Source organism: Leucoraja erinacea, chromosome 16, assembly GCF_028641065.1.
Source record: "Leucoraja erinacea ecotype New England chromosome 16, Leri_hhj_1, whole genome shotgun sequence".
NCBI lineage: Eukaryota > Metazoa > Chordata > Chondrichthyes > Rajiformes > Rajidae > Leucoraja > Leucoraja erinaceus.
The window spans coordinates 19,160,635-19,304,813 of record NC_073392.1 but is presented as its reverse complement, the minus strand read 5'-3'; the positions used below and the strand labels follow the sequence as shown (position 1 = coordinate 19,304,813).

Here is a 144,179-nt window from a genome sequence, read left to right as displayed (position 1 = left end):
AAGCTGACCCACAGCAAATTTTCTAAGGAAGAAAATAATTGCCGTAAAAATGTATAGGAAGGAACTGCAGATGCTGGTTTCCACTGAAGATAGACACATAATGCTGGAGTAACTCAGCTGGTAAGGCAGCATCTCTGAAGAAAAGGAATAGGGGAGGCTTCGGGTCATGATCTTTCTTTAGCCTGAGAGTCAGGGGAGAGGGAACCTGCAGGCATAAAGAGATACAAAGAACAAACGAATGAAAGGTATGTAAAGAACACATCAAGGCCGGTAGCAGTAGTTGTTTAGTTTTCCTAGGCAAGTGATAGGATGTTACTCAATGGACTGTCATCCAAGATTATCCCTCTTTGAATTGGAGGTAGCGTCTTTGCATCGATTGCAGATTGCATATTGGTTAGGAACCTCAAAACAGAGAGTAAGTATAAACAGAGTGTCTATGGGATGGTGCATTGTAACTGGAGGCAGACTGCTGGGGTCCAGAACCTGTGCTACGACCCACTTATTTACAATCTATATCAATAATTGGAAGAAGGACCCACTCTAACATATCCAGGTTCATTGATAATATGAACATGTGGAGAATTGTCCTCTGAAGTGACTGAGAGCCAACAAAGGGATACAGACTCATTAAACAATCAGACAAGAAGATGGGGTATAATGTGGAACAGGTGAAAATAGTAATTCCATCAGGAAGATATTTGTTTGAAAGTGAACAACTAATTCCTGTTGGTGGTGGTTCTGGTACGTGAAACGCAGTGGACAATGAGCCATTTGTGAGGTGTGCGATATATCATGACAAAGGTTTGCACAGTAAGTGTAATGAGCACACAGCAAAGTAATGGTGACCGGCTGAGTCCTTCTTGAAGAACTGTATTTAGTTTAGTTTAGCTTAGAGATACAGCGCAGAAACAGGCTTTTCCGCCCACGGGGTCCACACCGACCAGTTATCCCCGCACATATACTCTATCCTACACACACTAGGGACAAATTACACATACACCAAGCCAATTAACCTACATTCCTGTACATCTTTGGAGTGTGGGAGGAAACCAGAAAACTGAAGATCTCCTGAGAATTACAGAGACATGGCTGCAAGGGGATCACAGCTGGGAACTGAATATTCAGGGGTATACGTCTTATCAAAAAGACAGACAGGTGGGAAGAGGGGGTGGGGAGCTCTGTTGGTGAGGAATGAAATTCAGTCCCTTGCGAGAGGTGACGTAGAATCAGGAGATGTAGAGTCAGTATGGATAGAACTAAGGAATTGGAAGGGTAAAAAGACCCTAATGGGAGTTATCTACAAGCCCCAAAACAATAACTTGAAATAATGTGCAACAAGAATCAAATTTACAAGTTCCAAGTTACAATATGAAAGATAATTGGAATCGGTGGTGTTTCTCAACTTACTGGCTTTGCTTTCAGGGTGTGGGATTGGGAAGAGCTGTTGAAGAAGCCTGGGAAAGTTCCGTAGTGCTCCCGTATAAGAGTTGTGGTGGAATAGGGGTTTAAAGTGATGGGTGGGCTCCCAGTCAAAAGATCTGGTTTTGTCCCCGTTGGAATATCATCACAGTCCTACGGCACTTACGTTTTTGAAACATTCACTGAAGCTTCACACTTCACCCTTTCCATATAATCTCACACCTGCCATTCTTAGCAATCACAATCCAAACATCTCCGAAGTGGAGAATCCATCAGATCTGGATGTAAATCATCGTGTCAAAACCTACGCCTATTTCAACAAACTACATTGAAGCAGATCTTCATGAGATAACTAAAGCTTTCATTGAATTTGAACCACTATACATTTATTTTCTAGATATGTTTATATTTCTTATATTTACGACAGGCAAATCTGCCCATCAGGTCCACAGGGTATCTGAGAGCTAATCCATCAAACCAAGTCCCATTGCATCAATCACCGTCATGCAGTAACATGGTCATTTTATAACAGTAAATACATGAAAAATACAGCATTTCTGCATCAGACAAATTAATTAAAGCATTATGTCCTCAACTTTCTTTGTTTATTGAACATGAAGGATCAGTAGTCCATATAACTACAATTTGTATTCATGGCACCAAAAAAGCAAAATAATATTTCAGCATGCATCATTACTTCGGGTGCACAGTGACACAGCAGTATAATGACTACCTTACAGCTCCAGAGACCCGGACCTGACTATGGGTGCCAACTGTAAGGAGTTTGTATGTTCCCTCTGTGACCATGTGGGTTTTCTTCGGGTGCTCCGGTTTCCTCCCACACTCCAAAGACGTTCAGGTTTGTAAGTTAATTGGCTTCTGTAAATTGTAAACTGTCCCTTGTGTGTAAGGATAGTACTAATGTACGGAGTGATCGCTGGTCGGCACAGACTCTGTGGGCCGATGGGCTTGTTTTCACGCTATATCTTTAAAATCTAAAGTAAAGTCTATCACATCATCAGTGTGACATTGAGGCCAATGAGACATTAGGACAATTGATCAAAGGCTTGGCCAAAGAGGGGTTATAGACTATGCTGGGAAGACGGAAGGAACAAATTACTCCTAGAGAGGATTTGTTTTTGAACTAAACATCTCTCAGGAACAGATTAATTTTGGTTCACAATCTATAATTGATGTGTGTCGTTCAGATCCCACCACTCAATATTACAGAATGCATCTCAGGGGCAATATTCTTTGACTTGCTGAGAATCCATGAGATGCAGCTCACTCTATCTACCGTGAGTGTTAACAATTGGTGTAGAGCAGAAGGTTTTTGTGGTGTCAATTAGTTTTTCTGGGTGAGTGCTGGCATCATACGTGTGCCTCGAGGGTATTTTGATCATTAAATCTAAGAGCAATGTGCGTTGGAGAGTGGAATGAATAGAGAGATGAGAGAGACTCTTCTTAATGCAAATATGGAAGGTGATCAAAGTCAGTGCATTAAAGACAATCTTATTAAAGTCGGTGCCTCAAGGACAATCTTATATCACTACTCTGTTGCTGAGGCAACTCAAAATCAGCTCTGATGTCCTGGTTTTGTACACTAATTTATGGAGTGTACCAAGTTATTAATATGAGAGTCAGTTGTCAGACAACTTTTATGCAAAGCACAATGTACGTCTTCCAATGGTAACAAAATAGGCATGCCTCATTGGATAGCAATCTCACCTCTGAGTCAATTGTTGCTATGGATTCAAGACCCACTCTAGAGAAGCAAATGCATAATCTCACTGCATAGTTGCTGGAGTACTGCACCTTTAGAAATGCTGCCTTTTGTACAATTAAACAAATAGCAAGTTACAAATTTTTGAGATTTTAAAAATCAAGTCTGTAATTTATCCCATCAGATAAAGCATAAAAATAAGTTTAATTTGATACCTAATTCACTTTCATATCTTCAGTATTAAAGAGTTATGGCCATTTTCACTCTCGGAAATTAGCATCTTGTTCCCTATTGCTTTTACCAACATTGACTTCACACAAAGCTGTGATCAAGGACAGTCAAAAGCCCATAACTTTCTTAAAAATTAAGAGAACTGAATGAAATGTTCAGTTATTATGGATTGAAGCATTCTGAAACAAAAATAAAACATCTTACTTTGATGACCTGAAATTAAAGCATATAATTAGTTAATTACCTAATTGTACCTAATTACAAAATTGACCGTTAGGACGGAAATAGTAATATACACCCAAACTGCCTTGAAAATTCAAAAATGTGATATACTCAAGATCAGAACTTTAATATTATTGTATTATATGCTGTAAGTCCATAACAGATAGGTAAATAAATTACAATTTCTAGCAATAGACCAAGTCTTTATGGAGAAGAACAGTTGCTAGCTGGTACATTGGCATATCATAATCAGTAGCATCATCATATTCCTCAGATTGTAACCAATAAGCAACTCTGTACACCTTGTTTTTCCTCAACTTTTCAATTTTGGCATTGTAAACTATGTGTTTTTGCTCTTCAAACCACGCATAACATGCCTTTCTGCCCACTACTTTCCCATTGAGAATGTCCTGTAGATTCAATTTCTTAAGAAAAGGATAATTTTTTTAAATAACCTAAGTATCCAAATAACAAACGAATCCCATTCACACAAGAATTAACATGATTTTTAAATCTCACTGTCATGAATTTATATGCCAGAATGAAGGAATTTAGTGTTTAATTCCCATAAATTAATCCAGAAACATCCACTCAAAATATAATCAAAATTATTGTTTTTTGCACAATACATGTGACTCAAACTGTTGTGAATATTTAGTTTAAAAATAATGATCATGGAGAGAGAATAACACAAAATATGGACAACTTAGATGGCTTATGACATGATTGTCCAAATAAAATGGGCATTTTAATCATCTTGCTTCTCGAACGCGATCGATTGGAGCGTTGCATTTGCGGTGAATTTTCAGTAAAGGCACTGCCGGTTCGTATGGGGCCTAAATAATATTTTTGCTACGTACAATTAGCTTAAAGCCATTCCAAGAAGCAAGATTATATGTAAAATAAACGACTTACCCTTTGTTTTGTCCCATTCTTGCAATCTGTCACGTTGTAGGCGCTGAGGGCATTAGAAGTCGCTTTTTATTTTAATCTAATTATTAAATTGTCTAGCGATTAAAAAAAAAACGAGAATGGAAGTCCGATCGATTTTTCTTCAGCAGCTAGCAGCCCAAGGAAATCCGCCTTCGACAGGCAGTACTAAACTGGATTTTAATCCCGCCCCCCCCCCCTCAAAGGCGCCAAAGTCGCGCACACGGCCAGTGGCAGAACTGCAGCATTGAAGGTAAGTTTTGTAACATCTCTACAATACCCTGCTCTCTCAGGTAGACAAAATCACGTCATAAGACATAGGTGTAGAATTAGGCCATTTGGCCCATGAAGCCTACTCCGCCATTCAATCATGGTTGACCTATCTCTCCCTCCTAAACCTATGCTCCTGCTTTAACCCTATGTTCCTGCTTTCTCCCCATAACCTCTGACACGTGTACTAATCAAGAATCTATCTATCTCTGCCTTAAAAATATCTGACTTGGTTCCACAGCCTTCTGTGGCAAATAATTCCATAGATTCACCACCCTACTTCATAGTCTACTCTGTCCTGGTTAGCATGTGACATCCCGTCCCCATGATCATGGTAGATCTCACTGAGAATCCACACTTACCCTGACCTCTCACTTACCCTACTTGGTAATCAATAACTAAACATGTGCAGAGAGTACAATCCATCAGTGTATTTCCTGACACAAGGTTCCGGAGATAAATTATCCAGTCAGCACCACTATCATTTGCAAACAAACTACTTTGAAACTATAGTCCTGGTCTTAAACTAAATAGCTTATAACTACATTTTTTGTCTGACACTGAAGAAGGGAAGATAATTATCTTGGTCTCCTGGCCAACATGTACTCTGAGTTAATAAAATAGACATAATTATTATAAAATTGGTAACTACAGGATTTTATTATGTACAAGTTGGCTGTAATATTTCCAACACAACAACAATGACTACGCTTTAAATGTACTTATTTGGCAGTTTAGAAGTCGGAATATTCTTCAACTCTTAGCTGTTTTCCATGGGACCTGGCCAACATCAGAACTATAGTCCAGGTCAAATCCTGGTTCGGTAAATATATTCTGCAGAAAATGAATAATGAAAATGCATTCTGAAACGTATTTAAAGAAATGTTACAAGAGTAATCTAATTCATGAAGCATGGGAACACAGAAAAGTAGAGCACAGGAATAGGCCCTTCAGCCACTCAATTAACTAGATTTCTCTATGTCAAGTCTATTTAAATCTGATTTTTGTCTGCACCTTAATTAAGTGCCTGGAGATGTTATACTATATTACAGATGTGATGTACTGTAAATGCAAGCTGCCATTATTTATGTGAGTGTTCTGTAACTGCAAATCAATGTAATCAATGTAATCATGTAGCTTAGCCTGTAGAATTGCAAAGTAGAATATTACAGGTACAGAAAATCAGAAATAAAACCAGAAATCGCTGGAATTGGGAGATCTGGTTGCATTTCTGGAGAAAGGAACAAAGAATAAAGTCCTTTAGTCGATGCTGCCTTAACAGACACTGAATGGAGAATTCCCTCCCCAGTCCGTCATTTCTATGATTAGCTGAAATTGATTTTATGCTTCTAATTTATATGTGATTGTTCATCTGTGTAAACAAATTCATCTGCTTTTTTGGGAAGAACTGATTGCAGTTTATGTTTCTTCTACACTTTAAAAAAACTTTGTTTTGTGAGTATATTGACTCCGCTTGATGTAAATTTGTTGGTTTGCTTTGAGTTATTTCCCCAGCCCCACCTCCAATGTGTAGGCTAAATTGCTGTTGTCAGAAGAAATTAGCAATTCTAAAAAACATAAACTGCAGATGCTAAAAATCAGAAGTAAAAAGAGTTATAGATATACCCAGAAGTCAGTGAAAATTGTGGAGTAAGAAACAAAGTTAACGTGTCAAGTTAATAACATCTCGCTAAGAACTCAGAAAGTGAGGAAACAAACATGTTTTAAGATGTAGTGAAGGTGATGGTGAGGGGGGTGGGTGACGGAGTCAAGAGAAGAGAATGCCCGTGATAAGGTAGTGATTGAAAGACACTGAGGGATTGGTGCCTGCTGAGAGGGTGATGGAGATTTATAATCTCAGCTGATCTGTCTGGAGGAGATGTAAATAGAAATAAATAAATGAAAAAAGAGGAGCGAGAAAGAGAAAAAAAAATGCTGGAACTTGGAATGCAACACTGCAGATGCTGGAAATGTGAAATTAAAAACAGAAAATGGAGTCAATATTCAGGAAGTCAGTCAGAATTTGTGGAGAGAAAAACAGAGTTGCTGTTACCAGTCAACAACCTTGCGTCAGAACTGGCAAGGTCTGATACGAACCGCAAAAAGGCTTTGGATCTGAATTTGTTTCATCCAATGTAAAACCCTGAGGGCTGTCATGCAATGTAATCAGTTGAGGACAGTAATGGAATGGAAGCTGCCAGAAGCTGTTAGAACACATTAGTTCAGAGCAGTCACGAAAGATAACGATAGGTTTTATGAAGCCAACAATATGAGGGAAACAGCAAGAGTGGAGATGGAATATGGAAGAAATAAAGTATCAAATGGGATGACAGTACAGGTGAATGATTTGTCAGGGAGATTAGCAGAGAAATAAAGCTTCATTCTGGAGACGATACCAATAACAGAAAGATCATCAATATCTGAAATTTGCAAAGATAATTAATGTGAATGTGGGAAACCTGAAATATAAAAATGCCGCAAACATGGAATTTCTCAGTTGATTGAACCTCAACAGTGAATTCTGAAACCTAAAATGTGCGAGAGTTGTTCCTTGACCTTACAATGAGCTTCACTGTGTAGGGGATTGAGAATAGGAAAGCTGTGGGAGTAGGAAGAAAGAAGTGACAAGCAAATGGAAGCTTGAGGCCACGTTTGCAAACTGCAAAATAGACTTCGCCAAAGCTCCCACTCAATCCATATAAATCCTCCGCCAAATCTATAAGATACTACTGCATAAAAGACATAGACTCCGAGAGTGGTGTCTGAGTCATTGTGCCTGTGATTCTGCCAAGAAAAAGGGAGGGTTGTTGGTGGGGGTTGAAAACCGAGCATGTATATTAGGGAAGCAACTATTCCTTCAGACTACTTAAAGGGAAGGAGAGGAAAACGTATGTTTGGTGGTAGCATTATCCTAGAGTTTTAGAAACTGGGGAAGATGACCCATTGAATGTGATATCTTGTGGGCCGGAGAAAGGGGAGCTCTATCCTTGTTAGGGAAGGAAGAAGACTGAGTGAGAAGACATGGTCAAGGGACCTCAAGATTAATGGCCTACTCCCCCCACATCAAGCTGAAATTCTTTGTGTGCTCTTAAACCAATACATTGGAGCAGATAGACCTACCCAGAAAGGAAAGGCCAACCCACCAGGTGCAGTGCTCCTGCCAAGTTCTTTGTTGACTCACTTGTTATTGTGCCTTTTGTCCCACACATCCATCATTCCCAGCCTGGTTACTCAAATGTACACCCATCTCATGTCATATCTCCTCCCGCAGGCTGGTCTTCTGGATTCAGCAAATCGTCTAATTAAGTCCGCAACACTGCAAATATCTGCTCCCAGTGACATGTAAGTAAATGATAGATGACAACTGTTTCATTTCCAGACAGCTTGCATTGTGCTTGTGGTGACACTCCCAAATGTCAAAGACTAAATCAAATTTATTCATCACATGACCAACCAAGGTACAGTGAAATTAATGCAGCGATACAGTTGAAAAAAAAGAACACTTAATACACAATAAAAAAATCCAACACAAACATCCATCACAGCATTCTTCACTGTGGTGGAAGGCAACAACGTTCAGCCAGTCCTCTCGTGTTCATCCGTGGTCGGGGCCATAAACCCTCTGTAGTCGCCGTGACGGACGGCCAGATGTACAGACCCTCTCGTCGGGATGATTGAAAGTCCGACGTCGGGATGGTCGAACACACTCCGCGGCTTGAAGGGCCACTTTCCTACCGGAGACCGCGGCTTCAGGCCGCAAGCCGGCGGTCGGAGCTCTTCTCCGGCGATCCCCGGCAAGGGATCCCAGACTCCAGGTGGTAAGTCCACGCCACGCCACGCCACGCCTAGAAGCTCCCCAGACCACAGCCCAATAATGCCAAAGTCGCCAGGCCAGCGATCGGAGCGCTTCTTTCTGGCGACCCCCGGCAAGGGTTTGCCCCCGCTTCTTGAAGGAAAAGTCCATACTGCGCCCACTGCTGAAGCTCTGGGCCCGACTCTGGGAAAGGCCGCGAGGGAGGCAGAAAAGCGACATGGAAAACGTCGTCTCCCCTTGAGGAAGTGACCGAAAAATGGTTTCCATCTTTATCCCCCCCCCCCACCACCCCCACATAAGACACACTGAGAGACCGATGATTTCATGGTATGGGATAAGTTATTCTATTTTGGACAATGAAATCCAATGATATATTTAACTTCCCCTTTTGTTCTGCTTTGGCCATCTCAGTATATAGTTTAAATGCCTATGTCCACTTGGTTACTTCCCTGGACATCCAGAGACTTGGACCTCCTCCTTTTTTGTCCTATTGTGGTATTCCTCAATAGAAGCAAGCAGTTCACTATCTCTTGAAGTACGTCCGCATTCAGCCTCATTTGGGAGGCATCAAACCTGGGGTCTGTCCTACTGAAGCATGCACAGCACTTAAATGCAATGCTTCAAAATCAGCACTTCTGCCACCACTTCTCAGTATCCCTATCTGAAGTATGAAAAAATTAATCAATAATCCATGCTAATTTAAGAAAGCCGACCCTTTATGCATGTTCTGTCATTCATTAAGATTGTGGCTAATCTTCTACCTCAGTGCTATTTTCCTGCACTATCTCCATATCTCGAGTCCATTAATATCCATATACAGTATAAGGGATAAACTACAAAAGATACATTATAAAGTGAAGAGAGAGTCTACTCCATTAGGACAGTATTTTAAGGATCATGTCATGACTGACTGCTATTTGCATTGTATGATCATTAACTTGAGAGAATTGTCTATCTACCTGTATGTCTATCCAACAACAATCAGTCCTTAAAGTGGTACCACAATGATTGCTGTTAACCAGAATTATATGTAACATGTTATTTCCTTTCCTGCTTTAATAATGAAAAACACTAAGGGGGAAAAAATCAAAACTAAAATCCAGTCTCAATACGCACAAAGTATTCGAGACAGACACAAAATTCTGGAGTAACTCAGCGGGTGAGACAGCATCTCTGGAGAGAAGGAATGGGCGATGAAGGAATGGGCGATGTTTCGAGACCCTTCTTCAGACTGATGTCGGGGGGGGGGGGGGACAAAATTAGAATGTAGTCGGAGACAGTAAGACTAGTGGGAGAACTGGGAAGGGGAAGGGGATGGAGAGAGAAAGTAAGGGCTATCTGAAGTTAGAGAGGTCAATGTTCATACTGCTGGGGTGTAAACTACCCAAGCGAAATATGGGGTGCTGTTCCTCCAATTTGCGCTGGGCTTCACTCTGACATTAAGTATTCCAAATAGTTGGGTTCACAAGTTGGCACATTTGGAACATAAAAAATGTTTTTTTTAAATTAACATGCATGAACAACTCTAACTAATGACAGATGACATTGGTGCACAAATAGGGCAGACTTTGGCACAATAAATTCCTTTGCTTCATCGTTGTAAATGAAACGAACAGCAGGAAGCAGAGACAGAAATGAATGAGGAACATTTTTGTCAAATTATTTTCCAATGGTATGCACACAGTTGGAGATAATATATTAGGCCTTTGTGGTTAACTTTTGACAATTTAAAACGTCAATAATTGATCATATACAAAGAAAACAATGTAATGGTAGGATCCAGCTCCATTCTACTAAATGCAAAAACCTGTGGAAATAGAAAATAAAAGAAAAAATGCGCTGGAAGTAAACAACAGGTCAGGCAGCATCTGGCTGGCTTTGGACTTCGCCACATAGCCATGGACGTGCAGGGACCAGAGCAAGGGACTGAGCACATAACCCTGAGAAGCACCAACGTTGAGAGTCAGGGAGGAAATGTTATGACCTATTTTAACAGTGAGGTCTGCTGATTACTGAGTCACTTAAGTGAAAGCATGGTTTATACATCTCGGCAACCTATTAAACTTTGTATGTAAGAGTATGTAAGAGTAAAATAACAAATATGAGTGCATTTATCTTCACCGAAGTACAGAAAAATAATGTTTTTCTGCTATTCTGTGTTGGAATACTTGGCTGCAATGGTTTACATCAATTTAGAGAAATTACTGTTATCTACCAGTTAGAATTTTTTATTAGTTTCTATTGTTGCTCCAAGACAACAGTATATAATGATGGTGCAGACAGGCCATTATTCATTCATCGAGGAGAGAATTTTCAACCACATTATATGCATATTCTCTCCTGTGTGCAGCAATTGACGTCTGAACACCCCAGGCTGTGTTCAGTTATGGTAATTAGACATTGTTATCTTTCTTAGGCAGACTCTCATAAGCAAAGGTCACAGAAGGCTTCCTCTTGCTCTAGTATCTTTAAACCCCTTTCTCACGGGGCGACTTGACGCAAGAGTTAACCAGAGTTGAACATCGTGGGAACCTCTTGCGATAACCGTACGGCATTCGTGGACCACCGTGGACCACCGCGGCGCTAACGGCAGGTACTCGTGTAACTTGGTGACTCGGGAGAAAATTCAAACAAGCTTGAATTTCTCCAAGAGTGACTTGTACACTTGTGGTTGAACATTGCAACATTATATGCACGTAGTGGCCAGTGCGATATCCGTACTGACTCTTGCGTGTACCGTGGGAACTCCTGCAAATGGTGAACAGAGGGGACAGAAGGGGACAGAGGGGGACAGAAGGTGTAAAAATTGTCTTCTGTGGGATTGAATTTAAAAAATAAAGATTTGCATCCGCATATGGACATCAACTTATTCATGAGTTATGTTAATGAGATTCAAGAAAATAACTATAATCTTTAAAAGGGACTTTACTGAAAGGTCCCGCAATTTTTTGGTCCGTGAGAAATTTTTCACATGTACTTCTTTGAGAGATACAGCTCAGAGTCCTCGCCGACCAGCGATCGATGCCTTTCTGAAGCAGGGTCCGGAACGCTACCAATCAATGTTCTCCAGAGATCCGTGTAAAGGAGTGAACTGCACATGCTGGTTTAAAACGAAAACAGACACAAAAAGCTGGAGTAACTCAGCGAGTCAAGCAGCATCTCTGGAGAAAAATAGGTGGTGTTTCGGGACGAGACACATCTTCAGACTCAATTCCGATTAGGATGTCTGAAGAAGGGTTCCGATTCGAATCGCCACCTATACTTTTTCTCCACAGAAGCTGCCTGACACGCTGACTTACTCCAGCTTTTTATGTTTTTCCAGTCCAAGGTTTGCAACGCTGGTTCCCTCTTGGGATCACACTATTCCTAGCCAACAATTGGCCTATCAGGTAACCAAATATAGACATAAAGTGCTGGAGTGACTCAGTGGGTCAGGCAGCATCTCTGGAGGAAAGGGTTAGGCGACATTTCGGGTCGGGAACCCTCTTCAAAATACCCTGCTGAGGTCATCTGTTGTTGGCCCTGATTTGTCCCGGTCTTTTCTTGCTTCCAGTTCCCCCCCTACAATCATCCCGAAGAAGGGTCCCGACCAAAAATGGAATCTATTCCTTTTCTCCAGAGATGCTGCTTGGCCCGCTGAGTTACTCCAGCATTTTGTGTCTAACTTGCTGATTCAGACAGTTTTTGATTTACTCTGAAACACACATTGGAAATTTAAACTTGGGCGCAACTAACATCGTCTTACTACCGTGGGAACTCTTTAACTCAGCCGGCAGGCAGCAGTTAATTGTTGCTCCCTTCAGTTTCCCAGGGGGTCGGGACGGGACTGGAGTTGGGAGGGAAATGTGGGGGAGTCGAGGGAGAGGAGGGGGAGACAGATGGGGGTGTCTTCATTTACTGGCGGCAGGTGTCTGTCACTGAAACAGGCAGGTGAGATTTCACATCCACCTTGTGTGTGCCTCTCTCTCTCTCCCTCCCTCCCTCTCACACAGGCTGAGAGACTCTGCCTCTGTGAGTGTACGTCTCTTTCTCCCCCTCTCCCCCGCACAGTAAAGACCGAGTAACTGTGCTCACTCCATCTGTGTGTCCCACATACACAGTAAAACTCTGCTTTGTGTGTGTATATACCAATTCAACCAAGGGAGGATATTTATAGTGTGTGAAAAAAAAAGTGACATCATTTGTGCCACGTGATGATTTAATTACACTTGACAGTTACAATGTCATTCAAGATTTAACGGGAAAGCTCGGGAGACGGACAAGTCACTCGCACAAATAACAGAAATGCCGAGTACCGTGGGAACTCTTTGTCTACCCCCCTGCTGGAGGAGCACTTGCAGTACATATATGCCAGGGGAACTCAGTGAGCCAACCGGCATCAGTGCAGATGAATGGGATGGTCAATGTTTTGAGTGGAGACCCTGCATCAGGACTGAGAGGGTGACCCTTCTTCAGACTTCTTCTGCCTTATCTTTCTTTATCTTTCCCTATCCTGGTGGACACCCATCCACTTTCTGCCTGTATCATAGACATGACCACCTCACTGCAACTCCTCTGCAATATCCTTAGTCGCCTGGATGATCCTGAGGTCGCTCAGCTGCCCCTGCAGAATATTTTAGTTTGTCGTTAGTTTTGTTTTACTTGGGGGGTGGTGGGGGGAGCTTTTATCTCTTTCCTCGACGGAGATGCAAATTTTTCCATGTCGTCTCTCCGTCCGCACTGCTGACTAACATCGTGGAGTTGGCGGCCACATTTGGCTGACACATTTCCACCAATATGATCATGTTTAAATTTAGAAAAAATTAGGAGTGACATTGTTGAACCTTTGGTTAAATTTGACAGGACTTGGGGAAGCTTTATTCAACATTTTCATACAACATAAACTGTCCCTTCTCCAACAATTACAATATATTTTTTTACTGTTATATGGTGGAACGGACTTGACGACAAACACGGACTTAAATTGTTGAATCTCTTTGCAGCCCAGATTCTGTTTTGCTTTTTTTTTTCCTTTAGTTTAGGAGGGTTTTGTTTTTTTGTTTTTTCTCTTTTTTTTCTTTATTTATCTTTTTGTTTTTATACATATAAGTTCTCTTTTAAACACTTAACTATATTTACATAGAGACTTTTTGAGGTCTTTATTCAATGTGTATTTTGACACTGGACTCATATTTAGGTTATACCTGCCATTAATGTAACCCTGATCCCTATGTCTCAATATCACTGTTATGTTTATCATTACTTTTTTGTTGTTTTGTTTTTGCTTTTGAAAAAAATTAATTAAAAAAGAAAAAGAACCTAATTTGTTCGGCATGGAAAATAAAAAGATATGGTTAACCCTCGTCATTGGTCGGCTCGATCACGTGACTGCGGAGGTTCGTTCGCGGGCTTTTCAGTTAGTTCGTCAGCGCTCCTCTCAGCGACAGGAGCTGTGTTTTGTTAGCAAACCAGGCACGCGTATTGCACGAGTTTTGTTTTCGTTTTTATTGATAATAAAAATTACTTCACTCAACCTGCCTGGTCTCGCTATAACGTTATATATGTGTGTGTACATATTCACGTGCATGCACTTTCATATTCTCCATGCAGCACAGCAGATCATCTTTCTTCATCTTTCTCATTCTCATTTGGCTCAGCATTGGGCTTTTCTAATATACCAGAATAAACTGGCTGTACATAAATAGTATTGCCTGATTTGTCTTCTGTAAAGTATCTTGTGACATCTTTGTGTGCTGAAAGCATGATATAGAGACAAACGTAGCTGTTTAACTAATATGAAGAATTGTTCCCTTAAAGAAAGAAGCTCCCTACTGCTTCCTTCAGGGACAGAGACACCAGGAGGAGTCACAGGAACTCTCTCATAGCCACATTCCTCAGTCCCAGTTGACAGGTGGAACAAATTTTCAATTATCACAAATCGCTCACAGGTATTGGTAACTTTTTATAGTACTCAAGATAACTCTGAGTATCTAACTAAACTTGCAATGTCTTTGCGAGTTCTGAGTTTGTTTGAGATTAGTTTATTTTCACGTGTACCGAGGTGAAAAGCTTTTGTTGCGTGCTTAACCAGTCAGTGGAAAGACAATACACGATTACAATCAAACCAACCAGTGTACAGATACATGATAAAAGGTATAACGTGAATAAAGTTTAGTGCAAGATAAAGCCAATAAAGTCCAATTAAAGATAGTCTGAGGGTCTCCAATGAGTAATCCAGGTCTGCTCTCTAGTTGTTGGTGGTATTGTTCAGTTGCCTGATTACTGCTGGAATGAAACTGTCCCTGAATCTAGAGGTGTGCATTTTCACACTTCTATAGCTTTTGCCCAATATGAGAGGGGTGAAGAGGGAGTGGTCAGGGTGTGACTCATCCTTGATCATGCTGGTGGCCTTGTCAAGGCAGCGTGAGGTGTAAATTGAGCCAATGGGAGGTTAGTTGTGTGATGGTCTGTGCTGCGTCCACAATTCCCTGCAATTTCTTGCAGTCTTGGATGGATGGAGCTGTTCCCAAAACCGTGCTGTGATGCATCCCGATAACATGCTTTCCGCGGCGCATCTGTAGAAGTTGGTGAGGGTTGCTGGGGACTTGCGAACTTCCTAAGATTAAAAGATGCTTTTAATTTAGGCTGCCTCAAAGGCAATACATTGCATACAATCTGTTAAAAGCTTGAGTGTATTGGAGCTAAGACTTTCCTTACCATTCACCCTCATGGATCATGTTTAAAGTTAAGATTCTCGTGGTGTTTGTGAAATGAGTGAACAAGACAGTAGGTCGACTGCCTGACCTCTTGTCACTGGGGTCTGTCATGGTTTGCTCTCTGGTTTCTCCGTCACTAACATGTGTCATGACCTTGTGGACATAACCTTAAAATTAGAGATAAGACGTATGAGGGCAATGTCAAGGAGCTGCTCGTCACACAGCAAAGTGGAAATCCAAAATCTCATCCCCCAAAAACCAAGATTTAGCTGAAAATGTAAAAATGATATGGCATTGTTTGGGAACTATGTTAAGGGATTTAGGACCATGGTGAGAAAATGATTCAGATTCACTACAACCTGTTGAGTAGTGGAACAGGGTCCGGGCATGAAAATACATTCTCATTCCTTAATTCCATTGTTCTACATTACTTGGTGTAGCACAAGGTCAGAAAGTTACTCATCTCAGCCAAGGAAGCTTCAGGCATTCTCAGTAAGTAAGTAATGGAGAAACCAGAGACACTTTTCTGTGGAAGTCCTGACAGGATGCTCAGCTTCCTTCAAATCTTTCAGATTTTCTTACATCAGATCATTCCTTCTTCCAAAGAACACATTGGCAGATTAAGAAAATGGAAGTTTCTACTGGTTTTTTTAACAATTAATTTGGAGATTTCAACTCTTAAAATCTAAAAGCTGAAGAAGATACAAAAAAAAATCCCTCGTCCTTTTCTGTTTGAGTTCTCTCATTAGTTCTTGACAACAAAAAATGAAACCAAGGTTACACTAAATGTCATTTCACAACTTTTTAGAATTCCAAAAGCTGAAACCATTGAATCAACTGTGAATTTACATTGATCACCATATCACCTTTTATATAATAGAGGAAAAAATGATCTGTATATATAGTGCATCTGATGCTGTACAATTAGAAGAATGTGTGGAACTGTCAGATATTTCCTGAATGGCCATTAATCTGTAGCACAGAAATTCTCCTAGTTTACTATAATTTGTAAATTAATGATTTGGATGAGGGGATTGTACGTTTTGTGGCCAAGTTTGTGGATGATACGAAAATAGATGGAGGGGCAGGCAGTGTAAAGAAAGCAGGGACTCTGCAGAAGGAATTAGATAGGTTGGGAGAGTGGGCAGAGAAGTGGCAGATGGAATATAGTGTAGCAAAGTGTGGAGTTATTCATTTTGGTAGTAAGAATAAAGGCATAGATTATTTTTGTAAATGGGGAGAGAATCCAGACATCAGAGGTGCTAGGGGACTTGGGAGTGCTGCTGCAGGATTCCCAAAAAGTTAATCTGCAAGTCAAATTATTAGTAAAGAAAGCAATCGCAATGCTAGCATTTATTTCGAGAGCGTTTGTATACAAAAACAGGGATGTAATGCTGAGGCTCTATAAGGTGCTGGTCAGACAGCATTTGGAATATTGTGAGCAATTTTGGGCATTATACCTGAGGAAGGATTGCTGGCTCTGGAGAGAGTCCAGAGGAGGTTTACAAGAATTATCCCAGGAATGAGTAGGTTAACCTGTAAGGAGTGTTTGACGGCACTGGGCCTGTGCTCGCTGGAGTTTAGAAGAATGAGGGGGGACCTCATTGAAACATACAGAATAATGAAAGGCTTGGATAGAGTGGATGTGGAGAGGATGTTTCCACTAGTGGGAGAGTCTAGGACTAGAAGTCGTAGCCTCAGAATTAAAGGACGTTCTTTTAGGAAGGAGATGAGGAGGAATTTCTTTAGTCGGAGGATGTTGAATCTGTGGAATTCTTTGCTACAGAAGGCTGTGGAGGCAAAGTCAGTGTTTATATTTAAGGAATAAATAGATAGATTCTTGATTAGTACGGGTGTCAAAGGCTAAGGGTGGAAGGCAGGAGAATGGGGTTAGGAGTGAGAGATAGATCAGCCATGATTGCATGGCGGAGAGAATTTGATGGCCGAATGTCCTAATTCTACTTCTATCACTTATGAACTTGTGGAATTAGCAAATGAGGAATAACCTACAATTGTGAAGCTCTTATTACTAAAAAAAAAACTGGTGACCATAAACGTCTTGAGTTTTATGTATGATTGGTGAGATGATGGTTCTAATAATCCTTGCTGTTTTTGGGCATCTGCTGGTCAATACCTAGTGCATTAGAGAACGTCCAAGAAATGGCAACAGAGATGTGGGTTGGGTTAAGTTCTAAATTGTGGGAGATATTAATGGGGTTGACGTTATTTTTATTGAATGGAGAGAAGATGTGCACCAGCCCTTTTAAATGAGGAATGAACAGTTGATATAAGGAAACATTACTCAGCCTGGATTTTGCGTGCAGAACTAAAGGAAACAAGTAGTAAATGAACAAGACTAGCAAACACACCCTCTCAGCAGATGTGGCTCTATAAAACCATTTCCAAGAAGAGCTGTGAAGCTCAGGCCAACATTTATTCCTTGGCAATCATCATTAATGTATATTATATGGTCATAGCAAATTAGGGCTATAGACAGATCATTTAGGCCTTTCAACCTGGTCCACTGTTTAATGATTTATAACCTAACTGGATATCCAACATTTGTCCTATTTTACCAAATATTTTTGTTGAGTAAATACCTATCATCAGAGGCTCCGACCTCACTATTTACCTAGCATCAATTACTGTTCAACATCTGTGATATATTAGTCTTGCAACTTCATTTCTGAAAGGTATGACTCTAAGGTTTAGACTGGACCTAATCTTGGACTCCACATCCTGTACAGCTTCAATCTAGTCCAACAGTTCCTTTTCAAACCTTGAAAATGTCAGAAAAATGTTTACCTTGATTTTTGAAATGCCATAATCTCCACTCATGACCTACGTCCTGCAGAATTGATGCAATGTTTCCTCCAATATATCCTATATTTCCTGGAATTCTGTAATTCACATTGAGTTTAAAGGTTTTGTCTAACTACACCATAACTTTACCAGATGAGTTCCAGATGAAAGGTCTCTATCCAAAACGTTGACTGTCCATTTCCCTCCACAGATGCTGCCTTGGTCAAAGTCCTCCAACACTGCTTTCTTTTTGATACAGATTCCTACATCTGAACTCTCTAATCTCTTTTATTCGATTGAAATCCAATCTGCTAGGTAGTTTATTTGCTTTCTGTTTATTTTTTACTCCAGACATGCAACCCAAATCTCTTTGAAGTGCAGTCTCGACCCTTTTCCCTCCACAGTTGCTGATTGGACAGCTAAATTCCTCCAGCACTTTTATTTGCTCACTTTGAAGGTCCATTGTTTTTAATGTTTCACTATAAAGTAACTGGACTGTCCTATTTCTTTTAGATCCAAAGTGGTTGACTTCATAACTGCCTGCAGTGAAATCCGTTCATCACAGCTTTTCTTTTCACTCATTGAATCTGCGAATGCTTCTTTGTAACTTAATGTTTTGGCAACACTGCTTGTTATGCTGCATGTATTTGCACAATTGGGAGTTTGTGGCTTTCTCTTTGATCGTAAGCCGTTCATAGCTGTGGTCTGACACACATGTCTTTGTAGGTGCCCACCACCAATTTAAATGTGTGGTGATTACCATCCCTCCCCCTGTTTCTCATTGCTTCAACCATGTCCTGACAAATTGATGAGCGTTCTTCAGCTGCTCAAGTGTAGTCTGAAGGTAACGGGACCCATCATACTTCACACAGGTTGATTGCTGTGTATTCAATTATGACAATGAGAACACTTTAACCTTCCTTCAATAAACATAAGGCATTTTGGGGATACTCTCACCCTGGTGCTCTATGGATGCAAGACATTTTTCACATCTGCGGTCAATATCTCTCAGACTTGCTGTCAGTGTAACATCATCTACTCCATTTCCAGTTTATAGCCAAACTTCCCGTGTACTGCCTTTGCTATTTCAGAGGCCGATTGTGGTGACTGGTAGAGCTGCTGCCTCACAGCACCAGAGACGAGGTGTGATCCTGACCTCAGCTGCTGTCTGTGTGTAGTTTGCATGTTCTCCCTGTGACGTGTGGGTTTCCTCCGGGTGACAATAGACAATAAACAATAGGTGCAGGAGTAGGCCATTCAGCCTTTCGAGCCAGCACCACCATTCAATGTGATCATGGTTGATCATCCACAATCAGTACCCCGTTCCTGCCTTTTCTCCATATCCCTTAACTCTGTTAACCCTAAGAGCTCTATCTAACTCTCTCTTGAAAGCATCTGGGGAACCAGCCTCCACCGCCCTCTGAGGCTGAGATTCCACACACTCACAACTCTCTGTGTGTAAACATTTTTCCTCATCTCCGTTCTAAATGGCTTACCACTTATTCTTAATCTACGGACCCTGATTCTGGACTCCCCCAACATTGGAAACATGTTTCCTGCCTCTAGCTTGTCCAAACCCTTAATAATCTTATATGTTTAAAAAAGATTCCCTCTCATCCTTCTAAAGGATGCTCTGGTTTCCTCTCACACTCCAAAGACATGTGGGTTTACAAGTTAATTGGGCTCTGTATATTGTTCCTCAAGTGTAGGGATTGGAAGCAATAATTATATAACGAAGAACTAGTGTGAGCGGGTGATAGATGGTCGGCATGGACCCTGTGTGCTGAAGGGCTGTTTCCATGCTGTATTTTGCAATTAATTAATTCAATTCAATTAATGCACACAAATCAGATGTTGGGTGTCATTTGATACAATCCTACATAATCAAAGTAGAAAATGGGTTTTATTCAATCTATGACAGAGGGCCAACCCAAGAGGATAACTTCCTGGACCTCCCAAGCAACTTGACAGAATGGAAATAAAACACAGATAACTTTGGAGGTGGGGGAAATGGGCAGATTACAAGGCCGAGTAATTGAGGTCCTGTGATGAAGGGAGACAAAAATGCTGGAGAAAGTCAGCAGGTTAGGTAGCATCTATCGAGCGAAGGAATAGGTGACATTCTGGGTCGAGACCCTTCTTCAGTGCTGCAAGAGGAAGCTTTCAAATCAAAAATAAAACCGCCAGCACGGTGGCCCAGTGGTAGAGCTGCTGCCTTACAGCGAATACAATGCCGGAGACTCGGGTTCGATCCCGACTATGGGTGCTTGTCTGTACGGAGTTTTTACGTCTCCCCGTGACCAGCGTGGGTTTTCTCTGAGATCTTTGGTTTACTCCCACCCTCCAAAGACGTACTGCTTTGTAGGTTAATTGGCTTGGTTTAAATGTAAATTGTTCCGAGTGTGTGTAGGACAGTGCTAGTGTGCAAGGATCGCTGGTCGGTGTGGGCTTGGTGGGCCGAACAGCCTGTTTCTGTGCTGTATCTCTAAAATAATCTAGATTAGAAATCGGAAATTAAAACAAAAAATGCTGGGTAAATTCCACAGTTCAGACCACATCAGTTAAAGAATTAGGGCTGAAATCGTTTATTTAAAACATTGTGTTTTGCTTTCCAAGAGGAATCTTTGGAGATTGCGAGTTTTATGGTCCTTTACACAGCGGAGATGGATCCAGCTACAGACTCGTGCATATGCCTGCACACATTCATGTGAAAACCCTTCATGCAAAATCATGCAAATTGGTAAATGTCTGCATTATTGAGCCAAATGAATGATGCAATGTCCATCATATTAGTGGCAACTCCACCCTAGAGTGTGGGAACACAAGGCAGCCATCTAGACATAGAGGCAGCGGGGGTGGGACTGCGGTTTGAAACACTGCCACGGAATAGGAAGAACACAGCTCCGACTCATTAGAAACCTGAGCACTTCCGTGCAGCTCGATATCCCACAGCCAACCTGGTAAGTTCTACCTCCGTAGTAGGGAAGAGGTCGGCGCAGCATCGTAGATCAGGTCTACCCGCTTTGTTATTCCAGACATGCCTCCAGGAGGATCAAAGCATCAAAGCATAGGAATGTAGAGGTCAAAGGAGCTTAGCTTCTTTTGATGACTTCTTTTACAACTCTAAGTCAGGAAATTCCTTCTCCAAAGTCTCTACAGATATTGGAATGCCACCTCTGAGACTCATGTGATGTTCATTTCTAACTGCGTTTTGTGGAACGACTGCTTTCCACTTGGAGAAAATAACATTTGGAAATGTTGATCCCCACAGCAGGATTAAAGTTACAACTGAATTTACTGTGGTGATAAATGAACTTGCCGCAACTCCCTCCACCCCAAATAACTAATCTCTCGGTAATGGCTTGCGCTCGGAGAGTCGGGGCCATTTAAGAGCCAGCAGAATTCTCCTGCTGAGACCAAGATTGGCCGTCGAGATTGAGTTTAGGGCTTTTATTGTTTCCTGATGCAAAATGTCGCTCATGGTATGGTTAACCCATTCCAAGGGCTGTTCACATTTTGGGATCTGCTAAATCAAGGAAGCTGCAACTGCAACTGACGAGAAGAAAAGGTTGGAAACTTCCACTACACCCATTTCTTCGCTGTATTGTCATCGTCATCCACCTGCCTCTCTGCCTTTGTGTTGTGTTTAGTTTACTTTAATAAAGTTAACTTTGCATTTTCTCTTTCTTCACCTTCACTCAATGGCATCCGATGAGATCAGCCACTTACATTTGCCTCTGGTGGGAAGAGAGGACCTGTCCTTTCCATTTGGGCCCAGTGATAAATGTCAGAGGAATTGCCGCTTTTCTGACCACGAGGAACAACATAACTAGACTTTATCAAATGGCTCTATAAATTTGAAGAAAAGTATTGAAAGTCATCAAGCCCAAAGGTAGATATTGACTGAGTGGACAGGTCTGATAGATTCGATAGGTTTGACACTGTTGCTCCACAGTCAGGCAAATGTTTAGCGTTCTCGCCACAACTTGATTCTTGCAGTTGGTGACTCCATTATGATGTCCACATGAGGAAAAGTGGTTGGAGAGTCAATAAATTAATGCAGAGCTAGACCTCGCCAAGAATAGAGAGCCAAGATGCAGTGTGTTAAATACGAGGCAGCAGAAGCCAGGTTTGTTCAAATATGCAATAGTTCAGATTGTACGGCACTCTCTCGGGGCTCAACTGGTCTCCGCCAGCATCGTAAAATGGGTTCACCATAAATCAATGACTTTACGATGGCTTGATTTAGATGAACCATCAACTAGCTTGCTAGGAGAGAGAGAGAGTCTTCCTGGCATGGAATCATTTTGTTCCCCCCCGCTATGTCTGGACACATTTATGATCACTGACCAGGGGCAATTAGGTTCATTCTCATGAAACCTCAGTCAAAAGGCCATGGCTTTCATCACAACAGTTCGGTGGGAAAGTACTGGTATTCTTCATTGGGAACTGGGCTAGGACGGAAGGGCTGGATTTCTGCATTAGGATTCAGTGAGAAGGACTGGAAATCTGTTTTGAATCAGTGGGCAAGGTTCAGAATTCTGCAATGGGAAATAGAAGGGGGGGGGGGGGGGGGGGGGGGGGGGGGGGGGGGTAGAGAATAAGACTGAAATTCAACTTCGGCAATCAGTGGGGAGGGAGAAGGCCCAGCATTCTACTTGTGAATCAGTGGGAAGAACTAAATTTGATGAAATGATGGCATTCAGAGTGTTGGAAATTGGGGGGGAAAAGGAAAGTACAAAATTCTGCATTGCAAATCAGGGGGGGGTGGGGAGAAAGCCACATTTCAAGTTGAGTTTACGGTGAGATACAGGTACAGTACAATGAAAATCTTGCTTGGAGCAGCAACACCACATTCACACAGACTCATAGTACACACAAACATAAATTATATGTAACTTATATATTGTTTACTCATGAATTCAGCAAGAGAGTAAAAAGAAAAAACAAAACCAGAAAAAAAAGAGACATTAGTGCAAACTACAATTGGAGAAAAAACAACTCAATGGAAGTGCAAGAGGCAGTCCACAGTTTCCATTACCAAGGTAGGGCTAGGGTTTTATGAGTCTTTTAAGAACCCGATAGTTGTAGGAAAGTAATTGTGACCGAACATGATAGTGTACAACATCAGGCCTCTGTACCCCCTGCCCAACACTTGCAGTGAGATGAGAGGTTTATCTGGAAGGTGCAGGTCCTTGATGATAGCTGTGCTTTCTTGAGGAAGTGCCTTTTGTTGATGATTCCAATGGTGGGGGTCGTGGGAGGTGGGGGTTTGAACTCACCTCTCTCTTGCATTCCCATCCATTGGAACTTGCCTTGGGAAGCAGTTCCTGTGTTGTTTGCTTTAGCAATTAGTTATGAGGAAGTCAGGGCAATATTTTGTATCAGTAATCGAGGAGGGAGAGTCGGCATCAGACATTGGCAGAAATCGGATGGTAGATTCGGATGGGCTGGAGAGAGGTCTTTTATGGGGAGATGATGCAATTCGGTGCACTGACGTTAGCAATGCACTTAAATATTTACTTATCTCACAGGTATCTCAGTTTGGCACTGAAGGATGTCAGATAATTTTATTCTGGGAGCGCCGAATAGCAATTTAGAAGCCGGGTTTTCCAAAACACGAGAACAGGAATATTATGCAAGGAATGGCATTATCCCATGAGGCGCCGGCACAGATATAACTTTGGGGTCAGAATGATATCAAAAGACTGAAATTCCCTCGTCAAATCTTCAGAGTTAAATGGGGTTGTTCAAATATAAATATTATCCTGTTTAATGCCAACAAATATGTCAATTTTACAGTTGAATAACATTGGAAAGAAAGCAGATTAAAATAATTGAATTACCAGCCAAGTGTGCCAATGCTACATCATTGATGTTGTAACTCTGCCGCATTCCATGATGGATTTTATGGATCAACGGGAAAGAGTATTGCATTTTATTGGCATTTGTATTGATCTCAGAATAACCTTCAAATGTCACAAGATGCTCTCCACAGTTACAGGAAAAGCAAAGAGAATTCTGCAGGGTAGTGCATATGAAGAGAAAGGCCAGTGAAGTCCTTTTCTCAATAGTAATTAAGGATGAGTCTCACCCTGATCACTCCCTCTTCCCCCCTCTCCCATCAGGCAAGAGGTATAGAAGTGTGAAACGCACACCTCCTGATTCAGGGACAGGTTTTTCCCAGCTGTTATAAGGCAACTGAGCCATTCTATCAACTATTAGAGAGCAGCCCTGAGCTACTATCTACCTCGAACCATCTTTTATTGGACTTTACCTTGCACTAAATATTATACCCTTTATCATGTATCTGTACACTGTGTATGGTTCGACTGTAATCATGTATTGTCTTTTTGCGGACAAGTTACCACACAACAAAAAGCTTTTCACTGTACCTCGGTACACGTGACAATAAACAAAATGAAACTAAACTATCTTGCTTGGGACCATGTCCCTTAAATAATGACAGTTATTTTTTAAAAGACAGAATTGTATTTCTGTAGCTTAGGACAGTTCAATGTACTTTCCAGCCACTCAGGTACCTTTGAAGTGTAGGCAGTGATTCAATGTGGGCAGTATAGTCCAAAGGCGACAGCTACTGAAAAATCACCCTATAGTCATCTCCGTCACGTGACACACCCGGACTTAATCATTTCCATCACACTGTGTCATGCCCGTCACATGCGTACTTTATGCTCATAATGTGTAAAATAATACAACAATGACCATAAATATGAATTGTAATTGATAAATGAACAGTATGCTTCTGCCTATTCATCTGAAGTTAAAATAGTTTTAGAGGAAGTTGGTGAAACGTTATGTGACGGTTACCATTCTTGCTGAAAATAGTAAGATTAAACGAGAACTTACCAGTTTGAAGTTTGATCTGTATTTTATGAGGAGTTACGATGAGGGATTACGTGAAGAACCCGCTTACAACGCATGCGTGTCATTCTTCAAAGCAGCGGTGTGAGGTCACAGGAACCTATAATGATCTAACATAGTAAGATTATCAAAGATATACCAGTTTGTGATATGATCATAAGAGGGTGGGAGCGGAGGGCACGTAATCCCTCATCGTAACTCCTCATAAAATACAGATCAAACTTCAAACTGGTAAGTTCTCGTTTAATCTTACTATTTTACTTCGGAGTCACGTGAGTGACTTCGTGAAGATTTCAAAGCTCTGTGACCTCATGCCGTGGAACGAGTCCATGCTTCACAACTGCCTTGGGTATTGGGAGAGAGCATAATTAGTAAGTTTAAAACACACTTATACAAAAAGTTGTGTGGTATAATGAAAAATATATACATTTTTTACATGGAGAATCATAGCCCTGTAACCTTTCGGGCAAATTATATTGTTGAACGTAAAATGTTTTCTGAATACAATGATGGCTCCAAAAAATAACTGGTTTATTATAAAACCTGTGGAAAACCCTTTTTGGATGACCATCCTGCGATTCTGAGGATTTGGTCTGTGGGTACCTGTACAATTTTTGCTGCGGATGTTGCTGCAGCACTGGTGGAATGAGAGTTAAAACATTAGTGTCTATTCCTGCCATCTTTAGGACATATTTGAGCCACCTTGATATAGTTTGAGTCGTGACCCTTTCATGCGGTTTCTTGTAAGAGATAAACAACGCCACTCTCTGACCTCGAATGCTCTTAGTATATTCTATGTATTGTTAGATGTGTCTTGCTATACACAGTCGTTTGTCATATGGGTATACCATAAATTCAAACACTTGACCCGATGAACCTGGTCTGTTTTCTTTTATTAAATCCTGTATGACAAACACCAGTTTCTCGGGTGAGATGATCAGGGAGTCCAGGCTCAGTTCGCTTAATGGCTGGACTCGTTGTGCGGTAAATAACACCATGAGCATAACCATCTTCCTGGTCCGTTGCTGAAGTGACAATGCTGTTATGAGCTACAAGCTCCTCAGCATGTTGAGAAACGACACCCACGTCCCAGATTTCGGAGTACCTGGTTTTCTTACCAGGGGTGCGTTCCCACCGCGTGCCGCTCCGTTCCTTGTGATAGGTAATTGGAGAGTGCACTTGTGGCACTATTGATGGCACTGTAGCTCCATTGATTATCATAATGGAGGCTTGTTAAAATTCCAATACGGCCAGAATGTTCTTGGCCTTTTGGTCGAGGTTGTTGTCCAAGCAGTATATGCCCCATTTCTTGATGTGTCCAAGGTACTGCTTCCGTGTTGACAGTCTTAGTACAGATGAGATGAGATTCATCGTCCTGTCTGACAGCCCAATGCCGTGTAGTGGGTCTTTTAGACTCTACAAATCAATAAATCCATAGTCTTATGGCATGGATGACTGCCTCCAGTCACTGGATAAATTAATAATTTTTGGCTATGTTCATTAGGGAACATGGTTCTAACACCATCCCCTGTATGACCGAATACCATGATTTAGTAGGCCAGTCGGGTACTCTGAGAATTCCAGATGCCGAGTGTAGTTGAATTTTCCCTAGTACCCCATTGATGGGGCCGAACGGGGGAAAACATCACCCTATGGCTTTGTTTACATAACAATGCCAAGCTGGTTTTAGAATTTTAGTAAATAATATTGGGGCTGATGATTGCCCCTTTTGTAAGCTCTATATTACCAAAGTTCCTCTATTGAGTCAATGCCTGCCATATAGAAAAACCCAGCTGACACCAAGTCTTTATCAGTAATAAGAGTATCCATCTTAAAATGAATATCTTGAAGGAATGTGTTTAGGGTTGAAAATCAATGATAATCCTGCAACCCCACTCTAATTTATTTTTAATAAATATGTTTGATACAAATTCTAATGTTCCATGAAAAGTATGCTCAATCACACCTTTTGTGTACAATTTTTGTAGCACCATGTGGGTTTTTAGATTGTTTGGTTTATGTAAGTACAAAATGCCATTCTGGTGTATGTTGTACAGTGGTTATTGGGATGAGTAAATCCTATCAGATAACCCTGAATACTGCTGAGATTATATGAATCTGTAGTGATTATATACCATACATAACTGTAGTGTTGCAACCTCCCCTCCCCCACCATCGTAGGTCCCTTTTTTAACAGAAGAAAACCACACCCACCTATCTCCATGGTTACCGGTGGTTGTGTTATTTCCTTGGTTTTTTGAAAAGGAGGTTCTGGTTTGATATCTCTTGTTCGGGGTTGTGTGGGAGGTTGAGGCTTCCGCATCTTCCCGGGTGGCCGCCCTGGCCATACCCTAAAAAAGGATCCTGCGGGTTATATTGATTTCTGGCACTGCCACTGGTATGAGCCACATTTTTTATGGCCTTGCCTGTGGCTGGTATCGTGCTCCAAAATAGGCCCTTGCGCTGGCCTTGATGAGCCCCAGTGTCTTGGCTTCGTCCACACATGGTTCTTTGTTTGCAAATGGTAGCATTTTTGGGGTCCCAGTGCTGGCTGAATGGCAGCCTTCCACATGTAGTTCAGGTCATATTGCATATTACTAAACAGAGCTAGTGCGTCTTGATGGTCTTTGGTTACCTACGTTTAGTCCAGGGTGCAGGTGTATGCTATGATCCCTTCGGTCAATGCCTTTAAGGTTTTCTGGATCTTGAGGTCCTGGTTCCTGATGTTCGTCCCCATACGCTGCCAAATGCATTGGTTTACACTGGGCACCCGTAATGCCTCACCGTTGCCAGGTGGCAGATGTCTGGCCAGTCTCTGTAAATATTTCTTGTTGGCGTTTGTGGCCAGACATATAGTAATACTATTGCCATCCTGGATCCAAGTCTACCCATGTTTGACTTGGTTAAAGTAATCAGCCACCATGTCCAGCAGAGTCCCTGCTGTGTTAGGATCATGGGACGCTGTATTACCAGGCTCTGGCCCATCAGGGTCCTGCCTACTCTTTTTTTTTAGAGTTAGAGATCTCTAGGGTCCCGCACGGGGTACCCATGTGGGGCTTAACTGCTGCCCACTTGTCTTTTGTTCTGCGGACCCCTCTTGCAGGTCAGCCCAGAACTGACCCACAGTGCTCCCCTCTGATGGGGTAGAAGCATTGTGCAGCCCTCAAAGAGGTACTGCTGTGGGTTTATCACGTTGGAGCAAGGCTCCATACACCGCTTCTCCCTGCTCCAGCGCTCTCGGGCGCTGGTTGCCGGTGGTTATGCAAAGTCGGACCCTTCCGAGTCCACTACCTTGTTTGATTTGTGTCTAGCCTTACCGCTCGGCCGCATGGATCTGGCCCGTGCGGGGCCGACATCGGGCACAGCTGATCCCACTACGGTTGATCCAAGTGCCGCTGGCTGCTGCTGGCTGCCCGCTGTTCCACGGTCCTCCTTCTCCAGCTTTGTCCTTCCTTCCGTGGAGTGGATATGGCCGGTGTGGAGGACATCTGGCACAGCTGATTCCATCTATTCCATTTCTTTAACCCGGCTCCAACGCTCTCAGCGCTCCTGGCTGCTCGTTTATCTCAGACCCCTGGGACCGACCATCGTACTGACGGTACTGGTCCCTTGCGGTCGTTGCAGCCGGTCAACTCCACTCTAATGCCCTCAATTCTGGGCACTCCTACTTATATGGTCCTTAGATAAGGGACGTATTAGATATTAAAGCTGATAATAACAGCTACTATAGTTGATCTTAGTCAAAAGGCGCAAGAAGCGATATCTGTAACTAAAAAAACCCGCTGGGACCGACCCCGGTACTCACATTACTGGTCCCTCGCGGTCGGTTGCAGCCAATCAACTGCACTGCAATGTCCTTGGCCTCGGCGCTGGCCGTTAGCGCTGCTTCAAGCCAGACTCGCTTCCAAAGCGAGACTGGCATACTGCCCCAGAAATGAATTTCCCCCCTGGTGCGGGAACGAAGTCGGGCACAGGTGTTTTCCCCTCCGGGAATCGAAGTGCCTTTGCTGCTCCTGCCGTTGTCGGCTGCCGCTGCTGCACCTGCCGCTGCCGCTGCACCTGCCGCTGCCGCTGCTCCTGCCGCTGCTGGCTGCCGTTGCTGTTCTCCTGCCGGCTGCCTGCACTCCGCGGTCTTTCTGCAGCTTACATGGACCCGGTCCATGTCTGCACCTAAAGGGTAAGTGGAAGGAAACGCAGAGTCTCTTACCTGCTGTTCCCGACTTTTTAATTTTTTCCCCCTGGTGAACGTCGTTCCCTCCGTGTCGGGTTCGAGCCCCTCGGACTGACCCCGGTGTTTACGGGGCTGGTCCTTCTCCGCTAATTTTAAAAAGTGCCAGAGCCCTAATACAACCCACTGTTTTGTGGGTTGTTGGCTCTGTTTTTCCCTCCACCCCGTATGGGGTGAAGTTGGCACTCGCTCCCGTTATGGGAGACAGTGGTGCCGACTTCCGTTGCTGGCTGACTGCTGCTGTAGAAACGGCAGCTTGTCAGCCTTCCTGGAAAGAATAAGAAAAGGTAAGGAATTTTCTTACCTGTTGCACAGCCCCAGGCCCATGTAGCGTCGGTCTTTGGGGCTGTGTCGGCTCCTGAGTGCTCCCTTGTCGGTATTTTCTTCCCGGAGCTGAAGTCGCACGAACTCCCGCTAAGGGGGACTGTCGTGCCACCGGCCGTTGCTGGCAGCCTGCTGTCCTTGTCGGCGCTTGCAGACTTCTCCCCCGCCAGCTTCCAACAGCCTTCTGTAGAAAAAAGGTAAGTAAAGAAACGATGTTCACTTACCTTACTGTTGCAGGTTCAAAAACCCCGCCGTTTGGGAGGAACGTCCTTCCTCCCGACAATGACGAGTTGCAATGCGTTAGCGTAATGACACGCATGCGTTGTAAGCGGGTTCTTCACGAAGTCACTCACGTGACTCCGAAGTAAAATCTCCACTTTTTTCGGCAGTAAACTGTTACGAAGGATTAAACTCAATGCATTAGACTGAAAAAGTTTTATTTTGGTGGTTTATTTGAGGAAGATACTCTATAATTTGATGACTGCTACAAAAATTTAATTTTATATTCTTAAATAAGTTCTATTTTAGTGTTGTTCATCATAAAAATGCGACGGAAATGACTGAATGCAATGGGCAACCTGGAAAAAGTAGAGGTAAAAATGAATTAAATTCTCTAAAAGATTGCGCCAAACATATGTTTCCCATAGTAGAGATGTTCATCTATGTGAAACAACATTCAAAGTTGCAAAATGTAAGTTTTATAATCGGGTTTCCAGAAATTTCAAAGTAGACACTTACTGAAGAATCACTCCAAGATCGTCCCATCAACGGAAGGCTCAAAGGAAGAGTCCGTCATCGCTAGTGCCTTCCTCCTCGGCTCTCTGGTCTTTGGGGTTCTTGCTTCAAATCAACAATTTTGTCATTTTAAAAAAAAATTATCAGGTAATGCTCCCTTTTAAATTTCAGGACATCTGTAAAAACTCTGTACGTAAGTACAGAAAATATCTGTATGGAATAAAGGGATTTTGGGAGAAAGCAGGAACGGGGTACTGATTTTGGATGATCAACCATGATGATATTGGATGGCAGTACTGGTTTGAAGGGCCGAATGGCACCAATTTTCTATGTTTCTATCCCACAGAGCTGAATAGTAGGGAGCTACACATTAACATTAAACTCAGAAAAGCTTTAAGGATTGTTACTGCAGGAAACACTTAGGGTTTTTAATTTTCTGATACTTGTGCAAAGTGTAGTAAACTTCCATTTTGGACTGTTAGCAAGATTGTTGTTGATGGGTGTGGTTATTTTGAAAGGGAAAAACTATTTTGTCTAATGAATGTAGAGTAATATTAGTTCAGCAGGGGCTGACTTTCACAATTGACAGTTTGAAATGCTCAGTCAGAACATAATTGCTAAGTGAGTAATGGTTTCGAAAATATAAAACAGATTTATGACTGATTCTCTCTTGTCTGTAATTCACACCAAGCTTGAAAACACCTTTTTTTTTTCTTCAGTATGCTGACTGCCACTGCAAATGAGTCAATTATTCACTTTGGCTTAAAAATATGTCCTGCTTTGGCAAGTCTCAACAGAATAAATGTGCACCCTCTATTTTGCCATTGGGTTTTCAGTCTCCATTATCCATCCAAACATCACCTGCTGTTGACAGCCCTGACATAATTTGCTCTTAGTAGTGTTTACTTTTTAATGCATTAAAAGTATAAAAAGCGTAACCTTTTTTGCTTTTCTGCTAACTTTAGTTCTGCTGTTAGATAAGAGAGAGAACATTTCCGGTCTGCCCTACAACAGTTTGTGATCATCGGCACCTTTGCACCATAGAGGTAATCATTTATGCAGCAGGAGAGAGCCTGGGGAAGCGATGTCAAAGCTTTGAATGTTTCTTTTGTTGATCGTGACCTACAGCTTTCTGTGAGCTCAGCTGGGAAGAGCTATCGATTGTGCTTCCAGGCTTCCTTGGCTGGATTGACAGGGATATGGTATCTGATCTATGGTATCTGATGCGCCAAGTCAGTCATCTGGCATAGTCTAAATTACCATCAAGCACCCATTTACATTACTTCCACACTAATAACATTTTATTCTACCCACATTCCCAACAATGCCTTCCAGATTAGTCAGCTCCCACATCCTCCAGCCTATTCTAACATTAGAGGCAATGTTAAAGTGGTCAGTTAATATACCAATGGTGCTTGCACACCTAGAGTATGATGTGAACCAATTTGCAACTTCCTTGCTTATTGTTTAGGATAGTGCAGTTTCTGACATGATGTACTGCACTAACTACTGAATAAAACATGACAGAACTTTGAATGGGGTTTGAGAGGGACAATGTTTAGTGAGAAACTAGTGTCTTAAATGCAAAATAAACCCACTAATTATAGACTGCATGCCAGTGCAGCTAATAGAGTGACTCATGTTCCAGAGACCTGGGTTCAGTCCTGACGTTAGACCAGCGTGGAATATGCTTGTTTTCTTGTGGTTATGTGGGTTTCCTCCTCGTGCTCTGGTTTCATCCCCCATCCTAAGTAGGTTAATTAGTAGGTTAATTGGCCACCATAAGTTGCCTCAACTGCATAAGTGAGGAGTAGAATCTGGTGGAGTAGACAAGAATGCGGGGAGAATGATATAGGATTAGACAATAGACAATAATCATTAGGTGCAGGAGTAAGCCATTCTTTCGAGCCAGCACCGCCATTCACTGTGATCATGGCTGATCATCCACAATCAGAACCCTTTCCTGCCTTTCCCCATATCCCTTCACTCTATCTAAAGGGCCTGTCCCACTTACGCGTCCTTGGCTCGCAAATTACGCTTTGTAAATCCATGCTATTTCATCTTTTATGATTGACTCCAGCATCTTCCCCACCACCAATGCCAGGCTAACTGATCTATAATTCTGTTTTCTCTCTCCTGCCTTTCTTAAAAAGTGGGATAACATTAGCTACCCTCCAATCCACAGGAACTGATCCTGAATCTATAGAACGTTGGGAAATTATCACCGATGGGTCCATGATTTCTAGAGCCACTTCCTTAAGTACTCTGGGATGCAGACCATCAAGGCCTGGCGATTTATCAGCCTTCAGTCCCATCAGTCTACCCAACACCATTTCCTGCCTAATGTGAATTTCCAGTTCCTCCGTCACCCTGGATCCTCTGGCCACTAGTACATCAGGGAGATTGTTTGTGTCTTCCTTCGTGAAGAGGTGCCATTGTATAACAAACGTCCAGTCAGGGCACAAGAATCCTTCTGTGGAGTCCTGTTAAGTTGTGCTCTTGCTATGTGTAGGGGAGGTCATGCCTCACACAGCTATCTGACTGAGTGTTGTTGAGGTCATTGATTAAGGCAGAGTGGTAGACGGGGTTAACATGGACTTCAGTAAGGCCTAAAGCAAAGTTCTGCATGGTAGGATGGTACAGAAGGTTAAGGCACAAGGAATCCGAGCAGTGTTGGCAAACCAGACCCAAAATTGCTTTGGTGATAGGTGTCAGAGGGCAGTGATTGATGGGTGTTGTTCTGACTGGAAGTCTGATGTATTGCAGAGAAACACTATTCCTTAAATAGTGTAGTGCCTGTGTTTACTTAGGACACAGTCCATGCATAGACAAAAATCCGATTGTGCCTTGAGTACTTTTCATTGCACAGAGTAGTGTCTCAGCATATGGAACACCATTCCATACAGTTGACAGTTCCACTTTTATATTGCAATAGTCTGAAAACTGATTGGTAAAACGGTAAAGGAATGTAGTAATATGATTCTTGGACACTTTGATACTGCATATAATTATGCTAAATAAATACTTTTGCAGGATAAAACATTTTGGCACATGAAATTTTTCAGTGAAGTGCTGTTCAGTTGTGGTTGCTATTGTAACTGAGGAAATGTAGGAGCCAATGTTCACACAATGATTTTGCAGGAACAGAAATTAGAACATTAGATAAAATACGATGATGTTGGTTCACTTCCAACTTCATCTACTCCGGTGTTCCCGATGTGGCATTTTGTACATCGGGGAGACTCAGCATTTGTTTAGCTGAAATTGGTCCATTGGGTCCTGCTGGATCTTCCGGTTGCTAGACATTTTGCATCCTGTTCCCATTCCCATACTGACCTTTCTGTCCTGGACCTCCTCCGTTGCCAGAGTGGGGCCGTACGCAAGCAGGAGGAATGGTGCCCCGTGTTCCACTTGGGTGGTTTGCAGCACAGCAATGTGAAAGTTGAGTTCTGTAATATTGGGTAATTTTAAACTCACCCCTCCCCTTCTGCTCCCACCTCCCCTTTCTTTTCATCCCTCCCCTATGCCCCACCAGGACTTACACACATTTCCCTGCTTCCCCTCGCCCTCCACCTACATTAATTCCTTGTTTCACAATTTACAACTCTTCAATTTTTTTGTCTAATTTCGTCTATATTTTCATCTCTGGTCTTTGTCCGACTACCTGCCTATCAAATATCCTCCTCACCTATATCAACCTATCACTTGGCAGTCTTTATCCTGCCCCTCCTCTCTTCCCCCCTCTTCCCCACCACCGCACTATTGGTCCGAGGAAGGGTCAGGACTCACATCAACCATCTATATTCTCCAGAGATACTGCCTGACCCATTGCGTAACTCCAGACCTTTGTGTCTTTTTTTGTCCTTTCAACCTGGTCCATTAGCAAAGCTTTCAAAAATCTATGGGCAAAGATATTACCGGGGGCAACATTTTCTCTGTACATCTGACATTAAATATTTGACAAACAGAGCCGTGTTTTTTCCCTTTCATTCCATTTCAGTGTTGTCTTAACTTTGGATCCTTTCAAATGATGGTAAGAGCTAGCCAGACTTACGAGTGGATGATTCTACGCTTACTTAGTAACTCACGGGACACCTTGTCCACAAACATTTTTCCAACTTCATTTAATTTCTATCGAATTTCTGATTTGATGGCTTTTTTCTATTGAATAATAGTTATATAAATGTTCTGCTCTCATAACACAATAGCTTATATGAGCAATCAGAAATAAAGTATAATCTAAGGAAGAAACCTTTCTGTTTTGGTGGCTTATTTCTAGTGAATAAAAGTGATTTTAATTTTGTACTCTAGCAACAAAAATGGTTGTGTGTTGCAATCAGAAATAAAATATATAACGTTACAAAAATCAATCTGTGTATGCAAAGAAGCAATGGGTTAGTAATTTTGTGTGGGGGTGGGGGATCTCTCAGACACAATACAAGACAATTGCCACTTGCAAATGCATGATTAATAAATGGCAAAAAATGCTTGTTGAAGGAAAATTGTTTGACTAACTTGATGGAGTTTTTGATGACATAATGGATGATAATAATGGTTGATGAGAATAATGGTGTTTTGTATTTGACATTTCAAAAGCTATTTGATAAATTATCACATAATAGAGCTTGCCACATTGAAGTTCATTTGCAGTAAAATGTAATTTAATTTAATGGAATTTAATGTGTAGTAAAATATGACACAAAGTTTGTCAAAGAACTAAAACCAGTGCGATTTGCTGGTTTATTTTACAAACTCAAAAAGTCGTAAAGTCGTGGAGCTATGCAGCACAGAAACAGGCCCTCCAGCCTACTTTATTCTCGCCAACTAAATTGAAAATACTGGGCGAGTCCCATTTGCCTGCCCAGCCCATAGCTTCTAAACCCTTTCCAACCTGACCAAATGTATTTGAAAAGTTGTCATTGTATTTGCTTCTACAGCTTTGAAGAGGAAGGTTGAGGAGCCACAATCCTGTTTATATCATGGTGATGATGGAGAGTCAAAAACATCAAATTCCTGGGCATGCATATTTCCGACGATCTTTCCTGGACCTAGCACACTGATGCAATTATAAAGAAAGCACATCAGCGCCCCTGAGAAGATTACGGAGATTATTTGTCACTCTGCCTGAAATGCTGTGAAATTGAATGTGATGGCCTGCACTCTGCTTGAAATGGAATTTCAAGGAATAGCCGTGAGTGAAGTGCCAGCCCACCAGCCCTGAGTGACTGAGCTGCCAGCCCACCAGTGACTAAGCTGCCAGTATACCAGGCCCACACAGTGACAGAGCTGCCAGTATACCAGGCCTGAGTGACTGAGCTGCCAGTATACCAGGCCTGAGTGACTGAGCTGCCAGCCTACCAGGCCTGAGTGACGGAGCTGCCAGCCCCACCAGGCCTGAGTGACTGAGCTGCCAGCCCATTAATCCATTCAGCCAACAATGTCCATACTAGTCCTCTGGAATTGGTGGAGGTGGAATATTGCATTGGGGGACCTACACTGGACATGTGAACATGGGACCCAATGGGTCCCACTTAGTCTAGTAAAACTTACATTTTTGCAACTTTGACTGTTGTTTCACATGGATGAACATCTCTACAATGAGAACAATATGTTTGGTGCAATCTTTTAGGGAATTTAATTTATTTTTTCCTCTTCTTTTTCCAGGTTGCTCATTGCATTCAGTCATAGCCGTCATATTTTTTATGATGAACACTGCAAAATATAACTGATTTAAGAATATAAAATCAAATTTTTGTCGTAGTCTTTCAAATTATAGAGTATCTTCCTCAAATAAAACACAAAAAAAAATAGCAGTCTAACGCATTGATTTTAAACCTTCGTAACAGTTTACTGCCAAAATAAAGTAGAGATTATCAGCAAGAATGGTAACCTTCACATAACTTTTCACCAACTTCCTCTAAAACAATATTAACTTCAGATGAATAGACGAAGCATACTGCTCATTTATTAATTACAATTGATAATTATGGTAATTGTTGTATTATTTTACACATTATGAGCATAAAACACTAATGTGACGGATATGACACAGCATGGTGGAGATAATCAAGTTTGGGAGAGTCATGTGATGGAGATGACTAAACGATCTTTAGGGATAGAGTTCGGGCTAGGGCTGAGGGTAAAGGTTGAGGGTAAGGCTGGGGCTGGGACTAGGGCTGGGGCTAGCGCTAGAGCTGGGGCTCGGGCTAGGGTTAAGGCTAGGATTAGGGTTAGGGTAGGGGTTAGAGTTGGGGCTAGGGTTACTTACCCCCGACCCCCAGCTCCAGCCGGACCCAGAGCCATCGCAGCCATCACATCTTCCCATGACCCTCTCCACAAACATCCTCACAGCATGATCCTGACACCATGCTTCACCATAAGTATGGTATTGACCAGGTGATGAGCGGTGCCTCGTTTCCTCCAGACGTGACGCTTGGCATTCAGGCCAAAGAGTTCAATCTTGGTTTCATCAGACCAAAGAATCTTGTTTCCCATGCCTTTTGGCAAACTCCATGCAGGCTGCTATGTGCTTTTAACTGAGGAGTTGGTGCCGTTTGGGAACTCTACCACAAAGGCTTGATTGGTGGAGTGCTGCAGATATAGTTATCCTTCTGGAAGGTTATCCCATCTCCACAGAGGAACTCTGGAGCTCTGTCAGTGACCATCGGGTTCTTGGTCACCCCCCTGACCAAGGCCCTTTTCCCGCGATTGCTCAGTTTGTCCGGGAGGCCAGCTCTCTGAAGAGTCCTGGTGGTTCCAAAGTTCTTCCATTTAAGTATGACTGTGCTCTTCAGGAACTGTAATGTTGCAGAAATTGTTTTATACCCTTCCCCAGATCTGTGTCTCGACACAATCTTGTCTCGGAGGTCTACGGATAATTCCTTCATCTTCAAAGCTTGGTTTTTGCTCTGAGATGCACTGTCAACTGTGAGACCTTATATAGACGGGTGTGTGTGTCTTTCCAAATCATGTCCAATTACCACTGGTGGACTCCAATCAAGTTGGAGAAACATCTCAAGGATAATCAATGGAAACAGGATGAACCTCAGCTCAATTTTGAGCGTCATAGTAAAGGGTCTGAATACTTATGTAAATGTGATATTTCAGTTATTTCTTTTTAATTTGCAAAAATTCCTAAACACCTGTTTTCATTCTGGGGTATTGTTGATGATTGATGATTGGAAAAAAAAGAGTTTAATCAATTTTAAAACAAGGCTGTAATGTAACAAAATGTGAAGGGGTCAGAATACTTTCTGAATGCTATATATATATATATATATATATATATATATATATATATATATTGCATTCAGAAAGTCTGAACTTTCTGAATGAAAGTCTGTGCTGCATCAAGTACAAATTCATTGTTCTATCTGGGACAGATGGCAATAAAACACTCTTGACTCTTCCACTGGCATCTTATTCCAGATATGGACTACACTCTAGTGAAAAAGTTGTCCTGAGGCTTCTCTTAAATCTCTCCCCTATTACCAAGCCAATGCTCTCTAGTTTTAGGATTCTCTACCTTGGGCAAAAGACTGCGATCAGTTACTTTATCCATACCCCTCATGATCTTGCACACTGCTATAAGGTCACCTCTCAGCCTCCTACCCTGTAAAGGAAAAAGTCTCAACCTATTTAACCTCTGCCTAGAACTCAAGCCCGCGAGCCCAGGTACTGTCCTGGAGAATATCTACTGCACAATTTCTATCTTAATGACATCCTTCCTACAGATGGGGTTGAACTGCACTTAATAATCCAAGTGTGGTCTCACTAAAGACAAGTAGAGTTGTATCACGATGTTCACACAGAATCTATTAAGGGCATAATCCATTTGATTCAATAGATTGAGTCATGATACAGCGTGAGAACAGGCCCTTCGGCCCAACTTGCCCACACCGGCCAATATGTCCCAGCTACATTAGTCCCACCTGCCCGCATTTGGTCCACATCCCTCCAAACCTGTCTTATCCATGTACTTGTCTAACTGTTTCTTAAACGTTGGGACAGTCCCAGCCTCAACTACCTCCTCTGGCAGCTTGTTCCATACACCCACCACCCTCTGTGGAAAAAGTTACTCCTCAGATTCCTATTAAAACTTTTCCCCTTCACCTTAAACCTATCTCCTCTGGTCCTCGATTCACCTACTCTGGGCAAAAGACTGCAATACCCGATCTATTCCTCTCATGATTTTGTACAGATGTAAGTGTTAGAAATGTTCAACACAAAGCCATTTTGAATCACAACCTCTTTCATCTGCACTATTTTAAAAATTAACTCAGGATATTACTAATTACCGTTCACCAATTAACTGCAGAAGAATCCTTGGAATGTTATCAAGATAATACTGCTGAGAGCAATCATCCATAAAGCAATTTTAAAACTCTGCTTTTGAGGTTTTTAATAGAAAGTATTAAATCACCATGATGATTACATTTTTGCAGTTTTAAACATTTATAGCAAATTAAAATCAATGATTACTGCTCTGGACTTTGCCTTTGGTTCTTTCAATCAATTGAAAATTAAAGGGTGAAAGATAATAATAGAGATGAATTGGAGCAGTTTATTGATGATTTTTTTTTCAGGTTGCAGTACTTTATACTGCAATTGTCAGCAATTAATAGATTGACTATAACTGGTGCTAAGTTAAAGCTTGATTTGGGAGCACTAACCTAGGAGCTGGTGTAGGGTCCTTTGTCTCTTTGGCCAAGATGTTGCCAACAAATGTAGACAAAAATGCTGGAGAAACTCAGCGGGTGAGACAGCATCCACGGAGCGAAGGAAATAGGCAACATTTTAGGAAACATTTTAAAGAAACACATTTAATTATCTGAGGTGATCACAGGGGGAAAGCTTGATGGTAAAATATTCAGAAAGGATTCAAGAAGTTGAGATAATGGTGCAAATTCTCACCGGGAACAGTGATAAGGCAGACAAGAAGCATATGATGGGTGTAACCAAGAGTGTTCACAGATGTCTGGAAGAAACTCAAAATCAACACCATTTTCTAATGGAAAATGTGCGACTGTGCCAGTGCAGCAATTATCTATAATGTATATATAATTTGTTTTTGTGTGTTTATCTCAGTCCATGTAAAAAGGTAATACAATAAATTAGGAACAGAAACCATCCAAATTAAAGATACAAATAAGATCAATCAATCAATCAAAAAGGTTCCTGGACTGTCAAATGTAAAAGCATCAATTAGGAGCTAAATATGCGTGTTCATCCTTCAAAAAGTGGGAACTGTTGTAGGATTCATTGGCCTTCCTTATCATTAAATGTATTGCTTTTCAGCAATTAAGTACCACGTATTAGAAAGGATCAGGAATGCTGAAAGACTGGCATGAAGATTCAATGTTTTTAAAACATTAGATTCTTCTTAAGCTGTGTGACGCTATATTTTGCTGCAAACACTTCTGCTATGATATGAGCATTGGTCTTTATAGGTAAAGCCACACACACCAGTAAAATTAAGCCTTCTTCTCATACTTTACTGGGTGAATCACTGTAGTCTGACCTCGGTAAGGGAGTCATTTTCTGTTCTAGATTATCATAAATTAAGAGTTGAAAGCAAGTAATTACCTGGTTAGTACAGTTGCCATTGGGATAGAACCTTTGAATTGCAACCAATATATATATAATAAGAAAATTACTCTCCCTTAGGCTCTGCAAATGAATGTTTTATTCATTTGTTTCCGCACTTTGATAAAATTCTGCTCTGGCAACCTGTGCTAAAATTATATTTTCATCTCCTTCGCTTTAAGAATACCACACATAGCATTTAAAATGTGCTCGCAGATGATATGTTTATCTGTGAGTTGGGCTGGTCAGCTGGGTGACCTGCATGACAAAGCCCAGAGAGTAAATGTGCAGGTGAAAGCAAAATAAAAAGCAAACCTGCAATCACACAGGAGATACATTTCAAAAAGAAATGCTTCTAATAAAGCCTGAGCAGCTCTGCAAATTCGGTCCCCACTGGCTTCATTTAAACTCTGCTTTATAGGGATTGAAAGTTGATGCACCTCTTCAATGCTGTTGAATCTAATATAAAGTTAATTTTTGCCAAATGCTAATAAAAACCTGAAAGTAACTGCCATGACTGAACCAAATATAAAAACTGAAAAATACAAACACTTGTGACACAAACATCTGCTTTAATTTATCTCCATCCCCAATTACATGCCTGATTATGGTGATTAGGGTCAGCATTGTGATGTAGCTGATACAGCTACTGCCTCACAGTGCCCCATTTCTGTATTCAATCCAGAACTTGGGCTCTGACTGCATGGAGTTTCCATGTTCTCCCATGTGTTCTGGTTTCCTCCCACATCCCAAAAATGTGTGGCTTGGCATGTTAATTAGCCAGAGTAAATTGCCCCTAATGTGCTGGTAAGTGGAGGAATCTGGGAAGAAGAAAATGTGAAAAGAATAAAAGAATAATTGTTACTGTGGGATACGTAAAATAGTGGTCAATCATCTACACGGACTCGGTGGGCTGGATGGACTGTTTCCATGCTGTTTGACTCAACATGGTTTCTCTTGTTCTGTCCCCTGGTTGGGGAATCACATCCACTGAGTAATGTCACCATCGGGAAGAAGTGCTTCCTCTTCACAGGAAACAAATGCATTTCTGGCCCCTTGAGAACTTTCTACTTATGTGAACTGCTTTAATGCACCTGTTCGATTACACAATGATCGCTGTGGGTTCTTGGACAGTTTGCATTGTCAGTTTCAACACAGTGCTAGTAAGATTGTAGAGCGATGGCTGGTATCTAGGGAATTTGCAAGCTTGCTGGAAATATAAGCCAAGGTGACTAAAATGATCCATCAACTATCTCCAGCATTCACATTGGCAGCCCTTGTTGTGATCTGGTACAACAATGGATTGTTGGTGCTTCTTGAGTGAAAGATTCTCAAATCATTTGCAGAAGAGACTGAGCCCAGAGTGCAGATGAATCACTTTGCTCAGTACTGTTGATAGTTTCAACTCCAGTTCAATTTTTGCAACTGCAACTGCATTTCTGGTTAGCACTTCACCAACATAATCAATATAAGTGATCTGGTCATTTCATTATTTCCGTTACTTTGTTTTAGCCCACTCATCATTCACTAATTTTACCCGTGACTCATTCTCCACGTATTCCTGTCCTTCTGCTGTACTCTATCACTCAGCTGTCAGTGCAATTTACAGCAGCCAATTAACCAACAAAAGCTTTTCACTGTACCTCGGAACACGTGACAATAAACTAATCTGTATACTATAAAGCTGTCAACCCATTTGCCTTCATAAAGTGGGAGGAAACCAAAGCACTCAGGTGGTTGCAGGGAGAAGCTACAAACTCCACGCAGGTGGCATCTGAGCTCAGCATTGAATCTGTGACAACAGGTCCACCAGCTGTGTCACTGGGTTGCCACGCTGAAACTTTGCTGATCATGCAGGAAATCTTAACGTTTTATTTATTCCGTTAGCTACGCTATGCTTTCTGCAGATTTAATTTGTATCCTGATCAATGTCTTGACACAAGCAGTTTTCAATTGGTCAATTTCATAGTTAGAGTCACAATGTCAGAGTGAGTGTGGAAACAGGCCCTTCGGCCCAAGTTGCCCACACTGGCCAACAATGTCCCAGCTGCACTAGTCCCATTTGCCTGCTCTTGGTCCATATCCCTCCAAACCTGTCCTATCCATGTACCAGTCTAACTGTTCTTAAATGATGGGATAGCCCCAGCCACAACTACCTCCTCTGGCAGCTTGTTCCATGCACCCGCCACCTTTTGTGTGAAAAAGTTACTCCTCGGATTCCTTTGAAATCATTTCCCTTTCACCTTAACCTATGTCCTCTGGTCCTTGATTCCCCTACTCTGGCAATAGACTCTGTGCGACTACCCGATCTATTCGTCACATGATTTTCTATACCTCTATAAGATCACCCTCATCCTCCTGTGCTGCATGGAATAGAGATCCAGCCTACTCAATCTCTCTCGGTAGCTCACACCCTCTAGCCCAGGCGATGTCCTCGTAAATCTTTTCTGAACCCTTTCAAGCTTGACAATATCTTTCTTATAACATGGTGCTCAGAACTGAACACAATATTCTAGATGCGGTCTTACCAACGTCTTATAAAACTGCAACATGGCCTCCCAACTTCTATACTCAAGGTTAGGTTAGATTATGAAATTTACCTGTTCTCTGATCTCCAAAGATACCGTTGAATTGCCAATATCGAATGGAGCATGGATTGATTAAATGTTGTTCTCCACATCCTCTGCATTTTAACTGCACTGATGATAAATACGGCACCAGTACCTTCTGTGCTATCGCTAATCGTTTAGCGTTTCCTTTCAATATCTGCACTAAACTGGAAGATAATTAAATCTTTACAAAACAAACAGGAACTCAAATAAACATTGGAAATGCACAATGGGTCAGTCAATAACTAAAGAGAAAGGTATCAACATTTCACCTAAGGCTATCTATCAGACCCTTTGAAAGTCTAATACGTTCCCGTCAATATATTGAGCTTTTCTTGTGCATTCGAAAGCTGTGGCAAAATTATCATTTGCTACTGCATCAAACTTTGCAAACACTCCTAAATTTAATCCCCTGTTTGTGCTGAAAAAGATGATATATTTGGCTGTGAAAGAATAAAAGGGGATTAACTTAAGTCCTGAGCTCTGATTTTTCCAAGCTAATGTGAAATAGACCTAATGCTGTAATCAGGATCTCTCTACGCTGCATGCATTCTTCAGGTGTTAATGTTGTGCCTGCTCCTGTCCTTAGCTCATGGTACTCACTTACAAGCATCTAGGCATCTACAGCATCTTTGTTTATTAGTTCACATTTTCAGGATCTGGGCATCACTTGCAAGGCCATCTTTTAGTGTCCATTCTTAATTGTCCTTGAGAAGCCTTCCGGAATAACTGCAGCTTTTCTGATGATGTATTTTCATAGTGTATTTAAGGAGGGCTTTCTAGGATTTAAACTCAGTAATAATGAAGGACCGGAAATTAACTTCCGACTCGGGATGGTATGTAATTTGAAGGAAACATGCTCGTAGTATTGTCCCCAAGCATCTGAAGTCCTTGATGGCAGCAGTGCTCAGGTGTTTGGGAGCTTCTATCAGAGTAATTTGCATATTTTACTGTATAGAGGTTTGTTGATGGTAGACAATGCAGCAAGTGTTGGTGAAAATGAACATTGAGGGTGGTAAATGGGGTACAAATGAAGTGGGCTATTTTTTCCTGGATGGCATCATGCTTCCTACGTTTTGGGAGCAGAATTAGGCCATTCAGCCCATCAAGTTGACTACGCCATTTAATCATGGCTGATCTATCTTTCCCTCTCAACCCCATTCTCTGACAGCTGTACTTATTGAATCTACTGTCATTCTGACAGTGGCGAGCATTCCATCACCTTCCTGAATCTTGCATTGTAGATCACGGAGTGTCAGTAGGTGAGTTATTTACTGCGGTATCTGTTCATATTGCCACAGTATTTATGTGATTGATTGAACAGAGTTTCTGATCAAAGATGACCCTGGGGATGTGAGAACTGTGTTATGATGTGCCAGTATTTCCTAGAGAACTAATTTGATTTACTCGGGGGGGGGGGGGGAGGATGGGTAAAATGTGGAAGACTTTTTACGCTGGTTTGTTGGTTTGTGAAAATTATTTAAATAATTATCCGGAGACTGATGTGAATAATAAGTCCTCAGAGTTACTTCTGCACGTTAAGATTTGCTCGATAGAGTCCATGATGTATTAGGTTTGACATAATTCAAGCAATAGAGGACAAGTCTCTGGTAGTACACAGTTCTATCTTCTTGGTATTGACGTAATGGAAACATTTCCACTTCATATTAATTTTAAAGCGAGGGAGACCCAGAAATGAATTCAAAGAAAAAAAGAACGCGCATGGATAGAACTTTTCACAACATAACAGTTATTACCAAAAATCATAAATATTGGGAATGTAGCAAAGAAACAGACGCTTTGGCCCAACTTGCCTATGCCAACCAAGACCCCCATCTACGCTAGTCTCACCTGCCTGCATTTGGCCTATATCCCTGTAAACCTTTCTTATCCATGTACCTGTCCAAATACCTTTTAAATGGTGTTATAGTACTGACCTCAACTACTTCCTCTGGCAGCTCATTCCACATACCCACCACCCTATGTGAAAAAGTTGCCCCTCAGGTTATATCTTTCCCTCCTATATTCCTCTGGTTCTTGATTCCCCTACTTTGGGTAAAAGCCATATGCATTCAGCCTATATTTCCTCCTCATGATTTTATGCGTCTCTATAAGATCACCCCTCAGCTTTGAGCACTCCAAGGAATAAAGTCCTAGCCTACCCTTTCTCTCAATGCTCAACACCAATGAATTTCTTGTTAGTGCAATTAATGTTGTTTTGGAACAAATGTGGCAGCAATTCATATTACACAAGTCTGTTGAAAAAGTGATGTGAAGGCTGATTCAGTGGTGCTCTGGGTGTTTCAAGATTAGCTGCGGGAGGTACCCTGGGGCATGGAGGCCGAGCGGTGGCCTTCTAAGGTTAGGGACAGTGCTTTCGCGAGTCAATCTATTCGAATCGAGGTGTAAGTGGAGTGGGTTGCTGGAGGCCATGCAGCAGCCTGGGACTCGATTAGATAAGGTGCCAATCCAAGTGGCTGAGCGACACCACCTGCAGTAGCACAGAACAGTGAAGCAGCAGTGGAGGACATCAACATCGCCAGGCCATTGCCTGTAACTCCAAATCAGTACCACTGCCAGGACAATGGTATTTAATACCCCAGTATAAACGCTGAACTTGAAGGGGACAAGATGGAGCCAGAAACGTGGTGACTCTTGTATACTACCTCAGCTTAATCTACATTCTTACACTTGTACTTAAGTATGATTGTTCCTTTGTATAGTAAGACTGTTACTGAACTGTATGCAAAAATAGATTATCACTGTACCTACGCATATGTGGCAATAAAGTACCATTGAACCATTGGTTGAAGAATGCCCAAGACTCTCAGCAACCATACAGCTGTTCAAAAGAATGGCACTGCATGTTGTATTTCCCCCAATCTGTTTCATGTGTTTTTATGGATATATTTACTCCAATAGTGTAGAACCTCCTCAGTATTGTTCTAAAGTCGCACCTTTGGCTGTATGCTTACAGTTGGACATGAGTGGGCATCTATGGGAAAGTTCAAAAAAAGTGATGAGCTAAATAATTCAGTAACATCTATGAGAAGCCGTCAGTAGGAATTATTGGCCAACTGCCCTATTGGAAAGGTAAATATACAGACAGAAATATATATATTGCCAAGACAATGTTAGCCAGGCAACTATAAATCTCTCATTCATGAATATATTTGCAATGGAGAACTGCCAAGTCATTCTAAATGCCATTAATGTTACAATATATCTAAAATTCAGCTACACTGAAGTTTCTTAAATTTTCTAACCTAACCTAAAAACAACATTGTTGTTTTCCTCACCTTCCCTCACTTCACACACACTGCCCTTCCCTCCTTTCTCTGGGTTTTCAGGTAAACTATGAGACAATAACTCCTAATGCTGTGTCCTGATCTGCTGAGGGTTACAGTATTTTCTTTCTTTATTTATTAAATATTGGACAAACATGCATCAAAATCATTGTTTTATTTGAAAAGCCTAAAAATAGTCTAAAAATAACTTTCCAGTTGTTCAAGCCATTGGAGAACAGTTATACAATGCCCTGATATTGGAATAGAATACTGAAGTATTCATTTTTCAAACCACACAAATCCAGACAATGTTTAATTTACTTTCATGTCTAAAAGGTTAAACAAAGGTTGAACAACAAGACTGCTCATTATTTTGTATTTACTTCCAGCATGCTTTTGATTTTGATTCATGAATGTTTTGGCAGTTCCCCCAAGTTTATTGTCCATGGTCAATAATAATTATGAACAGAATGCGGATTAATTGAACAAGTAGCATTAAGGAAGACACAACATCTGGCCATTGTTCTATTCATCAGGATTTATCATAACCTGCAACAGATTCAGGTAAATTAAATCTAATTTACACTGAAACTGAAGTTTATATAAATGCTGTCCCTGTACAATGATGTAATTGAATCAGCATATTTTCTGTTATTGATATTGATATTAGATGTTACCCATGGTGATTTATTATTTATATTGATGATGACTTCAGATGAAAAGTTTCATGTCCATATTGTAATTAGGCTACATTTGATGATACCATCAATCCCATTTTAATTCAAGACAATAAGTTCCTATCAAACATGCCAGGTATTAAAGAGGAAACTTATTTTATGGGTCTTTTTTTTCTGCAGTTTGGAGAGATTCTGTTAACTAGATATACAACCTCAGTGCAATCTACTTTCTTACACTTGTACTTAAGTATGATTGTGCCTTTGTGTAGTATGACTTTTACTGAACTGTATGCAAAAAGAGATTTTGCTATAACATTTTTCTCAAGTTCTTATAGTAAAACTGCTCCATCTCTAGAGAAGGATGATACAGCAGTGTTAATACATCAGGACAACTAAGCAGCATAATGGTTGAAATAACTCCAATCATTTAACAATGACGGTGATTTTATAAAGCACTCATTAAGGTCTGTTAGATTCTTTTAGATGAAGGAGGAGAGATCTGACCTTAAGATGAAAGCAAACATATTCACGTAAAACCTGTCTGACAACCACCCTCCTCTCACCCACTTCAACTTAAAAAAGGAGCAAAGAGAATAAGAACCCAAAAATAACAAACCCAAACACTATGTCATTTTAACAAGCTATAATATAGTTCTGTGAGGGTAATGTCAGAACAGCATTTGGATAATTATACACACTGTTTTTTATTACACGAGGAGATTACAAAGAGCAAACAACTTACAAATGTATTTACTCAGCAAACAATTTAATTAGAGTCTGCAAACTATAGCCCACACGCATATTTTATAGAATATACTATCTTTCCTTTATCCTCTACTGTTAAATTTTGTTCAATTTTCTGTGAAAGAATACATTTAACCTGAGCAGTAAAAGAAAATCACACATATGCCAAACAAATGATTATGAAAATGCTACGATAGCTCTTAAAAAGTATACTGAGAAATTCACAATTGTTCTTAGCTTTAGACTAACTTGTTTTGATCTCAGTTCCAGCGATAGCTATCAACTTTATGTACGGCAAGGAATCGGGAAGAGATCTATCTGTTAGCGTTCACTGTGAAATTCTTATTTCATCCCCATTTGAAGTATGAACGTAGAAAAGCAATGCTTTCAAAGCTAAAAATGAAGTAATGGCGTTTGCAGGCCTGGCATGGGTCATAGAATTAATAGTGAAATATCAACAGTGTGCAAAGCAAATTACTTGGGGTTCAATGGTATTTTTATCATTATGTAATTTAATTGATAACATTGGATACAATATACTAAATGATACATTAATCTTGTGTTTGGTAACATCCTAAATTATTGCTAGGTGGAACACATGTGCGTTTGATGATGGTTGGCTAATATTATAAAACTTTATGTGTTTGTATAATGAAAACTCATCTTAAGTTTAAACACCAGAAAGGCTAGAAGATGATGCAAGATTCATACAACTATCAGTAAAATGCACAACTAAGGATCCAACTATTCCTTATCTTTATTCCAGATGAGCTATGTTAATTCATATTCATACCTTGTAATTCATGTCAATTTATCATTCTCATAAGTAAAATACACAAACAGATACTGAGAGCCCACATATACTGAGGAATTCACATAATCAAAGAGATTAAACCACATTTCATCAATACCATGTGGTAAAAATAAAGTTACTTTAGAGTCAGTGCTTTTTTTTTAAAAAAAGTATCTTGTATGAAGAATTACCTCTCAACTTTCAATGTCTGGTGCAATGAGACAATTGCCAGGGGTGAACTTTGCTTCAGGTGTGCACATCTTGGCTATGTGCTTGCAAACTTGGTTACTTGTGTTCACACTTGCTCAACTTACATATACTTGCATCTGCATCTCAATACTGTACAACACAGTTATGTCAATGATTCATATAACCTTTTGAAAAGAGAAAGAGCTAGGAAGTAACAGCAAAGGTCTTCAGTAAAAATAAAATAGCAAACTTCGCAAAGGAAGTGTAATCTAGTTTTTACACTTAACTACAATGTTAAGTGACCAAAGTTAACCCCCTCCAAATATATAAATAAAATATGCTATATGTTTTGACATAAACAATTTTAAATAAAAATCAGTTGTAAGAAAATCAATCAAATACTTGGTTGCTCATTTTTGTATCGTCTCATTTACCACATCCAAGCTGTATGCAGTTGAATAAAATATACTGGCTAAAACTATCTGGTCACAGGCCAAAACATATCCCAGTAATAAACAAGTACATTGGGCAAATAACCAAGTGGCTACCATGAGATCCATGGCTTATGTGTCACTTTGAAAGCATGCAATTTCACTCAGTAACCTGCAGCTGTTACTGAACTTGCTCTTCCATTTACCTTTTTAAATTCCCTACCAAGCCATTATTACTTTTTGTGTTCCTCCAACTTTCTTTTCAAGGCACTGTAAAATCAAATCATCCAACCATGATTATAGCTGCGTGATTAAAACACAATGATGTCTCTTATCTGAATCGCAGGCTGAGGATGCTAATTGACTGCTACTGTGATTATTCTCATCACTGGCGAAGAGCCAAATTCACTGCAGACACTTCAAATGATATTGATGTGTCCACTGACTATTCGGTATGTGATCAAAAAGTAGCCTTTAAGTAATGGTATGTACTGCCTAGAGTAAAAAATTGACAATTTAACATTAATGAGCTCTTGCCAATAGTCCTGAATACGTACACAATTATTTACTTTCATTTTATATACCTCCCAAACATTTAGTTTCATTGTGAAATAAAACTTGTGAAGGTGATTCCTACTGGCAACAAAATACATCAGACATGTAGTACTGGTGACCAAAGATGATCTTTGCCCAAATTTTTCTTTCAATTAAATCAATTAAAGAGATCACTGAAGAGCAAGATGAAAGAATCAAAATATATAGAAAAAGGGGACTGTGCACTGTAGCATAAGAAATTATTAACCTATATCAATATGTAGCAAATAGAGGACAACAGCAATCAAATATAGCAATGAAATTATTGGTACACTATTCTTAGTTGTAACCTTATTGATATAAACCACATGTACTAAGAAGGATTTAAACTAATCCCTTAATCCTGTTACGTGAGTTATCTGCCTTCATCCTGGCTTTTTCGACACTTTTCGGATATTTTCCTTAAACCTGTAAGTTACTAAAAGTCTAGAGAGTAAAAGTCCAGCGGAGAATATTCCAAGAATATTCCTACTTCTTTATCAATAATTAAAGATAGCGTATTTATACCACCACCGTTCACACATCAATGCGTAATTGTTAAATGTTGAGTGTACACAGATTAAAACTACATTTTCTTTATTAACACAATATTCATTGCAAGCTTGTCATGTTTCTTGTAGGAATGCTCACATCCTTGCCCGCTTATTTATAGAACTCTTTTTCTTGAACGGTTCTCTCATTTTCCTTTTCCCAGTGTTCACATTTGACAATTGCCTGAAATTTAAAGAAAATTAAATTAATAACATGTTTTATTTGGCTCAGTTGCAATAAACCATTTGGCTGATGGTGCAAAAACTCATAGAATTCCATAAGTTTAAAAGCAAGGTGCCTCAACACTGGGCGAGTCAAGTGAATGTGACTCTGGAAAGTGGGATGTAGATTCACACTAGTTGAACTCCTGTGTACCCATAAAACTGAATAGAGTGACAAAGGAGGGCTTTCCTAAAGCTTGGTAAATTTAGATGTGAAATTGCTGGGGCACACAGACTAGGAAGATCATACTTTTGATGAAAGAGAGAGTCAAGAGAGTGTTTTATTGTCATGTGTCCCGAAACAGAACAGCACCTGCACTCTGGGATCATAATGGGGAAAACATGAATAGCTTATAGAGAAATGAAAATCATCAGAAAACTGCAAAAAATTCAAAATCTGACAAAGGAACAACTTGAAACATTGACTTGTTTCTCTAACTGTATGACAAGGGTTAAAATAGTTGGAAGGTGGGCCAAAAAATGACAAATGGAATTTAACTCTGACAGGTATAACATGTTGCACTTTAGCAGTTGAAACAAACGTAGGACTTACACAATAAATGGTAGAGCCCTAGGAGTATTGCAGAACTGAGAGATCTGGGAGTACAGAATGGTTTCTAAATGTGGTAAATCAGGGTAACAATGTGTGATGGTAGTTTTTGGCACATCTGCCTTCATTGGGAAAGATATTGAGTATAAAAGTTGGCACATCATGATGCTCCTAAGTGTTGGCGAGACATACTTGAAATCTGTGTGCAATTCAGATTGCCTAACTATAGGAAAGTTGGACAGGCTAGGACTTTTATCTTTGAAGCTTGGAAGGCTGAGAGATGAACATGATGGCACGAATAACGCGAATGCTCATCATCTTTTTTCTGCGAGGACGTGTGCTTATGGTGAGAGGGAAGAGTTTTTATAAGGACCTCAGGGGGCAACTTTTCACTTAGAGGGTAGTTGTGTTAGCTCAGTCAGGAATAACTATTCCTTCGTCTTAGTGCAGTAGGAATAGCGTCTGAGAAAATGAGAGCGCAATAAGTAGGAGTTACAGTGAGGGGTTCCCAGGTAAGGTACCGGCAGAAAGTAGATAGGTAACCCAGAGAAGAGAGTGCAGAAATCCACGGTGTCCACCCGCTCAAAAACAAGCATAAGGGCCTGTCCCACTTGGGCGTAATTTGCCCCAGGATTTTGGGATTCAAATGCAAACTCAGACTTAGACATGCGACCAGTTTTACCATATAGCCACATTTTGTATTTTCTTTCTTATATCGTTGCTATGAGCTAATAGAAAAGCAGAACAAACTCATTGGGCTGAATGACCACTCTGATCCTTTGTATGTAAGACAATAATTGTTTATCAAAATCATTGCTGCAAAAAAAATTAAACACTAAATGTGAATTTTACATTAAGACAAGTTATCTAATTTTGCAATCACAGCTGAACCAGATTGGCAATCAACAATTTCTGTTCTCCAATTTTGAAGTGGCTTGTCTCCAAAAGTGCCAAATGCCTCATTGTTACACAGAGTAATTGCGTATCAATTTTTTTTTTTTTAATTCCTTCTTCATTATCTAGTGGAGTGGGGTCAAGGAAAGAGTTGCGGCCCTGTTTCCACCAATCTTTCCACAAGAAGTGCAAGACGCAATTGTATGCAGATGCCGAGAAGTGTGTTTAGACTGGCTGAACAATTCCTAATCTTGTGATGTCGACTCGATAAGAAGATCTAGTGGAGTGATGATTGCCTTTCAACAAAGTCACTTACTAATTTGAAAGATGGTCTCTTTGTGACCATTATCACTTGTTTTCATAGATTAATGAACCTAACACTGCTGATGTGCATTTTATCAGACCACACAGGCTTCCAGACTGTGGTCATTATGTACACAAACTGGATGGGAATATTTTAAACAAAGTTGCAACACAATGCAAGAAGCATCAATTTTCATTTTAATGTTTACCATCGTTATTGATTAATACTTGAGAGATGTATCATGCAGAAAAGGCAGAGAGAAAAATTGCAAGATTTTTAAAAATACATAATTCATTATTTGATATATCAGCAGGAATTTCCAGTCATTACGTATGGTATGCAATATGTCATAGCTATGTGCAATAAGATTACTATAAACCTAAGACATGAGAATGAGAATAGTTGCTGCAGGTTTTCAATCTTCAGCACAAATAGGCTGTGGGCCGAGGAGCTTTATTCCAGTGTTTCGTGACCTAAGTACATGAAATTTTCACATATTGTGTAAAAATATTATAGAAATCACCCCTGAAACTCGTCATGAACAAGACTTGCACATTTTTATTAAATTAGTGAAAAAACTGAAATATTTTGGGTATTTTTAGTCCAATCAAAGCACGTTTAACATTGTATGCCAGTTGACCAATCACGGGCTTTGCATCAGGCTAGCACACAACACAGCTGAGAGGACTTCACTGATGCCTGTTTTATTGGAGATTCCGATGAAGGTTCTTTCTAGTTCTGTGGAATACACGTCATGGAAACTTGCAGCAGGGTAATTGAATTTAGTGAGAAAAGCATTAAGAAGGCTGAAGAATGTGCTGCTAAGTGGATAGAAGAGGAAGAAAGTCTAGAAAGCAAAGTCGCTGCTGAGGTGCTGCAGTCAAGCTTTGTGAATCAACTGGAACTGAAAGGTAACATCTAAAGTCTAAATGTATGAAAATCTATCTGTATGGACTATAATTAATTTAATTGCACCCTTTTATAATGTGAAAAAATGAGAGGCAGCGGCGACCCGGCCTCACAGCTGGGGCAGCGGCAGAGGCAGCGGCCACCCGACCCGACCGCGGGCCCAGTGGACGACATCGTCGGGAGCTCACAGTCACAGGTTGGTGACCTGTTCTCCCGCAACAACCGCTGCGTGCGCTGGACTGGAGGGCCGCAGCTTCGACCACCCCGGCCCGTGGAGTTGAACCGGCCCGTTCGTGGAGCTCGGATTCAGCCGCGGGACTGACATTTCTTACCATCGCCCGGCCGGGTCACAACATCTGAAGCCTGGATCGCCTCGGCGCAGAGGGAGAATAAGAAGGGATGAGACAAAGACTTAAGACTTTTGCCTTCCATCACAGTGAGGAGGTCCCTGGTGAACTCACTGTGGTGGATGTTAATTTGGTATAATAATATATAGTTTTAATGGACTTCAACAAGGAAATAGGCTGCCCATGGTGCAATACGGGCATTGGCCACTAGATGGCGTTTACTTTCCCGATTTCATTTTCTAATTAGTTTAATTAATTAATGTGCAGCTTTTGGCAATGATGAGTTATGACATCCTTCTCAATTATATTTCATCTATATCTGTGGAAAATATCATGTAGTTTGGTGACTTGGGTCACGAAAACCGATTTCTAGACACATTTTTGATGCTCGGCCCACAGCCTAAAATAGTTTAAACCTAAATACATTCGTATCAACCTATGACCGAAGTGTTAAGAGGCATTTTAAAGGATAGAGGAGGGATTAATAAATGGAGAAGTTACATCAAGAGTGTTTTATTGGCATATATCCCAAACAGAACAACGACATTCTTACTTATAGCAGCATAATAGAATATGGAAACATTGTTTTTGCATGTTCCTTCATGTGTCTGCTCTCAATGCCCATATTCTTGGAGCCTTCCTGGTTCTATATCCACCAGATGAGCAGTCAGGCCCAGGGATTCCCATGATTTGAACCACAATTACAACAGGCAAGAACTTGCATATTTTCACAGGTGAAAATATTCCATCTTCCTCTCGTGAGACAGGATATGAGATGTTGGCACCGTCTCAACAGGCTTATGCTATAGGGAGACAAGGGCTAACAGTGATCAGCAATTGAAGACACGATGGGGATCTTGCACTGGTGAATGTCAATTTGTATAGGGGACAAGGGTCTGCAAGTTGGATTCAGGAGTGGAGATGACAAATGTGAATTAGGAGTACAGATTAGCCAGATAGGATCAGGAGATAGAACAACGAGTTGGGAATGGAATCAGGGACCGGCCAGTATCGGCTGGTAACAGGAGAATGCAGAGGTTGTACCAAAATGTGGGGTAATCGGGATGGGGAGCTGGGATATGAAGGGGATATAAGAGAATTTGGATCAAGGAGAAGGGGAGGGTGGTTAGGATGTGAATTTTAATTCTTACCCTTTATCAAAAACCTCCTGGCTTCCGATTTAAGCAATGGCAATTCAAATTACAGACTACTTCCCAATTCTGATGAGAATTTGAAATGCTCTGCTCCCAATTCCATTTTGCTAGTAGCTAATTCCTACTTGTGTAGGATGGAACAGCAGATGCTGGTTTAAACCGAAGATAGACACAAAATGCTGGAGTAACTCAGCGGGACAGGCAGCATCTCTAGAGAGAAGGAATGGGAGACCCTTCATCAGACTAGTCACGGGAAAAGGAAATGAGAGATATAGACAGTGATGTAGAGAGATGTAGAACAATGAATGAAAGATATGCAAAAAAGTAACAATGATAAAGGAAACAGGCTATTGTTAGCTGTTTGCTAGGTGTGAACGGGAAACTGGTGCGACTTGGGTGGGGGAGGAGTGGAGGAAGAGGGAGTGCAGGAGTTACTTGAAATTAGAAAAATCAATATTCATACCACTGGGTTGTAAGCTTACAAAGTACACCAACGTCTCAGAATACTAAAGAAGTTTGGCATGTCTCCAATGACTCTTTATCAACTTCTGCAGATGCATCTCATTGTGAGGTGATTACACCTGTGTGCAATCAAACCATACACAAAAAAAGCATCTCATTGTAAGGCATCATAGCTTCATACGGCAACAGCTCTACTCAAGACCACAGGAAATTGCAGAGTTGCAGATATATCCACCACAAAAACTACCCACTCCTCAACCCCCCCTCCCCCCTTGACTCCATCTACACTTCACAAAGAACCGCAGATGCTGGTTTAAGTCGAAAGTACATAAAATGCTGGAGTAACTCAGCGTCCCTCATTCCTTCTCTGCATAGATGCTGCCTGTCTCGCAGAGTTACTCCAGCATTTTATCTACCTTCGATTTAAACCAGCATCTGCAGTTCTTTCCTACACATAATGAAAGACCATTTTCTCTCCAGTCATTCCCTTTTCTCCCCTCTTTCGATGAGCATAAGATATAAAAGCTTGAAATCACATGTCATCAGGTTCAAGAACAGCTTCTTCCCCGCCATTATCAGATTACTCAACAGACCTCTCATTAGCTAAGAGCATAGTTCCATCTCCCTGTCTACCTCAAATTGGCAGCTGCACTTTTTTAAATCTGCACTTTCACTGCTACTGTAGCATTCATGCTGTAATACCTTATTGGTATTTGCTCTTTTTGCACTACCTATTGTATTTGTGTATGGTTTGATTGCACAAAGGTGTAATATGAAGACACAAGGAACTGCAGATGCTGTTTACAATAAATGTCACAAAGTGCTGGAATGACTCAGAGGGTCAGGCAGCATCTCTGGACAACATGGTCTGAAGAAGGGTCCCAACCTGAAATGTCAGCTATCCAGGTTCTCCAGAGATGCTGCCTGACCTTGAGAGTCACTCCAAGCACCTTGTGTCTGATATAATATGGTTTGAGTGGATAGCACAAAAACAAAAGTTTTGCTGTTTGTTGGTACTTGCAACATTAATAAATCAATACCAATGCAGATTATTTAAGTCATATATGTGGGCAATAATTCATTTAGAATTTGTGAAATAGTCCAGAATGAATGAATTCAAATATTTAGTATGACCATCTACACTTGATAGGCAGTAGGCAAAGGAGTACTGCAATCCAAAATTGTAATCAATAATAAAAAAAGGCGATTGAAAAAGTAAAGAAACAAACAAAACGCTCTGCTGAGTCTATGACAAATTCAAGTAATTCACTTGAGGCCTAAACATGAATAATATTTAAACAGCATTAGTTATACATCAACAGACATAAGGGGTCAAATTCTGTTTTGTACTCTTAAAACTCGATTCCACCGCCAAAACTTTTGTAGTATTTGCACTCATGGTGAGAGTGTGCTTCAAACTGCGTAACCTCTCTCATGTCACAACAAAGTTATTGAGGGATTTGACAGGGTTAATACAGAATTGATGTCTCCCTTGGTTTAAATTTCTCGACCACAGTTATAGACTCAGAATGAGGAATTGGGCAATCAGTACATAGCTGCAAATAAATGTCTCCACTCACTGGGTGCTGATTCTTTGAAATGCTCCACACAAGATGATTATGGAGGCTCAGGTATCGAGAATAAACAAGCATGTTGCCAATTATTTCAAAAACATTGTAATTCCATATATCAGTACTATGATCAAAAATGCGTAATAGGTACAGTGATTTGATTTGTCACCCTCCCCTTGGGTTTTCTGAAAGAAAATTAATTGCCAACAGCACTTTCTCATCATTGTTCTCTGGAAAATAACCTATCTGCACTGGACAATATCTATAGAATCAAACAAAGGCAAGTTTAGCGTGGAAGGTGGATTAAATAATTAATTGTGTGAAACAGAAGATAAGACCCTTATTCTGTTATCTATCCATCTATATATATCGATGTAATTAAAAGTCTAAATTTGACCAATTCCTGTTTGCACTGTATATTGATTTTAGAAAAAACGCGACCACTTACGGCTGTGATTTTGGCCACCTTACTCAGAGTCCACCGCCAGCTGTCAGGGCCAGAGTATTTTTCCCATCGATTCAAAAGAAAAGACTTATTAATGTTTAAATAATGTTGAGATTTTCTCTCCTGTCAATCACACCATGAAGGCCACGCCCATTCAGGTGGGAGGGGGAGGAGTAATAAAACACGGAAGTGTGGGCGTGGCTCAGTCTCCACAAGATGGGGGAGGGGGAGGGTCACAATTGTCAGTCTGAGCTGGAAATCTACAGAACACTGAGAATACTGACCTGTGAGTTCCCTTTATGTGTTTTTAAACTGTGCCTTTTGTAACTGTGTGGCTATTGAAATGTGTGCCTTTTGCAACTGCGTGCCTTTTACAACTGTAAAAAAAGATGAAAATGTCTAAAATTGACTGTCCACCCTCTCCCCCTTCTCTCTCACCTGTTTTCGGCAGAATCTCGGGCAGTTTTTGAGCTGCCAGGTCTGTGACTGAGCTTCCAGCCCAAGAATCCATTCGGCCCACAATGTCCATACTAGCCCTCTGGAAACCAGTCCCTTCGGCCCACAACACCCATACTAGCACTCCAGAAAGCCCCCCCCCCCCACCATCCCCACACTGGCCAGCAATCTTGGAATTGGTAGAGAGGTGGAATATTGTGTTGGGGAACCAGCCCTCCTGTGTGAAGTTGGGACCCAACAGGTCCCACTTAGTCTGGTATATTACTAAAACTCTCATCTTGTTTGTTTGTGAGTCTGCCTGTGAGTCTGTCTGTGTCTCATGCCCTGATGCCTTGAATTATGCCAAAATGGTACACGATAGCGCTACAATATTTGCACCACCTTACCATTGTCCTGTGGTGTGTTGTGCCAACTTTCATTCAGATTGATGTTATATTTTATAAGTTATTCACATGTTTATCCTAGAAATAATTAAAACAGTGCCCCCAATTGCCGTCTTTACTTGACTGGCAACACAAAGGACACCCAAAGGGTCCTCATCCACAGTTCTGGCCTTTGCAGAATTTCAGACCGCCATCTAATTTTCCTTTCGCCTGCCACTCCAGCAAGGATAGGAGCGGAACTGGAGGCAAGGATGCAGTTGGTGCTGGTGCGGGGTCCGGGGGCGACCTGCCGCTGCGGCAAAGATAGGAGCGGAACCGGGGGCAAGGATGGGGTTGAGCCTGTCCAGGAGAGGCCGCGCCGGCGACCCACTCCTGGGCTCTAAGGCTGCGTCGGCTGCTTCAGGCCTACCGCTCCGGCATGGATAGGAGTGGGACCAAGAGCAAGGATAGGGTTGGAGCCGATGCGAGGACCAGGGCCGTGGAGAGGACGCGCCGGCGACCTGGGCCTGGGTGCTGAGGCTGGATCTGCTGCTTAGGGTCCGCGGGGAGAGAGATCGGCATCCGGGGCTCCGAGCCGCTCGGCCCAACACCCCTGACGCCCGGCTCCAGACTGCTCAGCCCGTCCCCCACCCCGAGTCGTGGAGAAAACTGCGTCGGCAGTTACAGCTATGATGTCACAATGGGATTGTAGCCCTGCCCGCTACAATGTTGCAATCCCAGTGCACTGAGTCCTGCCAGCCCTAGCAAGAGCAATTGCATTTTTATTTAAGTTTAAAATGAGGAAGGGTGAATAAGGGAAAATGAGCAGACCCTGCGCAGTTGGGGGCAATGGGTGAGTGTTGGAATATTGCATTGGGGGAATGGGTTGAGTTGGGGGAACGGGTGAGTGGTGGACTATTGCGTTGGGAAAGGGTTGCGTTGGGGGACTCCAGCAATGTGACAGGGACCCAACGGGTCCCACTTAGTCTAGTATATATTAAAAATATGACATCTAACTTTTTATTTACTTGTCTATTCTCCACAGAAGCATTTTCCTGTCTACAAAACCACCTGGAAAAACTAAAAATAAAATTAGGACGAACACAAACACTAGCAGTTCTCTCTCGCGCACCCAAGTGTTTTACGGTCTGTCTTTACATTTTAACTGTGTGATTATCATGAATTTGTCTTTTCACATTATAACATTAAATTAAATCCAGCATTGTCACACATTAATGGACATGGGAGTTTAATCATCATGAAGCGCAGAAGAGCCTGTCAGCATATGAAATACGTTATTATTGATAACAGTCAAGACATTTTTTTAAAAAGCCCATCACAGTGTTCTGAAAACATCTATGTTATTGACAGAGATTATTCCTTGTTAAGTAATTCACTGCCAATTTGACACGAGTTTGATGCAAAGGTGGTAATTTACATACCAAGTTGAAATGGTCACGGGAGATGCTACAATGTCAGGAATATGGACTCAGCAGGAACTAACAAAGTGTACTTTTTACCTTCCTATGATTGGGATAAATTCTTGAATGTGACCTTCCACGATGCTGAATGTCTGAGAGCACTAAACACAATACTTTTTTCAAGTAGGCAGTTTCTCATAAATTCTTTGTTTAGCTAAAAATAATAGCCTTTACATGTTTATTTATGCTTTTATATTTTCCCAAAAAACATGCCAAAACCAACCAAGCACTTTTCATGATAACAAGATCCCCAAGTAGCAATGGGATAATTAAAAAAAGACACAAAGTGCTAGAGCTACTGTGGGGTCAGGCAACATTGCTGGAGCATATGTATAGGCAATGTTTCGGGGTTGGGGCCCTTCTTCACACTGATTGTGGTAGGGGGGAGAAATCTGGATGAGAGGTGGAGGCGGGATAAAGCCGAGCAAGAGATAGATTAAAACAAGTGAGGGGGGTTTAATTGGCAGATGATTGGACAAAGACCAGTGATGAAAAGACAAGTTGTGATACAAGGAGATGAGAGGCATTAAAAGTGAAACCAGAGGGAGGTATGTAGGTGGAAGGACATCGGGGAAATTGGAGTGTGGGACTGTAGGAGAAATAAGTGCACATCTGGGTGGGGCACAGGGAAGAGAAATGGGAAAGGGGGGGGAAGGAGAGGTGAATTTGGACACTTTTTCAGCCTGAATTAGTCTGCTGAGTTACTCCAGCACTCCGGGGGGGGGGGGAGAGAGGCCGAGTGGACAGAAGCAACACGATAAATGGAGGAAGCGGCAGCAGTCGGGCGAACAAAGCGACAGCCGACGAGAAGAAGCAGCAGCCGATGGTGGGGGGAAAGCCCCACGATGACCGATGTACTGTTGGTGGCGGCGGCCTGAAGGAAGCGCTGTCCCCAAAAACTAAAACGTTACCCACAACAACAGCCATATCAACTGGACCGTACTGTGGGTGAAATGGGCTCAATGGTGCACCTTGTGTGTCGGGGGTGGCGTCGGAAGCCAGAGCTGTAAGCAGCCAGGGTGAGGGTTTGAGCTGACCGTGGCTTCGGCAGGTCCATCCACTATATCCGAAATCCATCATAAAGGGGTCCGTTAAAATGAGGGTTTACTGTATTTTGCTCTCTTCCACTTGGCAGTTTCAGATTCCTTTTTAAACGTGAATCCAAGCATTTAATTTTGGTGGGGTATTTAATAATGCAAAGGTAACACATCGGATCATTCCTTGTTTGCATGGCATGTTTTCCTAATCATGATCACAGCTGGGAGTAGAAATGTTTATAAAGTTACTTCTTCATAACCACTTCTTGGTACAGGAGAATTGGATTTAACAATTACAGCAATAATTCCAGTTTCTGCTAATCATTTCACCAACTCCCCATTTCTTCCTCATCAGTTAATAAGCCCATTTGATTGCAGTTTTCTCCCATCACTGTAAGCCTGATTTTTCCAGGATATCCCACCATTTTTCTCTGCTCCTTCCTCAGCATTTTTCTGTGGCATGCCCATACGATTCCTATTCCCGGCACAGTCTCAGCAGTAATCTAATTTAGCTCATCTTTTATCTGGGCAACTATGCTATCAGTTTACACAGAAAAGCTGGAGAAACTCAGCGGGTGCAGCAGCATCTATGGAGCGAAGGAAATAGGCAACGTTTCGGGCCGAAACCCTTCTTCAGACGAGTCTGAAGAAGGGTTTCGGCCCGAAACGTTGCCTATTTCCTTCGCTCCATAGATGCTGCTGCACCCGCTGAGTTTCTCCAGCTTTTCTGTGTAACCTTCGATTCTCCAGCATCTGCAGTTCCCTCTTAAACACTATGCTATCAGTTTGTTGGGTTGGAGTTAATTTTCTCCATCTCACTCCCTTCAGCCACTGGCTCTCCCTTTTCTCCTTTGCTGAGCTGAACGCAATTCCTAGTCACCGCGTAGAATCAGTGAATCAACAATCTTCTGAGGGATGTTGACTCAGAGACTTCTCAATTAATGTTATATACTAGTATATTACCTATCCAACCTTTTGTAGACCTGACATAATTTATTTTTCTTCTATTTTTACTGGTACATTTTCTTTGTTGGTGTACCTCAAGGTATTTCACCCTTCCCAGCTTCCTTAAAAAGCCATAAATGCAGGGCCTCCAGCTTTAATTACTGCACTGTGATTCCTCTTCTTCACCCAACCTACAGCCTCCCTTTAAATCTACTTTCATAAAGCGAAGTTAGCAGCATAGCACCACACAGCTGAAGAACTAGAATAATTGCCAACGAAATTCAAAGGTTAGTAAGTTAGTTGTTTTGCTTACCTTCAACAAGTTTTAAAGCATCAGATGTTTAATTTACATCACATTCACTCATTAGTCCGAAGGGAAGTCTAAGAATGGATCTTGAAAATTAAAAGGGATTCTGTCTGCCAAAAGCTGCAACAGTGTACTCACATATCTGTTGATTCTTCGTGCTCCTGGGAATATTCAGTATCTCTGCAAATATCTGAGTCAGAGCTGCTGAAATAGATTAAAGAGTTTCAATAGTAAGACAGATTCTAATTCACATCACTTTTCTACAGTCAAACTGAAAAGTGATGTGTAAATATTTCCAAACAACAAAAAGGTTTTGACTGTGTTTTATTTGCCGGTGGTTAACAAGAGCAATAGCCCTTCGGATGAGAAAGCTAAACCAAAGAAATAGCAGCAATAAGTCAACTTGGATTCATCCACTCTTTTCAGTCACAGATTCATTTCAATCAGAGCTTGCAGGCACTGAGCCGCTGCTCAAAATACCTGTCAATCTTTTGAAATAGGGCGGTAAGTTTAGGAGGGTGTCTAATATGACCTTGACCTCATCCAATATTTCAAATAACAATTTTCCAGTCATTAAACAGAACTTCAACTGATTTCTTCCTATCCAAAATCAAAATGCGTGTACGTATATTTATATTCTTTCTGATATTAACCAACACAATACAGAGTTGAACCTGGAACTAATCTCCATAGAACATAAACAACAGTACTTCAAGTCAAAGTAGATTTATATACTAACTCCAATGAGCACCATTCAAGACCATTTGAATAGGAATAGCATTAAGCTTCCTCAGTAGTTGAGCAAGTCAATAATATCTGTAACCTATCCATATATACAGTGCCCTCTATAATGTTTGGGACAAAGACCCATCATTTATTTATTTGCCTCTGTACTCCGCAATTTGAGATTTGTAATAGAAAAAATCACATGTGGTTAAAGTGCACATTGTCAGATTTTAATAAAGGCCATTTTTGTACATTTTGGTTTCACCATGTAGAAATTACAGTAGTGCTTATACATAGCCCCCTATTTCAGGGCACCATAATGTTTGGGACACAGCAATGTCTGCGATTCATGGACATCACCAGTTGCTGGGTGTCTTCTCTGGTGATGCCTGTATTGCAGCCATCTTTAGCTTATGCTTGCTTTGGGGGCTAGTCCCCTTCAGTTTTCTTTTCAGCATATAAAAGGCATGCTCAATTTGGTTCCGATCGGGTGATTGACTTGGCCACTCAAAAATTGACAATTTATTAGCTTTGAAAAACTCCTTTGTTGCTTTAGTTAATGTTTGGGATCATTGTCTTGCTGTAGAATGAACCGCATCTATGGAGCGAAGGAATAGGCGACATTTCGGGTCGAGACCATTCTTCAGACTGATGTCGGAGGGGGCGGGCGGGAAAAAGAAAGGAAGAGATGGAGACAGTAGGCTGTGGGAGAGCTGGGAATGGGAGGGGTAGGAGGGAGAAAGCAAGGACTACCTGAAATTGGAGAAGCCAATGTTCATACCGCTGGGGTGTAAACTACCCAAGCGAAATATGAGGTGCTGTTCCTCCAATTTGCGGTGGGCCTCACTCTGGCCATGGAGGAGGCCCAGGACAGAAAGGTCGGATTCGGTATGGGAGGGGGAGTTGAAGTGCTGAGCCACTGGGAGATCAGGTTGGTTATTGCGAACTAAGTGGAGGTGTGTGCAAAACGATCGCCAAGCCTGTGCTTGGTCTCACCGAGGCTGAATAATCCAACCACATTTTTGTTTGGAAGTGGAAAGAATAATAGAAATTGCATTCATCGCAATGTGTAAAAAGAGTTGAGATACTGTATTATAATTTTGCTGCATGTCATTGTGCTATATATCATGTCTTGATTGGTGAATATGCTTAGTTTGTGACTTTATTTGAAGCGAAATAATATGTGAATGCTTAATTGAGCATAATTCTGACGGGTAACTACGCACTTCGTCCGAGCACATTATCACACGCTTCATGCAAGCCGTCTTAGATGACCACCTAAACTGTCATTTGGCAACCTAAAAAGCTGCCGAGGTTGCCCGGCTAGCACCAGAGAAAAAAAGTTAAGTGAGAGCCCTGCACATGTGATTTTTTCTATTTCTAATCTCAAATTGTGAAATACAGAGGCAAATAAATAAATGATTGGTCTTTGTCCCAAACATTATGGAGGGCACTATATCTGCCCATCAACTGCTCCCACTTGGTTCGGCTTATGGCTTGCCAGTTCCTGACTCGTCTTCGCCGCTGACATCGTTTTTATGGCCGTCTCCCCATTACATTCTCAGTCTCGACCCAAAACGTCCACTATCCTTTTGCCTCAACCGTTACTGTCTGACCCGCTGCGTTCCCCAACAGGTTGTATTTTGCTCCAGATGCCAGCATCTGCTGTCTCTTGGGTCTCCACATATACTTGCCTTTGTCCTTAATCCCCTTAATTCCTTTTGATTAGCAAAGTTTTCAATCACATGTGTAAACTTGACAACTGATATAAAATGTTATTTGTGGAAGAGTTACAAACTTCCACTACCTTTTGCATGTCAAGGCGTTCTACAAAGTGCTTCCTAACTTCAGTCCTGAAGGGGTTAGCTCGAATTTCAGACAAACTTCAACCCTAGTCCGTATCCTGGGCTAGTTTCTCGTTACCTCCTTGATCAGTTTTACATATCAAAATGCAGATTAGAAAATGATCTTTTCACTTTAACACTGCTTATTCATACATAATCTGTGAATTAATGTCAGAAACAGATTGGTTTATTGTTATATACACCAGGCTGAATTAAATTTATTGTTCAAATGAAGCATAGAGTATTTTCTTTCCAACATCAATGATAAATCCAACAATACATACAACAAAGATGACAAAACAATGGTTCAAAGATTTTAGTGCAATATGAAGTAGTGCAACAAAAGAATAATACAATAAAATAATAACTGAATTAGGTAGTCTCACAGCAGCAGGGGGAAAAGCAGTTCTTTGATCTGGATGCCCGAATTTTCAAACTATCCTCTTCCAGAAGGCAGAGTGAGCAAAATGAGAATGGCCAGGGTGGCATGCAGTCTTCCTGACGCAGCACACCATAAAGATAGTCAGGACTGTGTTCATCGCTCCTTGCACATTTAGTTATTCAAGAGCACGGCAGTTGTCGTACCAGGCTGAAATGCATCCAATCAGGATACTTTCTATGCGACTGCTGAAGTTTGATTGAATCCTCGTGGACATACCAAATCTTCTCAGATGCCCAAGAAAATAAATACATTAAGGCTAACTGCAGCATCTGAATCAACATTCCTTTGGCTTGATAGAATGCCCTGAGAAGTTGGATAATTGAATCAATTTCCCTGAATGTAGCATTGCAGAATATGGCCAGATTAAAATTGTTGGCACAAAATGAAGTAGTTGCAAATCTGGCATTAAAATGGTATGAATAAAATAACATTGTCTAATACAATGTATCACTGTCATGGATCATTGAAATACCAGATACACAGATTTATGAATTAAAGGTACACAAAAAAGCTGGAGAAACTCAGCGGATGCTTCTTAACATTCTTCTTCTGAAGAAGGGTTTCGGCCCGAAATGTTGCCTATTTTCTTCGCTGCATAGATGCCGTTTTTCTCCAGCTTTTTGGGGATTTTCCAGCATCTGCAGTTCCTTCTTAAACTCTTTATGAATTAAAGCACTATTCCAAGATTTCTCAAAACAGTTCTACTTTACAAAAAAAGGCAGCATTTTATTAAGTCCATTAATTCCACATAGATGTTTGCAGCAGAAAGTAAATTATCGGTGGCTTTTTAGTTAACCTGAAAAAAAATTCTAAATGTGGTATGGGTCAACTAATTAGGCTGCAATGAAAATGTGTATCCAACCATTTCAAGTCATTTATAATATATGCATCTGTCAGCTCGGTCCAATGGTATGGTATGGAGAAACCCAGTATGATGCAATTTACAAACATAAAATCATAGAACCCATACTAGTCTGTCATTGTATCAATTAGCTCCTTATAAAAGTTATCCAATACCTTCCCTTGATGCTACAACCAATTCTTCAAATCTTCCTTTATACATACCCAATTCCCATTTGGATAGTATATTGAAATTTTTTCAACGACCCTTACTGTGGCAATATCAACTTCCTCAATTTAGTTAAAAAAATTTGCTCAGAATTTTGCAGGATGTTGTGGGCAGTTTCAAAATTAAACACTAGCAGCGCCCTGCGATGATGCCAGAAAGCTTTTGATTTTTGCTCACGTATCTGATAATCTGCATTTCTTGAAATTAGTAATGATTGTTTGACTAGTAATGATTGTTTGTTGATGTCTTATTGAAAGAACATTGCCATTTTCTTTGAGAAAACAAGTTGTGGAAATCCTCACCATTTATAATGAGCGCACTAGAATAATCTGCAAGTTAGGCCCTGGCACGGATTTCTCTCCGATTTCAATGGCAAATGGTTGAAAGGTATCAAGTGATAGCATTTCTTAGTATTTTCCATTTTTAACAGTTTGCAAGTGCTTTTTTTGAATGTTTTTTTAAATAGTTTCAGGAATTTATTTTAACACTTTTGGCATTTGGAAATATTCCAAGTTTCTTAGACCTACGAGTACGGCTCAGCCTACTGCCTGACTGCATTTCAACTGTTCTTTTCCGATAAGTGCAAAAATGTCATAGTGCATAAAGAGTGTAGACAGTTCATTGGCTGACTACAAGATGCATTCCATGTACTAAGTCGTGCTTTCGTGTTTCAGTTTTCCTTTGCATTTATTTATTTTGTAAGCTTTTCTGTTGTATTATGAGTGGCATGAGTATTATGAGTATTCAACATGATTTTAATGTAATAAAGTCTCACTGCTAACAGTTAACATCCTGCACAGAAGAGGCAGGATTAAGTTATCACATTCTGGTCTGGGTTACGGATATTATGGATGACCTTTCCCTTTGAAGCACTTGCTGTTCAGGTCCCACGTAATGGAATTTCCACCAGTTCCCTCTTCAAGATCTCTGTTTTTCCAAATAATATGAGATCTAATCTTTCTTAACCAAATGTAGTTTCTTGCACATTTATTGTAATTCTTTTGGCAATTATAATTCCCACGTGTACATTAAAACCTGCTTGAAAATTGTCGTTCTCCTTAGAACTTTTTGCATCATTCACAAAATTAGAAATCATGCTTTTTATTCCAAAGTCTAAATAAATAAATAAAATACGAGCAACATTGGTCCCAGCATCAATCTTTATTTAACCTTAGTTTTCACTTTCTGGAACTCAACAGTTACCCTTGACTTGCTCCCTTCATTTTTTTATGCAGCATTTTCCTACTCGTCTCCTTACTTTGCATGAACTTACATTCATTAATCTTTCATAAACACCTTTTTGGAAGTTTTGACATCTTATCCTTTTTTCTCATACTCCCCGTCATCTCTTGAAATAGTTCAACATGGATTAAGCAAACATTGCTTTTTGAAATTGATACTGTATTCATTATTAGGGCTTCTATTAATTTCCCCACAGCTGATGGTCTATGACATTTCAGCTTCTGCCATCTTCTTACATTTTCTATCTTCACTCTTAAAAAGAGAAATACGTAACGTAATACATCTGTCAGCTACATGGCAATACAGTCTTTCCTAATGCATTATTATATGTCTAATAAAATAGTGTTCTACATCTCTTCCACAGATTAAAATACATTTATGTACATTAGGAGAACGGATGAATATCAAGAAAATGGGCAAATTTCCCCATATGGCTTCAATTTAGCTTTGACAGAAACAAAAAAAATGCCCAGAACTGCCTACATTTTAAGGAAAATTTGATAATATTGTACATAGAATATTTTTTTTGCAAGAATGAAAGATGACTTTGCATAAGGTGGTGTATTGCCATAATGATTCTTCATGGGGTATGAATGAAACATTATCTGCATTAATTCTACCAACTACTAAGGCTTAAAATAAGTGCATGTCAATATAGTACAGTTGTTTGCTGCACAATTTTGTTTCAAGGGGAAGAAATAAAAGAGACATTTGAGAGACAAGGAAATAGAGCATAATTCATAAGCCAAATGCCCCCTACAATGCCCTTTGCCTCAAAAATGTCCAAAGGCCTTTTTTGCCTACTAAACGACTGAAAACAATGTCATTGTTCCTTGTGAATCCATTGAACATGAAAGCCAGAAAGCATATTTTACTTAAAAGATAAAATGATTGCAAACAGTTTAATTATTCCTTTAAGGAAGATATCCGCAAAGGTTCCACGGATGTTAATATATGACACACATGCCTTTCATGAACGACTGGGTAATTCTTTCTGGTGATAAAATGGTCAGAACACCACATAGTCATCCATATTTCATAATTATACTTCAGTGGTTGTCAAGGGAACTACTGTAATCTTTTCCTTTCTTGGCTTGAAACTTCTTACATGGCCCTTTGGCATATGATTCACTCTACTGTTTTTTTTTGTTTTTTCTAAGATGACTATTGAAATTAATGTGGTAACTACAAACCATAAACACCTCTGGGGTGGGGTGGGGTGAGGGCGGAGGCAGGAAGTACCTGAAAGGGCAGGATGATGGCAAATTTATGTAATAGCCCTCTCCTGCCATGGTACTTCCGTGCATTTGTGAGTTCTCAATGTCATGGGCTCAAGCTTTACAATACCATTACAAAATGCTCCTTCCCCACTTTGAGCAGACCTGGACTAGGGATTCTCTGAATTTATGGGGATTTTGCATTTCTCAAGGAGGCTTTCAGCATATCCTTGAAATGTTTGCTCTTTTTGCCTGGCAATTTCTCTCTAAAGCAGTGTGATGCAAGATTTAGGTACCCGGCAGGTGAATGAGGTAACCAGCCCAATGCAAGTGACTGAGGGTAACTAGAGCATCAATGCTGGGGATATGAGAGAATACTGACATAAGTTCACCTCTTAGTGAATTTGTAGGATTTTGTGCAAGCAGCATTGGTGGTATTTTTCCTGGTGCTTACAATGGATAATCTGTGTCTCAGAATGATACGGCTGGATTTTATGCTTGGTCTAAAGTCTTGATCTTGATCAAATGCCATTTTCCTCAATCAACTAATGCCGAGTTAGAGCACCGAAGGAAGTGGTGAATTTTATCATCAATGACTCCAAGAAGTGGTTCCTGAAATGTGGATAGTGGCCCACATATTCTGGGGTCTTGCAATTAATTTTTATTGCTGGAGGACAATGTGGTGCAGCAGGGTAAGGTTGGTACATGATCTCTGTCTGGGGATGTTATGTTTAAGACCTATCTTTTTGTGTACCTCAATGAATACGGTAATGATACATGGAGCATGGCCTCCAAGTACTAGTACACATATAACTCATCTGCAGACCACAGTTCCACTACTGAGGTTCAGTGACTTTTTGTATTGGTTACAGAAAACACTAGATTTCTGCTGGTAAGTAGAATCATGCACTTGTAGCTCTAAATGGGTTAGCAACCATTGAAATGATAATCTGGTATTATTCAATGCTTCATTTTTTTTCAAGATCAAGTAAAATTGCAATGCATAACTCTTACTCACTGGAAACATGAAATGACCAAAGTCTGAAATAGAATAAATGAAGAGAGATGGTCAATCCTCGATCACACCCGAGTTAAAGTGACAAATAAAGAAAGTACTTTCATTTAACATAGCACACATACCATAAACCTCAAAATGTCCAGAGACTCTGCAGTCAATGAAGTATTCGTGAAATAGAGGCAAGATGTAAGGTAGGAAATGTGTAGCCAAATGTACACAGCAGGTTTTGAATTTAATTGAATCGAATTGAATCCTTTATTTGCACAGGCTAGAATTGAAAGCACCGTGACAATAATAAAATTGTGTTAAAAACAGAAAACTGTGTTAAAAACGAAAAATGTAAAGTGTCAGGTAACATCAATGGAGAAAAAATAGTTAATATTCTAGGTCACAGAAATTCCATCTGCACTGACCATAGGCTGCTGTTGTGTAACAAACCCTGTATCTCCTTCTTCAGATGCTGACAACCTGAGCCCTTTCACCATGTCCATCATCCAGTCATTATGCTGTTCTAATCTGTTTTGGTATTTGTTGAAGGGAAAATAATAACCAAGGCATCAGAAAGAACTTCCCTGTTCTTCAAAATAGTAGAGGATATCTTTTAATTGCTTCACCTTAATCTCTCATGTGAAAGATACCAAAAATGGCACATCTAACAGCACAGTTGTTTCTATGAATTGATAGGGATTAAAATCTCCAGGCTCTTTGAAGCACGTTGCATAACCAATGTTGTTGATAAATATGTTTGAGACGAATGAATGCCATAATTTCAATATATTACAACAATTTTCACTGAGCACATTGTTGGTGTACATCACTGTTCATGCTTTGTATGTTATCTTAACAAAATACAGGATAAATGTTAGCTGATTTAGTTTTGTCTGAAGCATGCACACGCCATTAAGCTTCTTGACTCATGAGCAAATACATTAGGCGCAGACATCAACATTTAAGGATTATGCATTCAGTAGCGGTATATCGACAAGACTTCTACTGCAGGTGAAAATCTTATAGATATAATGGCAGCCAATAATTGATGAGAGCCTTAATTGGTACTTTGGGGAGATGTTGTTAATGCTCAAATATTCCTCACAAAGTTCTTGATAGATTCAATTGGCCTCACTTTGTGTTTCATTAAAGAAAGTGGGATAGTTCTCTCTGGATCAAAGGAGGTTCGACAGAAATCTGCTAGAAATATTTAAAACATGAAAAGTGTGAACAAAGTAGATGCAGAGAAACTACTCCCATTGGTGGAGGAGTGATGAACTAGGGGAGTTCAAGTAACTGGCAAAATAAACAAAATTGATGTGTGGAAGGATATTTTTTACAGAATTATCAATACAGGCGTGAAACTTTTGAAAAGACATGGAGGCTTTGGAGAGGATGCAGAAAAGATTTACCAGAATGATGATTTTAGAGTCAACCTTTTGGGATTTGGAATGCGCTGCTAGGCCTACCGTGGAGACAGAATCGGAAAGGATCTGCAGACCCATGGGGAAAGGGACTAGCTGCATTGCTCTTACATACAGGCAGAACAGAATCAGTACAGCACAAGCACAGGCCCTTCGGCACACAATATCTGTGCTAAACATCATGCCAAGACCAACTCTCCACTTCCTGCATATCTATACATCTATCCAAAAGTCTCTTACATGACATGATTGTATCTGATTCCACCAACCACTCCTGACATTCACCACCTTCAGTTTAAAACCTTGCTTCTTTAAACTTTGCCCCTCTTATCTTAAAGCTATCCCTCTAGTATTTGATTTTTCATCCTGGGGTAAATGTTCTACCCAATATATGCCTCTCCTAATTGTATATACTTCTATCAGGTTTCCCCACATCTCCAGTGTTCCAGAGAAAACAATCCAAGTTCGTCCAACTTCTCCCTGTAGTTAATATCCCCTAAACGGGGTATTATTCCGGTAAATCTCCTCTGCACCCATTCCAAAGCCACATGCTTTCTGTAATACGGCAACCAGAACGGCACAAAATACATGCAAATACAGGCCTACCCAAAGTCCTATGAAGCTACATTAAGACTTCCTGACTCATATTCAATGCCCCAAGCAAGGAAAGCCAGTATACCATATGCCTTCTTTACCACTCGATCTACTTCAGTCGCCATTTTCAGAGAATTATGGATTTGGAGCCAAGGACCCCCTGCACATCAATACTGTTAAGGGTCATGTCATTAATTGTATATTTTCCCCTTATACTCACCCTCCACAGTGCAATACCTCTCACTTGCTCAGATTAAACTCCATCTGCCATTTCTATGCTCATTTCTGCAGCTGATCTATATCCCACTGATACTTTGACAGCCTTCCTCACTGTCCATGACCCCTGCAATCTTGGTGTCATCTGCAAATGTATTAACAAAATATGTTTACGTCCAAATCATTTATATATATCACAAACAGCAAGGGTCGCAGCAGACCTCCAGACTGATCATTGTCCTTCCACCACAACCCTTTGTCTTCTACCAGTAAGTCAGTTCTGAATCCATACGACCAAGTCCCTGTTAATCCCGTGCATCTTAATCTTCTGGATCAGTCTACTATGGGGAGCTTCATCAGATGCCTTACTAAAATCCATGTTTACCACATCCATCACCCTACCCTCATTACCTTAGTCACCTCCTCAAAAAACAAAATCCAGCATGAATTGCCATGTACAAATCCATGCTGACTGTTCCTAATTAACTCATTCTCTTCCAAATGGGAGAAAATCCTATCCCAAAGAATCTTCCCCAATAGCACTGCTGACATTAAGCTCACTGCCTATAAGTCCCTGGATTCTCTTTATTTCTTATATAAAGGAAGTATGCGCACACTAGTCAAATGGCCTTTTTTGTGTGACAGCCATTCAATGAAGCTGCCATCGTATCGAACATATTAACCTGCTTGCAATTTATATCAGATTATTATTGAATTCTTGCACATATGCTCTTACATTGGAGAATATTTTTTAATTGCATTTCAGAACTTTAAAGAATGAAATATGGAATGTAAATCTCTCAATTCCCCAAAGAAAATCAGATCTTAAAATCATCAACATCTTACAGATCAAAATTACTTTCCCTTAAGACGGATTTGCTAGTCTTAGTGCATGATGTGATGCCCATGAACTTCATTCAAATTTCTAATAGATTCCCATATGAATATTCACGTAGCTTTGATTAAACAACAGTGACTTTTTAATGGTATGAGAATGATTGCCCTTGTGATTCAGCTGATTAAGGTAGAAAGCATACAATTAATGCTGAGCAACTCCTTTTGTTCTTGGTACATCTTCTCAGACAATGGCTGATCAAGTTTCCATGCGTAACTTCCTTCATGAAACTTGAAGTCCACCTGAGGCATTTAAATCCGATTAGCTCAAAACCAAGAGTAAATTGTAAACATCATAAACTACTCACTGTATGCCAGATTCTCATCACATTTAGGAGAGTTAGACCGATAAAATATGTAAAATTCGTAGATGATCTATTTGGATATAAATTATACAATGATGTTATTCTTGTAACAGAGAGGGTTAGCATTATACAACCGTATAAAGTGCAACACCTCAATCTTGCTTGGATAAGTTTTTCTTCACTTATTCAGAAATCCTCATGGTCAGCATCTCACCCACTAGGTAATACTTGCACTTTCCACTTACCCGAATCCTGATTCCTAATGCTCCCTTCCACTCGCTGGCACTTGAGTTCCCATCCTTTCTTTCGATTACTTCCCACATTCCTTTCTGCTTGCTGGAGTCTCGGTTCCAGTGCCATTTGGATCATTCACCGGGTCCCAGACCTCTATATTCCCCGACCACTTGCTAAGCCCACGCAATCACTTGGCTCTGATAGCCACTCCCTTGAAATTTACTTGGTTACACTTCCCATGCTCCCTTATAATCTAGGACTCCTGACATCTTTTAAAATAGTGAATTACAAGTGCGTTGGAGTATTAACAAATTAAATTTGCTGATCCAGCACTAAGTGTATGCTGGATCAACAGTTTTCCTGTAACATGCTTCTTTTCTGTAAAAAAGTAACAATCAAAAATAAATTGTGCTTTGGCATGTGCCAATGACCTCAGTTAATGTGGCATTTGGTCTCAGCACTTTCTCAAAGCAGAGGTAAATGAGAAAAGGATATTGCTGCAGCTGTTTATTATTTAGCAATCCTCAACATTACTCAAAACTGCTCTTGTCTGCAAAACTAGATAAGGGAAGGATTGGAATTAATTGTGATGCCTCAGTCTATCTTTAATTAAGATCATGATTTTTCACATGGGAAGACACTGTTATTTCAGGGGTGAACATTAACACCATATACATAGGCTCTCACTATATTATTGAAAGATTTGTTGAACCTAATAAGATTTCTTAAAGCTGTAACCCAGCATCCTAAAAAATCTTTGCTTCATCTTGTAGGTACAGATGTTTCTGCTTTTATTTTGATGAAAGATGTAATTTGTATATTTCCATACTGTACGACTCTACAACTGTTAAGTAGGGGCTCCAATCCAGCAGTCCTCATTCAAGCAGCTATCCTCTGAATATTGGAATATGGAATGTAGTCCGGCCCACAACAACAACCGCATCGTCAAATTTGCTGACGACACTACTGTAGTCGGACTTATTTCAAAGGGAGACGAGGCAGCCTACAGAGAGGAAGTCCTGAAGTTGACAACCTGGTGCTCAGAAAACAATCTGGCTCTGAACACCAGGAAAACAAAAGAGCTCATTGTCGACTTCAGGAGGCACAGCACCGACTTAGTCCCCCTACATATCAACGGCGAGTGTGTGGAGAGGGTCAACACCTTCCGGTTTCTCGGCGTCCATATCGCTGCTGATATCTCCTGGACAGACAACACGACAGCGGTCATCAAGAAGGCTCAGCAGCGGCTGCACTTCCTGAGGGTTCTCAGGAAGCACAACCTGGACTCTAACCTGCTGCTGACCTTCTACCGCTCGTCCATCGAGAGCCTGCTGACATACTGCATTACAGCATGGTATGGCAGCTGCACCATGGCAGACAGGGAGAGGCTTCAGAGGGTAACTAGGACAGCACAGAAGATCATTGGCTGCCCTCTCCCCTCCCTGATGGATATTTACACCTCCCGCTGCCTTAGCAGGGCAAAGAATATCATCAAGGACAGCTCCCATCCTGCGTTTGGACTGTTCGACCTGCTGCCCTCTGGAAGGCGCTATAGGTGCATCAAATCCAGGACAAATAGACTCAGGAATAGTTGTTTTCCGAAAATTATAACTACTCTTAATTCACACATGCACTGACTTCACAGCCCAACACCCGGACTTCCATCTGTATATATATATGTATATAGCGCCGCAGAATTGTGCACCTATCCCACCCCCCCTTCTCCCTTTTGTTTTTGTTTTCTGTTTCTTGTTTTTTGTACTAAATTATATGTATGCACTGAGTACGAGCAGCTTTTAATTTCATTGTACATGTATAGTGACAATAAATGGCATATCTATATCTATCTATTGTAAGTTTATGGTTCAGTAGATCGTGTAATTAATTCACGGCCATCAAAAGCAGTTTTATTTTAAAAATTCTATCTGCAATTTGTACAAAAGCATTTCTCATACCCACAAACTATCACCAAGAAAGACTGGTGTAAGTTCTACAACTTCCAGCCCTTCTCCACGTAATACATGATTCTGATTTGGGCACTAATTCTCTGTCCTTGTCAAAAGCTCTATACCCAACAGCTTTGTGGAAATAACTGTGCATACAGACTGAAATAGTTCAAGGTGATACGTTCAAGGATAACACGGGCAATAAATGCTGTCCTTGCCAGAACACCTCTCATTAACATAATTATTTTTATTGTGTATATTAATGAAAAATGAATAAAGAAGAATAAAAAAAAAGATGTGTATCAAATAACCTTGCTATGTCCAAGAGGGATCAGTATGACAAGAGGCCCCAAAGTAAATATATTAAAACATTCTACATTATTTGGATTCATTGCCACGTCTGAGGTTCAGTGGCTCCCACTTGAGTGCAGCTCACAGATTTCTGCTGCATCACATTTCCTCAGATAAGTTACTATTCATGAAAAAGCCGAGGAAGTGATTTCATTCAGTTTTGGTCATAAAGCTCTCGTTAACTTGACACATACTGGATCTGTCAACATCAATCCAAGTTTAAAGAACAAGTAGGGCATGATCACTAATTCTAAAGTAATATGACCTGTCCTTTTTCTTTACAGCTGCTCCCTAATCAGCAAGGCATCTCCAGCATGTTCTACTTTTATTTCTATTTAGCCTTTCTGAATAAATACACTATTTAAATATGCGTATTTTTACAATCCTGGCAGACAATAATGTGACATAGGGGGTCAAATTTAAAATTCCTTCAAACAAAGTTGACAAGCACTTTATTGGGTTCATGACTAACATAGTACCAACAAAAAAATATAAGAAAAGATAGCATATTGATGGCAAGTTTCCGAAAATGGCATCAGAATACACAAATACATTTTACGTAACGGTTGTCGCGTGGTGTCACCAATGACCTGGTTGGCACAGTAAGTGCACGTATTTCTTATTCCTTACTATGTTTATGAATACCATATGGAACATTAAAATTGCAAACACCGTTTCCACTTCATTCACCTGATCATGTTGTAGAATACAGCATCCATTTGTGTGGACACCACAACGAGCGTTACGTAAGAAAAACAGTATTCACAGACACTGTAACAGCTTTGTAGCTGACATGGGTCTGATGTTTTTTGGTTTAAGCTTGTAGAAAGAACTGAAGCTTGTCATCAATGATGGATTTTCTTCACAGAACAAAGAGTATGCTATTTTCAGCGAACACTCTATAACTCTTGGAAGTATACACTGCTGCCCTGCAAGGTAATTCCTTTGAAACATCGTCTTAGATAGAAAGACCACGCTTGATCCTTGGTGCTTTCATCCAGGGCATCGGATCTTTGTTTCCTCGAATCCAGTGTGTGGTTAGATGTACTGGATAGGAATTTCCATCTCAGGCCAAGTTGTATTTTCAAAGTTTTTTCTTTACGACTGGCTTGATGTAAAGGTCTTCGGAGTTATAGCTCTTGGATCTCTTGTCCCTAATTTACTATAGCATATTTTTCACTGAGTGTTTGTGGTAGAACGCAAGTTTCTTCTTCGAGCTTGGGCTAAGGATGCATTTCTTTTTCAGTGTTGACTTTCTCCTTGGTGTGCTCTTTCCAAGAACAGAAGACAGTACTGCAGCAAATTTATCAGGTGATCATGATAGAATTCGCAATGACCTAGAGATAGATTTCCATCTTGCATTTTCACTTGTGAAAGGCAAGGGTGTTTTTTCTAAGTTTCGAGACGCTTTCTCCTCCTTCGCCTTGTTCTCTGCATCCTTCTTCTGGGCATACAGTGCTCTACGTCTTTCAGTTACTCGTCGTTTTTTTTTCTTCTGGCATTGCTGCTCTTTCGTTCCTCTTGTATTCTCTTCACTTCGCAGCCTTGCAAGTGTTGCCTTCCTTGTTCGTTTTGGAGCAAGCTTGATACCAAAGGCTTTCTGTCTTGCTCTGAATGCAACTGATCGTTGCTTACATAAGTCTCTGTCTCTCAGTTCTTGTTCTTCACTTCTGTTCATTCTCCATAACTTACAACACAACCGGTCTCCTTCTTTCTGTGTTTGTATTTTACTGGATTTTCTTTCACTCTTTGTCTATATGCTCTCTGCCTTTCAGGTGCTGTCATCTTGCATGTGTTTTTTTGTTCTGCTCAGAAGGTTCTGGAACAGCTGGCATATCTGGGGGTTTGGTGCTTGCCGTTCTATGCTTACGAAGATACATTCTGTATAATAATAAAACAAACAAAAAAAAACCTTGGAACCTTGGAATTAGAGTTAATGGGTTTCTATCATTTATTCCTCAGGTAGCATAAATTTATCAAGGAGAGGATATCAATTTGTATAATCAGCTGTCGCTAAAAAATAGATATAACAAGAAAGTCTTTAAAAATGGCAAATAGAGACAAAAACTTTCTCTAAAAAAAATCCCCCCAACCACCCTAAAAATTGCAGAATTAAGAAGATCTAGGAAAATAAATTATGGTATTTGTAATGGGGTAGGCCTAGACCTCAGCCACTCTCTCAAAAAAACGAATACATTTTCAGCTGAATCTCTTGCTCCAAGAGAAGCTGGTAAGAAATGGTGCTTCTACCACCAACGCTGAGGTTCCGCGGCCCGCCAATGCCGCTTGCCCAGTTCGTTTCCGAGAAATGCTAGGGCCAGCCGCCAGTAATCACCTCGGAGGTTGGCAAGATACACCGCTTATATGCATGGGACCGGTGCTCAGGACGACGATTCCTGGTGTACACAGTAGTGGTGGAAATCTGCGTTTTGCCCCCATCGGAGGGTGGACACTCATTCTGGGAAGCGGGGGCCCTCGTTAACTCCCATGAATGGCAGCACCATACGAACTTACGGCGTCCGCAGCATTCCGCTTATCTTTGGCTCTTGCCACTTCACCTGGCCTTTCACCGTTGCAGACGTGTCCCAGCCGTTGCTGGGCGCCAATTTCCTGTGGGCACAATCACTTTTAGTAGACCTGAGGGGGAAACGCCTTGTCCACGCCTCCGCATTGGAAGCAATCTCGCCAATCCGTAACCCGGTGTCTGCAGTGGACAACATTTACGCACAAATTTTGGCGGGAGACTGTGTCTGTGGCTCACTTGAAGCCGGCCAATTTAGACCGTAGCGAACCTGTGCAGGTGGCCCAGCCTTGCCGTCGGGGGTGTCTGCCGCCCGGTTGCTCCCAAATTCGATTGTACCGGGCCTGTCCCCTATGCGTGGGGACATATGCACGAGGTCTGGTCGCTTCATTCGTCTTCCCGTTCGGTTCCGTGCCTCTGGTTCTGGGAGGGGGAGGGTCCTGTGGCAGTCCCTGATGGTTAGCCACGTATAGTGCGAACCCTCAGCTCTAGGGGTTGGGTCTCGTGACTTGGTTTGGAGTTGGAGTGGATCTCGGTGTGGCTTTGGAAACTGTTAGTTCATTATGAATAAAGAAAACTTTGCTTGACACTCATGTGGGCGCCGCATTGACGGCGTCTCTGCCTACAGTCTGTCTGTTTTTTATCTATCTTTTATAAAATTTTAGTTTGTCTAACCAGTTTGTTTTGGGGATACTTTAGTTTTTCTATGTGGGGGAGGGGCGGAGGTTAAGGGGGAAATCGCTTCCCAGTCGCTTCCTGGCGGGGATGCAACTATTTCTCCGAGTCGCGTCCTCGCCCCCATCCTCGCGGCCTACCACTGGATCAGAGAGGCCTTTCCTACCGGAGACCGGGGACCGGACAAGACGTCAACGGCGACGGCGCAGCGCCGGATTCACCGCGGACCGTTCGGTACCTACTTGGATCGCCGTTTGAAGCTCCGGAGCGTTGGGCCTGCAGCGTCAACATTGCGGGGCTGTGGTATGCGGAGCTCCCAACGCGGGCGGCGCTGACCGACATCGGCAAGTCTTGGGGCCCTTTGCCGTGGGCCGCCAGCGTGAATCTCCGCCCAGCGCGGCCTGGGGATGTCGGGAGCCGTGGACTCTGGTAGGAAGTGGCCGATTTGGAGGTCCAAGCCACTGAGGTTGGCCTTCCGTTCCGACGTCGGAGTTCCAACATCCCTGCGAGCGGGCCTGAACGGCGGGCTGCCCGTAGCCGCGACTGCGGAGCGCTCCTTAGGCCCCAACCATGGGTGAACATCAGGAACATTAGAGAAAGATGACTGACTTTGGTGCTTTCCCTCACAGTGGGAAACGTTTGATTCGGCTGTGTGGGGATGTTTTATGTTGAACTCTGTCGTGTGTTGTGTTCTTTATTTTTATTGTAATGCTGTTGTATGGTGATTACATTTCAATGTGCCAACTGGCACATGTGACAAATAAATGTATCTTGTATAAATGTATCTTGTCTTGTATCTTGTATGTCCCGCTTCAGTGGCTTTGCTTGACAGGCGTGCCCCACTTCATCACCACAAAGCACATTTCCCTCCCATCCAGTTTCAACATTCCAAAGGACTGCTCCCTCTGAGAGCAATTCCTTGGTTCTATCGTCATCAACCACCGCTCACTTCTCATAGCACCCTCCTACGCAACTCTTCCCTTCCCACCTTCCTTCTAGTGATACAGGGATCAGCTTACACTTCTTTGAACTCAATGTATTGCATTCGGTTTTTATGGTGTGGTTTCCTCAACACAGGAGGAGCTTTATGCAGATTGGGTGACCACTTTGCAGAATACCTTCATTCAACCTACAAAGGTTACTCTGAGCTTCCATTTCTTCAATTGTGCATTCCTACACACACTCTGACCTATCTTCCTTTGGTCTCTTATATTGTTCCAACCAAGCCCAATTCAAGCTTTTAGATCAACATCTTGGTGGATCAGGTGGTAGTTGAATGCAAGGTTGGCATTTTCGGTCAATGATGTTTCATGTTTCGGGTTAGTCGTCAGTCACGAACATCAGTTGTTTCTCTCTCAAAAAATGCTTCTGGCCTAATGAATGTTTCTCACATTTTCTTATTTTTTACTTTAAATTTCTTGTATTAGCAGGTTATTGCATTGAAATCCATGGCCAGCTCTGTTAAATCTCAATTATTCCCCCTCCATAGATTCTGCCAGGCCAGCTGCGTTTTCCCAGTGGTCCCTTTGACATCAGTGGGAACCTTGCTGGCAACTGCTCTTGAGTGAAAACAGAATCAGGTGCTCTTGTGATTCCTCCTCCAGTTAATAGTGGATGGATACAATCAGAGGGGGCGGCAGCCTCAAACCACCTGGATGACCACTGGAAGGCAAGTGGAATAGCTCAATTGTACCCGAAGAAGTCAAGGCAGCCAGAACAAAAAACACGTGCTATTTTCAATGGCTCACAACATTCCAAAGAGTTTTGTAGGTTTTGGAATGCCATTGAATCACTGTAGTTATGAAGGAAGGAACAACCTTACACAACTTCAAAGTGACAAAGCCTGAATAGTCTCATTTGTTGTAGTTTATTTGAAGGATAAATATTGTCCAGGTTATAAAAAAAGCTCACTTGCTTTCCTTCAGACCAGTGTTGTGGAATCTTTTGTGGCCATAGGCAGTCAGAAGGTATTTATGTCTAAAATAAAATCATGCAAAAGACAGCAATTCTGGCAGTGCAACTCCCACTCAATACTGTACTGATCAGTTAGCTTCGATATCTATCTATAATCTATCTATCTATCTATATATATATAAAACTCAAGTCAGTCCGCCTGCCGTCCGGCTGCATTTCTTCGTTTGATTCATTGCCACGCCCAATCCAGACGCTCAATCTCCGAGATATTTTCCATTTCGGTAGAGATTTCGCTTTTCTTTCTAAGTATCCGCTCCTCATTTCATTTCGTCGTGTTGAAGTACATGTTTTTAATCAAATCCTTCTCCCCCCCACCCACCCCCAAGTATTTCAAAAATAAACAGGCTTCTCCATTTACATGTCAGCTTCCAACACACTTCGAAACAAAGTTGCAAGAGAGGAACACTGAACTTTTCACTGCTGCAGCAGGCAGGGGACGGCTGCAATCTTACATTTGGGAACGGGCTCAGTTCCAATGGAGGAGACGGGTGCATGGCGGAATATTGGGTTGGGGGATCACACCATTGGGGGAGCAGACCCAGCGGGTCTGCACTTGGTCTAGTATATATATAAAACTCAAATCAGTCCGCCTGCCGTCCGGCTGCATTTCTTCCTTTGATTCATTGCCACGCCCAATCCAGACACTCAATCTCCGAGATATTTTCCATTCCGGTAGAGATTTCGCTTTTCTTTCTAAGTATCCGCTCCTCATTTCATTTCGTCGTGTTGAAGTACATATTTTTTACCAAATCCTTTTCCCTCCCCCCTCCCCCGCACCCACCCCCAAGCTATTTCAAAAATAAACAGGCTTCTCCATTTACATGTCAGCTTCCAACACACTTCGAAACAAAGTTGCAAGAGAGGAACACTGAACTTTTCACTGCTGCAGCAGGCAGGGGAGGGCTGCAATCTTACATTTGGGAACGGGCTCAGTTCCAATGGAGGAGACGGGTGCATGGTGGAACATTGGGTTGGGGGATCACACCATTGGGGGAGCAGACCCAACGGGTCTGCACTTGGTCTAGTATATATATACAACTCAAATCAGTCCGCCTGCCGTCCGATTGCCGCCCGGCTGCATTTCTTCCTTTGATTAATTGCCACGCCCAATCCAGACGCTCAATCTCCGAGATATTTTCCATTTCGGTAGAGATTTCGCTTTTCTTTCTAAGTATCCGCTCCTCATTTCATTTCGTCGTGTTGAAGTACATGTTTTTAATCAAATCCTTCTCCCCCCCCCCCCCCCACCCCCCCCCAAGTATTTCAAAAATAAACAGACTTCTCCATTTACATGTCAGCTTCCAACACACTTCGAAACAAAGTTGCAAGAGAGGAACACTGAACTTTTCACTGCTGCAGCAGGCAGGGGAGGGCTGCAATCTTACATTTGGGAACGGGCTCAGTTCCAATGGAGGAGACGGGTGCATGGTGGAATATTGGGTTGGGGGATCACACCATTGGGGGAGCAGACCCAACGGGTCTGCACTTGGTCTAGTATATATATATAAACTCAAATCAGTCCGCCTGCCGTCCGCCTGCCGTCCGGCTGCATTTCTTCCTTTGATTCATTGCCACGCCCAATCCAGACGCTCAATCTCCGAGATATTTTCCATTTCGGTAGAGATTTCGCTTTTCTTTCTAAGTATCCGCTCCTCATTTCATTTCGTCGTGTTGAAGTACATGTTTTTAATCAAATCCTTCTCCCCCCCCCCCCCCCCCACCCCCAAGTATTTCAAAAATAAACAGGCTTCTCCATTTACATGTCAGCTTCCAACACACTTCGAAACAAAGTTGCAAGAGAGGAACACTGAACTTTTCACTGCTGCAGCAGGCAGGGGAGGGCTGCAATCTTACATTTGGGAACGGGCTCAGTTCCAATGGAGGAGACGGGTGCATGGCGGAATATTGGGTTGGGGGATCACACCATTGGGGGAGCAGACCCAACGGGTCTGCACTTGGTCTAGTTTGAGCTTAAATCTCTGGAACTGGTCTTGAAACCACAACTGGCTGACCCAGGCAAGAATATTACCACATGAGCCATTGCTGATGGTGGGGTAAGGTGGGGGGGAATAGTGATGAAGCAAAACAAGTTACCTGGATGTTGACAAGGATGAAGGTAGAACCACATCGAAGGAACACGGCTCATGTTTCAAAGCATCCAATGCCTCAAGCGCAGCTGCTATCTCTGGTAACTGAGGCTCATCCTGGCAAGCCTTTTCTGTGTTACTGTCTATCTCATCAGCATCAATTCCTGCAAGTCAGATTTGCTAATTAGTCTCGTTATAATCTATGCAATAATTTCACTCATCATAAAATTTAGTCTGGTGGAAGTTTGGAGAGACTCCATCATTTCCATGTCATGCACAAGTATATCTGAACCTCAGGCCATGTGGATAGAAACCCAATATTCTTAATACAATTTTTTTCATCAATGTTGGGTTGGGAGATAATACCCTAACGCTGTTTTTTTTCCTACACGCTATCACTGCTGTACAATTATAAAAATAGTATCCCATTGGAGAGTTACGCAAGATATGTCTATCAATTATCAGAGATCACATAGTCAATAGTGACTACCTTGCATATAATCTCACATAATCTCTGAAGCATTTGCAAGGAACCAGGGAAATGGAAAGGAGGAAATTGAATAACTTCCATTAGTCTGGAAGGGGAACAGCCGTTTTAAGAATCGGGAGATTTAAAACCACCCAGGACAACTCAACCACTGACAATGAGCGTACCAGTGGCTGGAGTTTCTAGTAATGACAGGTGCATTTGGAGCAACTAACCAAGCTTCTTAATGAGCATGGGGTCAGCAGCGCCTCACGCGCTGAAACTTCTCCGCGCTGCCCCGCCCCTCCCCCGCCCGCCCGTTCCAGCTGTGGGATTCCAGAGAGACAGAGGCCGCTTCCGTCCCTCCGAATTTCGCAGCCCACTAACTCGCCCAGCTCCGCTTCGCCCCCCCTCTCCTCTCTACCCGTCGTCACAGGGGACAACCTCCTCTCCGGGGAGGCCCAATCGTCTGTCTCTCCACGCCTCCTCCCACCCCCCCCCCCCCCCCGGCCGGCTCTGTCACGCTGGTGGGTGCACTTCCATTAGCGGAAGCCACGATCGGCTGGTCCCCCCGCTGCTTTTCACCGTCCTCTGATCGGGCCCCTGCGAGCTGCCGCCCCACCCCCCTCTCTCTAAAACTCAGATCTTGTTATCTTCCTGTTTTTGCGTGTTTTTTCTATTTGCGTAAAAACAGTCCGCGATAGCACTATGATTTTTTGCCAGCTCATTCGTCTTTCTCCTGTGCTGTGAGTGCACAAAGATTCGTTCCGATCGGTGGTCAATTGTAAAAGTTGCGAAGTTTAAAAATCTTAAAAACAGCCCGTACGCAGATCGATCTCCTCTCCTGCCAGTCAGCACCGCGTGGATTATTCTCTTTTCCTGTCACTCCATGGAACGGTCCGCCCCTTCCTGCGCCATCGCTGAGGGACGCTCTGGAGCTGAGGGACGCTCTGGACGACCGGCGGAGGTCTCCAGCCGGACACAATTTCGGAGGGTCCGGAAGCAGCCCAGCCCGGCGCGGAGTTGGAGATGTCGCCAAACGGAAAGAGGAGACTCTGATCCCGGCGAAGGAGAATGACCAGCGTCCGCTGTGAATCCCCATCGCACCGCCAGCTCCAGTCCCTTCCCCTCTGGTCCCCCTTGCTGGCTCGCGCCACCCTTCCCCATGATACCCCCTCTCCCCCATGGCTGTTCCGCCGTCTTTTCTCCAAGCTCGCTCCCCTCTCCCCCCGCACACACACACCCCTCTCCCCCACAACACCCCCATGCCCCTCCCCCAAACCTCCCCCCACAAGATTCCAATACCAGATGAAACTTTATAACATTAAATACTTTGATTAATAAAATCCATATTATTTTTACCTCTGATAGTTAAACACTGTTGTTCAGTTTCTTTATTGTGTTCACTCTTTAATTTCGTCTCCTTAGATTTCCATCTGCTCGTCACCTCAGTAATCAGCTGTTGAAACTCCTGCTTGTGTTTTGCACCTGCAATGTAATAAATCAAATATTGTTAGCATATTTGCATGGTAGCTATGAGAGCAGTCCTGATATTCCACCGGACAATGTTACAATAAACTTGTTGACAATGGGAATAAGCGAGTTTGGTATTCCGACTGCGCATGCACAGATCATAGGTCACAAGCAAAAAACAGTCTCGGCAATGGTGGTGTACCTTGTGTGCAGGCTTGCGTTTCGTCCGTGGTCGGGGTCGGGCCCGGCTCTCCGTCGCTGTTGAGTTGCTGCTGGGCCGTCCCCGACCCTTTCCTGGTGTCCTGTCCCTGTCCGGGGTGGCAGTGGGTTGGTGGGGCAACCCCAGACTTGCAGCCGCTGACTCCAACTCGGCTCTGCCTGTCCTGCAGGATTGGCCGGCAGCCGTCCACCTCCAACCCCCTCCCCTCAGTCCGACACCAAGATCCTGCTGAAGATGGGCAGCCGCCGGCCCTGCTCAAAGACGGGCGACTCGGAGCCGTTGCTGCTGGAGTCGCCCTGGTCAGAGAGAGTCTGTGGACGGGCTCCTGCCGGCCATGAGCAGGCCAGGCGCCTGTTGGAGCTGCTGGTGCAGTTGGTGGTGCTGACGGCAGGAGCAACCTCCTCCCCCTCCCTTGCCCAGCCGCAAGGTGAGGGGCGCCCACAGCGCGGCCCAGTCACACACCGGGCTGGAGGAGGCCGAGTCCAGGCTGGCGCAGGCGAGGCCGGTGTCCTCGCTCCTCCTCGGGGTTGTGGATGAAGTGGCAGAGGGTAGCGTAGGGGCATAAGCCAGTGGTGTACAAGGCTTGTACTTGGGGCGGTGGCTGAGGGAGCGCAGCTTGGCCAGGCTGTGGGCGAACTGGCACTTGTCGCCATAGCAGCCCATCGGGGAGCAGGCAGGCTCCTCTGGAGTTGGAGCGGGATTGGGCTGGAGTTGGCACTTCTCCACGCTAGCTAAGGGCCTGGGGCTGCTGTTGTCATTGGTCCGGGCTGTCGGTTGGCCCTGCGAGAGAGGCGGAGGTGAGCCGGGGTTGGCACTTCTCCGCGTTGGCTGTGGGCCTGGGTGCTGGTCTCCTGTCGGTCCGGACATCTCTGGCCACCCCCCGGGCGGGGATGGGCCACTCAAGTGGGGCGGGGACGGTGGCGGTCCAGTGGTGGTTCGGCAGCACTTGCGGCGCCGGGGACACGGGTTCGATCCTGGATGTGGATGAGGCGTGGTTCTGTGTGCGTGCGGCTGCCGAGAGCCAGTCCAGTCTCCCCTCCCCTCCCCCCCCCCTTCCCACGTATCTGCCCCCGCTATCTGCCCCCGACAAATACAAACTTGAAAAAAGACAAAAAAAAGTCGGACCCAAACTACACCCACTGAATCTACAGCGCTTCGTTCGATTTTTATTGAAAGCCATTTTTTTGGAATGCCGAACTCACTTATTAAATAGCATGATCTCATTACTATAGAAAAACACAATTGTCATTTTCCTCTCAAGACAATCAAAAACAAGTGGAATAAAAAGTCTTGTTAGCTGTAGGATTAATCTTTGGAAGACGTCTTACAGCAATTATATCTAAAGGGCCATCGCACTTATGCGATTTTTTTGGCAACCGCCAGCACCCGTCAGTCGCAGCAGGTCTCTGAAAATTTTCAAAATATTTAAAATCCAGCGGCGACCAGATGAAGGTACCACTCTTTGGGAGCCTACTCACGACCATCCAGGCTTCACCTCGCGACATGTCACGACTGTATGATCATGAGTAGACGCCCAAAGAGACGAACCTTTTTCTGGTCGCCGCTGGATTTTCAACATTTTGAAAATGGCTGTGGGCTTGGTCCCCCAATTCAACCCGTTCCCCAACGCAATATTGCACCACTAACCCATAGCCCCCACGGGGGGGTGGGGGGGACGTGGTCCCCCAACTGAATCCATACTCGAACGTAAGATTCCAGCACTCCCCTGCTTCCCTCAGTAGTGGATTTAAAAAAAAATACAATTGCACTTCCACTGCCTATCGCAGCAGTTCCAATTGCAATACCGATTCGCCCTCCCCCTCGTGATGAAACACTTGCTGTGATATCCCATTGAGATGAAAAGTTCAGAGTGTTCCTGTTTTGCTTTGTATAGGGGTTGGAAGCTGGCAGGAAGGATTTTAACAGTAAAAATCTTGTTAAAGTTGGCATTTTTAATAGCTTTAATCATCAATAACGTGAAATTCATCCCCCATCCACATTAACGGGACGGAGGTGGAACGTGTTTCTAGCTTCAGGTTCCTGGGAGTTAACATCTCCGATGACCTCTCTTGGACCCACAATACCTCAAACTCTGATCAAGAAGGCTCACCAGCGTCTCTTCTTCCTGAGGAGACTGAAGAAGGTCCATCTGTCTCCTCAGATCCTGGTGAAATTCTACCGCTGCACCATCGAGAGCATCCTTACCAACTGCATCACAGTATGGTATGGCAACTGTCTCCGACCGGAAGGCATTGCAGAGGGTGGTGAAAATTGCCCAACGCATCACCGGTTCCTCGCTCCCCTCCATTGAGTCTGTCCAAAGCAAGCGTTGTCTGCGGAGGGCGGTCAGCATCGCCAAGGACTGCTCTCACCCCAACCATGGACTGTTTACCCTCCTACCATCTGGGAGGTGCTACAGGTCTCTCCGTTGCCGAACCAGCAGGTCGAGGAACAGCTTCTTCCCGGCGGCTGTCACTCTACTCAACGACGTACCTCGGTGACTGCCAATCACCCCCCCCCGGACACTTATTATTATTTATTCAAATCATTTGCTATGTCGCTCTTCCAGGGAGATGTTAAATGCATTTCGTTGTCTCTGTACTGTACAATGACAATGACAATTAAAATTGAATCTGAATCTGAAATGTAGCATCATCACTGAAAGCTCCTGGAAAAAGGCTCTGAGAAGCTACAGGTACCGTTGGCAACGTCCCACTGTGATGTCATCATGGCACTCAGCAGCTTGAGAGCCTATTGTGATTGGTGCTCTGTGAGTGGTATTGTGACATCACCACTGGAAGCTGCTGGAAAAAGGCTCTCTGTGGGAAGCTGCGGTTACTGTTAGCAATGCCCCATTGTGATGTAATTGTGGCACACAGCAGCTTGAGAGCCTATTGTGGTTGGTGCATTGCGAGTGGCATTGTAACATCATCACTAGAAGCTGCTGGCAAAAGGCTCTCTGTGAGAAGCAGTTTTTGGCTTTTTTTTAAACTTTAAACATGAATAATGTGAAATATAGGATGAAATCTTAAGTGAACCCTGAGTACGGCGTGGACGGGAAAAATGGGAGTTAGAATATGTAAAAATTTAAGCGCTAGTGCGTAGTGTTTTGAGGAAGATAAAAACATACAGAGAGACACACACACACACACATACAAGATGAGACTTTTAGTATATAGAAGATTAGTACATTTTAGTGACGTTGCAAAACACTTTAGTTAAAACCGTTAGCAGATGATGTCTGTTATAACGGGGGGATTGCTGTAAATGGACCGTAGTGGAGGGAGTGGTGTTCGCTATTGCCAATGACTGCAGATGATGGTTAGTAAAGTGCTGGAGTAATTCAGCTGGTCAGGATCTCTGGAGAACATGGATAGGTGACATCGGGACTCTTCCTCACACTGATTTAGTCGGTTGAGTTACTCCATATCTTTGTATCGTTTCACTTCAAAATTAGGCACGGTTACCGTGGGGCTCCCACCCCTATCCATGGACCCAAGCAGTCTTTCCAAGTGAGGCAGAGGTTCACCTGCACCTCCTCCAACCTCATTTATTGCAAACGCTGCTTTAGGTGTCAACTGCTCTACATCGGTGAGACCAAGCGCAGGCTTGGCGATCGCTTCGCTCAACACCTCCGCACAATTCGCTTTAACCAACCTGATCTCCCGGTGGCTCAGCACTTCAACTCCCCCTCCCATTTGGAATCCGACCTTTCTGTCCTGGGTCTCCTCCATGGCCAGAGTGAGTCCCACCACAAATTGGAGGAAAGGCACCTCTTATTTCGCTTGGGTAGTTTCTCAATCCGATACGTCACCTATTCCTTCGCTGAGTTTCCCCAGCAGTTTTGTCTACCTTCAATTTTTCCAGCATCTGCAGTTCTTTCTTAAACCTATCACATGCTGTCACTTCCAAGGAAGAATATGTTGACAACTCAGGGTGAGGAGGAGGCGGTGCACCTTGTGAGTCGCGGGGGAGGGGGGTCAGAAGCCGAGGGTCTAAACGGCCAGGGAGATGGTGCCGGGGAAGGCTCGGCAAGTCATTCCATTCACATTCAGTTTATAATGCCATCTGCGGCCGCTCAGGGAATTTCAAATGAGCTCACATAAATTTTTGCCAGATAATCGGTTTTCAACCTGTAGTTTGGATGTGAATTTAGTAGTGTATTTGTGCAAAAGACAGCAGCCAAAATGCGCAAAAAATATTTCCCCCAATGTAGTAACAAACAAATCAAACAATTAGGTAGTTTGCACTTCCCTTTTGGTTTAATTAATAGGCAATTTTTCAAAGTTTTATTTACAGAGTTTGGCCTGAATTTTGCTATTGGCTATGGAATTAACGTTGTGCAGGATATTGAGAATACCCTACTCTTCAAAATAGTGGGAGCTTTTATTTTCATCAGAGTCAGATGGAGGGCTTAAATTTCAATCAAAGGTAAGACTTCAGAGACAGTACAAGACTGGTGTGTAAATCTACATGATGTGCTTACGTCTCTGTAGTGGAACCTGGAATAAATAGCCATCTGATACGCTGAAGACAGAAAGTTACTGCTTCGTAATGCCAGAAAGCAACAAGGCATCAATTAGACAAGGTCAATCTCACACAATTGCTAATTTCTTACATATCTGGGATTTAACAAATCTAGTAGGACAATTGCCAAAACCAATCAGACTAATTCCTAAACAAGAACTCTGTAAAATATTGCTAATTTGGTGGAAAAAAATCATGGTGAAGGATTAACTTCACTACTCAAAAGACTAACAGAAACTGCAGAAATTAAACCAGTGTCCAGGATTAGAACAGACAGTATCTGTCCCATCTCAGATGATGAATTAGTGCCCTTCCATGTTCAACAACATTAGAGAAATGCATTCTATCACATGTAAGGACAGGGCCAGGGGCATGGGTCCACCTGGACTTACAGATTCCCCTCAAAGCCACACATCATTCTGACTTGGAAATATATCACCAACCATTCATCACTCTCCCCAAAAACACTGTGGGAGTTCATTCACCAGATGTCAAAGTTGTGAAATGACCTGTTTAAATAAAAATCCTTCTTTTCTTTTCAATGGTGATGCAAAATTGTTTTGATACTGGAGGACTTGGTGGTGGTAGTTGCATTTATGTCAATGTCATTTATTTCTGAATGATTAATGAAATATCCTTTCTTTAGTACAGTATTGGCAATCAGGAAACAAAAATTAGGTTTAAATATTTGTAAAATTATTCCCTTAACAATACGTACCTTAGTTTATGCAGAATTAATCCTGCAAAAACAACAGGTTCTGATTTTCCTAGGTAATTGCACCCCTACAATTGTGCGTCCACATTTTCAAATCAAGCAACAATACAGCAGGAAAAAAAGCGGGTTATTTACACCATCACCGTGCCACTCCACATTTCCCTGTCTCCCTGACACTAACCCTTGCTGATAGAAAGTAATTATTATTGTTCTGCCTCCATTCAAACCCATGGTATCACTATTTTGCAACTTTTTTCATTGCAAAAGCACTTAATGAAATCCTTTCAGTAGGCTTGATAACAGTATGATTTATTGTTCCAATATTGGGTTTGAACTACCAGTTATTAAACATGCACTTCTGCTGCACATGCTAAACTACTAAAATCTTTGAGTTTCCATTAACTGTGTCCGGGGCATCAATTTTACTACTGCTAAACTATTTATCCAGAGATCAATAAATTTAGGAAACTACTTGCAGATATTGATTTTAAAGGCTACATCATTTAATTGCAGATCAATACATTTTTGGAAACTTTCAGCTGCTGATTTCAAAGGACCTTTGTTTTATCAGGATAAAGTCTAAATAAATGTTTAAATTAATTTATGTATTGTTAAAGGGATCATTTTAGAGATATTTATACGATTTTTTTTCCTGGTTGGGGAACGATGATGCAGTAAGACTTGCACAACACCAGCACAATTCAAAACAAACCTATTTAAACTTTTCCAAGGTGATTTAGATACTTGATTATCATCATTACAAGGTTAAAGCCCATTCCTCTCCCTCTTAGGCACTTCCTTGGTATCAAGGATAATTCAATTTCACTACAGTTTTGCGGAGTTTAAAGCAAACATAGGGACAATCTCTTCTATAGATGGGACTAAAGCTGACTGACAAGGGGGTTGGCCATGAGGATAGCTTGCGAGATGGTGTATCCTTTCCGCCATTTGCACAGGATGTCTGTGAGCTCTCCGTTACGTTCTCATGATGGCGCCACAGTTGGATGAGTAACAGATAACAATGAGTCAGATTAGAGGAGGGAGATGGATCAACTGACTGAATGGAGCCAGAACAACAATCACGCTCTTAATATTAGCTACATCAAAGATCTGATTTTTGACTTCAGGAAAGGACTTCAGCGCCCATTACGTGGCGACTATTGAATACCTTGGATATGCAAGCAAAGAATTTCACTGTTACTTGTCACATGTGACAATAAGCTATTCATTTATTTCATTTCTTCTGTCCTGGGCTCAGCATATTGATGCAATCACAAAGAAAGCACATTGACGCCTCTACTTCCTCAGATCGTTGACGAAATTCTGCATGTCACCAAATACTCTGCCAGTTTAGTTTAGTGTATTATTGTCAAGTGTACCAACGAAACGTGAATTTTTTTTGTTGTATGCTATCCAGTCAAAGAAAAGACTATAGATGATTACCATCATGCTATCCATAGTGTTCAGATAAAGGATAAAGAGGTATAAGATTTAGTGCAAGATAAAGTCTAATTAAAGATAGTTCAAAGGTCTCCAATGAAGCCTGATTAAAAATAGTTCATAGGTCTCCAATGATTTCAAACATCTGAATGGGTCTCAAAAGGTCTCAAACGTCTACAGGTAGAGAACTGGAAGCATCATGGCCTGGTTCGATAACTAAAATCCTTGATATGTTTATATATTGCTCTTAACTTCATGATCCTTTATCTTGTCTAATGAACTTTTCAAAGTCTAATAATCTGTTTTTGGATTCCTTAAAGTTTAATCTCATATTCTATTTTCTTATTCTATCACTTTTTCATTAATTCTTTGCTGGCTTCTAAATTTCTCCTTAATCTCAGTCCCATCATTATTCTTCTCAACATTATAAACCTTTTATTTCACACTAATTCAATTCTTAACTTATGTGGTTAGTCACAGATAGATTTTTTTTTTTTTAGTGTGTCTAAATGTCTGTGTCTCTTGGTATGTTTGACACTAAAACATTCTTGGTATGTCTTGTGTGGGGGGCAGGGGAAAGGGGGTAACCGCTTTCGGTCGCCTCCTCCACGGAGAGGCAACTTTTTCCATGTCGCTTCCCTCGCGGCCTAACACCATGGATTGGAGCAGCCTTTCCCGGAGTCGGGCCCAGAGCTACAGCAGCGGGTGCAGCGTGGACTTTACATCACGGAGCAGCCGAATCCTTGCTGGGGGTCGCCACAGAGGAGTGCTTTGATCGCTGTCCCGTGGACAGTTACATCCTGAAGCCACTGTCTGCGGAGCTTCAGCAGCGGGCGCAGTGTGGACTTTCCATCGCAAGTGGGTCGAAGCCTTGCTGGGAGTCGCCAGAGAGGAGTGCTCCGATCGCCAGCCTAGTGACTTTGGCATCATGGGGCTGCGGTCTGCGGAGCTTCTAGCTGCAGGCGTGGCGTGGATTTACCATCTGGATCCTGGGATCCCTTGCTGGGGATCGCCAGAGAAGAGCTCCGACCGCCGGCCTGTGGCCTTTAACATCCTGAAGCCGCAGTCTCCGGTAAGAAAGCCCCGATTCAGGACCTCCAAGTCGCGGAGTGCGTTTGACCGTCCCGATGTCGGAGTTTCAAATCATCCCGACGAGAGGACGTGTACATTCAATTCAATTCAACTTTATTGCCATTGCACAGATACAAGTATAGGTACAACGAAATGCAGTTTAGCGTCTGGTCATAGTCATAGTGCAAGATAGGAATTTAAAAAAAAAATACAGAACAAGCATACATTAGAGTAAGAAGAGTACTGGTTAACAATGTGGATGGAGAGACCAAAGATATCTAGCGACGGGACTCCGAGTTCAGCAATGTAAGTGTGTTGTTGAAAAAGCTGTTCCTCATCCTGCTAGTTCGAGACCTGAGGCTCCTGTACCGCCTCCCTGATGGGAGGAGCCAAACACTCCATGGTTAGGGTGAGAGGGGTCCTTGATGATCTTCCTGGCCCGTCTCAGACACCGTTTTCGATGGAGGGCATCCATGGCAGGGAGCAGGGCACCGATGATGTGCTGAGCGGTTTTCACCACCCGTTGTAGTGCCTTCCTATCCACTGCGGTGCAACTGCTGTACCATACCGTGAAGCAGGTGGTCAGGATGCTTTCGATGGTACAACGGTAAAAGTTGGTCAGGATCTGGGGGGACAGGTGAGCTTTCTTGAGCCTCCTCAGGAAGTGAAGGCGCTGCTGCGGCAACTATGGAGGGTTCAAGGCCTCGACCACAGATGAACAAAGGAGGAGGACTGGCTGAACTTTGTGCCTACCACCACAGTGAAGAACGCTGTGGTGTATGATTGTGTTAAATCTTATTGTGTATTGTGTGTTCTTTTTAATTGTATCGCAGCTGGCAAATTCATTTCACTGCACCTTCGGGTGTATGTGATGAATAAAATTTACTTTGAGATCACCTTTCACATATGGCCACCATTTCACAATGGTGCTTATTCTTGTCAAAAAATGTTGTTTATCTTGTTAAGCATCAGGTAGTGTCATCCCTTTCACACTAATGTCCCAATTTACCTCAGCCACCTTACCTTTCATACCTTCAATCACACAAGACAATATTGAGGAGAGGCTGTTTCTGGAGATTTATCAAGGGAAATATAGATTCATTGAGTCATACAGCATTAAACAGGCCAAAGACAGACACAAAATGCCAGAGTAACTCAGCGAGTCAGGCATCATCTCTAGAGAAAAGGAATAGGTGACGTTTCGAGTTGAGATCATTCTTAAGATTGAGAGTCAGGGGAGAGGGAAACTACAGGTATGAAAAGGTTCAAAACACTTTAGAGCCGGCATTAATGACCAAGGAAAGATGTCTACAATACTCCATTATAAGCTGCAGAAGCATTCAGGCTACCACATCCACACAATGGACACCCAATCATTTTAATTTCATCTTCTAGCATGTGGCCAGTAACCATGTTTATCAGAATCAGAATTTTCTTCACCAAGTATGTTTTGCAACATACGAGGAGTTTCACTGACCAGATCAGTCATACAATTAAAAGCAACAGACTCAAAAACACATTTTAATATGAACATCCACCACAGTAACTCCTACACATTTCTCACTGTGATGGAAGGCAAAATAAAGTTCAAGTTCTTCCTTTTGTTCTTCCTTGGTCGGAGGGGTGGAGACGGAAAGATGTATTGGTGGCAGTATCATATTGGAGTTGATGGAAATGTCAACGTGATGTGTTGGATGCAGAGGCTGGTGGGGTGAAAGATGATGGCCAGGGGAACTCAATCCTTCCCCCTGCCTGGGATGAGGGGCAAGAACAGACCTACAGGACATGAGGAGACACAGGTCAGGGGTCCATCTATGACAGAAGGGCTGAGCCACGTTTACTGAAGAAAGTGGATATCTCGGATGTACGATTGGAAAGTCTCATCTTGGGAACATATGTGGCGGAGGAATTGAGAGTAGGGAATAGCTTCCTTGCAAGAGGCATTGTGGGTGAAAGTGTAGTCCATTTTGGGAGTCGTTAGGTTTATAGTGGATGCAGACTTGGCGACCATTTCATTGAACAATTGCGATGGGTCCACCAAGTGTTTCTGCAGTTTGCGTGTGAACATTGAATCTTCAAATTTAGATAACCTCTCATTTTCAACCCCGTTCCACCTCAAGGATCTCGACACTTATTCATGTTCTCCAGAAATGTTGCCTGACCTGCTTTGTTACATTAGCACTTGGTGTCATATTAACCAGTATAATAATAATAATAATAATGTTTATTTATATAGCACTTTTCAACAAAACCAGTATTTGAACCAAAGTGCTTTACAGAGATTGATTAAATTAATTGAACAGATCAATGCAATAAATCCATACAAATCAAAAAAAAGAGAAAAAGAAAAAAAAGACACAGAAACAGTACACTATAGAAATCAACATGAAACGTCCCCCCACAGCAGAATTCACTGTGAGGGAAGGCACTAAAAATATCCAGTTCTCCCCCTCATAGTCCACCCGAGGTCGGGGCCTATATCTGGCCTCCTCAGCCAACCCGGTGTTTTCAGGCCCTCTTGACGCGAAGCTGGATTATCGGCGTCGGTGAACATCCATCAGCGGCTTGGACTGAAGCGGCCGCTTCCCCCCCGAAGACTGCAATGACCAAAGTTCACAGGCCGCGCCGGCCGGACCTCCGACTCTGGCGATCTCGGATCCCAGGCTCCGCGGTGCTGTAAATCCAGTGCCGACCGCCCACGGCTGGACGCTCTGTAGCCGCAGCTCAACGATGTCGCAGTCGGCGGTCACAGTGCCCCGGAGCTTACCGCAAGGCGACCCGGTAAGGCATCGCCCGCTCCATGTAGGTGTCCCAGCATCTACACCGCCGTTGAAGCTGCAGTCCCGGCAGAAAACGCCGCTCCAGCGCTGCTCCAGTTCGATTGTAGGCCGCACAGAGAGGACGAAGATGCGGTTCGGAAAAAAACCGCGTCTCCGACCAGGTAGGACTGGGGTTAAAATAGTTTCCCCCTTCCCCTCCCCCCACCCACCACATAAAAGAAGACCACCAAGAAACATTTTATACGAACAGGACTAAAAATAAAAATAAAAAAGGGTGAAAGGACGGACTGCAGGAGGAGCAGCCATACACAACGGCGCATCACCCCCGCAGTCCGCCATCTTGAAAAATGTATATGTGATTCTTTGTTTCTACTGAAAAATGGACCTGTGTCAGTAGAATTGAACAATGATTAATGGCAAGAGAAATGAAACTCTAATTGCAGTGAATAATTTGATGAGTTAAAAGATCCGAAATCTTAAAGGAACACAGAAAATAATTCACATTTCTTCTTAAATATGAACTATTTTCTGTTGCCTTCGGATGGGCATTCAGACAAGGTCATCATATTGTTTATTCCCAGTACTCCAGAAAATACACTGCTGGACTAATTTACCAGTGCACAGTAGAAGGCATTTAAGAGTTAACCATATTAGTGTGGAAATATATACAATTGGTTTCTTTCCCTGGAAAACAATTGGATTTTTATGTTTTTATGTTAATGCTTACATACTAGATTTATTTTGAAATTGAATGCAAAATTTCATCGATAATGTTCTTTGGTCAAGCAACATAATTGCAAATTTATTGACTCCAGGATGACAAATATCAAAGATTAGTTCAATGATGAAATTGAAAACCATTAAAACATGAACACTTTGCACAAATGAAATAAAAATTAGTAATCGACAGGAAAATATAAAATTAGATTAACAGAGAAATTCAGAGCAAAGAATAAAAGCTTTTTGTTCAAAAACATGGGGGCTTGCAGAACCTAGCTAGAAAATCTATTAAGTTCTAACTAAATTGTAATAGCAAATTAGACCCCAAACTTGAGGTATCTGTGGAGTTAGTCAGTGGGATGAAAAATTTGGCTATTAACAAGTGTAAAGTGTGTGTGTGTGTGCGTGCGTGTGTGTGGTTTTGCATGTGAAACGTATCTCCTCGAAAACCAGACGCAGAAACGCGGAGATTTTAACCATTTCGGTAGGGATTTAACTTATGAGTTCAGAAATCCACTCCTTGGTCAATTATTTCCCCAGATTTTGAATAAAATTATCACAAAACTCAATTTCCAAAATATAAACGGCGCTCAGCAGCTGCTGACGTCACAATAGCATGTTGGGGCTATGCGTCAGTAGATAGGGCGATTATGGGGTAAAAGGAGCAAATTAATAATATTAATATATTAACAAGGGGGGTAGTTAGCGTGTGTGTGGGGGTGGTTAATGTGTGTGACGCCGCATGACACCCCCCCCCCAACCGCACATTGGGGGAAAAGGCCCAACGGGTCTGCACTTGGCCTAGTCTTCTTTAATTATTTATTCCACTCACCTGGTTTGTTTTGCACAGCCCTGCGAATGTTTCCTTTTCAAGTATATATTTAATACCTCTCTGAAAGCTTATATTCAATTTGCTTCCATCAAAATTTAATGTTGTGCCTTCCTGATTAAAACAAATCACTCTGGAATAATATTTATCTCATCGATTATTTTTTAGTCAATTGTTTTAAATCTATAGCCTGTTTACCATTAACTGCCATTGCTCATGCACTCAAATGTATTCCTCATTTTAAAAGGCGCTGGTTAAAATAATCATGTACTCACAATATTCCTTGTGGACTGCATCAATTTGTTCTTCAGTCTGATCTTTTGTGAATTTCATTGCCTAATGAAAACAATTGAACTGTAATTTTGTTCTCCTTGAGTAAGATTAAATTACAGTAAAAATATTAAAGGACACTTACATTTTCACCGAATTTGGCTTCCAGCTGAACTCGGGTCTTTTCATTCTTTTCAATTTCTTTAATGATGTCTTTGGCTGAATGAAAAAAGAAGTGATTGAAAATAATTGCAAGCATGAAAAGTTCCAGACAAAACTTTTTTTTCCCCAAATCTAAATGATGTTTGCTCAGTTTTGTCACCAAAATGAATATACTGAACTCTGATCTGCACAGGGCAGGAGGAAAACATACACTTACAACAGCCATACCTCGTTATATATTACACTGCAGGTTGAAGGGATCTACAAGAATCACTGCCTCAAAAAGGCAGCCAATATCATCAGAGACCCACATCATCCTGGCCACTCTACCATTTCACTCCTGCATTAGGAAGAAGGTATAGGAGCATAAAAACTGTAACGTCCAAGTTCAGGAGCAGCTTCTTCCCTACAACTATTAAATATTACAACCTCCAAAGAGGCTCCGAACTACCGTATTTCTCGGCAATGAAGACGCTATTTTTTACCCTAAAATAAGGCCTGAAAATTTACCTGCGTCTTGAAGGTCGAAGATTAGATTGTTTGCCAAGAAAGATAGACTTGGCTATCCCTCATTACAGCAACTGTAAAAGGACAGCATTGCTGGGGGGGGGGGGGGGCGGGGGGGGGGGAGAGAATTCCTTCCAAAGCGGGGGGGAAGTCTGGCCTAGGTCAGCACGGCTGGGCCGCCAGGGATAAAGTTGCGGGGAGGGAAGGAGCGTTGAGAAGGAGGGGGTCGGAGATCATGCCAGCAACTCACTCAGCAACTCGGGTGGCTGCGAGCGGCCGCCGGGACCGGACAGCGGAACTGTAGCTAGACCCGGGGCTCGCAGGCGACCTGGGCGCTACAGCCAGTCCAGGGGCAGGCGACCTGGGAACTGCAGCTAGTCCCGGGGCAGGCGACCTGGGAACTGTAGATAGTTCAGGGGCTCACAAGGAAATAATGGTTATCGGGGCTGTATGTTATGACAGACAGCCTGACACCTTGCATGTCATTTTAATATTACATTTATCCCATCCCCCTGGATATTCCAAATTAATAAATTAAGGCTTTGTCAACTAACTACAAATCAGGCTAATTACAAATCAATAACATTATCCAACTCCGAAACACAAGCGCATTGGGATCTGGACATCATGGACAACTGGCCTCAGTTCCCCGCTCACCTCTGGCAGTGCTCTCCATCTGATCTGCTGCAGAATAAGAGCAAGAATAGAACAAAGTGATGTCTGTACTAAAATTCAGTGGCAATAGGATTTTTGATTTTCACGGATCTTTGTTTCTTTGAAAGTTAGGATTCCCATATTGATTCACAAATCAAATGCTGAATTCATATTCATTTGGATTTATGAAGCCATACTTGCCAAATCTTGAGGACAAAGCAATAAAGTAGAAAAAGTAGAGTGTCAAGTAGGCCCACCTGTAACACCCAACTCCTCTCATGAAAATCCTGGTTATTGCACCCATTTACTTGATGATCTAAATGTACAAACAAGGAACTGCAGGTGCTGGTTTACACAAAAAAAGGTTACAAAATACGAGAGTAACTCAGCGGGTCAGGTAGCATCACTGGAGAATATGGATCGGGATCCTTCTTCTAACCCGACCTGAAACGCCACATGTCCATCTTCTCCATGGATACTGCCTGGCCTGCTGAGTTACTGCAGCACTTTGTGGCTTTTTTTTAATAACCTGGTCATCTAATTGGTCAAACTGAAAAACTCTGGAGCTGCTACATTCAAATGGATTATGAGTGAACTATACGGACCTCAGATAATCAAAACTCACATTTGTTGGAAGCTGGGGTCAGTTAAGCAGAACAACTTTACCCACTTATAAAGGCTTTTAATTTAGATTCCTGGCAAATAAGCATGTACTGATGGGTTGAATACTGGAGACAATTGGGATGGATGGCATCAGTGAAAATGCTACTTGGTCGGCCAAAGTTACCGGAAAAGCCCAATTTTTCTACAATTATCTCCACAGCTTGGAGACCTGGTGCAATTCGCATATGGTTCCAAATGTTATACTCTAAACTTTTAACCTTTAACTCTAATTTGTTTTTGCATTAGATCAACATTTTTCAGTGGCTTTCAGTTTATTCATCATAATTGCACATAACGTTCCAAGTAAACATAAAGAAAGAAGCGATTTGAACATGAAATGGCTTTTATTTCTTCTGACAATTTAAGAGTTTTGCTCACCTGATCTGGGGTTTAAGGAGTCGCACTGTGAGTTGTACATTTGTATGAATTCTTGATGTCGTTTAACCAGTTGTGCTTTGCTGCCCTGAGTTGACAGACCACACTCCTTCAACTTCTTTTTCAGATCTCGGTCAGAAAGTAAATTATATACCAGTTTAGGCAACAGTTTCCTTTTGTTCACAGAGCTTGATTGGAAAAAAAGATCGAGATAGATATCTTGTTAATATCTCTTACCAGAACAAAGCAATTTTGATCACAGTATTATGGCAAATTTACCTCTTTAATGGAGTATACCAAAAATCAAATTGTAAAGTGTACTGTAAAGGATGTGTGGTTTCGGGTGTGTGGAGGGATTAGAGAAACTGATTTTTCTCTTCACAGAACAGATGATTAAAAACAATTAGAGGTTTTAATATAGAGATAAACTGTTTCCACTGACAGAATGGTCAGCAAACAGAGGGCACTGGTTTAAATTACAAAAAAGGCAAGCAGTAACTTTGTTTATCAACAATTCACGTTTCTATGCATTATCCCAAAAGAGGCTGGGATAGCAACTGGATAAATAAAGGCTATTCCTTAAATTGCAGGAACTCCTACTCACTAGCTTCATGGAAAGGCCATATGGCAATTCATGAAGATGGCTTATGACGACATGACTAACAAACTAGAAATTAAGGTTTGTAGATGGGTCTGAAATGTTCCAAACACTAAGAAGGGATGTGAATCGTACTTATAAACTGATCAATAATCATCTTGAGGGGTGAGAAGACCCACATCTTCTGACTTTGACCATAAAATGATGAAAGTCAGAATTTATTCAGTTATTTTTTCATTGAACAAAATATACTTCGACATCTGAGTACATTTTAACTTCAAATCACATAACAAATACAGGCCATAAAATGGAAAATGCATAAAATCACTCATTGCTCCATAGTATTGTAATGAATGTTAATGAGGGCCAATTAACCTGAATATTTATCATCATCTTCCCTAGCTACAATGGTACTGAACCAGGGTGTCCTGCGTTCAATTGTCAGTCTTGACATTCTATCTTGTCCAAGACATGCCCTAATGAACAAAGTAATGTCACAAAAATATTTTTTCAATTGGCAAATGACAGTAAATGATTTATTTACAGTTCAATGCTATTACCCTTTTAACTCAGGGCATATGATCAAACATCAATTAGAGTACCTAATGTTAATTTTCTACATGGTACAACTAACTACTATGCTACATACTCGTGGCATCAAGTAGGTCGGGGCGTTTTTCTAGCCTGGTGAAAAATGTCCACGAGTAAAAAAGGTTGTGAATTAGGTCGTGAAAGAGGGACAGGCTCTTTAGTATTAAAAGGTTAAAGAACATTGTTGTAGATGGTGAAGATGGTTGTCAAAAATTGCAGCAGGATAGTCGGTTGGGTGAGCTGAGGAATTGTTGATGAAGTTAAATAGAGAAATGTGAGGTGTTACATTTTTTAAGTCTAACATGTACAAAACTTGCCCAGTGAATGGTAGGGCTCTGGAGAATGTTGTAAAGCAGAGGAATCTAGAAGTGCAAGTCTAGGGTCCTTTGAAAGTGGCGTCACAGATAGATAGGGTGGTCGAAAATGCTTTCAGCACATTGGCCTTCATCGGTCAGAGTATTGAGTATAGAGGTTGAGAGGCCATTTTGCAGTTATATAAGATGTTGGTGCCACATTTAGAGTATTGTTCAGTTTTGGGCACCATGTTATAGGAAAGATATTGTCAAGCTGGAAAGTGTGCAGAAAGGATTTACGTGGATGTTGCCAGGAGGGTGTAGCTATAGGGAGAGGTTGAACAGACTAGGTCTTAATTCATTGAAGTGCAGGAGAATGCGGGGTGATCTTATAGAGGTGTATGCAATCATGACAAAAGATCGGGTAATCACACATAGTCCTTTGCTCAGAGTAGGGGAATCAAGAACCAGAGAACAAGGGTACGGGGGGGGGGGGGGAAATAGGAACCCCAGGGGTAACCTTTTTTTAATACAAAACGTGAACAGTGTATGGAATGTGCTTCTGGAAGAGGAGGTCGAGGCAGGTACAATCGCAACGTCTAAGAATCATTTACATATATGGATAGGATAGGTTTAAAGGGATATAGGCGAAATGCAGGCAGGTGGAACGAGTGTAGATATGGCATGTTGGTTGGCGTGGGCAAGTAGGGCCAATGGGCCAGTTTCTGCGCTTTATGTATGACTTCACCCAATTTAATGCAATTTCAAACGTGTATGAGGCATGATTTTCTAATCACTCCTGAAGAAGAAAGTACCTAATGAAAATTGGGAATGCAATAAGATTCATAACAACTAGATTTGACCTTTGAATAAAGAGTGCATCAATCAAATGCTAAAGCACAGCTTATACTGTGACCTTGGGGGATTGATTAAAATCATAAAGGGTAGAACTAAATAATGTATTTTCTATCTTGATAGACAGCAAGAACATGACAACTTAGAAAATGAATTATGTAGATGTGTTTTAACCAGTGCTTAAATTATTTTTGAAAATAAATCATGACAATATGATAATTCTGTAAGAATTGTGTAGTTTCCAAAACTTATCCCTATATTTTTAGGCTAGAATATGTATAGAGCGTAATATTTGTTTCAGAAGCTGAAAGTGACTTGCATTTTGCACCTTTGGAAAAAAATTAAAAATGCTCCTTTGACTGCGGATGAGTGATTTAAAGATCAACATGGCCAAAATATTATTTTTGCAATCTGTTGCAGACAAGTCAAGATGCTGGCTGTATTCTGGGGAGATTGCCACAGGTTAACATAATGACTTTGGTGAATTACTTGACAGTACCTCTTGCTTGCAAATAGACAGGCTGCATGTAATGCATGACCTGGCCTGAAGGTCAGGAATCAGTAGCGAGATAAATGTCTCCTGGAGCATAGAGAGAAATGGAAAAAGAGGCCATCTGTAGAACTCTCTAAGGGTGCTCAGGCAGCCACATTCCTATCTCCTTTTCTCTGTAAAGGAATAGATGCACTAGATTTCTGTGTAAATAATTATATAATTTTGTGAGCTCCTGCAGTATAGCTGCAGTTCTCACCCCTTTCTCCATAGGTTATCTTTTCCCTCGAGCGGAAAGCATCAGGTGAAGCTACTGCATAGAATCTTGCACATGTGAATGTTGTTTTTATTCATTTGAAGCTCATTGTATTTCTATCTCTGTACTATGAATTTGAATAATGAATGCAGAAAAATGTGATGATCACAAGTTGAAAAGCCAAATGATTGCCTCCTGATAAAGTATAATGTGCTCTATCAAAACGGATACTTTAATAATGTTGTTACTTTAATATTCCATTCTTCCGCAACATCCAAGTTTCTACGTGTTTCAGCAAAATCTTGCTCTTTAGTGTGCAGTACATTTAAACAAATTACTGCAATGTCCATGTGCTGTTAATCAAATTACCACAAAGAGATCACGTAATTATCTGGCAAACAACATCTGGTGCATTTTTCAGAAGCTTCATTCTATAATCTTCTGCTTCTATGCTGCATTGCATACTTAGTAGAATTGACTAAATGATATATTTTGGACATCAACTTAGTCCTTTAGTGTTAACATTGTATTGTCTGATATCTATAATTATCCACCTTATTATAGCTTTAGTAAATCTGTTGTACTTAGTTTCATCCCTAGGCTAGAGACTCTGGGATCAAACGCTGCCCCAGTGAAGTCATTTTGTGCAGGACTACATCTTTCGAAAGGGTACGATCAATGTAGAATATAGAATAGTACGACACAGGAACAGTCCCTTTGGCCTACAATGATTGTGCCGAACTTGATGCCTAGCTGAACTGATCTCATCTACCTGCACATGGTCCATATTCCTCTATTCACTGCACTTCCATGTGCCTATCTGGAAGTACAGCGAGACCTGGCTGACCTTGTACACCAGTCACTGAAAGTTGGCGTGCAAGTACAGCAAGTACAGAAGAAAGTTAATGGAATGTTGGCCTTCATAACAAGAGGATTTCAGTATAGGAGTAAAGAGGTTCTTCTGTAGTTGTATTGGGCTCTGGTAAGACCACATCAGGAGTATTGTGTGCAGTTTTGGTCTCCTAATTTGAGGAAGGACATCCTTGTGATTGAGGCAGTGCAGCGTAGGTTCACGGGATTGATCCCTGGGATGGCGGGACTGTCATACGAGGAAAGATTGAAAAGACTAGGATTGTATTCACTGGAGTTTAGAAGGATAAGGGGGGATCTATGGAAATATAAAATTGTAAAAGGACTGGACAAGATAGATGCAGGAAAAATGTTCCCAATGTTGGACGAGTTCAGAACCAGGGGCCACAGTCTTAGAATAAAGGGGAGGCCATTTAAGACTGAGATGAAAAAAAACTTTTTCACCCAGCGAGTTGTGAATTTGTGGAATTCCCTGCCACAGAGGGCAGTGAGGCCAAATCACTGGATGGATTTAAGAGAGTTAGATAGAGCTCTGGGGGCTGGTGGAATCAAGGGTTATGGGGAGAAGGCAGACACGGGTTATTGATTGGGGACGATCAGCCATGATCAGCCATGATCACAATGAATGGCGAATCACTCTAAGGGTCGAATGGCCTCCTCCTGCACCTATTTTCTATGTTTCTATGAAATCCATATCTTGAAGTCCATGTCTGTGACATTCAAGTCAAACAATTCCAATCTATACAAGAAATCCAATAGGGGCCATCATAAAGCCATCCAGGATGTCAAAAGAAAATTCCTTACCAAGCCAGAATCCCAGACAAAACACATGGACACCCGCCAACTGAGACAAGAATAATATGTTATAACGTGCTACAAAGTGAAGTTGGACTGTATTGCTGACAATAAGTTCATTTTGAACATCAATAGAAGGTCTTCACCTGCTCCAACAGTCTCTAGAGCACCTTACCCTCAGTTATCAATGTTAAATCGGCCTTCCTAAGAGCGAACGAAAGGAAAGTAACTGGTCAGGATGGAGCTCTGGCAGTGACCAGAGGCTGAGCAAACCAGCTAGCAGGAGTTTTTGTGGATATCTTTAACCACTCCCTCCTCCATTCAGAAGTCTCTATCTGTTTTAAGAAGTCCACTACCATCCTAGTGCTAAAGAAATTCCTCCTCATCTCCATTCTAAAGGTACATCCTTTAATTCTGAGGCTATATCCTCTGGTTCAAGACTCTCCCATTATTGGAAACATCCTTTCCACGTCCACTAACCCTTTCATTATCCAGAAGGTTTAAAGGGGATCCCCAGTAAGTAGAGGCCCAGAAACATCAAACGTTCCTGATCCAATCATCTCCTGGATTATTCTCATAAACCAGCTTGGACCCTCTCCAAAGCTAGCACATCTTTCCTCAGATATGGAGCCAAAACTGCTCACAATATTCCAAATGTGATCTCCCTGGCACCTGATAAAGCCTCAGTTTTACATCCTTGCTTTTATATTCTAGTCCCCTCAAAATGAATGTTAGCATTGCATTTGCCTTCCTTACCGCTAATTCAACCTGCAAATTAACCTTTTGGGAATCCTGCACCAGTACTCCCAAGTCCCTTTGCACCTCCAATTTCAGAATCCTCTCCTCATTTATAAAGTAGTCTGCATCATGATCTTGTACTCCTCTCCGAGATCACCCCTCATCCTCCTGAACTCCAAGGAATAAAGCCCTGGCCTGTTCAACCTCTCCCAGTAGCTCAAGCCCTCGAGTTCTGGCAACATCCTCATAAATCTTCTTTCCAGCTTTAAAACATCTTTCCTAAAATGTAATGGGATGTTATGCTACAACAGTAACATAACATCCCAACTTCGACACTTCATTCTCTGACTGATGAAGAGCAATGTGCCAAAAGCTTTCTTGACCACCCTATCTACCCGAGAAGCCACTTTCAAGAAACCATGTACTTGCACTGCTCGATCCCTCTGCTCTCCAACAGCACTGACATTCACTGCAAGTTGTTAACTTTTCCTTTCTCCACAAATGTTTCCCAATTTGCTGATTATTTGAAGCAATGTGTTTTTGTTCTGTTCAGTTTTTATTTTAATTTCCATTATCGTCACGTGAAAAATGTCAAATCTCATGGGGTGGACTTCCACTCTGGAGTAAATATTTAAAAAACGCAACGCATTATCAACATGAAATACTGCTAGCAAGTCACGGAAAAACAATTTGTCTCTTTCCAATAGTACATTTGCTGGACGTTTGGCCAATTTTTTTTTGTGCGAGATCATTGAAGTAATCAATCTCCACAATTTATCTGTTTTAACTAATTATCCCATTCATTTTTTAAAGTTAATCGTGAATCTTCTTACAAAATCCTTCATTCAGTCGCACCCTGTCCAGCTCCTCTTCTTCCCTCTCCCATCAGGCAAAAGGTATAGCAGTGTGAAAACGCACACCTCCAGATTAAAGGACAGATTCTTCCCAGCTGTTTATCAGGCAACTGAACCATCCTACCACAACTAGAGAGGGGTCCAGAATTATTATCTACAGCATTGGAGACACTTGGACTATCTTTAATCAACTTTACTGGCTTTATCTTGCACTAAACGCTACTCACGTTATTCCCTTTATCATGTATTTGTACACCGTGAATGGCTCGATTGTAATCATGTATTGTCTTTCCGCTAAATGGTTAGCACACACATTTTTTTCCACTGTACCTCGGTACACGTGACAATAAACTAAACTGCTTATGCAATTGGATCCTTGACTTCCTCATCAACAAGCTACAATCAGTACGAATTGGCAATAACATATCCTCCTCGATAACCATCAGCACAGAGGCAGCTCAAGATTGTGTGCTCAGTCCACTGGGCTACTCACTCCATACACATGACTATGTAGACAGACATAATTCCAACTCCATCATTAACTTTGCCAACAACACTACACTGTTGTTGTATGACTTGCATGTAAATAAGTCAGAGCAAAGGAGGGAGATCAATCGTCTCATTAAATGGTGTCAGAACAACAATCTTGCTCTCAATGTCAATAAGACCAAGGTGCTGATTGTTGACTTTAGAAGAATGAGGCCAAGTATGTACGAACCTGTCTTGATCGATGGGTCAGCTGTGGAGAGAGTCAACAACTTCAGCACACCGACATAATCATGAAGAAAGCCAACCAATGCCTCTACTTCTTTTAAAGTTTGAGGATTTACGGTAGGTCGATAAAAACTCTTGAACATCTATAAGGATACTGTAGGGAGCATATTGACTGCTTCAATCACAGCCTGGTTCGGCAACTCGAACAGAGTGGTGGACGCCACCCGAACTATCACAGGTACAGACCATTCCATCATCGAAGGGAACTAAAGGAGGCACTGCCTTGAAAGGCAGCCAGTATCATCAAGGATCACACCAGTCTGGCCATGCTCTCATTTAACTCCTGCTATTGGGAAGATTGTGTAGCAGTCTCAAAACCGTGACCTCCAGGTTCAAGGTTCTTGAAAACTATAAACAGCAACTAAACTAGGAACTATTTTGTTTTTACTAGGGTCTTCAGGCTTATTTGTACTAATATTTACATTTTTAATTGTTTGAACTTCTTTTTGGTGTTTATTATGTATCAATGTGTGTGCTGCTGCAAGTAAGAATTTCATTATTCCGTTTTTGGTGCATATGACAATTAAAGCACACTTGACTTGAAATTGTCTCCACATTGATGGTTAGCTGTTGCCATCTTCAGGATTAGTTATGAAATCTCTATCCATCATTACATTCTGGTCCATGTGACCATTTCCCCAATGGTACCACACTTCAGTCCAATGAGTGCCTTCAAGAATGTATGAAAGAAATTGATTTTTCTTTTTTTAAATCAGATGGGCCAATGGTAAAATAGGATTCACAGCACAACAGAATGGAATTATTTCTGATAGTAAAAACAAGATGATAAACAGCTAAAACAAAAAAAGCAGAGACATTATATTAAAGGGCGCAATTAACTTTGGAATGCTCTAACCTAGCCATATTAACACATTAGAGCTCTGATTCACTTTCATTTAGTTATTTTGTGCAGAACCAGTTTAAATGCAATCTTGAATACCAATGTGTTGCTTTCAGTAATTTACACTTAAATTATCCATCATCCTGCAGAGAATAACTCAGAGCAACATTCATGTTTAATAAAACGCAGATGTTCAAATTAACTTTCTGTGACTAACATGAAGAATCTCTTTCCTTACAAGGAATGATGGAATGGTAATAGGACTAGCGCCCAAATAAGAAAATAACTTGAAGCACAACAGTAATATTTGAGGCACTTTGATTATACCTTCGTAGACTTTCTTTTTTATCTTCCCGTGTTAGGCAGTTGTCGAGATGCCTGTTAATATTCTTTTCAGGGATAGCAACTGCACAGACAGGGCAATCCACTGCGAGAGAAAAAAGGAGAAAGTGGAGATTATACAGTGCAGTAGAACATGTGCTACCATCCTCTGAATGCTGTTTCAGGCTTCTCCATTCACAGATGGAGGTGACTATCAATTACTTCCATGGCATCTGCCCAATGCAGCTAGCACTAAAGCCAAAGTACTGCAATGCTTAATCATTGAATCATGATGCACAAATGACCATTTAACCTTCTGCATCCTTTGAAAGTGCTTTCCAATTAATCCCAGTCCATTGGTCATTCTACAAAAGTCTCTATCTTTTTCCTGTAAGAGTATAACCAATTCCCTATCAGCAGCAATCCTGAACCTGCTTCCTCATCAATTTCTCAGGCACTGGTTTCATGATCATAATAACTCATACATTTAAAAAAGGAATTCTCATATCAATCTGTCACCTCATTACCAACGTTCCTTTTAATGGATACATTGTCATATTATTTCAATCAAGATGTAATGTTTCCATTGGCAGGATGTAAATCTAAATCGGCAGCGAATGAGATAATGGTTGCATTATTTATAATTATTCAAAAATACGTGGATTCTGGAGACGTACTAGAGGATTGGAAAACTATCAGTGTGAACCCGTCAAAAAGAGGAAGCAAATAGCAGGCCAATCAGAATTAGATCTATTTTGAAAATATGTTAGAATCAATTATCAAGGAAGTATTAGAAGCACATTTAGAAAATCACCATTTAATTACAGAGATTCAGCATAGTTCCATGAAGAAAAAATGACTGACAAATATATTCCAGAACAAGCCTCAATAAAAGTGGATAATGGAGACCTAGTTGATATATTGGATTTCCATAAGATGTTTGACAAGATGCCTCACAGCGGTTGATTCATAGGGAGAGAGCCCATGGTATTAAAAGTAATATGTTGGCATCGATAGAGGATTAGCAAACAGGTAGGAAGCAGTGAGATGGGGAAATGGGGTCATTTTCAGGTTGACAACCTGTTACCAGTGGAGTGCCACAGGGATCAGCACTGGGAACGCAACAACATTCAGAGGGAAACTGATAGGTTACTGAATGTGCCACATGTTAGCAAATGGAATGTATTACAGGAAATGTAAACATGTTCATTTTGGAGGAAAAAAAAATCAAAGCAACAGAATAAATTTAAATCAAGAAAAATTAAAACAAATCTGTAGAAAGAGATTAGACATGAAATACAGAAAGCTAGCACCCACGCACAGCAGGTAATAAAAAACTAATAGTGACATTAATAGGGAACCTAATAGGCGACGATAGGCATGATCTGAGGCTTTTAAATAGGCATATGAAGATGCAAGGAATGGAGGGATAGGAATATGTAGGCAGACGGTAGTAGTTTAATTTGGCATCATTCGGGAGTAGTTTAATTCGGCACTGACATCATGGGTTCCTGCAGTGTTGCGTTCTATGTTGGCCCTTAGGCCAAAGGGATTAATGAACAAAGGGATTAATGAACAAATGGATTGTGAAAGTTGTATTGTATCAGTACAAGACATTGGGAGAAACATCTACTGTGAACAACTTTGGTTCCCCAATTTTAAGGAAAAATATTATATTAGAGGTGGTTCGCAGAACATTAAACACAGACGATTCCAGATTGCTCTATGAGGAAAGGTTAAATAGGAAAGGACTCTACTCATTCAAGTTTAAAAACAGAAGCATTTATATTGAAACAAATAAGATTTTAAATGTAAACAAGGTAAATGCGAGCAAAACATGGCAGTGCTCAGAGCAGAAGGTACAGTCTCAGAATAAGGGCGTACCCCCTCAAGAGTAAATTTGGAGATTTTGTTTTTTCCAGAGCACTGTGAAGGCCAAATCCTTATGAATATTTAACTGTGTGATATTTATGATAGATTTCCATTTGGTATAGTAATAAAGGGTTATGGAGTAGGAATGGCAGATCAGGCTTAAAGGAGGGAGATGGGGAGGGGTGGAGATGGAGAGGGGTGGAGGTAGATGCCCCCTCCCTATTTACCCTCACTCCCATCCTCTCTACCCCCCCCCGTCTCCCCACCCCCCGCCCCCTCCCTCTCTACCCACCTTCCTATCCCTCTCTACCCACCTCCCCCTCCTCTACCCCCCCCCTACCCCCCCCCCCTCTCTCGACCCCCCTCCCTCCCTCTACCACCCCTCCCTTTCTAGGGATTGAAGAGGGAGGGTGAAGAGGAGGAGGAGGGAGTGCTGGGGGATGAAGAGAAATGAACCGCGCCTGCACAGTTGGGGGCTATGCATGAGTGGTGCAATATTACGTTGGGGGAACGGGCGAGTGGTGGAATCTTGTGTTGGGAGAGCAAACTCAATGGGTCTGCACTTGGTCTAGTATTACTCTAAATTTACCTTTCACAATATCCTTCAATCCAGAAGTTGATGGTTCAGGATCATTATCCTTTTGAGCTAGGTCTGCCAAGCAATTAGCAGTAATTGTTTGTGTGCAAGTGTTACTCTGGTCCTCTTCACACTGTTTCTCAGTAGATTCTGCCCCCGATGGCTTGATGGACGAACGGTTCAGAAAGAGAAATCTGTCCATGCAATTCATCTCCCTCTTCATTCTGGCATGAGCTTTGTAATCAGACAATTGATTCTTGTTGGATATATCCACTGCTTGCACTGCCTGAGGCGAGACTGGAGGGGATTGAAAATCACAGTCGGACAGCAGCTCTCTGTGAAGAAATTTTTATTTTTTATTTTTTTTATTGATATGTCTAAGAAACATTACAAACTAAAGTAATTTAAAAAATAGTCTTCCATAGCTAAGACCGCAAAATTTTAATCCTAGCTATCACCGTGTAATTATTAGCAATAAGGACATGGATCTGCTTTGATATTTATTTATCACTTTAATAGTATTATCATGTTGCCTTATTGTATTCTAAATAAACACAAGGTTTTGTTTCTTCTTATTTTATTAAATAGTTTTTTTCCAAGCCTTTTACTTTGAACATTTATCATGCAAATGCTAAAAAGAGAGCAGTCACCATATTTGGAGGCAATATTTCTGAGGATTCATCTAAGGTAACTTAAAATGGAAAAAAATCTATACTAGATGCAATTGAATGACACTGAATATCAGGTGTTTAGTTAAAAAAAATTACACTTTGAATAAAGTAAGGTGAGACCAGAAGGATTTAAAGTTTAAGGTTTCAAAGTCAGTTTATTGTCACATGTACCAATTAAGGTACAGTGAAATTTGAGTTCCCATACAGCCATACTAAGTGAAAATCAACAAGACACACAGTCACATAAAATAAAAGTTAACAAACATCCACTACAGCGGCTCCCCGCATTCCTCAGTGATGGAAGGTAATAATAAGTCCAATTTTCTCCCTCTATATTCTTCCTTCAGTCGGGGCTGTCGAACCATCCGCAGTCGGGGCGATCAAAGCTCCCGCAGCCAGCGAGCTGAAGTCCTCACGTCAGGGTGATCGATACTCCCGCGTCGGGGTGGTTGAACTCATAAAGCTCCCGAATCGGTCTCTAACCAGGGACTGTGGGCTCCACGATGTAAAACTTCACAGGCCCGCAGTTGGAGCTCTCCACAGTCTACGATTACGTACTTAAATGAGGCTGACTGAATTAGATCATCTGCATATGATTGCTTGCAATCTGATTTGAAGATTACTAGAACGATAAAGATTGTTATCATTCTTGCCACAGGGCTATTATATGGGATTATCTTCTATTTGTGATTTTCATTGCATGGTATTTTGCAATTTTGTTTTTCTACTGCATTAATTTGGTCAATGAGAAACATTTACTTGAGATTTTTTTTTTAGATTAGATTCCTTTATTGTCATTCAGACCTTTCCGTCTGAACGAAATTATGTTGCCTGCAGTCATACACAGAACCAATAAAAACAAAACATACAATAAACACAAATTAAACATCCACCACAGTGAGTTCACCAAGCACATCCTCACTGTGATGGAGGCAAAGTCTTAGTCTCCGTCTCTTCCCTCCTTGTTCTTCCTCTGCGCTGAGGCGATCGATCCAGGCCGGAGATGCCGCCCTCCAGTCCAGCGGACCTCCGTGGTGATGTCGCCGCCGCCGAAAGCCAGAACGCCGTCTCCGCTCCGAGACGGCCCGCCACAGCATCAGCTCCGGGCAACCGCCCCAGCTCCAGGTCCCCCCAGCAGTCTCCGCTCCGGGCCGCCGCCCCAGCTCCGGGTCCCGCAGTCTCCGCTCCAGGCCGCCGCCCCAGCTCTGGGCAGCCGCCCCAGCTCCAGGCCGCCGCCCCCGCTCCGGGCAGCTGCCCCAGCTCTGGGCAGCCGCCCCAGCTCCAGGCCGCCGCCCCAGCTCCAGGCCGCTGCCCCAGCTCCGGGTCCCGCAGTCTCAGCTCCGAGCCCCGCTGCATCAGCTCCAGGCCGCCGCCGAAAGCCAGAACGCCGCACCAGCAAGTCGGGCCACTGCTGCCTTAGCCCCGAAGACGGCCAGCCTCTCGTTGGTGAGTCTGGCTCTGCCTCCGGAGCCTCGGGGTCAGTCGCAGGCTGGAGGCCGCCAGCTCCGCCATTAGGCCTCAGCGCAGACGGAGGCAGAGAAGGGGGATACGACACGAAAAAGTCGCATTCCCTCGAAGGAAGAGACAGAGAACATGTTTCACCCCCCCTCTAACACAACCCAACAAACTAAAACTTAACCAAAACAAGACAAAAAAAACAACAGAAAAAAGTAAAGACAGACGGACTGCAGGCGAGCCGCAGCTGTTAACAGCGCCGCCACTTCCGGTTCCACGACAGTTCCTTGTTCATAACCTATAAACAATCCAAATAACTAATTTATGACTGTAAAAAGAAACACTACAGATACTGGAAATACAAAATAAAAAACAAAAATATACATCTGATCAAGCAACATTTGTGGAAAAATTAGAAAAAAAAACTAACATTTCAGCTCAATCATAAAGGATAATTAACTTAAAAGGTTGACTGGTTCTCTTAGTGATGCTGCCTGCCATGTTGAGCATTTTCAAATTAACCACTGCACCAGGCTGCAACAAACTTGTTAGAATAAATAGAGCAAAGGAATCAGAACAAGCTTGTCAATAACACAGAGTATCTTTATTCTTTTGAGCCCACATTGATGATATTGGCCATGAAAGCTTCAGATATGCAAACGTTCATGCAAAATCATATCTCTTACAATGTGTAATCACATGCAATTAAATATATGTATATATTGTGGCATTTATGTGGATTCCTATGCACAGAGACATAAAAATTGAAGATATGCTGATAAAGCTGATATGCTGCTCCACTGTGATGTGCTCTACAGTCAAACTGCCTGCTTGGGATTTACATGAAGAACTGCCAATTAATCTGATTAAGGAAATGTGCCTGTAATATAACTCTATAATGTTTGGGTCAAAGACCCATCATTTATTTGCCTCTGTACTCCACAATTTGAGAATTATAATAGAAAAAAAAATCACATGTGGTTTAAGTGCACATCGTCAGAATTTAACAAAGGCCATTTGTATACATTTTGGTTTCACCATGTAGAAATTACAGCTGTATTTATACATAGTCCCCCCATTTCAGGGCACCATAATGTTTGGGAGACATGGCTTCACAAGTGTTTGTAATTTTTCAGGTGTGTTTAATTGCCTCCTTAATGCAGATAGAAGAGAGCTCTCAGCACCTAGTCTTTACATCACCTTTGGAAACTTTTATTGTTGTTTATCAACATGAGGAACAAAGTTGTACCAATGAAGTCAAATAAGCCATAATGAGACTGAGAAACAAAAATAAAACTGTTAGAAACATCAGCCAAACCTTAGGCTTACCAAAATCAACTGTTTGGAACCATTAAGAAGAAAGAGAGCACTGGTGAGGTTACTAGTCGTAAAGGCACTGGCAAGCCAAGGAAGACCTCCGCAGCTGATGACAGAAGAATTCTCTCCATAATAAAAAAAATCCTCAAACACCTGTCCGACAGATCAGAAACACTCTTCAGGAGTCAGGTGTGGATTTGTCAATGCCCACTGTCCACAGAAGACTTCATGAACAGAACTACAGAGGCTACACTACAAGGCGCAAACCGCTGGTTAGCTGCAAAAATAGGATGGCCAGGTTACAGTCTGCAAAGAAGTACTTAAAAGAGCAACCACAGTTCTGGAAAAAGATCTTGTGAACAGATGAGACGAAGATTAACTTATATCAGAGTGATGGCAAGAGCAAAGTATGGAGGAGAGAAGGAACTGCCCAAGATCCAAAGCATCCCACCTCATCTGTGAAACACGGTGGTGGGGGTGTTATGGCCTGGGCTGCTTATCTTCATTGATGATACAACTGCTGATGGTAGTAGCATAATGAATGCTGAAGTGTATAGACACATCCTATCTGCTCAAGTTCAAACAAATGCCTCAAAACTCATTGGCCGGCGGTTCATTCTGCAGCAAGACAATGATCCCAAACATACTGCTAAAGCAACAAAGGAGTTTTTCCAAAGCCAAAAGATGGTAAATTGAGTGGCCAATCACCCGATCTGAACCCAATTGAGCATGCCTTTCATATGCTGAAGAGAAAACTGAAGGGGACTAGACCACAAACCAAGTATAAGCTAAAGATGGCTGCAATACATGCCTGGCAGACCATCACCAGAGAAGACACCCTGCAACTGGTGATGTCCATGAATCGCAGGCTTCAAGCAGTCATTGCATGCAAAGGATATGCAACAAAATACTAAACAGGACTTCTTTCACTTAGCTGACATTGATGTGTCCAAAACATTATGGTGCCCTGAAATGGAGGGACTATATATAAACATTGCTGTCATTTCTACATTGTGAAACTAAAATGTATAAAAATGGTCTTTAGTTGAACAAAGAGGACAATGGAGCCATGAGCTGGCCAAAGTTGACTGGAAAGATACCCTAGCAGGGATGCCAGTGGAACATCAATGGCAGGTATTTCTGGGAATAATACAAAGATGCAGGATCAGTTCATTCTAAAGTGGAAAAAGATTCCATGGGGAGTAAGGAGTGACCGTGACTGTGGAATTCTCTGCCTCAGAGGGCGGTGGAGGCCGGTTCTCTGGATAATTTCAAGAGAGAGCTCGATAGGGCTCTTGAAGATAGCAGAGTCAGGGGATATGGGAAGAAGGAAGGGACGGGGTACTGATTGTGGATAATCAGCCATGTCACACTGAATGGCGGTGCTGGCTCGAAGGGTTGATTGGCCTACTTCTGCAGCTATTGTCGATTAAAATCTGATAATGTGCACTTTAACCACATGTGATTTTTTTTTCTATTACAAATCTCAAATTGTGGAGTACAGAGGCAAATAAATAAATGACGGGTCTCTGTCCCAAACATTATGGAGGCCACTGTATAATAGCAAACAAAACACCATAATGTTTTAATCAACACTGCAAATGCTATTAGTCCAGAAGTATACAATTTTATGAGTAAGTTATAGCCAATCATTTCCAGAAGTGGTTAATTTCAAATTACAAGGAATAGTTTCCATCGTGGAAAAAACACAGCACAAAAAAATTGCAGCTTAGCCAGCAGTGAAACCTTCACACGCAAAGTACTTGAAGTCACCAAAGCAGATGGATAGAATTTCTACATATGTATTATAGGGACAACAGCTGTTCTGTTAAGAAAGGACAGAAGGAATGGCAGGACTGCATGGTCTGCAGTCAGTTTTAGTGGAGAACAAAATACACTTTCTGTGCAGGAACTGCAGTTGCTGGTTTAAACTGAAGATAGACCTAAAAATCCGGAGTAACTCAGCGGAACAGGTAGCACCTCTGGAGAAAAGGAATGGGTGACGTTTTGGATCGAGACTGAAGAATGATCTCGACCCGAAACCTCACCCATTCCTTCTCTCCAGAGATGCTGCTTGTCCCACTGAGTTACTCCAGCTTTTTGTGTCTATCTTCAAAATAAGCTTTCTATTTGGCACAACACAATGTAGGGGTGAATCATATCAAGTCCCAGGGCTGAGTGCCAGTCTGTGATGAATTAACTGATCACAACCAGGCATTATAATTGGCCTTAGAGCTCAAAGTTAAGGGCAAATTAACTTGTTCTAACCTGCATTCCCACTGCAACCATGATGCAGTTACCAACTTTCTTTCCAACCAGTGAAAAATTAAAAGAGTGCGTTCAATCTGAGCTAGTCAACTGAATCATATTTCTGCTGCTTGTGTTACTCTTTATCTAATCAAGCTGCGATTTCTTATTTATTATTAGGAACTGGAGAAAACATTGATAGGTCTTTGTGAAAACTACTACTACTTCTCAGGCAGTCCATCGGGTTCATAGATGACCTCCTTCCAACTTAATTTTGTACATTCCCCAAGGCAGCTGATGAGATCAATGTGGGAACTTGAGACACTGCCAAAGATGAAGCAGAAAGTGCCTAACAAGATAGTGGTTTGTTAATTTGTCAGCTGGTATGATTCTTATTTCACACAGGGCTTCTGCGAGTTCCTGATGCATGAAACAAAGGCTCAGGGACCAGAGATTCCCAGATGTCAAGGGCATGTTGCATTTATTTAAGACTGAGAACATCCTTAAATCTTTTCCTTTGCATGCCTGGTAATATCTTCCCATGAAAGAGCTCTGAATAGCAAATCTATCTTGGGCATCTGGTCTGAACATGGTCCGCTCAATGTAATTAGGCTCCCAAAGGTAGGAACGTTGGCCTTAACAGGAAACCGACATTGGTTCACTGATCCATTAAGTGAACTTGCAAAGAAAGTATAGGTGGTCATTGGCTTTGGACTCTGCAGTTGGGAGTCCAGGTCAGGGGTGGCACAGTGTACAGCAAATAGAGTTGCTGCCTCACAGCACCAGAGATCTTGACTCGATCCTGACAACGGGAGCCATTTGTGTGGAGCTATTTGCATGTTCTTCCCATGACTACGTGGGTTTCCTCTCGGTGTTCTGTTTTTTTCCCCACATCTCAGACGGCAGGTTTGTAGGTTAAAGGCCACTGTCAATTGCTCCTGTGCAGGGAATGAACGCAAATGTGGGATAGCATAGAACTAGTGTGAATGATTAATCAATTGACAGCATGGTGCCAAAGGGCCTGTTTTCATGCTATATCTTTCAATCAAATAATAACATAGGAGGGCAGGGATTACCATACTACAGTAAACTATGAAACTAGTGCCAGGTCTGATGTCTCAATCTTCAAAGTCCCTTTCCTCAACCGACGCAAAGAAATGTTGAATTCCATTGGTATCCGAGTTTATCAAGAGGGCACTCCTAAAATATAGATAATGGTCCACATTATGCAGGGTCTCACAACGGTTGTTATTATCACAGGGAAGCATGGCACGGTTGGAACAGGATAGTAGACGACCTCTACCTTGAAGGCATACAAGGCCCATCTTCACATAGACTTCAGCAAAAATGCCAAATGTGCCTTGAAATTTGGTCTCCAAGCTTGACAAGAGAAAATCACGTGGTTAAAGTGCACATTGTCACATTTTAATAAAGGCCATTATTATACATTTTGGTTTCACCATGTAGAAATTACAGCAGTGTTTACGCATAGTCCCCGCATTTCAGGGCACCATAATGTTTGGGACACATCAATGTTTGGGGATTTTTCTTTATTATAGAGAGAATTCTTCTGTCATCAGCTGTGGAGGTCTTCCTTAGCCTGCTAGTCCCTTCGTGATTAGTAAGCTCACCAGTGCTCTCTTTCTTCTCACTGAGGGAAAAAAGGCCAAGATTGCGGCACTCTTTGAATTACACTTGCTGTGCCATTCTTTATTTGTAAATTCTATCCATTGTAGGGAAACAAGATATAGTTCTAAAGTTATCCAGACACTCAGAGTGGCAGCTGCGGTCAACATAAATTGAACAGATCATATTGCACATAAATTATTTAATAACAAATGTTTTTGTACCTTGCAGTACGAAAGCACTTCACTAATTCATCCAATACTCTGTTGTTTAGCAGCTCTGGTTCAGTCACTGTCTATGTATGAGGAGGAGAAACAAAATATTTACAGATTAGCCCCTGGAAGGTGATGTCATCTCTTACAATGTGGAATTAATTATTCAAACAAGACAACTTTTATGTATTACAGAGCTTGTTTAGAGATCACAAAAGTCTAATTCTTTGTCATCTGTACCAATCAAGTTTAAGATGGCTGTACATCAAAATTCTGTCACTGATGTTCAAGGGGAATCTACCTTCCATTCCTGTGTTCTGTGTTCACTGATCTAATAATCTTTTTTTTAAGTCAGAACAAATGGTACAAAACATCAACTCAATCTTCTAATAGTGTTAGCCAAAATATCATGGCATAAAGTGCTAACATCATGCTAATGACAGTACAAATTAAATATACAGCATGCAAAATTCCCAAATTATTGCATTTACGGATTGCAACCACTGTGAAAATTAAATCTCTTGGAGCCCCAAGCCCATACATGACATTTATTTTGCTTTTCTTGTGCCCATAAATTTGAGATGTTTTTATCCTCACATAGCCCTCACTCTTAAATGAAATCTTCAATGTTTATATGTTCATTACATCTGAATTATTTGTTCACCAATTGCTACTCTCAACATCTCGCTCATTCTTGATATATATTTAATTTACTGTAAATAAGTAATTTTCACAATCTGAAGTTCAAGATCATCTTTAATCAGTACCCATATATAACAGTACAGCAGGCCGTTAGTTGTTAGTTCATCATGGCCGCTTCCAAGACTGATTAGTGTAGGAAGTGGGTGTTAGTATAAAACATACAGTAAGGTGGGGTTAGTGATGCTATTCTACTGATTGGTTCACATGCAATAACCAATCTACAAGACATTGACCAATGTATTTTTTCTATTTCCCAGTTAGCCTCATCTTCTTGGAAAGATGTCCATACACAATGCTAATTCAAAAAGCTTCTCTTTATAGTTAGATGCACTTTTCTCTGATCCCAGCATTTTCGTGCTTTTTGCTAGCTTACATTTGTTTACATTCCATTCGGACATTGCCTTAATTTTAAAGAATTAAAGGATTGGACACATCCATAAGTAATTCCTATTATTGGTGCAATTGTTAATAAGGAAATTACATTAGACTCTTGTTGCAGCCATCATATTTGTCCCAAATATTTTACAGTAACAATTGTATATCGTTCACAATTACAAGCTTTTCAAACTCTTAAAACTACAATAGGCACAGGCTTTAAAATGGAATAATATTGTTCAATATTATGCTTCTTTATGTGGATTCAAGTATGGCCGTCTCAATAACCTTTTCAAGCCAGCAAGGAACTTACTCACCACACAACATATAGGACACTGGGTCTTGTATGATAAAAATTTTCGTAGACAGAGTGAACAATCTGGAAAGTGAAAAGAATAAAATTGTTAGAATTTCACACAAATCCTCTCAGAAAATACAGTAAAATTTTGGATAACTTGGATAATAAGATTAAGTCTTTTCATACAATGTTTTAGGTTTAATATTCTGCAATTATATATTTTGTGCAAATCATAAATTTAGTAATTCTTTTGTTATTAAACATTTGTTTATCAACACTCTACATTCAAATCCGCCAACTTTATTTTCCCAACATTAGAAAAAATCAAAACGTTGGATTAGAAGTTGGCTCCAGTTCTAAAGGCAGAAATATTATTAGCATCTCCTTAGCATCTCTTTGAGATGCGTTACAGTCCCTCGAGACCTGATAGAAATCTATGAAATTACAGGAAGTATAGCTTGGATGGACACATAACCTTCTTCCCAGGGTAGAAATGTCAAGGTGAGAGGGGGACATTTTAAAAGTACAGAGCAATTATTCTTATTTTTTACAGATTGGTGGAAACATATACAATAATAGCATTGAAAGGGGTATTCAATAGGCACACAAACATGCTGGGAATGAATCACATGCAGGCAAAGGAAATCAGTATAATTGACATAATGTTTGGCACAGACATTGTGATGTACTATTCGGCAGTGCCCTCGATAATGTTTGGGACAAAGACCCATCATTTTATTATTTGCCTCTGTATTCCACAATTTGAGATTTGTAATAGAAAAAAATCACGTGGTTCAAGTGTACATTGTCAGATTTTAATAAAGGCCATTTTTATACATTTTGGTTTCACCATGTAGAAATTACAGCTGTGTTTATACATAGTCCCCCCCCCCCCCCCCCCCATTTCAGGGTACCATAATGTTTGGGGCGCATTGCTTCATAGGTGTTTGTAATTGCTCAGGTGTGTTTAATTGCTTCCTTAATGCAGGTATAAGAGAGCTCTCAGAACCTAGTCTTTCCTCCATTCTTTCCATCACCTTCAGAAACTTTTATTGCTCTTTATCAGCATGACCAACGTTGTGCCAATGAAAGTCAAAGAAGCCATTATGAGACTGAGAAACAAGAATAAAACTGTTAAGAGACATCAGCCAAACTTTAGGCTTACCAAAATCAATTGTTTGGAACATCATTAAGAAGAAAGAGAGCACTGTTGAGCTTACTAATCGCAGGGACTGGCAGGCCAAGGAAGACATCCACAGCTGATGACAGAAGTATTTTCTCTATAATAAAGAAAAATCCCCCCAAAATCTGACCACGTGCACTTTAATCACATGTGATTTTTTTCTATTACAAATCTCAAATTGTGGAGTGCAGAGGCAAATAAATAAATGATGAGTCTTTGATGGAGGGCGCTTTATAATAATCCGAGCTCTGCTAATCTTCAAGGTGCAGCAATGGTACCTTGGTTTAATTTGTCTGAAGATTGCACCAAGAGCTAGATTGTAGAAGCGCAGTCAATTCCAAAAAGACTTAAACGTGTTCGGAGGCAGGTTTTGGAAGCGGGTAAGTTTTCTGAGTTTACCTTTAATTTTAAACATAAATGTATTTAAATGCATTTCATTTTAAGTATTTTCTGTAGTTGTACTTTAATTAATTAATTTTAATGAACATTTATCATTGTTAAGTTTTAATGTGGGATTAATTTTCAGCAGTTTTTTAAATAATGCCATTGACATTAGTGATTCCCTCTTTGACTAACCTTTTGGATTCATAGTTCACAAGTTATACGAGCAGAAATGGGCCATTCAGCCCTTCAAGTCTACTCTGCCATTCAATCATGGCATATCTTTCTTCCCCTCTCAACCTCATTCTCCTTTCCCTCTCCCCTTACCCCTCACACCCATACTAATCAAGAATCTGTCACTCTCCACCTTCAAAATATCCATTGATGTGGCCTCCATAGCATCTGTGGCAATAAATTCCAGATTCAACATTCTCTGACTAAAGAAATTCCTCCTCATCTCCTTTCCTAAAGTACGTCCTTTTGTTCTGAGGCCTGGTCCTGGACTCTCCCACTTGTGGAAACATCCTCTCCACAACCACTCTATTCAGATCTTTCACTATTCGGTAACTTTCAATGAGGTCCTCCCTCATCCTTCTAAACTCCAACGAATACAGGCCCAGTGCCATCAAACGCTTATCATATTTTAACCCAATCATCCGTGGGATCATTCTTGTAAACCTCCTCTGGACCGCTCCAACCTCCCCTCCTTCTGCAGAGACCCTGATTTCTAAAACTACACTATCTTCTCCTCTGCCAATCTTTGTATCATCTGCAAACTTGGCCACAAAGCCTTCAATTCCCTCACCCAAATGATTGATATACAATGTGAAGAATAACAGCCCCAGCACTGACCCCTGTGAAACTATGCTAGTCACTGACAGCCAACCAGAAAAAGCCCCCTTTATTGCCACTCTCTGTCTTCTGCCATCCAGCCATCTTGCTATTCATTGCTTGTCTCTGCCCTCTGATACAATGAGCTCTCATCGTCTTTTGCAGCCTCATGTGCGGCACCTTATCAAAGGCGTTCCGAAAATCTAGCTAAATAACATCCACTGACTCTCCTATGTTTATCTTGCTATTTACTTACTCAAAGAATTCCAAAAGATTTGTCAGGCAAGATCTCTCCTTTCACAAAGCCATGCTGACTTCGGCCCATTTATCATGTGCTTCTCAGTAGTCAGAAATCTCATCCTTCATAACTCGAAAATCTTATCAACCACTGAAGCCTGGTTAACCGGCCTAGTTTCCACTCTTCTGCTTCACTCTCTTCTTGAACAGCGATAATATTTGCAGTTTTCCAATCCTCTGGAAACACTCCTGATTCTATTGATTCATGAAAAATCACTACTAGCGCCTCCACAACCTCTAAAGCCATGTCTTTCAGAACCCTGGGATGCAGTTAAGGACCTGTGCCTTAAATACCCCGATGTGTAATATTTTGTATGAAATTCGCATGTGACAGGCCACATGATGCTTTTGATCTGGCTTTATTTTTTGAATGTTGAAATACTGACTAAATTAAGTCTCCATGCCTAACATGAAACATGAACATGATTTAATTCACAAAAGATGTACTTGGATGGTATTCATGTTCATAATGACTCCAAAATATTTTGTATGTCCAGAAATATTTTGTCCAATTATATAGAAACATAGAAAATAGGCGCAGGAGTAGACCATTCGGCCCTTCAAGCATGGCTGATCATCCAAAATCGGTACCCCATTCCTGCTTTCTCCCCATATCCCTTGATTCCGTTTACTATTGATTACTATTGATGCTTGAGCTTGGCAAAGTCCTAGAAACTGCAAAGAGAGAAAGAATCAGTTCAATATTTATTTTGATGCTGTTGCTTCTAGAAAAAAAAAAATTGTTGCTTGAATTTTAACAAATTATTTTAAAAGCCACTGGAACAAATACATGGAAATTTCAGTTTAATGTCAAATCTAAAATGCACATTGTGTTTTTCAAGTCTTTCTCTCTTCTCTTGTTCAGTGCCTCAGTCTAAAACGATTTTCCTCGGGTACTGCATTGGAGCTGTCAACCAATTGTGCACTCAAGTAAAATGACAAGATTCAATATTTCAAAATAAAAGAGGACAACAAGCTAGGCTTACAGTGTCCTCTTTGACTCTAGAGCAGAGATAACTGACCTTGCTTCAATCCAGTTAACTGACTCTCCCTGCCATAGAGTTTATGTAGAATTAAAGAATCAATGGGGCTTTTATCCATAATCTATAGCAAAAAATACCCATTTCTCTCTACTATATTGCTCTTCCCCGGTTACCTGCAAAATCTATCCATTCATCAATTGTCTTTTGAATGCTGTGACATCTGCTGTTTCCAACCGTCTATGCGACACATATCAAATGACATCAACAGTCGGGAAAAATAAATGTCTTCTAGTTCTTTTGTCAATTACCTTGAATCTGTCCCCCACAACTATCAAACCTTATAGAAATACAAACGTTTTTTTTTCAGTCACCTGGCTAGTCTAGCATGATTTTTTTTTCCAATTAAATATAAATTTAATTATAAATTTCTCTCTCCGAAGGAGAATCACCCAAGCTTCTCTATCTTACCTCATGAGAAGTCCCTAATCCCCAGGATTATTCTAACAAATCTCCTCCAATGCCTTATATTCTTATTAAACCCGCTGTTTAATACTAAATTAGGCTGCTGGAATCAAAGTTTCTGCACCTGAATCTATCTACTGGTATCAGAAGACACAATATACTGCAGATGCTGGAATGTTGAGCAAAAAGTACAGGAGGAACTCAGTGGAGTAGGCAGCATCGGTGGAGGAAATGGACAGATAGTGTTTTAGGTCAGGACCCTTCTTCTGGCTCATGACCGAGGATATCTTGGGATATTGCACTTGGCATTTAATACCTTAGTTCAGGAAATGTGAAAAGCAGTAACTCAATAGCTCAGGAGATTTTTTTATAAGTTCACAGAATGTGTACATCACTAGGCATGCTGGCATTTATTACCCATCTCTAATCATCTGAACTGAGGAGGGAGTTATGGATGAGTTGGGAGTCATTAATGAGTTGGGAGTCATATATAGATGGCCTGGTTAAAATGGCAGATTCCATGCTTGAATTTTCCCAATAATTCAGTTACCATTATTCATGTTGGTTTAGTTTCTTAAATTTGAAATTCATTGGAATTCAAACTCCACAGCTGCCACGATGGCATTCCAACTGTATGCATGGGACCCATTTCTGCACAGGGCACTGTCAAAACTAACGTTCAACACTGAAAATGGTCTCTAGAAGAGTAATCTTCAATTAGCAGGGCAGAAGTAGGCTGTATGTTTTGATGAACTGAAACAAGTTGAGCAGACTTCATCTGTAATTATCTTCCAACATGAAACAATACGCCAAGGACCAATGTATTTGCTGATAATAAACGTACAAAAGATCATGCCTTGCTTGGAATGTCTTCATCAATTTTTTTTCCAACAATATTGTGCTAAGAATCTTGAATCCTTAAATCCAGCTACATATCTTATTTTTCAACAGGTTATTTTAACAGTATTTTCTGATTATTCTCAAATTCACTATATGTTTCTGTGGCGTAGATTTTAAAGCTGGGCACAGTAAATCCAGGTGAACCCTGTTCTGCATAATAATAGAATTGCTTATAATGATTTTTTTCTCATTTCTTCTTTTTGGAATATCTTGAATTCCAATCACAACTCCGCAGTGAATGATCTAGCACACAGGTATGCATCAAAAAAGGAGATAACGTTCAGCCATAGGCTAATGAATAAAAATAATATTTGAAACCAGAAGTGCCATGCAATGACCATTTCAAACAACAGAAGAAACCTTGAGATTCAAAAGTATTACCATTGCCGTGTTCCCCCCACCAACCTCAATTGAGGGATCAGCTGGTCTACAAATCCAACAAGATCAGCAGGTCAAAGGCTGACAACTTGCAACAAGTAGTTCACCTGATGGCATTCCAAAGATATTCGCCCCTCATGCCAGGATTGTGATAAATACAGGTTCAATAACACTCCAGAAGATTGACACCAATGGCCAAGACAGTGTGCTTGACAATCACACTCCATTTACAACTATAAATGTTTATGCCCTGCACAGAGTACAATGGCAGCATGGTGCACCATCTGCAAAATGCACTGCAAGGTTATTCAGACAGAGCCTCCCAAATCTACAACTTCTACCAAAAAGTTAAAGAGTTGTATGCACATGCAGTTCCATTTCAAGCAGGTCACCATTCCTCAGGGCTGCTGTGTCTAAATCTTGGAATTCCCTACACAAGAGCACTGTGGAAGTACTTTCATCCGAAGGATAATTAGCAATGAATTATGCTGACTTGCCAGCGATGTCCACATCCAGAAAAATAAGGTTAAATGAAAAATCCCCCCCCCCCCCCCCCAAGAAGATAAATCCAAAGGAATGGAAGAATGTGTCTTTAAGGGAAAAGGAGGGGGCAGGAGGAGAGCATAAACACCCACATGGGCCAAGTAATCTCAGTAGCCACTTACAAACTTTAAGTACTCTCTTCCATATTCTTCAAAAAGATTTAAAAATTACAAATCCCAAAACCAGGTCTGGAGAACTCTATTCACCAAATCTCGCCATTCAATTTGATATAATAAAATGTAGAAACTTATTTGTTGAATCGATAGTAGACCAATCCATTCAAAATAGAGATAGGCCAAAGGAAAAAGGCACATATCCCAATTCTACATGCTTACGTTCATGAAACGTACAGGGTGGAATAGACAATAAAGCAAAGCGTACAGCAGGTGCTAGGAGCCCAATACTGTGGAATACCATGGGTAGTATTGTGATATTGAAATTGGAATTAGGAAAACATAGACATGGAAAAAATATTGCCAAGGGAGATCAAGGAAATGTCGGCATGATTTATGTATAGATAAAGTGAAGGGATAGTTTTTTTTAAAGTAAGGCCAATTAGATGCTGTCAGGTACATTCCCAAACATTTGTTCTCTGATGGTTTGAGAGACTTTAAGCCTACGGCCAAGCTTTATCCAGATAACAAAGGAATTCTGCCAATTTCAATAAGAAAGGCTCTATTGTGCTCGGCATTATCCAACCACTGGTTGGCAGTTTTAATAAGTCTGTGCCCTGAAGCTACTTCTTCTTAAGCCCTTTGTTCCTCGAGGGAGCATAGGCCATTGACAAATGTCTTCCACCTCACTCGGTTGTTGGCAGATCTTTCGAGATCTCCCCAGTTGAGCCCACTGTCAGACATTTCTCTCTGAACACCTCTTCTCCAGCTGTTCCTGGGGTGACCTCTTTTCCTTTTTTCTTGGGGGTTCCATTTCAGGGCTTGCCGGGTGATGGTCGGTGGGGGCTTTGCAAGCCGGCAGCCCTGCCAGCAGCGTGTTAGTTTTATCAACTTTTTAATTTTTTTTTAGTGTGGCCTAGTGCGTGTTTTTGGTGTCTCTCTATGTCTCTTGTGGGGGGGTGGGGGGAGAAACCGTTTTGGTCACCTCCTCCACAGAGGTGCAGCCTTTCCCAGAGACGTGCCCGGGGCTTCAGCAGCAGGAGCAGCGTGGACTCTCGTCGCTGGTCGCCGGATGGGAGCACCCCGTTGCTGCCTTTTATCCTTGTGTTTTCCTAACCAAGGATCTATTATCCTTGTGATTTCAATCAGAAATTGCAGGGTCCCATTTTCAAATTACAATCCTACACAACACATATATCTTAATACATTTTTTGTACCGCTTCATTTTTTTTCAATTCTAATTACGCTTTTAGCATGTATTTTAATTACTCATATTGATCCCAACAACCCCCCTCTTTCTTTCTGCCAACAATATACATTTTTACCACTTTTCTTAATCTGTTCGGTGTCACATTTGTTTGGTCCTTATTTTCCATTAAAGCATCATTTGTTCTTTATTGAACTGTTGTTAATTCATTACTTTCCATTAAAGAAGCACTCCACACAGTGCTTTGCAAGTGAAAATAATCTTTGCATGCACAGTGCTCATTAAGAAGGGAAAAATCAATTAATGTACTGATGGATGGTTTAATTAAATCATTTTGACAACTTTCTATATTGCAGAATCACAAATTCTTCAGGTGGCGCCGCGCGCTGCAGCCTCACCAGTAGTCTGTTTGTCATTTCACCCTTTTTGTTATTTTTAGTCTGTTTAAAAGTATGTTTTTGGAGGTTTCTTAGTCTTTTTATGTGGGGGAGGTAGGGGGGTGGAAATGGGGAAACCATTTCTCAGTCACTTCCTGGTCGAGGGTGCGTCTATTCTCCGAGTCGCACCTTCGCTCCCCCCCCCCCTTCACGGCCTACCATCTGGATTCAGCAGTGGCGCAGCACTGAATTACCATCGCGGAGCGGGCGATGCCTTACCGGAGATCGCCGTGTTGAAGCTCCGGAGTGTCGAGCCTGCTGTTGAACACCATGGAGTTGTGGTTTGCAGAGCTTCTAGCCACGGGCAGCGCTGACTTTAACATCGCGGAGTCCTGGGATCCTTTACCGAGGCTCGCCAGTGTTGGAGCTCCACCCAGCTCGGCTTGTGGACTTCGGGAGCCGCAGTCTCCGGTAAGAAGCGGCCGATTCGGAAACTCCAAGCCGCTGAGTGTGTTCTTCCATCCCGGCGAGAGGGCCTGAACATCAGGCCGGCGTAGCGGCGACTGCGGAGGGCTCAAAGGCCCCGACCACAGATGAACAATGAGGAAGATGACTGAAATTTATTGACTTCCCTCACAGTGGGAAACCTTGATTCCGCTGTGTGGGGATGTTCATGTTGAATTCTATCGTGTATCATGTTCTTTTTATTCGTATGGATGTATGGCAACTCAAATTTCACTGCACCAATTGGTACATGTGACAATAAATGTAACTTGAACCTGAAGTGCTGGAGTAACTTGGTAGGTCATCTCACCCTTCCTGAGGTCATCTATTGCCATCCTGTTTTGCTTCTCTTGGAGGAAAGAAAAATAGCAAACTAACAATGAAAAATTGGTAGGCGATGTGCGAAGGAAATGAAGAATGCAAGATGAGAAGGAAGAAAAATAGATAATGCCTTTTTATGTCATTTTAGGGCAGCAGTCAATCAACTGTACAGTGCATCAATCAAGCAACAAATACAACTCCCACCGCAACAGTTCAGAAATATCTTCCATGTATGGGGCACAGTGGCTTAGCAGTAAAGCTGCTGCCTTACAGTGCCAGAGATCCAGACTATTTCTGCTATCTGTACGGAGTTTATACGTCCTCATTGTGACCGCATGGGTTTTCTCTGGGTGCTCCGGTTTCCTCACACACTCCAAAGACATACCGGTTAGTCAGTTAATTGGCTCAGTAAGATTGTAAATCATCTCTAATGTGTAGGATAGTGCAAGTTCACAGGGTGATTGATGGTTGGCACGGCCTCAGCGGGCCGAAGAGCCTCTTTCCGTGCTGTACTTCTAAAGTTTGAAAATTGTATACCGCATTAAAAAACTCAAGACCCAATTAAGTGGTATTAAGTATAAAGTATAGAGCCAGATGTCTTGTGGCAGCGTTGGAGAAATTTCCAACCCGAAACGTAACCTGTCTATTTCCCTTCACAAATACTACCTGATCCGCAGAATTCCTTCAACAATTTCTTTTTTGCTCAAGATTCCAACGGCTTTAGTCTCTTGAGTCTCCACAGAAAGTCCCTTTTTATTTTGAAATTTGCAATACATTGACTCTTGCAATCAACACCGGCAACCAAGAGCAAACATATTTCAATATGCTTCAATCTGGGCAAACTCCCATTTGGTGTCTCTGAACCGTTGCATCATTGGCAACAGCTCTGGCATCTCCAACCAGACTGTTGGCCATGCCAGCAAAATATGAATTAAGAGTTTGCCAACAATGAGGAGATCAAAGCTTCAAAGACACAATATTGGCAACAAATCAGACAAAAATAAATTTTTCTAAGGGCATAGAAATCCCTTTATCTAAATTCATCAGCATAATGCGACGAAAACAGCAGAGGGATGTGCCACAGGGAACAATCCAGTTTTAGAGTAGCAGTATCTTCAGAGGCTAAGTGACTCATGCTCTGCTTCCCTAAAGTATAAAATGTTGATTTTATGAGCTTAAGCAACCTCACTATCTTCCCACACAGATCAAAGCAGCCACCCCATATTTCTCCAAAGCTACCTCCAAGAAACAAGATCCCAAATTGCCCTTCCCAAAGATTTCACCACAGCGTTTTTTTCCGATTCAAGCAGAATCAAACCTAAACTTCATATTTATTGTACTTCTTACAAATTGTACCTATTACTTGTTGGGCAGATGGACGGTAAATTATTTGTGAATTGAATTTTTTTAAAAAAAGGTCGCAACTCCTCGCATCTTTGGAAACCACATCATGGGCAGAAAGTCACAAGAAAAATAAACTAGCCAACCAATGCCAATCATGTTGGATAATTCCAACCTCCACGATAATAGTTTCAGAATTTATTCTCATTAGAAATTATTGTAGTCCAAACAAGGGACAGAGGTATCCAGACGTTAGCTTGGATGTTACACTTACTTAAGAAACCTTCAGCATACCCTTGATTTTTTTTTCTCTGTCCACTTGGCAATATCCTCGCACACCAGAACTCAAAACAGAGTATTCACAATAGCTTATTTCATTACACCACCATTACAAATATAACACTCTTGATTTGCAATTTTCAGCACTCTAGAGGAATGCTGCACAATTATCTATGCCAAACTGGGACCCAACAATATGGAAATATTCTGGAATTATGAACTAACTGCAGAAATTATTCTGCATCTAAAGTGTAAAATAAATACAATGTTATTGGGACGTTTAATAGAATACAATATCTTTTCAACTAACCATCAATTAAAACAGTCTGCAGTCTGCTAATAACAATACTAATGTTATAAATATTTATATTTTTATATTTATAAAATATTATAAAATATATTTAACCCCATCCTATTTAATGTGTGAAGTCATGTTTTAAACACCATCATCAAATTAGTGGCAGACCTATAACCATCAACCCTTAGTCTACCTTTGAGGTTTAAATATCCTGTTTAGGGATATCCTACGTGTTGGTCAAAACCAATATTTTTTATAATGGCAATGAACAGAAATATCTCTACTTTCATTCTATCCTACTGGATTTTGGTTACAACATTTCTAATGCATGGATTATGAATGCTGCAACAAGAGTACTTACAATTATGAGAACAGTGAGGTATCATCATTGCAATGTTGAAATATTCAAAACAAATGCCGCACCGCAACAAGTCATCCATGGGCTGAAAAAGCAAAACATGTTTACAAATCCAATTTGAAATTCTTTCATACTAAGCAAGTGCAACAATCAACATTTCAATATTTGTAAGCTAGCCACAGAACTTGCTGTGTCGAGCAGCATCGTCAGTACTACTACATAACAGCAATGAGAAAAACTGATGCTCTAATCGGGGAAAAAAAACGAGGAAGAATGGGTGTGGTATAGACAGCTGGGACCCAGTGTTTCCCTGGAGGAGTATAGAAGCCGAGAAGGAAATCACGAGGCCAAAATGGCATGAGTTGGTTCTAGCAGATAAGATTAAAGAGAATCTAAAAATTTCATGAACATTATGGGTAAAGCGTCAATCGACAGAAAACTCACCAAAAAAAGCAATCATCTATGTATGGAACTGCAGGAGATGGGGAAGGTTCATAATGAATATTTCATGCTTGCTTTTACCGCGGAGACTGACATTTAGACTAGGGATCTTGGGACAGTTAATGGTGATATCTTGAGGACAATCTACATTACAGCTGCAGAGGAACTCGACATTGTAAGACATATGAAAGTAGACAAATCTTCTATATATCCAAGGACATTGCGGGAAGCTAGAGAAGAAATTGCAGGAGTCCTAGCTGAGATACAAATCATTGTCGTGCTTGGAATGAGGTGCTGGAAGACTGGAAGGTAGCGAATGTTCAACCACTATTTAAGGAGGGCTACAAAGAAAAAACTAGGACACCTATAGATTCAGTGAACCTAACATGCAAAGCAGAAAGTAACTGGAGAAGATTCTGAGAGATAAGATATGCCTGAATTTGCAAAGGCAGGGGTTGATTAGTTCAAGTTCAAGTGAGTTTATTGTCATGTGTTCCTGTATAGGACAATGAAATTCTTGCTTTGCTTCAGCACACAGAATATAGTAGGCATTTACTACAAAACAGATAAGTGTGTCCATATACCATAATATAAATATATACACACATGAATAAATAAACTGATATAGTGCAAATAACAGAAAATGGGTTATTAATAATCAGATGATGTTCTGACTGTGACTCTATTTATATGTTCTATGTTGTTTTTAAATTATTGTCTGTAACTGTGGAACTGTGCTGCTGCCTGTCTTGGCCAGGACTCTCTTGTAAAAGAGATTTTTAATCTCAATGAGACTTCTCCTGGTTAAATAAAGGTTAAATAAAAATAAAATTAAAAAAAGCAGGTGGGGACCTCAGACATCAGAAGTGAGAGGTTGAAAATGTCCGTAAAAACTCCAGCCAGTTAGTCCGCACAGGTTTTTAGAACACGACCGGGTATACCATCAGGTCCAGGTGCTTTTCGGGGGTTCACCCCTCGAAGGATTTCCTGACATCGGCCTCTGTGACTGAGACTGAAATGCGATCACAGCAAATGGGGGATCGGGAAGGCACATCAGTGTTCTCCCTATCAAAGCGTGCGTAAAACGCATTGTGCTCGTCAGGGAGTGATGTTTCGCTGACATTCGAGCTGCCTCCTGGTTTCGCCTTGTAGGAGGTGATTGCATTCAGGCCCCGCCACAGCTGCCGAACATCTGCCTCATCCTCCAGTTTGGAGCAGAAGTCCTTTTGGCCTTTTTGATGGCCTTACCAAGGTCGTATCTGGACTTCATGTAGGCCACTGTATCGTTTCTGAGTGGAATGCCCGGAAGGTGTGTAGGGATGCAGACTTCTTTAGAAGTCTGTAACGACTGTGGCGTATTTGTTCAAGTCCGTTGCCGAGTGCGCTCATCTCAAAGTTTGTTCCTCCAAGGTTTCTTCTGATTGCTGGAAAGGAACTCGGAATGGTTTTTGTAGGGATGCAAACGATCCATCCAGCAGTGGTCGATTTTGGGTTTACGAAGTCTGTAACGACTGTGGCGTATTTGTTCAAGTCCGTTGCCGAGTCCTTGAACATTGCTCAGTCTACAGACTCCAAACAGTCCTGGAGTTGTTCCTCTTAATAATAAATTGACTTTGTCCATAAAATCATTCTGATGAGGATGTTGCATTTTCCTTTGGATAATTTTCAGTCATCAACGTGACCCAAGTGTGGCAGTGCTTTCATGAGAGTCTGAATGCTTTCCATTTTGCAGACTCCCTGGAAACAACAAAATTCACTAAAAATTCCACAATGATTTAGTACCAATGGGAAAATTGATTATTTATGGTTGACCTGGTTAACCAGGTATTTGGGAGTGTGGGGGGGGGGGGTGTAGAATATTATAACAATGTAAGAACTGGGCGATCATCCTCTGGAGGTTTAACACGAAAGACTGATTTGGCCCAATAACCAGCTTGTAATCTAATTGCTACATTAAATTCAAGTTTGTGTGCAGAAAATTTTATACTCACAAATAATTTAGAGATTTATGTGCAAAAATTGTGTTAAAATGTTTACTAGCCTAAGTGTATTTATACTTACATGCACGTGAAATATTTCAGAAATGACACTGAATTGTTTCTCTAACACAGGCACATCAAGGCAAATTAGTTTCAGATTTATACAAAGGCAATGAAACATAATGACTGTACCACCGGTCTCAAAACAACAGCGCAAACAGTGACAGGCCAATCCACAGCACCTGTTGCAGGTTAGACTTGCCATTGCCTATGTGATGTCAGCGATATTTTATGCTGCAGGTTTCAGAAAGTGTAGGATGCAAGAATGTGGTGCCTTCTGTGGAACACTTGTGGCACAAAAGAACAAAGCAACACACATTTCACCTCAACCATTCAGATTATGAAACTTTCCAGCTTGTGAAACAAGAAATTGTAAACCGGAATGGTAAATTAATGATCAAATCTGGCACATTTAAATGGGAAAGAAAGATCTGAAGCACTTTTATTAAATAAACAAAAAATATAACAGTTCCTTTAGCCAAATTTAAAAGCTGGAAGAATGAAATAGTTGTAACTGCTCCTATCTATAGTGGAGAAGTGAACTGGTAATAAGTAGCACCTACTGTCATTAAAAGCACATTTAAGACTGAATAGGGAAACCCCTATCTGTGATGAATTTGGCTCATATCTACTGTACATCAAATTACAGAACATACTTCATTGCAAAGACAGCAACATTTTATTTTTAAAAAGTGACCCACAGAGTTGCCTATTTCAGAGAAATGTTTGCATTTCTGCATTTTATTACCCTTGACTGATTTTCTTTTAGAACTTGCACTGACTAACTTTTTAGCCTTTGTGTACTCTTCTGTATAATTTGATGGAAAATTAATCTACATGTTTCCACTGATGATTTCGAGACACACTTTCAGTGCCAGGTTTATGGACTGTCCCTTGTAGAAGCACCTTGTATTTATCCTTTTACAAGAGTAAAATCTCGCAATGTGCTTCAGAGGAGCTTTATCCAACAAGATTGTGTACTGTTAAGTAGTAGTAAACAGAAAACATGGGTCAAGGAGAAAGATCTTCAAGAAGGAGAGAATATCAGAGCTTCATACCTCAACAGCTAAAGCTAATGGTTAAACAAAATAAATTGCTGTGCGATAGTTTACAAAATAGCAGGGTATTGGAAACTGACGAATGGTGTGCATGAGAAATAATCAATGGAAACAAATGTAGGCCATTCTGCCTTCTCTGCCATTCAATAAGATTATAATTAATCTTTTACTTCACCTTCACCATTCTACACCAAACCAATATCTCTCAATTCTCTTAAAGCCTAGGAATCATGGAGCATAGGGTCTCGACCCAAAACATCACCCATTCCTTCTCTCCAGAGATGCTGCCATGCTTCCGAGTTACTGCAGCATTTTGTGTCTACCATACAATAAAACAGCACAGGAACAGGCCTTTCAACCCATGATGTCCGTGGCGACCACAATGCAAACTTAATGCAATATCCCACCATTCAATCTATGATCACATGCCTGGCTAAAAGCCTCTTAAACGTCACTATTGTATCTGGTTCCACCACTTCCCCAGGCAGCATGGTCCAATCATCTAGCCCTCGATCTGTAAACAAAAATGGCCTTGCAGGTCTTCTTTAAACTAGCCCTCTCACATCTTAAACTGATGCCCTCCAGTATTTGTAATTTCCACCCTAGGGAAGAAAAGACTATTGACCTTTTCTTCACCTGTCATATCTACTTTTTATATACTTCTATCAGGTCTTCCCTCTGCCTCTGGGGAACAAGAGGAAACTATCCACTGTGTGTCCAACCTCTCCTTATCATTCACACCATCCAGCCCAGGCAGCATACTGGGAAACCTCTTCTGCACCCTCTCCAAAGCCTCCATACCATTTGTAACGGGGTGACTCGAGTTGCACGACTGAGACCGATTCAGTCCAAACCATGACAACCAGACATCAGCAGTGTTAAGTGGATGGAGACAATCAAGGGGGGAGCAGCGTGAGACACGTGAGATCAGGGGGTTGGCAGGAGACCACTGTGGTGAAGAGGACAGAGTTTTGACTGGGAGATGGAGCCGGAACATTGGGTGGCTTGTCAGGCCTGGGTGCCAGTGAAGGTCAGGAGGGAGAGGAAGTAACAGATAGTTGTGTTCAAGAAGGAACTGCAGATGCTGGAAGATCGAAGGTACACAAAATTGCTAGAGAAACTCAGCGGGTGCAGCAGCATCTGTGGAGCGAAGAAAATAGGCGACGTTTCAGGCCGAAACCCTTCTTCAGACTGATGGGGGGTGGGAGGGGAGAAGGAAGGAAAAGGGGGAGGAGGAGGAGCCCGAGGGCGGGAGGATGGGAGGAGACAGCTCGAGGGTTAAGGAAGGGGAGGAGATAGCAAGGGCTAGCAAAATTGGGAGAATTCAACATTCATGCCATCAGGATGCAAGCTGCCCAGGCGGAATATGAGGTGCTGTTCCTCCAATTTCCGGTGTTGCTCACTCTGGCAATGGAGGAGACCCAGGACAGAGAGGTCGGATTGGGAATGGGAGGGGGAGTTGAAGTGCTGAGCCACCGGGAGTTCAGGTAGGTTATTGCGGACTGACGTAACAGGTAGTGTTTAAGAAGGAACTGCAGATGCTGGAGAATCGAAGTTTACACAAAAAAAGCTGGAGAAACTCAGCGGGTGCAGCAGCATCTATGGAGCGAAGGAAATAGGCAACGTTTCGGGCCGAAACCCTTCTTCAGACGTAACAGATCGTTGGGATCTGTCAGCAGCCCCGACATTAACAGCCACAAGATAGACACAAAATGTTGGGGAACTCAGCAGGTCAGGCAACATCTCTGGAGAGAAAGAATAGGTGACGTTTTACGTCGAGAGCCTCCGTCTGAAGAAGGATCTCTACCCGAAACGTCACCTATTCCTTTTCTCCATGGAAGCTGCCTGTCCCGCTGAGTTACTCCAGCATGTTGTGTCTATTTTCAGTGTAAACCAGCATCTACAGTTGCTTTCCACATGTTAACAGCCACAAGTTGGTGGGGTCAGCCCGGGCTGGAGCGGCCGCTCTCGTACCTGGCGAGCTGTCATTGCAGTCAGGGTCTGACAACTGCCGGCGCGGGGGAGCCCGGGCCTGGCCCTCCCTCCCTCCCTCCATCTTCCCTCCCTCCTTCACTTAACGCCAGCAGCCTCTCCCCGCCGGGCCCATCACTCACTCACCGCCGGGTCCATCACTCACTCACTCATTCACTCACCGCCGGCCCCTCACTCACTCCCGGCCGGGCCCCAGCCCCCTCACTCACTCACCGCCAGCAGCTTCTCCCGGCGCTCGCGCCGCCACATTCTCTCGTCCAAATCGCGCGCGCTTCACCCGCCGGATACACGTCACTACCAGCTGTACAATATTCGCCGGCCTGAGATACTATGCAACGTATATCGGCTGCGTCTTCCGCATTCGGGCACCGTGTCACACAGCGTGTGATAACATTGTATGCTCAGCACAAGGGACTGCAATATTCACCAGCTGCATCGGGGGTTGACTCAAAACAACATTTGCCGACTACATCCTATTTAGAATACAGTAATATTCAGCGATAATATATATTCTCCGTATTAAGCAGTGTGCAATATTCACCGGCTTCCACCTTGTGAGATTCAAAAATCACAAATGCTCTTGAGACAAATTCAGACAAAGAAGTGTTTTTATTAATTTCATATTCTGCAGAATAGGTGCCTCTCCTCTGATGTCCCCTGGAGGCACAAAGAAAATGGAGATGCTTTCTATCTTTATACCCTTCTTCACTATGGCCACTACCTCATGTCTCCCCATCGAGTTTCGTCCAATCATAACATAAAGCCCACGTTCCCACGAGAAAGTCCAGGAATGTCTCGGACCATCTCCTGACGTCAAAGACTCCCAAGGCCTTCTGCTGAAGTTGTTATCTGTTTGCTACTTTTTATCTAGAATTTCTCTCTGTTCTGTATATTGTTACTTTATTCTACCAGCAGTCTGGCTTCTGCTGATAAGCTCATTTATTTCTAAGTTATATTTTTCAGAGTTCTGGTATAAATCAACCATCCCTATTAACCCCTTTCTCACAACCTCGATACCAGGGAATGTGGTAGAAGCATTTGCTGCATATCATGCATTAGGCTCGTTTACTGGTCTGCCAAGGCCCATTGGATCTCCTGTTTCCTAACCACTTTAACTCCCCTTACCATTCCCATTCCCACACTGATTTTTTTTGTTCTGGTTCTCTTCCATTGCCACATTGAGGCCATGCGCAAACTGGAAGAACAGCACCTTATATTTCCCTTGGGCAGGGTACAATCCAACGTTATGAACATTGAATTCTTCAACTTTAGGTAACTACAAACACCTCCCCCCTCTTCCTTTACTAAAAGTGTGTTAACCAGCTCCACAGTCCACCACTATGTATCCTTTTGGGCTCACGCCTGTTCAGCTGGCAATGGGCCTATCGAGGAACTTCCTTCCCTGATGTCATCTGCTGCTGCCCCTGATTTGTCCTGTTTATCTCGCTTCGTTTTTTTCCTTATACCCAGTTATGTGTAACATTATCTACTTGCCAACCCTACATCAGCCATCATGCACATTCAGCAGGTTACACAAAAAAGCTGGAGAAACTCAGCGGGTGCAGCAGCATCTATGGAGCGAAGGAAATAGGCAACGTTTCGGGAAGAAGGGTTTCGGCCCGAAACGTTGCCTATTTCCTTCGCTCCATAGATGCTGCTGCACCCGCTGAGTTTCTCCAGCTTTTTTGTGTAACCTTCGATTCTCCAGCATCTGCAGTTCCCTCTTAAAACAACATGCACATTCAGCAAGTGTGCCCTTGCATCTGGCCCCCTGTGAGCAGAAACAATTCCTTGACCAGACACGTTGCAGTGTTTGCCAGGTGCATCCTTTCCCCCTCGATAAAGTGCAACATTCATTATTTGCACCCTCTGCAGCTGCCATAGTACAACATTCACCAGCTTAGCCCCCTATAACAAAATTAATGTATCACCTAGCTTCTGCATTGCTGCATCTTTCAAGTCTTCACCAGCACCTCCTGCGATAAATATTCACCATCCACATCCTCTGGAAGGCAGCCAACAAAATCTACGACCTCTTCCACCCCAATCATACCTTCTCTCCTCTCCCGTCATGCAGAAGATTGAAAATACATACTACCAGACTCAGGTACAACTTCTTCCCCTCTGTTATCAGACTTTTGAACGGTTCTCCCATAAACTAGGTCTTAATTTTCCACCCTATCTCATTGCGCCCATTAGATATTTTTCCCCAGGCACTACTACCACAAATCTGAAAACTATATTCTGCACTCTGGTATTTTTCTCTTTGCTCCACCTACTGTACTTGTGTACTTGGGCATGGTTGTATTCATATAGTCTTAACTGAATTAATTGGATAGCAATTAAATCAACAAAAACTTTTCACAGTACCAAAACAATAATAAACCAATGTTAATATTAACATTTAAAATACATTAAAAACATTAAAAAATCAGGTAAGTACATGGCAAGAAAAGGTTTAAAGGAATGTGGATCAAATAAGGATATATGGATCTATCTTAAATGGACATCTTGGTCAACATGGAATTTGGGCCTAAGGGCCTTTTTCTATGCTGTATGACTATGATTTTTTTTTTTTGCTGTGTTCACCGGCTGCAACACCTGCGCCAGGTCTTGTTCTTGTGGCTGTCGCCATCAGCCACTGTACAGCATTCACAATCTGGCTACCCTGCAACAGTCACAACGTGACATTCAATGTCCATGGTCTTCCAGTTGTAGTCCTACATTACAAACACTAGCTGCATTCCTTTCACCAGAACTGTGCAATATTCATCGGCATTCATAGCACCAGACAATGCAACATTCACAAGCTGCATCTCCTGCAGAAGGAACTGTGTTGCATTCAATGTTTGCAGTTTCTGCACAATGCAACATAGTTTGGAGAGAAGTGGGTCAGGCACAAACAAGTGGGATTAGTTTGGTTCAGCAATTTATACAGCATGTATGTCTTGGGCCGAAGAGCCTGTTTCTGTGCTTTATGACAATAACATTCACTGACTGCAACCCCAACATCAGGCACAGTGGAATGTTCACCATTGTTCTCATCCACGCCGTGACAATGCCTAATTCAAGCATCAGATAATGTTCATCACCTGTATCCACACCAGGTCCTGTATAACATTCACTGTCTGTATCCCTCACACCAGATAATGTGTAATATTCATTCAGCTTCCTTGTTTATCTGATCTTGTACAGCATTCATTATTTACAGGTGGAATACAAATTACTTCATAGTCTATGAACATTTTAAAACATTGCTGTTTGCATCCTCCACACACCTAGAAAGCTGCACCATTTACAGATGTTTTCTTTGGTTATTGAATCAATGATGGAGTAGATTTAATCTAGTCTAAAGACAAGAATCTTTTTTTCCATGTTCTATTTTTACATGTTCATAAAATAGTACTGGATGTGCTTGTGTATTGACAAGTTAATGAATGAGTTTCAAATGTACTTTAAAGAAGTTAATTATGACCAGAAATATTCCAAAAATTGAATTAGAGTAAAGTTGAGGAGAACGGAAAAATATCTACAAGACCTGTACAATATTTATCTCTCAGCACCCAAAGAACAGTTAATCTGGTCTTTTATTACATTGATCCTACATCACATAGACCTCAAAAATTACTTAATTGGCTGTTCAAGATATTAGGACTACCCTCCCTAAAACTTGTCATGTAAATATATTTTTCTTACCTACGCACAGGTTCATGTGCGACATTAACCTATCTGACATTTTAGTTTTAAGATTCATCATCAGCTGTGTTTAGGAAGGAACTGCAGATGCTGGTTTACACCGAAGATAGCACAGAATGCTGGAGTAACTCAGCGGGAAAGGCAGTATTTCTGGAGAGAAGGAATGGGTGACAATTCGGGACGAAATCCTTCTCCAGACTACTTTTTTTAGTCCTTGTATTAAATTTAACTGATTAATATCCAGAAGGTACAAGATATTCTGCTAAATGACTCAAATTCAGTTTGACCGACTGAATTACTATAAATTGCAGTCATTCACATAGGAACCTTGTTGCTGTGCAAGGTGAAGTGAACACTGATTGAGGTTGGACTTTGAATTAAAGGGCGCTCTTTTAGAAAAGTGAGGAAGAATGTCATTAGTCAGAGGGTAGTTAATCCGTGAAACATTGCCACAGAGGGCTGTGGAGGTAAAGTCAGTGGATATTTTTAAGGCAGAGATAGACACATTCTTGATTAGAACGAGTGTCAAGAGTTATGGGGAAAAGGCAGGAAAATGGGATTAGGAGGCAGAGATCAGCCATGACTGAATGGTGGAGTAGACTCGATAGGCCAAAGGACAATTTATAATGATACCAATCCAATGAACCTACATACCTGTACGTCTTTGGAGTGTGGGAGGAAACCGAAGATCTCGGAGAAAACCCATGGTCATGGGGAGAACGTACAAACTCCGTACAGATAGCACCCGTAGTCAGGATCGAACCCGGGTCTCCGGCGCTGTAAGGCTGCAACTCTACTGTTGTGTGATGCAGATGTTTTGTGTGATTTGTGTATAATTTATGTTTTTGGTGTTGTCCATGTTTTTGTATGTGCCTGTGATGCTGCTGCAAGCAAAATTTTCAATATACCTGTACCTTATTGTACCTGCGCATATGACAATAAACTCAAATTGATTTTGAGAGTTTAAATTGTTTTTTCTTTGAGTACCCCACATACACATTAAAATCATATTGCTGATGAACAAAAATATATAGATTATTACATGCAAATATATTTTATTGAAATTCTACTGACAATTAAAGTTTGGTTACAACTTTTTGGAATCGTATTATGAGTGCTTTAACTAGAGTACTTAACCCGAGAACAGTAAGGTATCATCGTTACAATGTTGGTATTCAAAACTAATGCTACACTGCAAATTTTCATCTATAGGCTGAAAAAAAAACATTTTTTTCACAATAAGGTTTTGATTGTGTACCTCCAAACAGCATTTTGTTATCCATCAATATAAGATATTACACATGGTGCTTAGTTCTAATACTTCAAATATTCTACATAGTTGCCTGGAATACACAAAATATGTGGAACATTAAGTGGCACATGTATCTATGTGAACATCTTGATATCTACAATAATAAGATGATAGCTGGAACAGTAAAACCTAATGGGTTATATTGTATAGAAATTTAGAACGGTAAATATTAATGTGCACGTTTCTCCTATTTGCACAGCAGTATTTTTTAATCTCTTATGCACTATCATACTCATGCCAATCCCTCTCACATGTAATTTTTTGTGTGCGCCTATCTCAGATCATGTCTCTCTTATGCCTCTGCATCTCACACAAATCTTTCTCTTGCCCTTCTGTCCAGTGGAAATGCTTGTTTTTATTATCTGTCAGGCAAGCACAGGAATATCCATCTTCTGCATGTCTATATTTCCTCTCCATGTCTCATACATATGCATTTTCTCTCATGACCAAGCTTGTGATTTATAAGCTGAGATTTTGTCCTTGCGTGTTCGACATTTCTTTCTGCTGATTTCCAGCATACTGCTCCATGTTCAAGTCGTCAGATCGCATTTGCAGAGGCTTAATTGAGGATTCTTGGAAGTCATTTGCAAAATGCCTAGCTGTGCAGTAATGGACTGAGCCATGTCATGAACGTACATTAGACATAATACAAGCAATTGCAGTCTGCAATGCTTTTCCCTTACAACTTGAAAAATTGAAAAAGGTTTTTCTGCCATATTTGCTTTTAGTTAATACAGTTCTGACATTTTTCTGGAGAATTGCAATGTTTCATAGCAACAAAGGTTTCTAGGGAGAGAAGCTTTGCAACTCTCTCCCAGAAGGATTAATAGGCTGGGTCTCTCTTTCCTTGAAGCCTAATCCTTTGAAATTATAAAGGATTTTTGTAGAATGGAGACAAAGGGAGTTTTTTAACCTGTGGGGAAGAGCACAACAAAATAGTCACCAAGAAATGCAAATAAAATATTCATTAGAAACGTCTTTTCCCGAAAGCAGGTTCTGGAGCACAGATCTTCATTTGTAAAGTTGGTGTAGTCTGGCCCCGTGCTCTCAGTCATCCCCTTGATATCATTTGTAATCAAATGGGTCGAATATTGGCTTCTGTGAATACGGCAATCTTGGAATTTGCGAAAAATCACATGCTCAGCACCGAAGGTGGGCTCAGTGGCACAGTGATAGAGTTGCAACTTTGCAGCGTCAGAGACCCAGGTTTGATCCTGACAACAGGTGCTGTCTGCACTGAGTTTGCACGTTCTCCCCAGTACCGCATGTGATGCCCGTTGCTCTGGATTCCACTGATTTCCTCCCACATTCCAAAAGACTTGCAGGTTTGTAGGTTAAATGGTTTTTGTAAATTGTCCCGAGAGTGCAGGATAGAACTAGTGGACGGGGTGATTGTTGGTCATCGCGGATTGGATGGGTCTGTTTCCACACTGTATCTCCAAACTAAACTAAACTTCTGGCTGAATATGATTGCAAGTGTTCCACCCTTGACTTTAATAAATGCTGCATCCTCCCATCATTGAGAATGAGAACGTCTTCAGAGTCATTTTCTCCCGTTAGCTGATAACTGTCCACCACAATAATGGTTAAATGCAGCAGGATTGCAGAGCTTTGACAAAATACAATTGACAGAATTGTTTGTGGCATTACCTAGCTCTGTCTATTTCAAGCTGTTTTTGTTGGTTGCATGTATCCCTATCTTACAACCTCATTTTGGGTATGCCTGCTGATGCTTCTGGTCAGCCCTGTTTTTGTTGGAATCAGATTCAATACTTATTTACTAACGTAAACTATTTCCTCATTTCATGAATGTCTTTCTTTTATGCACCGGCATACTGTGATTTTATGGGTCCATGTGATTGTCAGTTTAGTCAAGAACAACAATGGTTCAATGGGTTTAGTACAAATACAGTGCTCGCTAGCCTCAATTTAATATTGTATATCTCAGTTAGACTCACAACATCTAAAGCTGATTGCCAGGTATTTCCCGTTCATAAAAAAAGAAATCCAGTATGCTAAATACTCTTAGCCTATTGTAAATCATCATCAGAAAAATTGAAGCTATCATTGATAATGCTAATTGGTCTTACCTGCCACTAACCTGTTCGTTGTTTCTTTGCTCATGTGTTGGCAGATTTCCAAAGCTCCAAACTACTTTACAACCTTGGTCAAAATATGGACCAGTGAGCTGAATCACAGGATAAGACAACCTTTGAATGAGTATGGAATCAATGTGCCTCTTAAAGCTGAAATCAAAGCATCAGGGGAAAAAAATCAGCAATGAGAAATCAGAACCCGGTTAAAAAAAAAAATCAACCAAATTGGCCCATAAAAAGTGCAAACATCTAAATAGTGCAGATGCTGGAAATAGTACATTTTTGAAGACTACTGAACTGATGCTTTAGAACAATGAATGGTCATATTGGTTTTCAATTACTCCATTATATGCACATGCAAATAAAATGCATTGTATGATACATTTATCTGTATCTGTGCATCTAATTTTATAAACTCATGCACCTTATACATATCCTGTTTTCAAAATATCTTCTCCAAGCATTTACTCCTCCTTCAACTTGGTGGTAGTTCTAATTCATAAACAAGTATTATCAGCTTCACAGCAATCTGATCCACACAAATTGTAAAAGGTTTCCCAGCAAAACACCTCTTTTCCAACAAAGTTACACTTTGCAATTTTTCCGTTAGCTTGCAGTTTAGAGCTTAAACTCATAAATCTTGCCACTTATCCAGTATAACAGATTGGCATTCATAAGATCATAAGTGATAGTAGAATTAGGCCATTCAGCCCATCAAGTCTACTCTGCCATTTGATCCTGGCTGATCTATTTTTCCTAACCACATTCTCCAGCCTTTTCCTCCATAACCTCTGACACCAATTGTTAGCAACCTGTTCCCCCAGTAGTGACTGAGTGAAATCATTGCAAATGCACGGAAAATCCCCTACTACTTCAACAAAGCTTTTTATACATGATTGGTGAGCAGAGCAAGCCTCATTATTATCTAATAAATTCAGTACTTCCTAAGTGCATCACTCTTCTGTCTAGTGCCATTTCTCATCATTTTGCAAAATGCAAAGTGCTTATTAATTCTCAGTAATGCTTTACAAATATGTGCGTGGAGAACTGTTTGCTCCACAAATCACCAAACAATGAGTCTTTCATTCCCAGGTGAGGCATAAGGGTGATGAATTCTGAGGTAAAGCGAGTGAAATAGTATTCATTGATAATCTATCCCTAAATTTCTGGTTCACATTGGGGAGTCAGATATCTTCCTAAATTAAAAGTTATAAATGAGAGTGGTGAGGTCAGGGAATTCCACTGATGTTCTTCTACACTGATATGGCTCAAACACAATTTCCAACTATAATTTGTGCTGCCATTCCATTTCTTTCCATTCAGTTCCTGCCCAAACTCATGTTATTTGTACTGACACCTGGTATAGATAAGAATCAATTCCATTTGCTTCCAATATTGTGCTGTCTCTTTGTAACAATATCAAGAGCTGAGTAGACCCCGAGCACAGAGAGGACACAGCAGTAAGTTCAAACACTTACTAGAAGCATTTCTAGAGGGGATTTACTGGAATTGTGGTCAAGGAAACAGGCTGCAATGTAAAAATTAAAAAAAAACACAGGCAGAGGAATCGAGGTCCAGCGATCAGGCAAAAAGTCCAAACCAGAATTGAGGTAAACACGAGTACAAGGCTCAACACGAGAAAATCAAGGACAGGGACAAACATCAGAACTTAAATAGGGAATTCAATAACTAACACAAATGATAATGATACACAGGTGAAAATATGTAATAATAATATAATATAATAATAATCTTATTTATATAGCACATTTTCAGTCAACTTGCATTGACCCCAAAGTGCTTCACATAATTACATTACATTTACACACAGGCAAAGGTGGATGAAGTGTCTTGCCCCAAGGACACAACGACAGTATGCACTCCAAGCGGGATTCGAACCAGCTACCTTCCGGTCGCCAGCCAAACTCTTAGTCCATTGTGCTATCAGTCAGTAAACATAATTGAACACAAAAGAAAAGACAGTCTATGCCACCCTTAGTGGTCAACAGGAGGGATCAGCGTGAAACTCTTGAACTAGCCAGCAGTAATACTGTCCTTCACATACAGTACACAGATCGCAAGACATGTGGTTACTTCTATCAACCCTTTTGTGTGAACAATGGCACCAGTGATCTGGTTTCAATCCTGACCTTTGGGGTTGTCCGTGTGGAGTTTGCATGTGAGTGAGAATACTCGGACAAATGGATGGGTGCTTCCTCAAGGGTAGAACAGTGAGGACCAGGTAAAATAGTTTCATTCCTCACGATTCCTCTCTACCTGCTGCATACAGTGCCCTCCATAATGTTTGGGACAAAGACCCATCAGTTATTTATTTGCCTCTATACTCCACAATTTGAGA

General features: G+C 41.6%; 1 protein-coding gene and 1 pseudogene across 4 annotated transcripts; both read right to left on the bottom strand.

Annotated features, from left to right (window-relative positions):
• Positions 1–28,647: 28,647 nt before the first annotated feature.
• LOC129704945 (U2 spliceosomal RNA) lies at positions 28,648–28,752 on the bottom strand (annotated as a pseudogene).
• An 18,369-nt stretch (positions 28,753–47,121) lies between these two features.
• On the bottom strand, positions 47,122–135,073 carry rad18 (RAD18 E3 ubiquitin protein ligase). Of its 4 annotated transcripts, XM_055647761.1 has the most exons (14): positions 134,930–134,980; positions 129,190–129,271; positions 121,714–121,797; positions 118,450–118,511; positions 117,068–117,138; positions 109,540–109,862; positions 107,085–107,184; positions 98,806–98,990; positions 96,587–96,660; positions 96,447–96,507; positions 83,759–83,884; positions 81,938–82,094; positions 61,302–61,367; positions 47,122–49,901 (listed from the first exon to the last, which is right to left on the bottom strand). In XM_055647761.1, exons 3-14 carry the CDS (start codon positions 121,733–121,735, stop codon positions 49,814–49,816), a joined length of 1,335 nt encoding a protein of 444 aa, XP_055503736.1. In that variant the 5' UTR covers positions 121,736–121,797; positions 129,190–129,271; positions 134,930–134,980; the 3' UTR covers positions 47,122–49,813. The 4 variants fall into 4 exon arrangements, with proteins under 4 accessions (XP_055503736.1, XP_055503734.1, XP_055503733.1 ...); XM_055647759.1 differs by lacking the exon at positions 121,714–121,797 and having other exon boundaries at positions 61,302–61,364; positions 134,930–135,073; XM_055647758.1 differs by lacking the exon at positions 121,714–121,797 and having other exon boundaries at positions 134,930–135,072.
• Positions 135,074–144,179: the final 9,106 nt, after the last annotated feature.

What these genes read in the sequence shown, in the direction of transcription:
- rad18 (XM_055647758.1), bottom strand. Translation starts at nt 134,965, where the DNA reads ATGTGGCGGCGCGAGCGCCGGGAGAAGCTGCTGGCG. An exon ending in CTCCTTAAACCCCAGATCAG is followed by an intron (nt 96,661 to 98,805) that starts GTGAGCAAAACT and finishes TTTTTCATTCAG; the next exon opens with CCAAAGACATCATTAAAGAA. An exon ending in AAGCCAAATTCGGTGAAAAT is followed by an intron (nt 96,508 to 96,586) that starts GTAAGTGTCCTT and finishes TGTTTTCATTAG; the next exon opens with GCAATGAAATTCACAAAAGA.